The sequence below is a fragment of the Camarhynchus parvulus genome, chromosome 14, assembly GCF_901933205.1.
Source record: "Camarhynchus parvulus chromosome 14, STF_HiC, whole genome shotgun sequence".
NCBI classification, from domain to species: Eukaryota; Metazoa; Chordata; class Aves; order Passeriformes; family Thraupidae; genus Camarhynchus; species Camarhynchus parvulus.
In genome coordinates, this window is record NC_044584.1 from 7,056,230 (window position 1) to 7,198,962 (window position 142,733).

A 142,733-nucleotide genomic window follows, 5' to 3' on the forward strand; every position below is an offset into this window, starting at 1 on the left:
ACCCTTGGGATCCCTCTGCTATCCCACACCCTCCATGTCACCTGTATTCAGCTGCCTGCGACTGCGGTGGCATCCCAGGCCGTGGCAGGGAGGTGCTGAGATGATCTGAGTCCCTGTGAGGCTGGAGCAGTTTCATGCTGAGTTGTAACTTTAGCAGAGAAAACTCAGGGGAGTTTGCTACTTGCTTGGGAAGTGCTTATTTTCAGCTCTCTCCAGGACCAGTTAATTATCGCTGGAAAAAAAAAAATATTATTGCTAAGGTCTTATAATTAGGCAGCCTACGGAGACTGTGGAGCTCGGGAGGCAGCAGAAAGCAAATGCTTTTTGTGCAGGGTTTCTGGGGTGTGTGAATAGAGCTGCCCGGGCAGAGGGCTGGCATTTGCACTGCTGCATTACCGGAGAGCTGGGGCACGTTGGCGGCTCATGAGACCCTGCAAAATAATTACAGAGGAAAAAAAAAAAAACCACCAAGAAAAGAAAACCTGCTAAAAGGACTCCTGATGTCCTTGTGGAATCAGGTCCCAGACTGTAACAATGTTTGTGGAGCGGTGCCTTTGGGACAGGCTGTTGGTGTTTTTGGGGCTGTTTTCCATCGTGTTTGAGCAGTCCTGGGGCTGCAGGGTCCGGGCTGCTGCAGGGTGCCTGCTGCTAATAATAACGTGGTAAGGAGTTTACCCGCCCTGATCCGGCTAAAGACGGCACCGAGAGAGCCACGGACATCATCAGCCTCCGGTCTGCCCCTAGATTAGGTGGATAAAACTCGCACAAGGCACGGCTGGGCTCTGGAGCGAAAGGAAGGGAATGGGGGGCTCCGGCCAGAGCCGAGGGGTTCGGGCTTTGCCCCGGCTGTGGGGATGGGATCTGCAGAGGGGCAGGATTTGGAGCAGGGGGCAGGATTTGGAGCCGAGGAGAGCTCGTCAAAGCCACCAGGGCGTTCTCATTTCCTTTGCTCTCCGAGTTCTAATTTGTTCCACATTGCAGCTCCGGAGCGGCCTCTCCCTCCACTTGCAGCATCCAGGCTGCGGTCACTGCCGTTAGTCCGGGGCTGCCACTCCAGTGGTTTCCATTAAAAAAAAAAAAAAAGGCAGAAAAAGAAAAATAAAAGAAAAATTTCAAACAAAGATCTGAGGAAACAGCTTTTCTGGTTCCTATTCTGGGGTGGTTATAGCTGAAATCTCACCACCCATCCGTGTGCTGGGATGAGCCCCTGGGGAAATTCCAGATGATTAAAAAGTGTTTTAATGGTGTTGTTGCTCTTCCCAAAAGGGAATAAGATGACCTGGTAGCTACAGGTTGATTGGCTTGATAGCATCCCCCCAGGGAGAAGAGGGAGAAACCTGGCTTGGGCTTCAATTGATTAAAGACTTGAACACCAGGAATAAATTCCTGCCATCCAGCGTGGCTGTATGGAAAATAACTCCTGGCAAGAAATGATTTCAGTCTCCAACATGAGAGGTGACTCTCTGGCTGTAATACACTCCTGAGAAGCAGTTGAGTTATGGGAGGTGATATTCTTGTAAAAATCTGCACTTTCCAGTATTAAAAAAGTCAATCCAGTCCAGTATTTAGAGCTGACATTGCACAGTGTCAAGAAAGCTGGTATTAAATAAACGTGATCCATTTCCAAGGCAGTTATCAGGGAGATTATCACTGCTGGGCACTGCTAGCTGGTAACATGGACTTGGTGTTTTTATCACTAATCTGGAAGAAAGGAGATGGAAATGAATTCTGGAAAAACCTGGATCTGCCCCAGAGCAGCTGAGTGTTAATGGTTTGCACAAATCCGGGTGGTAAGCTGAGTGAGAGAAAGGCATCCTAACTGCAGCAGAATGGAACATGGAAATCTTTTACACCCAAAAATAATAACTGTGGCTGTACATGGTTTCCTGTCCCTAATCTGGATGGTAAATTTTCAGCTGGAGCTGCCTGCAGATGCTGGGAGAGGCAGCACAGGGGCAGCAGCTTGGGGGGTGGCTGTCTGTCTGTCCTCATTTCTGCACTGGAGAATTGAAAATTTTCAGGATAATGTGAAATTTGGCTCTGGGGAACAAAATAAATAGCAGTTATTTGCATTTCTGGTCAGAACTAAATTTGGGCTTATGGCAGCCAATCAAAATTTTCCTTCTCAGCAGAGGAGATGTGGAGTCTGAGGGGAAGGGACTAAGGGGCTACAGAAAGGGTCTTACAGGTGGAGAGGAGGGGCCATCCACTGAGTCCACTCATAAATCAAATCAAAGAGGAAAGAGGAGGGCTTGGCAAAAGCATCTAAATACTCTCGCAGAGGAGAAAATACATGGTAGCCAAAATCCTGTTAATTGAGCAGAGAAAAGATGGCAAGAATCAATATCTGGCAGCTGAGGGCAGCCACATTGGAAATAAGGCATAAATATTTTACCAGGAGGAGTAAATCACTGGAAGAAACGTGGAGCAGCAGAGGTGGGGCGGCACCTCTTTGCCTTTTGCATCTCGACCTGCAGAGTTTCTCCCACAGCCCCCAGGCTGGGCCAGCAAGAGGGACTGGATGGAACCACACCAAGGCCCTGATTAGGTGATTTAATTAGAGGATGATGCATTTATCTTTAATCATGGTGGAGCCATGGAAAGGAGTAGCTCTTGTGCCCTGATGGCTCTCCCTGAGGAACACCCGTGACATCCCTGGTGGCACTTGGCAGGTGCCTCTTTCAGCTTTGTCTCTGGCCACCAGTGGTTGTGCTCTTGCAGATCTGTGGTGGGAAGGCGAGGGGACAGTGCTTGGTGGCTCTTCTTGATGTCCAGCAAACCAGAGTGAGATTCAGGAGAGCAGATCTCAGTGAGCATCCCAGCACGCTGGGGCTGCTGGGGGAAGGAGCTGCTCCAGGGCTTGCTTGTCCACCTGTGAGTCAGGGCATCCCCAGCCTGGCATCCTTGGGGACACGTGTGCTTAGGAGAAAGAGATAAAAGGTCACAGGGCTGTTGCTGGTTCCATCTCCTCCCTTTCTTCTTTCCTTTCTTTTCCTCCTGCTTCCTCTCCTCTCCTTTCCTTCCTCCTGCTGTTCTCTCCTGGTCTCCCATGCGATGGGGTAGGTGCTGTTGGTTATAGGGGGTATAGATGTGGTTCAGAATCCCACATGCAAACATCAGGACCGTGTTGCAGAACCTCTGAGCCTTCCAAACCCGCCACACTGCGAGCAGCTGACGTCCATGAGCAGCCCAGGACCTCTCCTCCTCTTCCTCTCTCAGAAACGTGACAGACGCCTGCCCAGGATGGGGCACAACGAAGGGCAAAGATTGTTTTGAGAAGGAGGATGAATGGAAGGGAAAAAGGCACGTGAGAAGGATGGCAAGGTAGGGTCTGAGTGCTGGCTGGGGGCCCTGGGAAGGAGCTGCTCACCCGTTCTGGGAGCAGGAACCTCAGGCCTGCAGGAAAGTCCCCGGTGGCTGCAGAGTCAGGCGTGGTGGTGGAAGGACACGTGGTGGCCACGTGAATACCGTGGGCATTTGTCACAGCTCTGCAGAGCCCAGACAGAGCTGGCTGTGGAAAATAGCTGGTTTTGGTGTGGTCAGGCACTGCTGTGAAGAAGTGAAGGATCTTGCTGGGAGGCAATCCCAGGGTTTTGACTAATCCATGCATACCCGTTAGAGAGAGAACCTCACTGAGGCTGGAGAAAGGGACTCTTGGGAAAGTCTGGATCATGCTGTGTCCTTCCAGGGAACTGGCCTGCAGTGAGAAAAGGGCTCAGCTGGGCTGGGCATGTCCAGGAGCATGTGTCCCACTGAGGGTGTGACACTTGCTGGCTTGTCCCCGGGCAGCTGGGGGCAGCTGGAGCATCCCCGCTCCCACAGCGGGGCTCAGCGGGATTGCACATACCAGGGATTTCCCCTTGTACCAGACATTTCCCCTCCTACCAGAGATTTCCTCCTGGGGGAGATGCCCATGTCCAGCGTGCCTGAGCACACGGATGTGGGAGGAGCCCATTTCATTATCATCTTATCCTGCCCATTAGAGTCCTCAGGGGGATTAAGACCGGGTGTGTCCTGCTGTCTCCGGGAGAATGTGATTTCTCAGGTCACCCAGGCTGGTGCCTGGTAAAATCACACCTGTGCTGCTCTAGATGCTGAAAATTGGGGTGACACCTCCTCCTGATCCAGGCTTCTGACTTTTTTTCCCGGTGAAAAGTCTTTGCCCCTGAACCCTGTAGGAGCTGCGTTTTATAGAAAGAGTAAAAAAATAGCTGAGCTATAAATAACACATTCAACACCAGGGACCTGCAAGAAGCAAGGATGGTGTGTCTGTGATGTGGGCTTGGAGGAATGATTTTGCCACCAGCAGATGGTAAAACGTTTCCCTTTGTGCCGGGGGCAGTTCAGGGTGGAGGAGATAAAACCCATGAAACCAGTGATTTGATGACAAAGCCTTGTCTTTTGCATCCTTGATGACAAGGTCCTGTAGGGACTCTGGGGCAGTTTTCCTTGTGGCCAGTGTTAATGAGGGCTGGCAGGGCCATGCTGGAGCCTGGGGCAGCTGTTCCTGAGCCTGCCTGTCTGCCAGTGCCCTGACCTGCTCCCCGGGTCGGGGCTGCCAGGAGATGTCACACAGCAGACATCAAGGGATGTCCCCAGGGATGTCCCCAGCAGCTCTGGGCTCAGCAGGAGAGGGAGGAGCAGCAGTGTGGGGGCAGCCAGAGCCCCAAACCGCTCCCTGCCTCAGTTTCCCCACTTGCAAGGTGGGAGCAGGGGCAGCCTTACCTGAGCCCAATGAGTTTGGGTGATGTTCTGGGACAATGTAAAACACAAGGTCCTCACAGCCCTGCTGTCCTGCCAGGAGTCCTGCTCTTCAGCACTCCAGGAGTCAGTTTTGGAACCTGCAGCCTGGGGACAAGGACAAACCTCATCATTTTCACAGTCCTGGTGTGGCTGGGAAAAGGGAAAGGGGTGACTTGGGATGCAGCAGGATTGCACAGCTCCCAACCACATCCTTAGCACCTGGTGTCTCAGTTTCCCATCTGCAGCATTCCCTGGGTCTCTGGCTGTGGGATGGGGGGATGCACGTCCTGCAGCAACCCTCCATGCACGGCTGGGAGCTGCTTTCTGGGTTAGAAGGTGACCTCTTCCATTAGCAGCAGGGACTTTTTTCTCTGCTCTTTTTTCCTGAATTAGATGGTGGTTTGGAGGCTGTCCAGGCCCAGCATCACTGCCTGATAGTGCTGAGTCTGCTCTGAGGCACGGCTGTGCCTGAGCCACTCGGGGCTGCAGCTGTGGGAGCTGCTGTCACCTCACCTGTGCCCAGCCAGGGACACCTGGGTCACCCAACTGCTGCATCCAGCTGTGGATGGCACATTTTGGGTTCCTCTGTGTGTGCATGGAGTCCCTGCATGTTATAGATCCAGAGGAGAGGGAGTTCCCAGTTCTGTCCCAAGCAAGAATGCTCAGATTGTCTTTCCTGACCCTGCCAGCAGGTCACAGTGTGTTTGGGGGTCACCAGCACCCTGCAAGCACCAGGTGCTGGTGCAACCAGGATGAGGACAGTGACATCAGGCAGGAGTGCTACCCACCTAAATCCAGAAGGGATTTGTGGTTCCTGGTCCACTCCAAGGGATTGAGGAGCACTGGGAGCTGCCACATGGCCTTGGCCACATCTCCTCCAGTCACTGCCCACTTGGGGCTGCCCTGAGCAGCCCTGCCCTGGGCTAACGTGACAAGGGCAGCCTTGTCAGTGATGCCACCTTGGGCCTGAACGTCCTCCACAAACAAGCAACAGCCAAGAGATTTGCCAGAGTCAGGACATTTTTAGAAAGGCTAATTAGAGCCCATTTTCACCCTGTGCCTCTCGCTGAGCAAAAGCATTTAGCAGTGACCTCAGAGTGAGCGAATTTGCACTTGAGCTTTCCGTTTCACCTCTAAAAAATGGGATTGCTCCATAAACTCGTTAGTGAAAGTAACTCCTGATGGCCTGGCTGCTGACCAGGATGGGCCCCGCCAAGTCCTGCTGGGCTCTGCTCTCCTCCTCTGGGTAAGAGGGACCTCTTGATATACATGATGGAGAAACATGGGGCCTCTCCAGGCTGTGTTTTCAGGGACAAATCCATCCAGGGGTGACTGTGCTGGTGCCAAGGAGCTTGGCTGAGCTTTCCCACTGGTGTTTTGGGTTACACAGGGGAAATGGCCTCCCTTGACCTGCCACCCTGGGGGTGACAGCGGCTCCTCTGTGGCCACCCGCTCGCTCTCCCCTGCTGCACATCCATCCTCCAAACCACTCACCTTCCCCTTCTTGCTCTTCCCTGCCCAGCTGTGCTTCATGACGACCTCCCCCACCATGTTTTATGGGCCGTCCTCCAGCATGGCTCCGCCGTCCAAGAACCGGCTGAAGCGCCAGAGCCGGCTCTTCTCGCAGGTGCTGTACCGCACCCTGAGCTACAAGGACCGCGGCTCAGCCCCCTCCGCGGCCACTGAGGACGACCCGGCCGAGCTCTCCACGCAGCTCTCGGCCCCTGGCATCCTGAAAATCTTTGGGGGCAACATCTGCGCGGGCACCAACTACAAGAGCGTGCTGGTGACGGGCAGCTCGGGCGCGCGGGAGCTGGTGAAGGAGGCCCTGGAGCGCTACGGGCTGAGCCAGCTCAGCGCCGCGCAGTACGCGCTCTGCGACGTCATCGGCCGCTTCCAGGGCCCCGAGAAGCAGTGGCAGACTGAGGGGCTGAGGGTGCTGGGCGACCACGAGAAGCCCCTGCTCATCCAGGACCTCTGGAAGCCCAGGGAGGGCTTCTCGCGCCGGCTGGAGCTGCGCAGGAGGGCCGAGGTGGAGGAGATGGCGGCCAGGGATGTGGACACCACCACTGCAGGTCAGAGCTGGCTGTGGCGCAGGGAGAGGGGTTGGGGTGCACCCCCAGAAGCCTTCCCACAGCAGAGGCTTTCACATGTGGTGTGGGTGCAGGGATGGTGCAAGTGGGAGGGTGGGCATGTGTTAGCTGCAAGGCTCCTGGGCGGAGGCAGGACTCAGCACTCTCCTGCATCAGTTTGGTATCTGTGACCTCAAATATTCACCCCAGCCAATTTAGGGGTTAATAACAAACCCTGCCCATGGCTGGGGAGCATCAGTAGTTCCTGCTCTTCCCATCAGTGAACAAGCACCATGGCATCCCCAGCTTCGTGCCTGGCAGAGCACTGCCCTGCTCCCCATCTCCCTCTGGGCATCCCCCAGGCCTGACACCCCGGGCAAATCTGCAGGAGCAATTAAGGAAAATGAAAAGCTAATGAAGAGAGAGCAATGTAGGGCAGGAGAGCCCCTGCAGCGGTGCCTGACAGAGGCCAGGGCTGGCAGGAGGAGATAAGTGCATCATTAGGAACCAGCAGCAGTAATGAAGCTTTCGTCCTCTCACCCTCAGATAAAAGTCCTGTGAGGATGAGGGCAGAAAGGTTTAAAATCAGATTTTTACTTGCACAATGTGCTTGCTGGGTCAGACCTGCTGACCAGGCCCCAGAGGGGTCAGCCACAGGGTTTTGCTGGGATGGGCCCCCAGCAGTTCCTCCCGCCTGTAGGGAAGGGCTGGTACTGTCAGAACTAAACTGGTGGTGATGCAGGATTGCTCTGTATGCTTGGCAAAGAAGAGCCAAGTTTCTGCCCCACCAGCAGCAGAACAAATGGTCCAACCTGTCCCACACCAGGGGGGACACAGCTCCTCTCCCACCCATCCTAACAAAGGTGGAAAGAACCCTGGCACACGGGGAGGGAATCCAGCCATGGGCACTCTGGAGGAGAGCAGAGGCAGCTGGAGCCTGCCCAGCTGCAATTTTCAATTGGGATTTCACCTGGTACTTGAGGACACAGGGCTGCTCCATGCTCACAGTGTCCAGTCTGGCTGCCCAGGGAGGGGGTGCCACAGGTGCTCCCAGCTCATTGCACAGACACAGAGGTGGCTCCTGCCACAGCCTGGGCCAAGGAGGTGGATGCTCTGCTCTTCTCTTCAGCTCTTCCTGCAGCCAGGATCAGAGAGATGTGAAGCACTTTGGGAGAGCAGTGATCTAAAAACAGCTTCAGCCAAATGGAGGGAAGGGCAAGAGCCCAGTGAGGGGTGCAGCACTCGGGGGGCAGGGCCACGTGGCAGCTCCCTGCCAGCCCAAGGTCACATCCACAGCCTCACATCCTCCCCTCAGATGCTCAAAGCAACTTTCCTCCCATGGGCTGGATCCTGGGTGAGCTGGGAGTGTGGGAGTGCAAGGATCCACCCAGGCAGGGAAGCAGCAGGGTCTGGGCTGCCCAGCCTGGGAGCAGCATTGAGCTGGCCTGGGGCTGCACCCTTGGGTCATTTCCATGGAGGAGCAGCTCCTGATAGGATCCTGTGCTCTGCATCTGGAAACAAGCCCATTATGCTTTCGTTATCTCTTCATTTGTTTCAGCACTCCTGGGTGGGGCGGTGGAAATTCCCCATTTTTTAACCTTTGGGCATTTTCCATAGCTGACCAAGCTCTTCAAAGACAGAAGCTACACCCACAGTCAGGCTGTCTGCTCTGCAGAGTACACAGCCCATTGCTGTCTTACCTGGTAAAATCTCTCTCCTGCAGCCCTTTCTCTTGGTGCCACCAGGGGCTCTGTCACCAGTCCCACCCTGTGCTGCTGTGGGGCTGGGACCACCCTTTCCCACCTCATCTGCAAACTGCCAGGAATGAATGCAGTGATGCCGCCTGTGACCCAGCCCCCCAAAAAGACCCAAAACTCCTGGTGTAGGGGGTATTGACCGTGACTGCCCTCCACCAGGGTCACCCTTGTCACCAGGCTCAGGCTGGCAGAGGTCCCCTTGCTGAGCAGCAGCTGCCTGCCCAGGGTGGTGAGGCACTGGCGTGGAAAACACGACATCTGTGCGAAAGTAAAGGGACTTCAGGCTTGCAGCTCCCTCAGAGAAAAGCAGAGGAATGCTCATATCATCCCCAGGGCAATACCTGCAGGCCCTTCCCCACACAGGGCATCGCTGGAGCAGCAGGACAGGGACCACTGGGGTCGTGCAGGTGCATCCCTGGCTGGGGAAAGGCTCCACATCCACCCATGACCTGTTAGCAAATAGCTTAAGACTTTTATCTGCTCAGTTACCCATTATCCTAATTAGTTTATTAGCTGCTTCCCGCTGGGGAGGACAGTGCTGGCTCCTCATGGCACTAATTAGCAGCCCAGGTAGAGGCTCTCTGCAGCTAACGAGGCAGCCCCTCTCTCCCTGTGCCCCCAGCCCTGCTCCTTTGGGGGAGCACAGAGTCATGGAGATGTAGGGAAAACAAACTGGAGGGTGGTGCAGCCCTTGGTATCTCAGTGGCATTCATTTTCCAAAATATCCCCATTTTGTACCAGGTCCTGTCCTAACTGGAGCTTTCCCAAGGGGCTGGAGGCTGAACTGCACACGCAGCTCCAGAAACTTGGGATTTAAGCCTATTATTCTAAAAGATGCTCTGGCAAGTGCCTTTGAGGATCTGGCTTTGATATACCTTAGCACAACTGCATCCAGGGAAGATTCCCTGCAGAGTCTGCAGAGCAATTACATTAGGAAGGACTAGCCTGGTCTTAGTCCCTCCTGGGTACATGCAAAGCATTTCTTCTTTCCTGGGGCCCATGGAGTTATTTGTTGATTTATTTCTCAGCCAGGAAAGCCAACCTCTTTCCTCAGCTGAAACAGAGGCAGATCCCAGCCAAGATCCCAGGCACCACAACTGAAAGTTTTTCCCCTGGGTTGCAGGATGGGTGTAGAGGCAGCAGCTTGGTGGGGTCTGGTGGATGCTGTCCAAAGGGTGCCCAGCTCTCCCTAAGGATGAGATCCTGCCCTGTGTTAGGATCTGATTAGGGAGAGATGCCTCTGCCTGAGCTGAGGTGTAAATGAGAAAAATGCTGAAGTAAATAATACAGATTTTATTAGTAATCAGTGTGAGGTAGAGAGAGAGAGAAAGAAAGAGAAGAGGGGGGACAGAGACAGAGCTCTTGTTTTGAGCTGGTGGTGTCTTGGGTTGGTGGTTGTGAATCTCCCCTACCAGAATTGCCTCTTACCCAGTCAGAGCTGATTCAGCACAGTTGCCGAGTTGCTTCCATTAGTTTCTTCCTTATCTTGGGAGTTCTGCCAAGTGTCCTTGTGGCCTGTAAATTCTGTATTCTTTGTGCCCACTATCAGTGGTACATCCCTTTTCCCAAGCCTTTTTAACCCCCTAGGCCTGAGATCACTGGAGCTTGTCCAGCCCTAAACTTTAACAAGGCCTAACACCCCAACAGCAGTAGCTCCTTTCTACAGTCCAAGTCCTGGCTATCCAGGGAGGAATGAAATATTTGGGGATGCTCTTTCAATCCTTACATGCTGTTCCCATCCCAATCTCCACGTGCATTCAGCAGCCACTGGCCCTGCACTGGAGATGTTCAGGCTGAGTTTTGGGTGGGATAACCTGCACATGCTTGGGAGAACAAAACAGTACCAAAGGATGAAAAAAACCTAACCCAGTTTTATGGAGGGACTTCGTTATGCTCAGGAAAAGAGCAGTGTTTATCTTTCCAGCACAGCCCTGGGGTTAGTGGGAGCCTGCGACAGGGGCTCTATCGGCAGTGAAAAAGCAGCTTTTTCCTACACAAAATAAATACAGAAGCTTCCTTTCCCCTCGATAAGGGGCTGGTGAGGGCCTGTCTCTGCAGGCAGTGGGACCCCAGGCCTGGCAGGCCCTGCTCTGTCCCACTGAGCTCCCCAGGATCCAGCCCCACTCCTCCCTGCTCGCACAGCCTGGTCTGGGATCTGCATTGTCCTTCATCCTCTGGCCCATTTCCATGATTTGGGTCAGGGACAGGGCCCCTGGGGGGAGCTGAGGTGTCCTGCAGACACGTTTGGGGTGGCCTTTGGCATCCCCAGCAGTGTGGTTTGTGTGGGTTTGTTGTCCTCCCTGGATGTCCCATCCGTGCCGGGGCCGATTGCCTTTTTAAGAAGGACACAGGGCACAGGACTGCTTGGGGTGGCTTGGCTGTGCCTTGGCCTAATCCCAAGGCACGTAAACAGCAGGGGCTATTTTCTCCCTGTCCCACCCCCCTCCCCCTCCCCATCTCTTTGATTTTCCCAGCAAAGGAGCGCTTCATTTAAAACAAACAAACAAAAAAATGTATTTCAGAACCAGCAGCCCATTCCTCACCAAATAAGGCATATGATTTTTTTTTTTTTGGGTCTGAGATTGTGAGTGTCCCTTTAAGCAGCCCTGGGCACCAGGCTCTGTGCTTTGCCGTCCCCCAATCCCGCTGGCTGTCCCCAAACCTCGCTGTCCAGAGCTGGGAGCAGGGCTCTGGCTCTGGTGCTGCACCGACAACGCTGCACTGCTGCTCCTGCAAGTGAATCCTGTAAGGTTTTTCCTTCTCTTCATCCTCCCCGAATGCCAGTGACCTGCTCCCAGGAGGCTGCCCAGCTGAGGTACGAGCATCACCCTCGGACACACAACTTCCAATTTCTCCTGCAGAGCTCAGGAGCACGGAGGGACCCGGCGGGACCCCCGGCTCCGGGGGTGCCATGTGAGGGGCTGCTTTGGCAGCTCGGCCCGGCCTATCCATTCACTCCGGCTCCTGTTTGTCTCATGGACAGACAGCTCTGCCCGAATTGATGCTTGGGAGAAGTTAATTACGGCTTGTTCCTGCTGCAGCCGGGCTCCACTGCAGCTCCCATGCCTGCCTGGTGCTCCGGGGAATTGGGGGGGTCCCTGCGGTCCCCACTTGCTTCTGGCTACCGACTGCTGAAGGGCTGAAAGCCGAACCCGGGCTCTTTTTTTTTTCTCTTTTTAGCAAAGATTGAGTGAAATTTCTTTTTAGCAGGGATTTCCTCTCCCCCCAGCCCCGCAGTGTGGCCGGGGCGGATGGGGGATACTATGGACCGGCTGCTCTCCATTCAGTGAGGTTCGGGGGCCAGGGAGGGCAGGGACACCTCCGTTTTAGCGGTGCCGTTAGGGCACTAAACTCCGCGCCGGTGTCTTGGCGTCACCTTTCTGGGAGGGCAAAGGACCGGGGGACACCAGGGCAGGGTTGGTGCGCAGCGCCGGGAGGGTTCCAGCCTCTCCATCCCCGCTCCGAGCTGCAGCATCCCTCCAGCAACACGCGGGGTGCTGCGGCGGGCCGGGGGTGCTGCCGGGGGGGCTGCAGGGGCTGAACGCCGCTCTGTCTCCCGGGGGGCTGCAGGGTTTGAACGCCGCTCTGTCTCCCCCCCATCCCCGCAGGCATCAACGCCCAAGCGCGGAAGCTGCAGCGGCACTGGCGCGGGGGGGCCCGGGCGGCGGGCGGCTGAGCGGCGCGGGCCCCCGGCCCCTGGCGGGCGCAGCCTCAGCGAGACCAGCCTGGGGACCCCGGCACGGCGGGCAGGGAACGGGGCCGGGGCCGGCAGCGGGGCCCGGCTGCAGCGGCACTGCTCCACCCTGCCCGGCAGCCCGGCGGCGGCGCGGAGCGGCGGCGGCAGCAGCATGCGGTACTCCCTCTACCAGTCCCCGCACCTCCTGCTCCTGCAGGGCTACAGCCAGCAGCATGTAAGCACAGCACCGCGCCGCCTCCTGCGCACCCCCGGCACCCCCCGCTTCCCTCCCAGCCCCCCAAAGCCCCGGGGAGCGGGGCTGCTTGCATGGCCGGAGCTGCTGGGGTCGAGGGAGGTGGTGATGGTGGTGAGGATGAGCATCCTTTAGGGCTTGGGACTCGCAGCCTTGTCCTCAAGTCTGTCCCCGGCCTGCCCCCAAGTGCGGGGAACGCGGAGGCAGGAGCCGTGACCCCCTGCAATGCCCCGGAGGGATGCAAGGTGATCCCCGAGCATCCCTGCCCCGGCTCGAGGGGGCCTGGTCCTGCGGGTGGTGGCTGAGCTGCCCCGTCCCCCGTCCGGCTGCTTCCTCAGTGGCAGATGGAATCAGAGGCTGCAAGGAGAACAGTGCAAGGAGAACTGCAAAGGACAGGGTCGGCTCTTGCAGTTAATGGCTACTTTGTGCCCGCTGAGTGTCGAGCTGTTCCAAGTTTTTGGCAGGGTGACGCCGGCACTGCAGCCATCCCGTTAGTGCTGCTGGGGAAACTGAGGCACGGGCTGGTCCCCTGAGCTGCCTCGGGGTGTGCGGGCAGGCTGCAGGGAAAGGCAGGGCCAGGGGTGGATGCTCTGTCCCGCTGTCACCCCGGGCAGGGGGTGCAGGCATCGCTGCAGTCTGGGGGGAAAAGGTGGGAAGGAAAAGCAGCTGCAGAAGGGATGAGGGGGAGAGGTGGAAGGAGGGCTCCTTCTGTCCAAAGCAGCCTCATTTACTGCATGCCCAAAGTCACTACGCCCATTTATTGCCGTGCCCAAGGCAGGGATCACTGCTGTCCTGCTTGGCAGCGAGGAGAGTAAAAAAAACGAAATGTAAAGGTGCATGGGGGACAGCTGGGGACAGCGAGGGGACAGCTGGGGACAGCGGGAGGCTGCAGCACTCCCTGCATGGCAGCAGGAGGGTCCCTTCTCCCCCTCCCCGGTTCATGCTGCGTCTCCTTGCTCGGCAGGACAGCCTGGTGTACCTGCTGAACCGCGAGCAGCACACGGTGGGCCAGAGGACACAGGCGAGCAAGCCGAGCATCAGCCTGTCCGCCCCCGACATCCTGCCCCTGCACTGCACCATCAGAAAGCTCCGACCTTCCCGGCACCGCTCGGAGGAGAAGCTGGTGCTGGAGCCCATCGCCGGCGCTGCCATCTCCGTCAACTTCTCGGAGGTGGCCCGGACGGTGGTGCTGCGGCACGGGGACCTGCTGTCCCTCGGCCTCTACTACCTGCTGCTCTACAAGGACCCCATGAAGGCGCAGCCGCTGCCGGCGCAGACCCTGCTGAGGCTGCGGGCCCTGCACCCCGAGGCTCCCCACGTGTGCGGGGCGTGCGGCAGCCTGCTGAAGGACAGGGACCCCAAAAAGCGGGGCCCGTCGCCCGGCGGCGGCCCCAGGACGCCCCGCAGGAAGCTGCAGCTGGAGTTCGAGCCGGCGGCCGAGGATGTGCTGCTGCGGCGCATCATGAGCCTAATCGAGCCTGGCGGGGACGACCACAAGCTGACACCTGCCTTCCTGCTCTGCCTCTGCATCCAGCACTCGGCCACCAACTTTGAGCCGGGAGACTTCGGGCAGCTGCTGCTCAAAGCGGCCAAAATGATCCAGAGGACGGTGTGGGTCAGTCGGCAGTGGGACGGGGTGTTTTGGGGTGGGGGTGTTGCTCAAGCCCTCCCTGGGGGCTCCTCCTCAGCCTGGTCCCTGGTGGCAGTGAGTGCTGATGGGGGTGGTGCTGGTGCCACCCCATCCCACGGGTTCTCACTGTGCTTTGCCCTTCTCTCCCTGCCCAGGAGCGGACGCGGGAGCTGGCTGAAAAGCAATCCCAGCAGTAAGTGTGACCCTCCTTGTTTTACCTCAAAAAACGGGGATAATTCAACCTGGTTCTTCCTCCATGAGTGAGGGAAGTCTGTGGCTGTCAGCCAGTGGTGCATGATGAGTTTTCCTGCTGAATCCCACACATTCTGCTCTCTGGTCCTTTAACCACATGCCTGCAGAGAATCTGTGCATTTGGAAAAGCTCAGGAGGGAATAGGACCTGCAGCAACTCTGGGGTTTTCTCTGATCCAGGACCTGGCCAAGGCTTTGCGCTTGTGGCTTCACCCCGAGTGATACAGTAGGAATGTTCCGTAAGCATGAGCCTGACCTTCCTCAGGCTGGAGACCCCTCAGTGGAGCTGAGATGGAGCTGGCACTGCATGTGTGCATCCAGGGGTGGTGGCACAGGGTGTCCCAGTGCTGGCAACACCATTCTGGGACAATCACAGTGGTGCAAGGAGCTGTCTTCCCAGCCATGTCCAAAATCCCACCTCTAAAGCAGTATCTGGAGAAACTGTTGGTGCTTGCTGTGAGCTCTCCTTTAGGATCAACTTCAAGGACGCTTCCCAGGCCCTTCCTATAGCAAGAAAAAGCAGTTTAGCAGTTGAGAAATTTCCCAGATGCTTTTTGTTTTATTTTTGAACAGCCCAGGGCAGGTGAGCTGGGTTTAACTGTCCAGAGCTGGCAGGAGGAGCAGATGCCTCTGGGGAAGGGCTGCTCTTCAGCCATCAATATTTAGTGCAGTTCATCTGTATTAGGGGAAGTCTCCCCCAAAAGTGGCACCCCACAAAGGCCAGGTGGCCTTGATCAGCCTGGTCCCCACAGGGTCCCCTTTGCCACCCCACAGAGCAGAAACCACTGAATTTCTCCTTGCAAAGGGTCTTTCTAAGGGGAGTGCCAGGCTTGGGGGTGTGGGGATGTGAAAGCTCTCTGGCATTGGCCCAAACTGGCTGTTTTCTCCCCAAAAAGCCTGAGTGGGGATGCTGAGGGGCAGCAGGTGTAACAGCTGCTGTGTCTCCCCAGCCAGGACCCTGCCACCCTGTCCCGCTTCACCATCACAGACCTTCTCCCAGACCTGCAGCACATCATCTTCTGGATGGCCAATGCCATCGAGATCCTCTACTTTGTCCAGCAGAAATCACCCACCTACATCCAGAGCATGGAGGAAGAGCTGGACATCAAAGGTAAGTGTGGATGCAGCATCCTGCCTGTTTTCCCAGCCAGAGCAGCTCTGCTAATCCCCAGTCACAGGTGGTGGTCAGTGCCCTCGAGATGCTCCATTAACCCTCCATAATCCTCATCAGCAGGGACATCTCCGTGCCGTGGGCTGGGGAAATCTGTGGGAGGAGCAGCCTCACATCCTGCCCTGGTGCTGCCCAGCTCCAGAGCCAGGTTGTGCTGTGTTCACTCACAAGTGAACACAACAGCTTGTGGTTAATGCCCTGGGGGGCTTTCTTCACCCTGGATTTGCAGGTAGCCCCGCAGAACTGCTCACTGCTGAGCTTGTGTTAATCCAGCAAAAGGAAAAAAAGATATTAAACCAGAAAAGTTATTAACCAGAAAAGTTAGAAAGGTATTAAACCAGCCTCAGAAACTTTCTGGTCTATGCCAAAAGTTAAAATGTTCCTAGGCCAGGCAGGAGCTGCCAGCAGTGATGGGAGCTCTGGGGGACAGCAGGTGGGAGCTCCTCCGGGCCAGAGGAGCCTCTTTGCCCTGTTGAGGGATTCCGTAGGGATGATACAAACCTGGAAATTCTAATAACCCACACCCTGGGAGTCTGGGGGCCTTGCTGCTGCAGGTTTGCTCCCCCATGCTCCTCTCCTCCCTGCAGGCTCCAAGGAGTCTCTGTTCTCCTCGACCATCACGGCCAGCGAGGAGGCGATGACGGTGCTGGAGGAGGTGATCATGTACACCTTCCAGCAGTGTGTCTACTACATCTCCAAGGTACAGCGGCACACGGGGCCAGCACGAGCATCCCCAGGGCTGTGCAGGATAGGGTTTTTTTTTTTAAAGCTTTCACTCCTTGGCAGTTGCACCACGCTGAGGTGTTTTCCTTCGGGCTGAAGTTCCCCGATTTTTGGTCGCAGCCCAGGAAAAGTATTGAATTACTGCGGCGTGTTTCCTGGTCTGCAGTGCAGCGGCTCGGGGGAGGTGTTCGGGGAGGGCTGCTTGGCTCGGGCCGGCGCGGCATAATGGTGTGATTCAGGGCGTGATGGAAAGTGATGGAAAGGGGCCCCTGGCCCGGGAGAGCCGGGCGGCAGCGGGAACAGAGCGGGCAGTGTGAGGCACAGAAAGGCTGCCCTGTGCAGCACGGCTCCCTGCCACCGGCACAGGGCACACGGGGCTGCTGCTGCACCGCTCTGAGCAGCGCCCTCCTCCCCTTCCCTCTCCCCTGGAAGAAGTGAGTGCAAGGCACTGATCTCCCATTTAAGCAATATGGAAATCCATCCCCATCGATCCTGATTTCTTTCACCTTCGTGTCCAACTGATTGGTTGCTGCCCTGGTTCACATCAGGTTTTGCAGATTTTAGCTGGCGTCACACACCATCTCTTCCAACTGCTAAAAGTCACCAACATTAATTTTTATATTTTTAGAATATTTATATTTTTATAATATTTATACTTTTATAACATTTATAATATACTATTTTTAATTTTTATAATTTTTATAAATTTTTTACTTTTGCATTCATTTTTATAATTTTTTAAACTTTTGCACAACCCTGGAGCCCCTGGAGGCCGGGGGTGAACAGGAGCAGCCCCTTGCTAGTGCAGCACTGCCAAGGTTTGCTTGGCTTGAGGAGGTGAAGGAAAGGCTTGGCTCGTGCAAAAATAGAAAAACCCCAACAAACTGAGTCTGCTGTGACCTCGCTGCTCTCCCTGCAGTGTCTGTACGTGTCGCTCCCTGCCCTGCTGGAGTGCAACCCCTTCCAGAGCGAGTGCCGGGAGGGCTGGCGGGGGACACCGCCTCTGCCCGAGGAGCTGCGCAGGGTCGTGCTCATCTACCAGGCTGTGCTGGACCTGCTCCACCAGTACGAAGTGCACCCCGAGATCACCTCCCAGATGTTTGCCTACCTCTTCTTCTTCTCCAACACCTTGCTCTTCAACCAGCTCCTAGATAAGGGTCAGTCCTCCTTGAATGGGGCAACACATAGGGGACTGAGTTGTTGGGATGCCCTCCAGTCCATCCCAGTGCCACTTAAAGGGGTACAGGAAGGGGCTGGAGATGGGCAGGTCTCAGCATTGCTACAGGCAGGCCAAGCATAGACCCAGCTGCTGGCTCCTGAATTCCCATTCCCAGGAGAGGCCAAACCCCACAAGTATCTCATTCCATTGCCCCTTTGAGCCTGAGCAGAGCAGGCTGAGGGAAGTTAATAGGGGCAGCTCATTAATAAACTACAGCAGCCTGAGGTGCTCATTAGCCCTCATTAACCCAGCTGCCCCCTTGTAAGTGCCAGGCAAGGCCCAGCCAGCACCAGGAATTACAGACACAGGACGTTGGGGACATTAACTCGGGGCAGGGCTGGGGGACAGGGGGGCTGTTCCCTGATATGGCTGAAGGATGCTTTGCCTCCTCAGGCTCCTCTCTGGGCTGCTTCCACTGGTCTCAGGGGGTGAAGCTACGGGCCAGCGTGCGGCTGCTCCTGGAATGGCTGCACGGTGCCGGCTTTGAGCAGCTCTCCCAGCAGTTCTTCTCCAAACTGGCCAGCGTGGCCAACCTGCTGGCCATGCCCGGCTCCCAGCTGGTGCAGGTGAGGGATCCCAGCCCAGGGCTCATGGCATTGGGGTAGGCATGGGCAGGAGAGCACCTGCTCAGTGTCTGGGAGGTCCCTACACTGATGTGCCCCTTTTGAACCTGCCACCAGCTGCCCTCTCCCAGGGTCTGTGGTGGGCAGTACCCAGGAGAGGATGGTTCTTTCTGGTTCTCTCCATCTTGCCCAACCTCTCCCTCCTGTGCCCCTTGCAAGCTCCTGCTCCTCAGAGGAAGCAGTTTCTCACCTCTGCCATGTGCTGTCTGCTCACACAGATGACCTGGCCATCCCTGCGAGCCGAGTTCCCAGCGCTGAGCCCCGCGCAGCTGCACCGGGTGCTGAGCCAGTGCCAGGCTGTGATGGACGTGGGCTGCATCTCAGCGTGGCAGCCCAGTGAGGAGGAGAGCCCGGCCACCTTCCAGCCTGGTGAGTCCTGCTCAGCCTGCTCCACTCACATACAAACCTGCAAACATACAAACGGGTCATTCCCTTCCCCTTCCTGGTGTCCTGTAGTACCTTCAGCAAGTGGGAATAACCAGAGCCCCAAAATTCAGATATGGCAAAGGATGCAAAGTGCAGGAGGCTTTTTCTGCTGTCCCAAGTGAGGGATGCTGCTGGCTCAAGCTCTCTAAATCCCTGATCCCAGCTAGGAGAGAGAGCTTGTCTGAGAGCTGGGAGGCAGCAGTGGGGTGCACTGAGCCAGTGCTAACCTCCATCCATCCCTCTGCCTTTCAGATGAGGTGCTGGAGTCCTTTGACAACCACCCACCCATCATCCTGCCCAGTGGGGGCTTCAAAGTGGACCTGGAGGTGGAGACATTGGACGACAACATCTACAGACACCTCCTTTACATCCGCCACTTCCTCTGGAGCCTGCAGAGCAGGAGCCCCCACAGCAGCGAGGGGCCAGGCTCAGCACTCCCAAAGGTAGCCTGTACCCCACAGAGGGGTTGTTCCTCTCCTGGCTGGGCAGGAGGGTTTGGGTCCCTCTGCAGACCCCTCCAAGCCCAGTGCCAAGGGCTTGCTGCCCTTGCCTGCAGCCTGGAGCTGTGGCAGTGCCCTCATGGAGAGCTCCTGGAAGGATTAGTGCTGCTAATCCCCCAGCACGGGGGGCACGGGAAGCTGAGCTGGAAGGACAGGATCTTCCCAGCAATCTCATTAGGGAGGGAGGGGAGATGTCTGTGGGCAGTGCTCCCCTTTCCCTGTGTGTTCCCTGTCCTCCCTGCTCTGCACCCTGCCCGTCCCCAGCAGCCAGGCTTGCACAGAGGTGCTAATTAGCTAATGCCTGTAAAGCACGGGGAGGGTGATACGTGCTGTGGGTGCTGAGCTCAGCTGCCATGTGGAGGGTCCCTTTCTCCTCTCCCATCCTATCCCCATTCCCTGCAGCACTCACAGGCCCTGCTGCCTCCTCCTGTCACCCTGGGGCCATGTTGCCCAGCCCTTGTGGCACAGGAGCTCTGCTCCCCCGTGTCCCCTTGCAATGGGATCCCCAGCAGGGACATGACCAGGGGTCCCCTCCTGGCTGCCTGTAAACACCCCCAGCACAGCCCTGGCCACCAAACTGGGCTGTGGGAGCTGTGCTGGGAAGCCAGGACAAGCCTGGCAGTGTCTGAATTGCCAAGGCTTTGGATGCATCTGGCAGCCAGGAAAGCAGCAGGGGGGTGGGGTCCAGGTGGGGAGTGAAAATCACACGCACGGGGTCCCACAGCATTTTCCTCCTTCTTAAGAAAGAGGCATGCCCGACGCCGGAGGTGCTGGAGGTGAGCGAGGGCCCGGCGGCCGCCCCGGGCGGCACCATTGCCATCCAGGAGGATTTTTGCTGCCTGGGGGGCTGTGCTGAGCCGCAGGGCAACCCCAAACTCTGCCTGGCCACTGGCGCCTGCCCCTGCGAGCCCCCCACTGGCGAGCCCCAGCTCCAGGAGAAGCTCCAGCAGCTGCAGCTGGGCAGGAGCCCGGTCCCCAAGGGCGGCACGGTGCCCCCAGACCCCTCCTGCCTGCTGACACCACCCACCACCCCCCTGAACTTCGACTCGGGGAGCCCGGAGTCACCGCAGGGCCCCGGCAAAGGGCTGCAGGACGCCCGGAGGAACGGAATGAACGGCACCAAAGGCAGCACCCCCGAAGGTACCGAGGGCTGGCGCTGCCCCGGGGCTGTGGGGCTGGGCTGGGGCAGTGCCAGAGCCCTAAGCTGCTCTCTCCCTGTGCTGCCAGGCTGCTCCCCGACCCCCTATGACTACCCCACGCCGGAGTCCTCCAGCCGCAGCTCTGCCACCGACGACTTCTGCTACGTCTTCGTGGTGGAGCTGGAGAGGGGACCCATCGGGCTGGGGATGGGGCTGATTGATGGCGTGGTGAGTTCTCAGCTGATGCCCTCACACAGCTGGAGTGGGATGTGGGATGTGGTTTATAACCCAAGGAAAGCTGATGGCTTCCCACGGGAGCTAGGCTGCTTCTCCTGGGGACAAGGAGGCACAGAGGGATCTCGCAGTGGATCTCTGCTTGTAGATCACTGTGCTGTGCATGCAAAGTCCACAGCTGTCCTGCAGCTGGGGAGAGCAAACAGGCTCAGCTCTCTTGTGGGAAGAAAATGACTCAGCCAAGGTCTTTCCTCCACCCTTCAGTGGTGGCAGGAGAAGCAGAGAAGAGCAGGGAGGCTCATAGGGTGACAAAACAGCTTATGCAAAGGAGGAATCTGGCATTGTGGGGTGGATCATCCTTTTAAATGGCCTTTCACAGCTGTGCTGTTGGTCAGTAGGAAACAGAGCATCACTGAGCCCTGGGACAGCATGCGCAGAGCTCCCATCCCAGCATGGCTGCAGGCTAACAATGCTTTGCTCTTAATTAAATTGAACAAGAGCAGGTTTCCCCCACCTCTCCTTTCTGTGCATAAATTTATATAAAACCAAAGGATCATATTTCCTTCCTGTTACTGTTAGCACCACCCCCATCATATTCCCAAGCATCTCCAAGATCCCACTTGCCATCAGGCTTGGTTGTGAGCCCTGGGGGGGAATTACCCTGCCTGGGGAGCTAGGCCTTTTGGGACCACCAATCTTTGTGTCCCTTTTTTTGCTCACTGCCTTCCCCTGCCAACAGCACACCCCTCTCTGCTCCCCGGGGATCTACATCCGCACCCTGATCGAGGACAGCCCCGCGGCCGCCGACGGCAGGCTCTCCATTGGGGACAGGATCCTGGCTGTCAATGGCACCAGCCTCATCGGGGCAGACTACCAGAGGTGAGCCTCACCTCAGCAGAGGGCCTGGGGTGGCACCAGCACTGGAGGAGTCCCTGTCAGCTCCGGGTTTCTGGCTGGTTTGCTCCAAGGGTTGCCAGCACTGCAGTGCTGAGGATGCTGCGGTACCAGCAAGCGGCAGGGAGAGGAGTGACCTGCACAGGACACCAGAGAGGGGGGAAGACTGTGGGTTTGGAAGAGGGATTATGGAGCATAATCCATATTTCCCTCCCCAACAACTGGGGAGCATAAATGGGAAATAAATGAGACCTCCAGAGGTGGGTCTCAGAAATGCAGAGCTGCTGTAGCCCCATCCCACCGCAGGTTTCCTCTCAAAGGTGGTGGGATGAGACAGCTCAGAGGCAGAGCCCAGGTGCCCACAGCACAGAGCAGCTTTGGGCTTGTTTGCTCTTGCTCTGGCACCACTAACCTGGAGGCCAAGCCCTCCACAAAGTTACAGGCAGGAGAGAAACAGCTCCTGCATGTAGCCCTGAGCAGGCACAGGTGATTGGCAAAGGGGGGTGTTTTGTGAATGCCCATGACTTGGCAGGCTCCTGAGGGGCTGCCAGAACTCACCTCTGTCCCTGTTGCTGCTCCCTGCAGTGCCGTGGACCTCATCCGCTCCGGGGGGAAAAAGCTGCGGTTTCTGGTTGCCAAGTCGGACATTGAAATAGCCAAAAAGATCAGTTCCAGCTCCTCTTCCTCCTAGTCCTTGTGGTACCAGGATCCTGCAGCAGCTTGTGGCTACAGCTCTGGTTAAGGCTGACCTCAGGGAGCCTGGAGTGCAAGAGGGAGGACCAGGACTCCACAACAGCCCTCGATGTGCTTTTGGACACTTTGCCCCTGCACTGCAGCAGAAAGGACATGCAAGGATGGTGCACGCTTCTCCCACTGCACTGCCTGGGAGCATCATTCCTGATCCATTGCCCAGCCTCACCTTATACCCTGTGTCATCCTTCTCAGGAGCTTTCCTGTTCCTTTGTCCCCTCTGGCAGGGGGAGGGAAGGGAATGCTCCCACCATGAGGACTTGTAGGCAGGCTCCTCTGTTCCTCTAGGCTGGCAGCCCTGTGTGATATTTTCTGCTGACAGGCAGAAGGCTTGAAATACCTTTGGGTTTTGACGAGAACACATGAGGCAGGCCTGGGCTTCACTGTGGCAGTGGCCACCTGAGGTGCCGGCACATCAGGCTGGAGAAGTGTGCCCAGCTCTGGGGGTGGTGGAGGCAGCACAAGCACGCAGGAGTGGGATTCCACACAGGATGCAGCGCCAGGAGTTAATTCCCCTGGTGCCATACACTAGCTCAGGTGCCTTTTGGCTGCTGGGCTACAGCCCTGCCTCAGGATGGGAAGCAGCTACAGCAAAGGGCTGACACCAGCAGCAGCTCCTGAGTCCCAGGGAGAGCTCCCTGCAGAGAAGGACTCCCTTGCTCTTGCTCTGCAAATTTACTGGCACCATGATCCCGGCTGAAGGCCACCAGGACTGATGGCAGAATGTTCCCACAGAGGGTTGGTGCCACCAGGAAGCTGAGGGAGCCCAGCAGCACTCGGCACTGACACCAGCCCAGGCAGACAAATGACAGCTCAGCACCACGTCCTGCTCCTCCTGCTCCAGCTTCACCAGCCCATTGCAAGGCCAGCCTGTTCCGCGCCCTGCTCGGAGCATCTCCCGGGTGTGTGCTGCTGAAATGCCGACAGGGATGGTGGACAGCAGAGATTCCCCTTGGGAGGACTCGTGAATATCCCAGGAACCGCCCTGCTACCTGCTGCCGACCCTGCTGTCAGCTCAGCCGGGGGTTCAGCTCCATCGTGTGGCTGCCCGGGCCCCGCACACCCGGCCTCCTGCTGCCTCTGCTTTTAGCACCATTAACGGGATAAACCCGACCTGATTTCCACATATAGACAGATACTGAGACCTAGTTCAGCCAAACCCTATTAAAACAGCCTGCAGCAAAGCCCTCCACCACACCCTGCACGGTGCAGGCTCTGGCAGGGGATCAGATACTCACATGGCATCTCACAACAACAGTGCTCTGAGGATTGTGATGCTAAAACAGGGCTGGCTTTAATTACACCTCACTGCTGCAGTTTTGGTTCCTGTGCTTGGTCTTGCATGTCGCAGGAGGAGATGTCAGAACAGTTCATGCAAGGGAAATGCTCCACTACTGGATTTCAGTGCAGCCTGGCCTGCTTTTCTAGGCAAGATGGACCAGGCACCTTCTCTGAGACACGAGTGCCTTGCTGCTCTGCTGGGCCACGCTCACAGCCCTGCCCTGAGGTGCTGCCCCAGCTGGGACTGGGAGCAGTGCATCCTCCTGCCACTGACTCAGCTCTACAGGCAGGTGAGCAAGACTCAGGGCTCCTGGTGATTCACTTCACTTTCAGTCAAGTAGGTATGCTGGCCTGTCATCCTCCACAGAACTTGAAATGGGCTGCCTAAAGCCTCTGGGCAAACTGCATGCACTCCTTACTCCCCTCTGCCCCGGAGCCAGGGCTTGGGGTGAGGCTTGGTTTGCACTAGACAGTGCTGGGGCTGCATCCTGGCACGTTCCAGCAGAACCAGTGCAACCCACTGAGCACTCCTGGAGCTGGAGAACAGCTCCAGAGCTGTGTGTCGCTCACAGTGCAGTCAGGTATTGAAACAGACTGTAAATAAACCCTGCTATTTACTAGTGTGCATGAGGGCTGGCTTCTCCCAGGAGGAGCAGTGGGATGGACTGACTTCCCTGTGTGTTAATATGTACAGCTGAGATGTGCATAAAGCTCTGGTGCAGATACTGAGCACAGCATGGCGCCTGTCAGACACGGTGGATGTTAAGAAATGCTCTGTGTCAACAATAAACTGGATCAATAAACCTCTCTAAGCCCTGCTCTGGCAGCTGTCTCTTGGATCTCTCTCCATGTTCACTCCAGTGGTGAGACACAAGAGCAGTGAGGGCTCCCAGATGTGATGGAGTCAGTTCTGCTTCCTCCAGCTCAGGCCTTTGCCTGCTCTGCTGCAAGGAGAGGCAAGAGAAGCAGCACATGCAGGTGTAGTAAGAGCAAAGGGGAGGGGAAACAAGGCAGAGGAAGGGAGGGAACAAGTTCATCTCCAAAGGGACAGGGTGTGCTGGCAGGCTATTAATGCACCATTCACTCTCCTGCAACATTTGCACAAATCCACCAGGATTTCAATGCATACTCACCAGGAAGGGATAAGACAAGCTTAGGAGATAAAAAAGCAACAGGCACTAGGACAGAAATACAAACAGCCTTAGACCAGAGGAGCAGCCTCAGCTCTCCTTATTCCTGTTCTCTGTTCCATTCACAATCATTTGTTCCTCTTTTCCAGTTAAGATCAGGGCCTCAGCCTTGAGTGTCAGCAGTGTCCAGTGAGTTACTCCAGAAACCTCCTGCCCTCACACTGGCATGGAGCCTGGAGCAGGCTCCAGGAGCTGGGTGACCATCCTCAGGGCCAAAGGGAGGGAGTCATTCACCTCCTTCTGAAACTGTGTGCTGGCCACAGGTGGGGTGAACACAAACTGAGCCACGCTGGGCATTTTCAGCAAGTTCATGAGCTCAGTTGCACGTATAAGGATCTCCTCAAGGTCCTCCTCGCAGTAAACAGAGGTGACAGCAGGGCTCTGCACAAATGTCCTCATCTTGGACAGGAACATGGACACTCTGCAGGAGAGAAGAACATGGGTATCAGCTGGCAGGACCTTTTCACCCAGCCAGGTCACTACTTCAGCGTGTAAGCTCCAACAGACTAGTGCAGGTGACAGAGCATTAGTCAGCAGATGAATCCCACTCCTCCAAACTGTGCCCTTCCACAGCTCACCTCTGACCTTTTTCAGTTGCCAGACTCAATTATTAATTAACACCAGCAAACTCACATTTGGACCCTTGAGATCTGCACATTTCAACCCTTTGAACCCTTTTGTGCTCACCTGGGGATCAAATCCTGGCTGCGGGCCGCCAGCTTGGTCAAGGTGGCCATGAGGACACTGATGGCACGGGGGGCACAGCTGGGGGTGCTGGCCTGTGGCCTGAGCTGGGTGATCTCAAAGAGCACGGCCTCCAGGGTCTCGAAGAAGCGCGTGATCTGCTCCACCGTGCAGCGCTTGTCATGTGACACCGACAGGAACTCACCGACAGCCCACGCCTGGTGCCAGGCCAGAGGGGAGCACAGGGAGAGGGAACTGAATCATTTTTAGGGAATAGAAAATCAGGTGAGCTAATGCTAGGAGAGTGCAGCTGGAGCAGCCCTGCTCACCATGTGGGTGAAGATGGCCTCCTTGCTCTGGATGTTGCTGACTGCTCCTGAAAACTCCAGGATCTCTGTGGACAGCTCCACCACGAGCGCAGGGCGCAGCCCGCAGAGCATTGCCAAGTTTGAGCCCAGCACCCTGGAGCAGAGACAAGGGCACAGCTCAGAGCAGGGCAAGGTGTTGATGCTCAAAGCCAGGAGGGGCTGGCAGCACCCAGCCACTGGCACAGGGCTGTATCCTCAGGATGTTCCAGCCAGGATGAAGGTTCATACCCCTTCAAAGGTATATCACAGTGGGGACTGGGCCAAAACTGAAAAGGCTCCTCCAGGAGGAAGGGCTGGGAGCTGGGCTGTGCCTCCTGTCTCATCTCACCTGTACACATCCTCTTTAAACGCTGGGATCTCATAGAGCTGGTCACTCCTCTGCAGCAGTAGCACCACCAGCTGGTTTATCAGAGAGCCATCTGCAAACTGAAAGCCAGCCCTTGTTTCAGCAGTACCAGTGACATCCAGCAGCCAAACCCCAAAATAACCAGCCAGGTGAGACAGCTGGCTGAGAAACTGCCTGGTCTAGGAGGGGAGCAGTGCACAAAGCAGGTATCAGGCACTCACTGTGCTCTCATCTCTCCCCTTTACAGCTGGCTGAGAGCTGACACTTCACAGACCTTTTCTGTTTCTCTGGATCAAGTGGCCAGCTCAGTGCTGTTCACGCCAGTATCAATCCTACCCCCCCTCTCTGAGAGTGCAGCATCTTCCCAATTTTGCATCTACAATTGCTCTTCACATAACAAGAGATCCCTGCAGCACAACTGGGAACTGAAATCCCCCAAAAGGACCTACCTCTGCCACCACCCTGAAAAAGAGCTCCAGTAAGACAGGGACAGTCTCTGCACACTGCACCACCCTGGGGCTGCCAGCCAGGGATCCCAGCAGCTGCCGAAGTGGAACCAGACTGTGGGCAGAAGAAGTGTTACTGCTGAAGGTTTGCTCCCAGTTGCCCTTCCTTATTCCCCACAAGGCCTTTGAGCACTGGCAAGGCTGACAGAGGGAAGAGAAATTCACCTCACGCCAGCTCAGAGCAGCTGTGCCTTTCCCAGTAACCCCAGTGCTGCCTCCCAGAGCTGGATGGCTGAAGCACACTCCAGGCAGGCTCCTACCTGTCTGGAGCATCCTCGGGAGCAGACCTGCTGCGGAGGAGATACTGGAACATGCTCCTGTAGAGGGGATGGTGGAAGGCCTCCAGACACGTGGCTGGCTTCCCAGCTGGGTCAGGCCCAGCCTTCTCAGAGGCAGGAAGAGCTGCTGCCCTAGCAGGGAACACACAGAATGTGCTGCAGTGTGAGAATGGGCCAGGGCAGAGCTGGGATCCTGAACACTGAACAGCAATCCAGGTCTAATCCAGGCTCTCTGGAAAGCAGAGAGCCAACCTGATGAGCTCAGGCCCCCCATATTCAGGCAGCAGCTTCAGACTTGCTTCTGTGTCAGACGAAAGGGAAAAATGGCACTCTGCATCCCTCAATCATCCAAGCCCACCAACATCTGCCTCTAGGATGACTCTCTTTTCTAAGCACTCCAGAAAGAGCTGTAATGTTAGGAGGACAAGAAAGAGCAGAGGTACAGCCAGTTCCAGTCCTACCCCATCTTCATGGAAACTCACAGCTCCTAAGATCTCAGGAAGAAAATTCTGTGTGCCTCCAGGGGAACAAAGCCAAAGCCAGGGCTAAGAGCAGGAAAGGAAGAATAGCTATTTCATCTCTGTAGTGAGTTGGTAGCTCATGGAAGCCTCAAACATGGGGCAATCATTTGGAGCTGGATAGGGAGAAGGGAATGGCAACAGCTCCCTGAGCCTCAAAGACAGTCCAGTACTGAAATGTGAGAGCTGGGCACCTTCTCCTCCCATGTACAACACATTACTAGGAAAACTGGGCTGACATCTGTGCAGCCTTGTGTTAACCTGACTGCAGTGACTGCTCTGTGCCAGCTGAGGATCAGGAGTGTGTGCTGGGCTTTGGTCAGTGCTAAGATGCTGATTAACAAGTGAAAGGAAGGGAAGGTGCATTACCTCAGCTGGATGTCCAGAGCTGCTGTCAAACAGGGTAGATCAAGCAGCAAATGGAAGATCTCAATGGCTGTGCCTGGATCCAGCAGAAATGGGAGAAGGTCCACAAACTCAGAGATCAGAGATGGGCTGTTCCACGCCAGGAACTGCAAGGAACAAGCACAAACTGCTGCACTATCCCTGCGACTCCATCACACACCCAGACAACTCCACACTGTGACCAGATGGGATGGGAAAGTCACTTGTGAAAAGCAAAACCAGAAAAGTCTGAGGGTTTGGTCAAAACCCAGGAGCCTGTTAGAAGCTCAACGCAGGCCTCTGGCAGCTGGCAAGCTGCAACTTACTCAACTTTTCCAGAAACATAGTGCTGTGTCCTGTGTTCACTGTGCTCCCCAGCCCTCCACAGTCCTGCCAGCCCAGACTCTTCTCTCCTGGCAGTGCTGAACACACCCAGAACCCTCCTCCCCTTCAAAATCACACTTGTTTTGTAACAATCCTTCTTGCCTGTGCTCTCCCTAGCACTGCCATGAAGGCACATGGAGGGCTCTGGGGTGCAAAAACGAAGTTCTAGGGCACAGAAGGGGATGTGAAGCAGGCTCTCCCCTCTGCTGCTCCAACATGTTGTACCTTGAAGAGATTTGGGAAGCTCTGCCTGAATATGCTGGAGGAGTCTGTGAAGAGCTGGCTGTTGTCTTTGCAGAACTGGACAAATTCAAAGGCCAGTGATGGGTTGTGGAAGAGCTGAGCTGGGATATCACTGAAGAGGTGTTTGTAGATGGCATCCGAGTCCATAGCTGCCAGTTTGCCTGGGAGAACACAGCACCTTGCTCAGCACAGCACAGCCCAGCCAGCAGCCCTGCCAGGGCTCCAGGGGCTAAGAGAGATCTGGGCTATGTTCCTCTAAAGAGCAGGGGACACCCCAGCTCCTGGGGTGGGATCATCCATACCAGAGCACAGGCAAGGTGAAATTACCAACTCTGGCAGGCAGCAAAGTGCCAGGACAAAAGGCTGTGCTGGAATAGGCAAGACTGAAGACTTACTGTGGTTCAGGAAGAACTGGGCAATGGGCAGCAGTGCCCTGGCATAAGTGGCATCCCCACAGATCCTGCTGTGCAGGATTTTCAGGAAGGAGACAGCACGGCACACGTAGGAGGAGTCCTGTTTGCAGATGATGTCCATGATTGTCACTGCCTCAATGAGACACTGCAGGAGAGCAGAGATGAGGATTGGAATGGGGCAAACCACAACTCCCAGAGCTTGAGCCCCACCTCTGTGTACTTACAGCTTTTTGCAGGTCTCCATCATCTTTCTTCAGGGGTCCTGCCAGAAAATGAGTCCAAGTTAGGCTTAGAGCCCACACAGGAACATGAGGCTGTCAGTTTGAGCACTAACCCTGGCTTCAGGGCAGGCAGGAACACACACAGATCCTAAATTCAGGCCAATGAGAACCAAGTTTCACAGCCTCCCCAGCAAATCAAGGAGGCAGAACACGACTGTTGCCTCCAAATCCTTCCCAACACCCCAGCTCAGGGCTGGTCAATTATTTCCCCCAGCAGGCTCTATCCCTAGCAGAGGATTCCAGGGAGTGAGATCCCAGCCCAAAGATGCTGCAGTATTTTTCTCCCCCCTGGCAGGACTCACGGCGGGTGCTCTGCTCCACGAGGCGCTGGCAGTACTCGAAGGCTTTGTCCCGCAGGCGCTCCCTGGGAGGGAGCAGCCGGCCAGGCGTGGCTGGAGCAGGGACCATGGGTGTCACAGAGCGGTCCCCTCCTGCTGTGGCACCTGCACAGTGAACATCACACGTGTCAGCTTGTCACAGAGCTGTCCCCTCCTGCTGTGGCACCTGCACAGTGAACATCACACGTGTCAGCTCGTCACAGGCCATGGCACCCACACAGCAGCCCAGCAATAGAAAGGCAGCTGATTGTCCCCAGGGGCAGAGTGAAGAACAGGAGGCTGAGGGAGAAGGGAATGTTACAAGAATATTAAGCAGATGCTGTCTCCCATCACCCAGGCTTTCTTTCCTAGGAATCCATGGGGCTTTGTCTGAAAACAGGAGACTCACCCAATAAGTAATTCCCCAATGAAGTATCAATAAGTATCAGTCAGGAGGTTCAGTGATATTCCTTCCCAAACTTTCCCTGCTGCTAGTGCAAAATCTCTGAACTCTTGCCCATATTCCTGTCACTTGGAATGAGAGGATGCTTTGGGCTGGAAGGGACTTAAAGCTCATCCAAAGCCACTGCCATGGGCAGGGACACCTTCCACTATCCCAGGTTGCTTCAAATCTTGTCTAATCCAGCCTTGAGCACTTCCAGGGATGGGGCGCCCACAGCTTCTCTGGGCAACTTGTACCAGGGCCTCCACACCCTCAGAGGGAATAATTTCTTCCTAATACCAAATCAGTTTGAAAGAGAGGAGATTGCTGGGTTGCTGGTGCGGCCACCTCATATAACATCTGAGAGCACACAGCCCTCCTGGGGCTGCAGACCACACCTTCAATCCCTACCTGGATTCAGGGTGTCCAGCTCCTTGCCCCCATAGCACAGCAGCCAGTTTCTCAGCATGGAGAAAGTCTGCACGTTGAGCCACTGGTCCTGTGTGTAGTGCTGAGCCACTGAGAGCACTGTGAAGAAGTCTGTGGCAACAGCACCATCCACCTCTGTGACAGGAGCAGGCTGAGAGAGAAGATGCAGCAGGTCAGAGCCCCAGGGAAAGGCCAAGTGAGAGGGCAGGGAAAACCCCACTGAGCCCATGGAGACAAGCAGCCCTTGTTTGGGGTCCTGCAGGAGGGCAGGTAGGCAGAGAGAGAAAAATCAGCTGTCCTGGACCCTTCTCCCCAGCTGAAACACCCAGCTTTGCTACTTTGACACTGCTCTCATGTGCACCTTTAACTCTGAGGTACAGGGTCACTAAAAGACTCTTCTCCAAAAACTGCTACAAGGATCAAAGCTCTGGGTCTACAGCTGAACTCCTAAATCTCAGAGCAGTAAATCCCCTTCTTTGCTTTCCTAGGTGTCTCAACCACATATCCCACAAAAAATGCTGAAGAATAGCAGCATTTCTAGACTACTGTTTTCCAAAAGAAGGTGATTCTGGGAATCCAAACCAGCAGGTAACAGACTAACAAATGCTCTTCTGAGGTCACCATGGCAACTCAGCACTCACCTGTTTGGATCTGGGACTGGAGAAGAAGCCTCCAGAGGGTTGAGCCATTCCTTGCTGAATGCTTGCATACCTCAGCCAGTCAGCCAGCTTTTTACTGACAACATTGGTCTGTTCTGTACAAGGGAAGTGACAGGGTCATTGCTAGATGGGGCAGAGAAGCAGCCTCTGCAACATGTCCCTGTTAACCCTCAATTTCTGTGCTTTTTCTCCAGCCTGGATCACTCTCTGACCCAGCAATCCATAAAGAAACTGGTACCCTAAGGTGGATGTTCTATACTCCTCATACTACCTCGGCCAGGGAGTGAGTGCTGGAGCCAAGGACTCTGCTACCAGATCACTCAAGAGATACTTGTTCCACAGCTGCTGTTAGGAGGAATGTACAAAACCACTGTCACCTTATTCAGGCAGTGTCTGGCTTCAGCTCTGCAGCCAAAGGCACAACTCCCTCACTGGGAACTCACAGAAGCTGGGGCAGGTGATCCCTCCTGCTCTGCCAGCCCATGCACCCAGCCCAACATCCTCCCCAAAGCTTCTCTGGCACTGCATGGAGCACACAAACCTCACAGGAAACTCCCAGAAACTCTTGCTCACAACTCCTCAGCATTTTTAGCCTGGAATGCTCTCCTAGGTTAACTCCCCACTACCCACCCAGTGCTGCCTCTCTGCTGAAGAGCACCTCTAGCTGTTCCTGCTGCTCTCTTGACCACATGCACAGGCACATCTCTGTTTCTTTCTCTCCTGGCTTGATGCTCTTCAGGATAGCTACAGTTCCTGCTGCATGTGGAGACCTCAGCTAGAGCACATGTTCCTGTTATACAAATCCATGGCCAGGATTTGACTGAAGGCTCAGCTCCAGTTCTGTGTGGGGGAACACATCTCACCCAGCAAGTTCCCTTTCCTCATAGCAGAGATGTCACTTTTGACAGCAGCTTCCAGCTGAGAGCCTTCTGAGCAGTACCCAGACCACAGCCAGGTGGCAATCTCAGCCCTTCCTGTAGATTTACCTTCTGTCAGGGATCCTGGGGAAAGGCTGATGACATTTGCCAGGACAGGAAGAAGGAACCGAGCACTCTGACCCTCGGGCAGTCTTCTTTCAAGGACCTGCACAACACGCTGCCCCACAGCTGCCACTTCACCCTTATTTCCCTGAAAAAGTAAAGAAGAGGTAAAGATAAATAATCTACCATCACTAGAGACCTCCATCAGGCATCAATACCAAAGTCAGACACAAAAAGGACTGACAGCACAGGGGATTTTAGCACATTTTACAGAGATTTTCTGCAATTTGAATTCACAGATCCCAAACTGTGGGGCTGCTTATGTGCATTTTTACATTGTGGAACTGCAGGACAGTCTCAAGGCTGGATATGGGAGAGAGGAGCTCTGTGAGGCAGCACACAAGTAACACACTGCTGGTTTCTGTTTCATTTCCTTTAGTGAAGCAGATTCAGATGAATGTCACAAACATTAGAGACATTTCTAAGCACACAGTGAAACTCAGAACGAGAAGTTTCACAAAAATATTTTACCTTTAACAGGCACAATACAAGTAAAAGAAGGAGAGGAAAAAGAGAAGTTTGCAGCTTGTTCCCCAGGCAGCACTCAAAACAGGGAGGTCCTCATGTTTGCTTCTCATCATGGAGAATCTGGACCTTTGAAGTGTCATTTGCATTTACAGTTTTACATGTTTTGTAGGTTCTGTGTATGTTTTTTATATGTGAACATGAAAGCCAATATCACAAGAAGAATATCTAAAATCTTTCCCAGGTTCAAGCAACCCTGATTTGAAATCTATTGCAACAGCCAGCTCTAAAAGGTTCTTTTCTGCTTCCAGGACCTCAGTGTCTAAACATGATAATTTTAAGCATTTTTTTTGTAGTTAAGTGCTATACACAAAAATTTGCCATTTTTTTCCCATGCAAAGCAGAATAATGAGATCCTTTAAATGAACATTGAAATACCTCTGCTTTTTTCTACATACTTACAATTGATTTTCACTCTCCTTGAGCTCAGGGAGGAGCTCAGGAGCAGAGAACAATCAAAAAGCAAATCCATATTGACAAGGGAAGATCTCTGATTTGACAGGTCATTTACCTGCGCCAGAAGGACGGAGGATACCAGGCTCAAGAGCTTTGTATCTTGAATCTCATCACAGGACAGGACAAGATCGTTGCAAGGTGACATCTCTCTCAGGATGGCAGCACATAACACCTGAATCTGCTCAGGACTTTTGGGTGAGCACAGCACTGTCTGCAACTGCTCCACAAACTTGCCATCGAGCCTGCAAGAGTCACAGTAAACACCACTGCAAGGCAAGAAAAGATCCAAATGTTTATTTCCTGCATATTTTTGGCTTTGGGATGATCCCCCTTGACAGTGACTAATGCCACTCATCACCTTCATTTCTGAGTGAAGCCTCAGCCACACCAACACTTGTTAATCTTGCTGCAAAAGGAGAAGGGCACTTCTGCTTAGCAAGGGGGTGAGAAGCAAAGACCGGCTTTGTGTTCAAAGTGAACTTAGGGTTTTCAAGGCAGCGTGTTATTTTAAAGCCCTAACTTTTCTTTTTGGTTAGAAGGTAACGCTTTGCATCTCGAACACCCGGGACGCACGGGGCACTCACTCACTTGCGGGGGTACTTGGTGGCGGCCACGGTGAGGTGCAGCCTCTGCAGCCCATCCACGGCCTCGGGGCCGGCCTCGGGGCCCTGCAGCAGGGCGGACACACGGGCGGTGAATCTCCGCAGTTCCTCCTCCTGGATCTCCCTGCCGGGCCGGTCGGGGCTGTCAGAGCCCGGGCCCCCTCGGGAAGCTCCGGGCAGGAGGGTCCGTACTCACCGCCCGCCCCTCCGCCCGGCCCCCCGCTCCCGCCAGCACCCCCGCCCGGCCCGAGGTGTGCTTGGCGCTGTCCCTGTCCCCCTGTCGCACCTGGCCTGTCTGAGGAAGCTCTCGGCAGCCGCCGTGAACATCCCGGCCCCGTCACCGCCCAGCCCCGCCACGGTACGCGGCCAAAGCCGCCCCCCATGGGCGGGCGGTACGCCGCGCTGGCTCCGGGGGGACGCGATGGCTGCTGCACGAAGGTTCCGCCAGCGGGAGAGGCTCGCAGAGGCGCGGGGTGACCAAAATCCGCGCTGGTGGCTGCAAAGGGACTGTCCGAGGGGCTGCTGTTGTTATCCCCCACCTCAGGAGCCTGAGCACAAGCTGGGCTCTGAGGCCACCCCACTCTAGGCACTCAGACCTATGGAGAACGTCATTACATGGCAGAGATGAGAGTTGGGCCTTCTGCAGGAGTGATGGTAAAAGACAATAAATCTATCAGCCTTTCCTGCAACCTGTTCATAAAACAGAGCTTTCCAAAACAGGTATGAGATGTTAAACCAGCTGCTCAGTCTTCAGCACTCCCAGAAGTTAAAAATCCACCAGGACCTTCTCTCCCGACTGCTAACACAGCCGGAGCTCCCAGCACCTCACTAAGCACTGCCCTGCAAGGAGGAGATGCCAGGGGATGGGATTTGGCACTTTGCCTTTGGTAATTCCCTGCCCTGTGCTCTCCTGGCATTAGAGTTCATTAGCACCATGCCTGGGCAATCAGCCAGCAGAGCAGCAGCACGTGGGGAGCCAAAGACAGGATAATTTTAAAATACACCCCTGTATTTTAAAGGGCTCTGGATTTGCTCACTGTGTACTGTGTTATTAATTTTTTAATTAGTTAGTAAATTAAAAAAAACCCTCCCTGTAGTAACTGAAGGGAGACTACAAGAAAGAGAGAAACTTTTTACAAGGGAATGGAGTGACAAGACAAAGGGGAATGGCTTCAGACAGAGAGGGGGGGATTAGATGGGATATTGGGGAGAAATCCTTCCCTGTGAGGGTGGGCAGGCCCTGGCACAGGGTGCCCAGAGAAGCTGTGGCTGCCCCTGGATCCCTGAAGTGTCCAAGACAGGCTGGGCAGAGCTTGGAGCAACCTGGGACAGTGGAAGGCGTCCCTGCTCATGGCGAGGGCTGGAATGAGCCGATTTTTAATGTTCTTTCCAACCCAAACCATTCAATGGTTCTATAATTCTATGAATTACAGCTACTTTATGTCAATTGAGGCCTTAAAAGATACTACTGTTTAATTTTGGAGCTAAGAATGTTTAGTCAAAATAAACCCAGAACTTAAATTGTAGCTGCATTAGGAAGAAAAAGGAGGAAAAGTCTAACTACAAGACAGATAAAGTATTGTTTTCTGATCTCACAGGCTGAAATGAAAACAATTATTATAAATTACAGGGGAACACACTGGAATAGTTTAAGTTTCAAAATAACAATGTTTCACTTCATGACAAAACAAAAGCTGGAGCTGGAGGAATCCTTTATAAGCCCCAGGGGAAGCATCGCAGATCTCAAACACACAACTCCATATGTTCACTCTGCTGTGAGCCAACAGCTGCCCAAATAACTGACAAGGGATCAAAAGTGGGGAGTCTGAACTCCAAACACTGCAAGGTGTGCAGATACACACTTCCTTCCTATATGAAAAAAAAAGGAAAAAATATTAAACACAGTCCCCTCACTGCTGCAGGAAACTCAACCCCCCTGGGATGTTACACTGCAAGGAGTCAAATCTGGCACCCAAAACCAGCAAAGCAATCTCAGGGCATTTTCTCTTTCATATATAATTTTATTTCTGGTTATAGAAACAAATGCTAAGAGGAGAAGCAACATTCCCCAACCACATACATCAAATTAAGGTAACAGAACAGTTAAAATAAATGAAAAAAAAAAAAAAAGTAGAAATTTAAACCTTTGTTATAGCTTTAAAATATTAACGTTCTCGATACATTAGAAATCACATTCAGATCTCAAATTACTTAAAAAATGTATGGCTCTATATTAAAAAAACAAACAAACAAACCCACTGTATCCCATCTGAAGTGGAAACACAGGTCCTGCTCCTGGGATGCAGGATCCCACACCCTGCTGGGAGCCAGGGCTGCCTCCAGCATCTCACAGGAGCAGCAACATGGCCAGAGAAAGAACACGAGCTTCACATCCACGGCCCCCATGGAGCTCCCCCCTTGGGATACACACCTGCTTTTTAGAAAGCACTGATAACGAAAACAAGTCACAAAAAAACCCCAAAACAACTTTTGATATCAGCTGTAAAAAAAAAAAAACAAACAAAACAACCCCACAAACCCCAAAACATCTGGCTGGAGGTGTCTTGCACAGGCAACACCAGGAACTGAAATGCAAGCATGGCTTTAGTTTCCCCTTTCCATCACCTTCTTATTTTACAAAATAAGTGCCAAACCGAGGTGAAAGGGGTAAGGTTGGCCCAGATCTCTGTAGCAAACCCTTCTGTGAAGCCACTGAGGTATTTCAGGTTCTCCTCTCAGCCTTCCCCAGGGACTCAGTGGGAATGAGTATCTGCAGAACAGGGGGGAGAGTTGGATTTTTCTGAATTTGTTTTTTATTAGAGCAATTATTCAGAGTTGGATGTGAATTTCCAGCTTTACCATCCGTTGCTCACACACAGCTTTTGATTTATCCCTAAACAGCTTTTAACAGTCCTTTGGATAACAGTCCTTTGGATAGCTACAGACTCTCAAAATGCTCTTTTTGGCTACGTGGAGGTTGGCTGGCAGGCTGGGCAAGGCCAGCCTCCTCAGCACAAACAGCATGTCCAGAACCCAACACAACACATGGTCTTGTAAGATTTTCATATTTTAAAGCCATTTTCTGTATCACTATATTTGAATGAGTTTGGTTTTGCTTTTTCTTTTTTTTTTTTTTTTTTTTTTTACATTCTGTTTTCTATTAAAGCAAAAAGATCTTACAAACAATACTCTGGTTCCCTCTACTTCAAGCCCATTTGAGGGAGAAAAAAAAAGAGAGATTAAGCAAGTTTAGGTTTACAGTAATTCAATTGCTACAGAGCCAACTTAGCAGCCTGCCCACCTCCCCAGAGCAGCATATAAATCAGCAGAACATCAGGATGTTCTGCACCAGACTTTTAGCAGCAAGACAGTGAAACAGAAGGAAGTCTCACTTTTTCTGCTCCATTTAAATCTCATTTTTCTTTAGCTACCAGACATTTCTCCTCACCGTTGCCCTTAGCTTTAAGGAAGGCTCTGTCTCAGACTGCTTTAGGTGAAAGTGAGGTGGGGTAGGAGCAGGACAGAGAGGTCCAGATCACAGCATAACCTGGCAGCAGACACAACCAAATATTGGGGGAAGTCTGGGTTTCACAGGGGCTGTTTTCTGCTGGATGAGGAGGAAAGCTGCTTCCTTTCACTGCTCCTACTCTGGTCACTGTTCCTATCACCGACCCCGTCCTCCCTGAAGAGCTGAAGCCCCATCAGCAGGCAGGGATTGCTGAGGTGAAGCTTTCACTCAGATCCTCACAGAGAATTTCTGGAAGAGCAATTAGGATTAGGAAGTCAGGTATCACTTGCTTTTATTCTCAAAAGATCCAAGTGGTTCAAAATACACCCTTCTGTGAATTTAGTGATCCCTGTGGAATTAAATCACACCTGAACTTTGGCCAGTTCAGTAAAATTTACTCCCTGTGAATGGAAACATTAGAAAAACTCTTCTGTGCTTGTTTTTAAGGGGATATAGACACACCTCACCCCAAAAAGAGACAGAAGCATGACAAAAGGAAAATAATCTCACCTCAGAGGAAAAGAAACAATTTCCTAGTGCCCCAGTGTTAGCTTAGCCACCTGACAGAGAGGAATTCCTCAGCCTTACAGCATCCTCATGGACCCCCCATCAATCTCCTCTGTTAGAAATCAGGTCCCATTACTGACAGAGCAGAATTTGTAAAGAACTCCCTGATACTGCATCTAGAGAGAACTGCAGACAAGAAAGGATTCCAGCTTTCATTAGTGCCATTTGGGAGGGGTTTCTTGCCAGAAAAGCAGCGTGGGCTGGGGTTGCTGCAAGCAGGACAAAGGCAGAAGCAGGGATCCTACACAAGGAAGATGCAAGTACCAAGTTGCCTCTTCTGCTCTGTGAGAGGAATGAAAGCAATCACTGAAGTAAAGCTGCTTCCACTGGCTGCTCACATTCATTACAAAAATAGGTTTATCATTCTTTCAGAGTCAGTGCCTGGTGCAGGAATTACCAACACACTGTATAAAAGTCTGTGTACCATTAAAGAGAAAGAAATAGTCATGGACCATTTATATATCTATATTGACACACACGCTCACACACTCACACATTAATAAATATAAATTTTATGTTTACACAGATCTAATTTAATATTCTCTGAAAAAAAATATTTAAAGGGTTTCTTCCTTAGCTGCCACCCATGAATTGTCAATGTTTTTTTTTCTGTCTTGAGAGCAAAGGAGTAGATTTGGCACAACTACCCTCATGCTCTGAAACTTAAAGTGACACATAAGGAGAGGACCAACCATACATTCTGAAAGGTTTTAATTCAGTGTTGGTAAGTTGAAAAGGTATCAAAAGAATTTTCCAAACATATAAATACAAATGTCACAAATTGATTCAAAATTTGGAAATTAAATATAGTGCTCCAAGAAAACCAAGTATTTTTCAAAATGTCTTGCTCAGGCCAAAGTAAAATGCTCCCTGGTGTATTGCTGCCCCATGAAAGACACCTTAACAGAGAAAGCCCACCCTCACAGCTACAGAATTCCCCCTGCTGGTCATGGCATGGGAATCCACCCACACCTGCGTGCACAAACACGTGCACTGACCTGCAAACAACCCACCCAGCAGAGAGAGGTGCTGAGCTAACAAATCCCAGCCCAAGAGCTGCCTGGCAGCCCAGGGAGAGATTCCCCAGCCACGTTCTGATCAGGTGCAGATCAACATGCAAGAAGGCATCATTCCAGCAGCCCAGATGACCTTGTAGTGTACCTGTCCTCTGCAGCACAGCTGGCTCCTTTGGAAGCTACACTTTCCAGCAGTAGTGTATGCTATAGTAGCAGCAGCTTGGGCATCATTTTTCACCCAGAAGGACACAAAAAGTTCTACAACAGATTGTTTACTCGTGTAACTGCAACCTAACACAAGAATCCTAGCCAGATGCAGACCTTCAAGCACTGGAATTAAATTAGGAGTTGGATTAAAGGATTCTGGAGTTGACAGATGTAACTACAAATAGAGGGGGAAAACTGATGAAGAGCAGAAACGGGAGCTGCCCAAGAGACTGGCTGGCAAGACAAGACAGATAATTTGCTGCAGGATGGCATCTGCAAACTCAAAAACTCAGTGTGCAGCAAGGGCAAAATTATGAAGCAAATCCTGTTCCTTTAGAGGTGCATTCTTAATGCCCTAGTCCAACTTATTAGCAGCAGGACTTAAAAAAACCTCAAAGATTTTGCAGCAGGTAGAAACTCAAAGCAATTTCCACATTGGATTGAAACTATCACTTGATAAGATTAAGCACAGGTATTTTTAAAAGTGATCAGGATCCTTCAGTGCTGCTTCCTGCTCAAAAAGACCCAAGACAGGACTGCTCCTTGGAAGAGACAACATGGCTGCATCTGCACAAATGCAATCCAGTTCACTCTGTGATTTGATCCTTACACTTTACACTTGTATTGCAGCAAGAGACCAAACAGGTACTGGGCTGTACTGGCAGAAGTGAAGCTATCAGGCCAAGGGAAAGGATTCCTCTTCCAACCCATCCAGCATTCCCAGATCAAGTCTGCAGCACTGTCTCTGCCTTTGGCTCCCCAGCACAAGACTCACAGTGACCTCCTGCAGCAATTCCACCTGATGGACAAAAAGAGACCAAGACAACCAGGCTGGTTCAGCCTTAAGAGGAGGAAGCAAACTGGAAAAATCTTACTGGAATCTTCAAGTTCCTATTTGCAAAATGCAGAGGAGGCAGAGCTGGGTTCTCCTCAGAGGCCAGGAACAAATGCAGCTGCATGGGAAATTCTTCTTATGTTGCTGAGAAGTTTTCACCTTGTGTGGTGAGAGTGGATTCTCTAAGGAGAGGTGCAGAACTACCACTAGGTGAAATCCAAGATCCCCAAATCCAGGGAAACACTTCTCCTTCACCCTACATTTTGACATTCACTTACACATTAGCACACACCAGTGATTCCAAACAAACACCCCATTGCTGACACAGATGAAAAGCTCCAACACCAACAGAACATGCCCAGCAGGCAGGGAGAAGTGTTCCACACCACACTGCAAGAGAGCTCAGGTCAGATGCTCCCCTTGCTTAGATACAGGTCCCTAGCCTTCTGTGCTCCAAGTTTTATTCCATTGTGGGCACTTCCCTACTGAAAAAGGATTTAAAAAAAAGTGGAAATTAACTCTGAATGACAACTTTAAGTCAGTACAAAAGACCAAACATGCAAAAGCAAGTTTACTCCCCGCAATATTTGATGCTAGACCATGACATTGATGGCAGAAGCACTGTAAGAGCTTGAGCTGTTATTTTTTTCCTCTTACAAAGCTTTAACATGTCTCTGAAAACATTCTCCTGAATAAGCTCTGCCCAACAGTAACATGCCTAGAACACAGCATGAAAATTCATACAGGGTGACCAAAATGACCTTTCTCAACCTGTTCTGAAACTCCATGAATTCCACAGGTATTTTCATCCTGGAGTTCTCAGGCAGAGCTTAATGCAAGGTGCTGCTCCTGTCAGTGGATAAAAATGACTGGATATGCTACAGGGCACAGTGTTAATGGTATGGGGGAGGGAGGAATATGGGAAGGAAAAAGAGTTGAAAAGAATATATGAGCTAATCATGAACTTCAATTTTGTGCTCAGCACTGTGCTGTGTTATCACTAAATCAGATTAAATTGATCTTTCTCTAAAAAGCTTTCTGTATCATAAGAGCCAAGGTCAAGACAAACAACATGGAATTCCAGTGGGATAGAACAAAGAACAACTGCATTCAACTCTTGCAAACTGGGGCAAAGAAAGTTGCTACAAACTAACTGTGATCAAAGTAAAATTAGTCAATGTCATTGCCTAAGGTGAAAAAAAAATCAATAGGGAATGGTGGAAAGTGAATTCACACATGAAGAACTTGCCTTTACAGTTTTCCCAGGTCCAAGTTATCACAGTTTAAATATTCAATATGCCTTGACCTTCATTACAGAGAGCAGAAAATCCAGTGAAGCCTCCACCTTCACTTCCCCTCAAACCTTTAGTTAATGTAATCAAAGATGAGATACAACTTCTTAGACAATAAAAACAAGTCAGATTATAAATTTAAAATAATCTGAGTACCGCATATAACCATTAAGGTAAACATTTTCTTCCTAGCTGAAGACTTAATTCTACCACCACACCTCTGCAGCCTGGAGAATCAGAACTGGTATGCAGAAAGAATGGTGCTGTCATCCAGACTGATCAGTGCTGAAAGAATTCATCTGGAGGCCTGAAAGAAGATGTCTTCACCTCACATGTAATGGATGAGGACCACACTTTTGCACAGCTCTCAACACGATTTAGCAAGAACAGTTATTTTACCTGGTATCAGGCAATGTTTAGACAAAACTACAAAAAAAAAAATTTGCAAGTGGCAGGACTGCTTCCTACAGCAGCAGAGGGATGCAACAGACTGATAACGCAAAAACGCCCTGACAGGGTGAACTGACAAGCTCCAGACATCTCAAGCAGAAAGGGTGAACAGAACAAAGATATTTGCTTATCCTCAACTCCCATTTGAACCAGCAGGCATTGTGAGCCACAAAAAGAAGAGAGAGAAAGTGTTATTCTGTTATAAATACTCAGGAGGCAGATCTACACATGCAACCTGAGGATGGACTTTCAAGAGGTACCTACAAAGAAGCAGCTTTATGGTGGATGAAAACATTGTCACTCAGCTGATGTCCTTCTATAGTGCTGGATTAGTTTACAGAAGATCAGGGCTTAATTATTTAGACTCTTCAAGAGAAAAGCATCAGCAAAGAAATATCCACAGAATCTTGGCAGCTCCACATCCTGAACAGTTTTCTGTTGGTTTTTCATCTTGCTCTGACTCATCCAACATTCTGGAAACCCAAGGAGTCCTGTGCTTCCGGAGCGCTCCGAGCCTCAGGGCTGTTTCAGAGACGTGCCTGTACCTAAACCAGCAGACACCCGAAAGTAATGATTCATCACAGAGACTGTGCTGCACTCTCACTTGTGCCTTCTGCCTAGAAGTTCATTTTATTGACTCCTGGCTTTGAAAAGGCTACAGAAAACAGAGCTAATCTCTGTGCTTTTCCGCTGCGCCACACCTCGCCTTCCTAGCGGGAGAAGGGACAGCTGGAGGCCAGCCTGCTTCAATTACTTTGTGGTCTCTAACAATCCTCCTTCACAAAACCATTTCAAAGTACTAAAATCCCATCTAATAACTTGTCACAAAGGGCACACACCTGAATTCTGAAAGCCCAGCTGAGATAAATGATCTGTCATGAATATTTTATGTGCCTCTCTCCGCAGAAAGTAACCGCAAATCATGAGAGCAAGAAATTTCTTTCCTTCTTTCAGCAATATTTCTCACAAAATAATGGACTTGAGAATTAAACATGTCTGGATTTTATTCAAGTGGTGGGACTTGGTTATTGAATAGGATTTGGCAAAGACAAAGGAAACCTAGAAGGGAACAAGTGATGCCAGCTGTTACCTCGTGGACTTCCCCCAGATTCCAGCAGGCACCGAAGGGCTGTGCCTTGCCCCTAATCCCCATGGATATCCTGACAGTATCGTTTACTGCACATTGGGGAAGGCTTTTTGCAATGTTTCTGCAGTGGGGTTTGCCTGTCTGCCTTGTCAGACTGCACAGGACAGCAAATCAGTACAGATGGGGGATAACCCACCAGAGGCACTGCCCACCCCTCTTAAGTCTCTCTTGCCATTACCAAAGCTGTAACATTTGCTAAATTAAAAAGCTCTGCTGTGCTGCCAGAAGACATGTTAGCCAAGGACACTGCAAAGGGTGTAAAGCCAAAGGGGTTTGCTGGAGGCTACAGGCAGGGGTGGATTTCTTTGCCAGTCATAAGGTGTCACAAGTCAAATCTGCCTTCCTTGTAAGACATCCTTGTACTGCGTGAGGAGCCTGGAATACAGTTTGAGTAAAGGCCTCCTCCTATTGGCCAACCCAAATGGTCCTCAAGGCAGGAGAGATGGGAGAGGGAGCCAAGCAACTAAAGCAAACCTCCAAATTAATTTTGGTAAAACTGTTTGAAGATCTCCAGTGAGTTTTGCTACATGGAAAATAAAAGAGAAGTCTTTTGCCTTGGTCTACTATACCCTGACAGAATTTGAATGAACCATGGTATGACCTCTGCTGCCTCTCATCCAAGCCCTAAACTTCCCTCTCCAAAGAGTAACACAGGAATTTTGCTGTTAGCCATGAAAGAGGGTCAGCTCTGACCTCCTGACCAGGGTCCATCAAGCTAAGGACCACACCACCACCAAGAGGGGAAGGTGACAGCTTTAGTGCAGAACATCAACCAGTATTTTCTCAAGTTCACAAAGACAGTGGCCATGCCTTCACCTACAGTGCTAATTTGAACAAAAGCTGGTGCTTCACACAAGCTGTGATCAATCAAATGCACACAGAGCCTCCTGGAGACACCCTTCCCCATGGGATCCTCAGGCATCAAGATACTTTGGCTGTTGTCCAGAGCAAGTGATGAATAATTGGAAGAAATTATTTGTTAAGATACAAACCCCTTTGTTTTTAACATCTTTACAGGAACCAAGTTAATACAATTCCTCTGTCATCCTATTCTCCCTCAGAGGGAATGGAAAAAAATTTAATCTGGAAATCCAGGTGGCTGAGCCCTGTAACTCTTCCTCCTGAATCCTCATATAAATAAACATTTATATTCAGAATTTTCTGTTTTAAAAAACCAGAATAATTTGCCTTTTTTTTTTTAAGCTTGGTACCATGTTTCTTTAATGTTGTTGTGAGATACTGCACCCATCTTTCAGCATTTGAGTGCTTTAGGTGACCTTTTTAAAATGGTCCTATGGTTCAAAGCTCTCAGAAGCGTGGTATTAAGGCATAGAACGTGAGGAGTTTTCTTTCCAGGGAGCAGACCGTATTTGTATTACATTCCTTTAGATTCTGAACTGCAAATCCCATCCCCTTGGAGCCAAAAGGGGAAAAGATAGTTAAAAATATCCCAGCAGTCATACAATCAGTTGTCTGTATTTTTTTGAATCTTTAAAAAAATAAAAAAGGAAAAAAAAAGGAAAAAAAAAATCTCATAAGTAGAGACAGAACAGAGTTCCAGATATGGGTTCTTGGGAGGGATTTTCCATTCTTTTTGGCACCTTGTGATTATAACAGCTGTTGTCCTCCCATTGAAAAAAATCTGCCTTTAAAAAGAGCTCTTTATCAGCTGTGTTTTGAGCTGTTACAGTTGTGGTTGGTTTCCTGTGAAAGCTGCTTTAGGGCTCCTGCCATCCCATGCCCACCCCAGCCATCACTCCAGCTCCTCCCACCGGTTCTTCATTCACTGGTTGCCTGTCCCTGTGGCACTGTGGGTGTGATGACTGCAGCCTGGGCTGGCACTGCTGCACTGGGCTCCTCCAGCCGTGCTCTCTTCACCTCAGGCTCGCTGGACGAGGCTGCTGCCGTCTCTTCGGTCCCTGCCTCGCACACCTGGCTGACCACAACAGGAGTGGACGAGCTGGCCTGGGCTGCAAGGAGCTGCAGTGGATTTGTAAGAGCTGGGAAGGAAGATAAGAAAGAGAAGCAGAATTAGTAGGGTGAAGCAGAACAAGTGTTTGCTATTCCAAGAAAAGAAAGAAAAGAAAATCCCACTGTTCAATACAACAGCTGGCACAGGGTCAAGTGTTGCTTCCCAGTGCATTTTGAAAGCCTGGCTTGCCTTGTCCTTCCCTCTCCCTCCACAATCTCAGCTTTTCAAGTTTACCAAACCAGCAACAACCCCTCTCACAGGAGAACTTCCTTCTTCCCATGCACTGTCAAACAAAGTATTGCTAGCTAAGTATTTGTTCCCAGCAGGGGAGGATCAAGCTCTAGTTAAAATTACAACACATCTCTTTGAGAGGTGGTTCTGATTGTAGGTGGCCAGAGAATTTCTCATGAACTCCAACATCCATGTGCTGGGCTTTGTATTTGGAGGTTTAGAGGCTCTCTTGAGCCCTGCTCACACAGGAAGAACAAACCAGGCTGTTGGGAAATAGAATCCAAATACTGAGTGTACTGACATCCCACTTGTAAAAGGGGCAGGAAAAAGTTTACCCTAGACAACCACATGTGTTCCCATCAGAACTGGGATCAGAACAAAGGAATTTTTGGCTTCCAATCTTGTATTGCACTAATGACACAAGGTCTCACCCTCCCATTAATAAAAGTGGTAAGGAAAAAGATGATTTAAGTAGCAACCCTCTGTAAAAATGTCTACAATCCCTAGTTCCAGACAGAGAATGTGCTTACACACTGACTTTGGCACACACCACTGCTTGGAAAACAAAACACATGCAGTTTTTGGACTCTGCATCAATCAGAGAGGAAGCCAAAGGGGACTCAGGAAACAGCACATCCTCTGCCCTCCAGACTCATTTGCAAAGGATGGAATGACTGAACATCAGTGCTGTGTTCACTGCTAAATGCATGAAAAAGGAGCCCTAGGATAAATAAACAAAGCCAATAGAACAAAGGCCCTCAAAGCCCAGTAACTTCTACCAAGGCATGAGAAGAAAGCTGTAGAGTATCAAGAGGATGAAGGGAAAAAATAGGGTATAGATGAGGGCAGACAGCAATTACAGCTTAGTGACTTAGAGAACCTAAATCATGCAACTGAAGAGAAGTTAACTTAGTACAGATGAGAATCAAGAGACTCAGGCTGTGTTTTGTGAACCAGAAAATTTACTGCCACTTACAAAAAAACTCAGATGCAACTGGAATACTTCCCACTTTAGTGAGAGTTAAAAAGTTTGGTGAGATTAAAATATTTTAACATAAAAATGTTAAATAAAAAACTATCTGATTCTGTATTAGACAAATGCTAATGCTGGTTAGTAGAAGCTTGACCTATCTCATCTATTAATATCTTCTAATAATTGCACAAAACCCACATCACTATAATTTTTTCATAGTTCCAATAAGATTCTTGCAATTGAAGTGCATGCCAGGTGATAACTGCGAAGAGATGTGGCAAAAAATTCTGTAGAAACATTCCTACCTTCATGAAAGGCATCCAAAGCCCAGCAGTGCCCTTCATTTCAAACTCCCAAAAGCACCAGCCTGAGGCAGCAGAAGTGCTTGGCCTCTCAGAGAAAAAAGCCATAAGAAACCTGGATATTCCCATCCCCATTTGAATAAAATCTGAGGTGCTGAGCAAGCAAGAGGAGGCTGCCAAGACATGGCTTGTATGGAATTTCAAAAAACTATGCTTGACAAATGATTAGAACACATCCTGTGTATACAAAAATCCTACATTCATTCACCTGGTGAAACAGATCTTGTTTCTCTCAGGCTCTAAGACTGTAAGATGGGAAAGTATGTTATTTTCTTTTTTACTCTATCGAGTCATGTTTCACAAGATCTAAAGAGCACCATGGAAATTTTATTATTTGGCACGCTGCAAGCAAAGGCTGTTGATCAGAAGAAAATAAATGAAAACAGGCTCTCCACAAGAATCACTAACACTTTCAACAAGTAACCTCAAGAGGTAGAGAGTCTCAGTACTAATAACTGCATAGCCAAGGGCAAAGGAAGGACAGAGAGCAGGGCTTTTCCCCCAGGAAAGGCAGCAGAGGTGGACAGAAGGGAACCTCCCACTCATTTACAGCTCTGGAAGTGGAAGAATTGCAATATCTTTGAGCTGGACACATAGAATAACTTGATACACAGAAACAAGAGGAGAAAACCCTTGCAGCTTTACCCCCTGGCTGTGAGCTGGGGGAGCAGGGGCAGGCAGGGGCTGGGAGCAGACCCACCGTAGGCGCTGCCGGCGATGCTGTTGGTGGGCACGGCGTGTTTGCCGTTCTGGGTCACTGCCCGCACTGGGAGCTGGTGCTGCCCCAGGGCCACAGGGGCTGCCTGCTGCAGGATGGTGACAGTCTGACCAGGGACACCCTGGGCCATCTGGCTGGCCACTGTCTGGATGACACGGCTGGCCGTGGGGATGGTGGCAAACGCGATCGTTGGCTTCTCGTCCATGCCTGCGGAAGGGCAGAAAGAACAAGGATCAGTCACCGCCCTGGCTTACAGGCAGGTTTTATTCTCATTAACGCTTTAGCAGGGATACACACCCCAGGATTACAATACCTCAGCACCACAGAAGGTCAGGGATGAGTATTTGGAAACATTAAAATATTCTCTATTGTACATTTACTCTATCAATATTAAAAACATTTTTCTTACAGCATGAGCCGCAAGAAAAATTGAAAAAAATCAAACCCATCAGTTTGACCTTTTGCCCTAAAAAGGCATCACCTCCCTTATTGGCACATCACAGCTGTGAAATGGACAGCAAGCACTGCAAATCTCATAGCTTACTTTGCAATTTCAAACAAACTGGCCTGACTTTCAATACCACACAGCAGGATAAGGCATTAAGATCTTAAACAATGCCTGGAGCCAAAAGTCTGCAGCAGCTTGCTCTCAGACCTGCATGGAGGCTGATTTACAAGGAGGTCTTCCCACAATTGCCAGCTTTTGCTGTGGAAGTACAGGAAAAAAACAGGATGGAGAAAAAAATAAAAAAGGAGAGCAGAGTTTCTGGACAGAGGTAACTGCTTGAGAGCACTAAACCACTTTTCTCACTTCCCAGGATAAGTAACGGGTCAATTCAGCAGGTATGCCACAGATACAGGACAGCATCCTGCCAGGCATGCAGGATAGGAGAGGAACCACTCTTCCAGGGGCTCTGTGGGTCTCAAAGGACAGAGGGCAGGAAGCACAATCTCATTAGTCCTGTAGGAAAAGAAGGCCTCTCCCATTTGAACATTTGCACACAACAAGAGGAGTTAGATGGGATATCAGCACTGAGGTGAAACCTGCAGGCAAGCTGATGGGAATGGGGAGAGAAAAGGCAAGGAAAGCAAGGAGTTCAGGAAGGAAAATACAGCAAACAGGGAAAGTAGAGACTGGAAAAGGACACAAGTGAGACAAGCAGGGGAAGAACAGGCAACAGCAAGAATCAGTGAATGAAAGAAGGGAGCAGGTGACAGGCAGCTGCAACTTAGTGCTTCAGGAACATGTATGGGATCCAGACAGGAATTTCTAGAGAATGCAAGTGAAACTCAAGCAAGATAACCAGTGCTGAACTAAAAATGCCAGGGGTCCTGCTGCTGCAAGAGGGGAAGCTCTTTGTCATTTTTTCCTTCCCTTAGAGAGAGAGACCATTGTCCCTCTGCCCACAAAAAGCAGTCAGAGAAACCAGCTTTGCTGCTGCTACAACAGACACTGACCTTGTAGCACTAACACCTTCTGAAATGGGGAGCAGACAAGGTGTTGTCTAGATCACAGCAAGAGAATATTTAACTCACTAAATCCCCCAAGGCTGGAATTTCCAGCTTAGGGACAAAAAAAGGCCTTTGTTCTAACTGGTTTTTGAAGATTGCTTTAATGGGGCACTGCCTGCACTTCCAGAAGCACATGCTTTCCTCTAGGAATCCAGGCCTGCAGAAAAGAAGGGCTCAATCATTTATTTACAAAGCCATCCTGAAGCAGAGCTGCAGCCTTTCCCAGGCTCTCTCTTTTGGCTGGAAAGTGCACATGCTTTCATAGCCAACACACAGGCATAATACTGGTATTGGGGATAATTACAAAAGCATGGAGACACAGGACAAAGGGGAATGGCTTCAAACTGAAACACCAGGTATAGATGAGATATTAGGAAGCAATTTTTTCATGTCCAGGTGGTGAAGCCCTGGCACAGGCTGGCCAGAGCAGCTCTGGCTGCTCCATCCCTGAAGTGTCCAAGGCCAGGTTGGATGGGGCTTGGAGCACCCTGGGATAGTGGGAGGTGTCCCTGCCCATGGCAGGGGGATTGGAATGAGATGATCTTCAAACTACCCTCCAGTTTAGATCATTCTATGATTCTATGGTAATAAGCAAATTTTAAGCAGTGCACTTTTTCTCAGGCTCCAAAGGCTGTTAGTTTTGTTCCCCAGGCAAGGGAACACAGTTGTCCTGCTCTCTAGTGGAGACAAAAAATGGATGAGCTCTCATTTGGTTAAGCTTTACCTGGAGAAACATCTTCTTTAATGGCTCAGTGCCCAGTGAGTGAAAACATTCAAGACTTATTAGCAGAGTAGCAAGGGAGGTGAACGCTACCTCGGTGGTCAGCAGCTAAGTCCAACACTGCTCCTGCAGCTTCATGAGCTCCTCCTGCTGTGCCCTGGTTTGTGAGGATGTATCCATTGGCAGAGTTTGCAGAGGAGGTCACCACTCGGACCATGGTGACAGTGGGGGCTTGCTGAACGACGTGGATTGCGTGGCACGAGGGCTGCTGGGAAGTCACTATGGATGCTGGCATGTAGGCCACTGGTTTGGCCACCAGGGTGGATGGTCGGGGAGGAACAGCCATAATCACTGGCTGGGCACTCACTGGAGATCCTGAACAGAAAAGAGAAGCACATGTTAACAGGAGAGGCAAAAAGATCCCCATTTATTTCATCTGTGCACTTCCAATATACTCCAGTGCTGCACCATTAGCAGGAATGAAGGTAGAAACAAACAAAAAAAATCAAATCTTCAAAAATACCACCCTCAAACTTCTCCTTCCTAATGTACAAAAAACCCTACTTGTCATCTGAGCACATTTCTGTGAATAAAAGCCATAATAAACCTAAGAAAATACCCCAAACCAAGCTTTCCTTAATGAGCTTTGCCTTCCAACCTCACCCTACACCCCAGGCCAGCACAGCTGACAAGCAGATATTTACCAGGTCCTGGCCACAGCACCAGAGCTTGGTGTAGCCAAGCTGATCTTATCCAGAGGGTGGTAAATGAGAGCAAGTGAGCTGCGTGTTGCCATGGCTACTCTGCTGTCAGATCTTTACAGCCACCTAGCTCAAGGTTAGATCAGCTGTCTCTACACGTTCTGCCCCTCATCCAAAGAGGAGTCAGAAAAATGGTTTGAAGTTGTACTTGCACCATCAGTCTCCAACAACAAAGTGAAAAGGGAGTCCTGGATCCTCCAAAAAAACACTCAGAAGCATTCCTGTGGTGTCCTCAGCATGGCATGTGGGCCATGTGAACAGGCAGGCTCTGGAACAAGAGCTACTCACCAGGTGCACTCTGGGAATAGCGATACTCTGGAACTGAGGCCAACTTTGAGCCAAAGTCGTGATCGTGTGGAATGGGTGAGCCCTCCCGTGACAGGCACTCTGGAGTCTGTAGGCCACTAGAGTGAGGGGACAGCAGGCCAGGGTGAGTAGGGGAGGCAGGAGCACTCCTGAAACACCAAAACACAGCGTTGGCAAGTGCAGATGTATTTTGACCACGAGACAGCAGAGACCCAGAGTTTTGTCCAGGAGGAGGATTCTCTAGGAAGGACAGCCTTTCCTCCACACCACCCACTGCAGTCCTGCTGGGAAGAGCTGAAAGGTACACAGGGACCCCACAAACACTCCAGCTCCAAATACTGTTGTGTTATTCCTCGCTGAAGAAAAGTGGACCCTTCAGAGAAGGGTTAACATTTCATTGTTAGACCAGCTGCTGACAGAGAATCCCCAAATGCTGCACGCTCAGATCAGTTTTATAACTTCAAGTAATTCCCAAAGAACCTATGTCAGAGCTTGAGAGTGACAAGGAGAAGAAGAAAGATGCAAGCAGAGGCAAGTGTCTGGCCCTGCATATGCTTGCAGAGCATTTGCTTCCCCTTCTCCCTGCTGCCTCCCTCCTCAACCACTTGGTTCCCACCTCTTATCCCAAACACGTGAGGAATTGTACATTTATTTAATGACAAACCAGAATAAAGAGCTGAAAAATTCTCCTCCTGTTTCCCCCACATTCTAACAAAGAAAATAGGAGGTGTGGGAGGAATGTTCCATGAAATTGCTACAGCTAGTGCTGAATTCCGAGTCTCCTCACAGCTACAGGGCTCAAAGAAGCTGTCATTGCACAAAGGCAGTGGAGCTGACTGGAGCAGCCACACAGAACTCCTGTTGCTTCACTGCTGACAACCACCATCAACCTGATCTCCCTATAGGAGAGTGTTTTAAATACCACAGAAGTTATTCCCACTATGATCTAATCCACATCTAAACACAGCCTCCCTGAAATCAGAGATTGGCATCTGAAAACACTCACTCCAGTGACAACTGCTTTGAATTTCTTTGAAATGATGCCAAACCTGATACGTTATTTGATGCATTTTTGTAGTTTGCTTCTGGATTTTTTTTTTTGTTAAACACTTAAGAAGTCAGAACAATTTTCAGATTATGCCTCGGGACTAACTATATCACCTCTCAAACTATAAACAGAAGCAAAGTATACTCACTGTACTTCAGGAGAAGTTTTAGATTATTTTCTTTGTAATGAGTTTGGCAGAGAGATGAGAGGAAATTGAAGTTACCTGGAGGAGAGAGGCCCAAAAGGTGTTCGGAAGCAGGACACTCCTCTTTGCCTTCTTTTTCTAAATGCTTGTTCTACAAGTTTGGCTTCAGAGGCAGGGTCAATCCTCCAAAAGGAGCCCTTTCCAGGCTCCTCTTGGGAGCGTGGGACTTTAATAAAGTAACGGTTCAAGGAGAGGTTGTGCCGAATGGAATTCTGCAGGAAGCACAGGAATGAGGTGATTATTTTGCCACGAAGTAACAAAGACAAATGAGTTGCACCACACAGCTTGGAAAAATAAATCCACACTGCTAGAATCAGTGTTGAAGGTAGAAACAAGTCACTCAACTCACACAGCTCCAAAGTCACAGGAGAACAGCAGGAGAAAATCTGGGGGGAAGTGTCAGAATTTCTCCTGACCAAGCTGAAAGATGGGTTTGCTTGGTAACAACCAATACTTAAATACATCTGGAGCCAGAGCAGTGACTTCTCTGTGGAAAGCCATGAAAGCAGAGCTTTTGCTGAGGCAGGGGGAAATCACTGTAAACCACATCAGAACTCTCTCAGAAGACAGGCTTTATTCTTGGCAAGTGGAAAAAGTTGCCTGAGCCTGTGCTAACTGCTCACCTGCCAAGCGATTACCAGGGTGCCGAAACATGCCCTAGAGGACACTGCATCTCACAGTAATCACAATGCAAGGCAGCCAACATGCCCTCAGCCAGCTCTGGGAGGAATCCATGAGCTCTGTGGCACTCTGCAGCTCTCTGGATGATGACAAGACTGTTTATCCTTTCCATTGTAACAGCCCATCTCTTACAGGGTATAATGGTGCCTTTTGGGCTGGGGAAGGGCTCAGCAAGCCTCCATGTGCACAAACTCATCCCTCTTCCACTTTTAAAACAAAACAGAAGCTTTTCTAGCAGGTTTAGACAATCTCTTCACTCGTGAAGGCCTACAATGCCACTGGAGGGGAGAGAAAAAGGCAACTTCCCTCCCTGCTGAAATGCAGCTCTCTGAAGAAGGATGCAGCAACTGGTTCACAAAGCACAACTCTGCTGAGCAGGTTAGGGCAGGAAGTGAATTCCACAATTAATTAGAACTGCAGGGAAAAGCCAGGGAGGCAGAAATGTATTTATTCCAACTGCACTCAAAGTGCACCAAGCAGTACTGCTCCTGCCAGTTGCACACAGTGAAATCAGCAGCTGCAAGAGCCTTTGCAGCTGTATTAGTGTATTACATTCAAATGCCAACACCCATGGCAGAGGTGTGATGCCAAGAAAAAGTCTGAAAGCAGGTGGAGTTGAGGTTCTTGAAACTTTGGAAGCAGCCCTCAAGTGAACATTGAAGTTTGATTTAGTATGTGTTAACTACATTCAAACTCTCCTCTGAAGCTGGTCAGGTTTCCTTGAGTACCACAAGGAGTCCATGGACTCCCAGTTTCCCAAGTTCCCACTCAAATTCAGAACTTGCAAACTGACTTAAGCAATGCAGTTGATACACTGGGAAAACAAAACATCTGTAATGGTTTAAGGTGCTATGATTAAAAACTAGAGCCTCAGTTTTAGGCTGGATATCCTGCTTGGAGAAATCATGTCAAAGATGAGGTGAAGGATTAAGCAAGTATCTGGGCAGAGGAGTGACTGAGAGCAAGGATGTAGGAAAATAAAATACAAAATGAAAGACACATGACTACAGCATTACAAGAGGAACTAGAGAGCCCAACAGTAACACGCTACATTGCCCTGCAAAGTATTCAAAAAAAACCCCAACAAAACTAATCACCCACAAATGAACTAGTCAGCTTGTGTTAAACAAATTCACTCTGGGAACAGTCAAAGCAGCTCTATTCCCAGTGCCCCAAATCTTTAATAAATGCATTTCAAAGCAGATAAGCCATGTCAAAGTAGTTTAAAAGCTTGTCAGTGTCAAGAACTCACCTGCCAGCCTTTGTCAGCAGTCCTGTAATATGGATAATGCTTGGTGATGTGGGCATAGATCCCACTTAGTGTTAATTGCCTGTCCTGTGCTGAAGATATAGCCTGCACAATTAGCTGAGCATAAGAATAGGGTGGCTTGGATTCATCCTAAGCAAGAAAAAAAAAAAACAAACAAAAATTTAGTCACTAACAAAGAATTCCTACGCTGCAGTGTACCACAACCTAAATTTAAAATGCACATTGGGCTGTAATTTTCACTGATGCCAAGAGAGCAGCAGGGCAGCTAAGAGAGCATCAGCTCTCCCACTGCTGTTTTATGCTGCCACCACCCCATTCTGCACAAGCATTTGTGTTCAAACAGAGCTACAGGGCTGAGTCAGATGAAACTATCTCCTTCCATCTCCCCACAAACACACATAAACTCCAACTTCAATCTGATTCCATTCCCCACTGAATTTCCCACACATGCTTGCACCAGCACAAGGAAAGGGGTCAAGCCAGGGAATTGTAATCAAGAAATAGAATATAGGTACATTCACTGCCTTTTGTGTTCATGAACTAGAGCCTTCAGCCCAGCTACAACTCCACTCTGCTAGAAAGGTTTGAGGCTGTATGTTATCAGCCCTCCTCCCAGCAACAAGCCCAACATGAAACCTGATCCCATCCCTTCCCTTCTCCAGCAGGATTTGTTTCATTCTAGGAACTTTAATTTGTTTGCTAGATCTCGTATTTCCAACTCTTCCATTACTCCAACAACCCTTCTTGTCTCAAGGGAGAATTAAGTCTACAAAAAAAAAAAAAGCCACCTAGTAGTGTGCTCCTCCACCCAATCCCAAATCAGGTGGTTTTGGATACGGAACTTTTAACTTTGATCTGAAGATCAGCTCACCAAAATTACATTTTATCACTCTAACTAAGTTATTTTTTAATCTAGATTCCACTTGCCACTCTCCTCGTTTAACGCCTACTTGACAGGCCTTCATGTTTGTTTTAAAGTCTGACTACAGACTTCTCATGACAAGGATCTGGTTTCTTCTTCCCCTGCTTCTGTTTTCTCCAACTGTGTTTTGCAAAATACCATTAATTAAAAGAAGAAAATGAGATGCTGAATTTTATGTGCCTCTTTATGGGATCTTGATTTATCAAATAAGCAAAAATATTATTCTTGCTTAAACACTTCAGTGAGTGATTTGAATACACTTCAGGCAGCTAAGCAAGCAGAGACTACCACTAAGCCAAGCACAGTTGGAAGGAATGACCTCCACCCCCTGCAGGACACTGTACACAGCACCCTTATGGCCAGGATGTTCTTAAACCCCTTTAAACTCTAACCAGGACTAGCAATAAAGCCCCAGGCTTTAATAATCCTCCCAAGGAGCAGTGCTGGGTAAGTAATGTTTGTGTGAACCTTTGGGCTGTCCCCGCCAGATGCATCTGCCTGCTGCTCTGAGGCTGCCTTTGCCGCATACTCTGCTGCCAGCTGCAGATCCGAGGTAATGTTGTGAACAAAACGATATCCTGAGGATCCAGCACCACGTGGACTGGCTGGGCAAGAGTTGGGAACACTGGAGAGGCAAAAAAACCAAAAATAAATACAGTTGTTATTTCATTTATTAGCAAGGCACGCAGTTGTTACTCTCGAAGGTACAGTAAAGCTCTCTGGTCATGGAGAAGCAGATGCAATGGCCTTACTTTTGCCCCTGTGGCTTATCCAAAGCCCAGACAGATTGAGAAAAAAATCCACCAGAGATAAAATTGGAATTTCTACAAAATCCTGACACTCCCTGCCATATACACTTCCTGTAATCACAACAGAGCAGCGTTTCAAAGTATTAAACAACTCCTTTGTGTTTAGAGAAGCACTTCAAACTTCAAACAACATACAGTGTATGAAGGATGAATATTTGAGTAAATGGATAGTTTGTTATTATGACTTCTTAAGGAACAACACACCAATCTCCTTGTAACACAGACCATAGTTAATCAATCCTTCTAAGAGACAGTTCTACAGCATCAGAGCTAAAGCACCCAGAGCAGGGATCTGCCATGAAGGTCCCTGACACCACATCTGAGCTCCACAAGGCCATTCCCTGACACCAAACAGCTGGAGACAGGCGTTTCCTTGATTCACCCCACACCCAGCAAAGGGAGCTGCACTCACTGCCTACACACAGAGGTAGCCCAGCATCAGTTCTGGCTGGAAAAGGCACATTCAGAGTGGCAGGGCCACCACAAGATGGCATTACAGGAACGGTGACTGAGCACCACAGGGTGTGAAGGGTGATAAAACGCTACAAACACATAAAAGGGGGCTATAATTTGCAACATCACTCAGGCACACAGAAATGAGTGCTACAAGATGAGAACTAATTAGAAAGGCTTGTCTAGGGATCACACGTCCTTGATTTTTAGGGTTGGAAGAATCAAAGAATGGTTTGGATTGGAAGAGACCTTGAAGACCACCTTGCTCCAACCCCCTGCCTTGGGCAGGTACACCTCCCACTGGACCAGGTTTATCCTAGCCCCATCCGACCTGGCCTGGAAGGGTGGGAGGGGAGGGATGAGTCTGGGAGCTGAAGTTCCCTTTTTCTGTCTCTCCCTGTCCTGTGCTGTCCAGAATTGAGGGATTCAGTGCCAGAACAGCAGGATGCACAGCCAAATCCCAGGATTACAAATGTCTTCTAGGAGCAGAGAAACAGTAAACAAGAAAGCAAACCAATACACAGAAGATTTACATAGCAAAACAAGCAGTTCAAATTGTATGAAAAGATGCAAATTGAAGCTCACAGCTGGAACTAGAATTCAGTAAAACTGGCATAAACAATCCTCTTACTGGTGAAATGCCCAATAACTGACACAAATGCTGACACTCATCACAGCACTGCACCAAATTCTGTATGAAAAAACACTGAACATGGTCCCTTCCTCAAAAGGTGACTGGCTGGATGGCTTCCCCCACACAGACACAGGGATGGAGAGGAAGCAGTGAGACAACCCTTGTTTGCTCAGTGGGCAATACCTTGGGTGCAGGAGCAATTTGTCAGTGTAAGGAATGAGCATTTCCTACCACAGTCCAGCCTGTAAACGGAGAAGTGCTGCTACTCCTTGTGGTGTCCCTGCAAATGGCTGCAGTGCTGAGCTCAGCACAACCCAGACTGGTTTCTTTTAAAAGTGAATTACAGAATGGGGGAGCTGGGGGCAGAGAAAAGGCAGCAGAAATATCCAGCAACAACAAACCCTTGAAACAGGGAACCCAAGCTCACTCTTGGCCCATATAGCAGCCTTGTACAGCACCTGGTAACCCTTCCAGTGCCCACCAATAGTCGTGGGCATTTGTGGGTGATGCTGTTCAAAAGCACAGCAGAAGGTAAAGCTTTCAGGTAGTGCAAGGTACAAAATGTTGATGAGCCCATGCTTATAGATCTCCCTTTGCCAGAGATAAAGGCATTTCTTGCCCAGCCTTTCAAAGAGCAGAGACCTATTTGTGCAGGAAAATGAATGAAAATTTCCTACTCCAAGCTTTGGAAGTGGGTAATACTAAACCACAGAAGACACTCTTGATGTCTTAGTATTCGCATGAGGAGCTGGTGTGAATTTAATTATTCTGCTGTCATTTTTCCATAGCTTCTTCACATACACACTTCTTATAATGTGCAGATAATTACAACTGAAAGCCATTTTCATACATGAAACAATGACAAACTAAAACCACAGTGATTCTTTTTGTGTTTGGCACCCGAGCAATTATTGTAACACAAGGGCTAGAAGTGGAATAGGATGAAACAGTTTCCTGATTTTGTTATTTGTCTGCAGAAATACACAAACAGCAAACCACAGAGACAGCAGCCAAAACTCAGGACAAAGATATGGAAGAAAGAAAAGTTCTCCAATAAATCCATGCTCTGCAGAGCTGCATTTCTTGCTTTTTCTTTTCCTTTCTAATAAATACATAAATAAAAATAGATAAAAGAATTTATTCCTTTATTCAAGATCAGCAGAGCAAGCAGCTCAGTTTTTGCCTCTCCAGCTGTAGCGTTTGAATTTCAAGTATGATCTCTTGCTTAAAAAAAAACAAACAAAGAAAAAACCAAAGGGAGAAACCCATTCCTTGCAGGGCTGTGATTCTCTGGAGTGTTGACAAAGCCCCTCCAAACTAAAGTGTTAATAACTTGTAGAAAAGCCAGGCTCTCCCAGCAGATATTCACTGAAGAACAGGATCATGATCATCCCCTAAAGAAGCAGCTGCCCCCTGGGACAGCCACAGTGATACCAAAGATTTGGAAGAGATACTAATCTTTTATCAGAATGAAGCCCTTTTGTCCAGGTAGATCTGCTTCCTTTCAGCCTAGATCAATGATCAAATCAAGAGATGTGGGGACAGAACAAACACCAGGTTCAGGCACTCCAAGCACAGACAGGGTAACACATGCTGCTGAGTGCTCAAGCTCTCAGTCAATCATCACAGCTCTTCAGAGGGGAGACAGAAAGAGCTGACTACTGGAAAAAACAAGCAGACACAATCTGTTCCCCTCCCAACATGGGACAGAAGGAGTGAAGAAACAGTTTTACTAAAAATACCCCTCTGAGGGTTAAGTTAAAATTAAACATTAGTGCAGTCAAAAGAAAACAAGCAAACACAATGCAGTGACATCAGTTTCCTGGAGTTCCTGGAATTCTCCTCACCACCCAAAGCCAGGGGCTGGCTGGGGACGCTTGCATGCACTCACACCCCCTTTTAAAATATTATGAAACAAAGAGTTTTCCCTACAAACACCTGTTTGTGCTATAAAACAAAAATCAACTGCAAGGACACTAATAATGACTTGTTGCATATTAACATGGCATCAATACTTGGCCATAACTTGATCCATGTTGATACTATAACCTTTCACTGAGAAAAGCACCCCTAGGTCTGCAATTTCACCCTGCTCTGACATCCCACCACACTGCTGTGATCCATGTTCACTGTCCAGGCTGGCAAACTCAGCTTACAAGCAATCCAAGCTAATTTGGGTTAAGCTTGCTTGATATTGAAGAGAGCATTTTCGAGAAGAACCAAGCATTCTGCACCACTGAAAGGCACACAGAGCATGGAAGCAACCCAGCTGCAGCTACCCACAGTCTTAATCCTACGGTACCACGGTTGATGCCCCAAGTGCCAGAGATCTTTGATATCCATTGAGGATTCAGCATCTCAACGTGAAACAGTGACTGCAGGCAGCCACTGAGCCACAGTTCTCTAAATACCATGCTGAGAACTCAGCTTTAGAATCAGACTACAACCACGTGCTGAATCACACCAGTCCTCTGCAGCATGTTTTCCATTTCAGACTTAACCCTTCTCTGGCAGGAAGGCCAGAAAGATGAGGGCTGAAGGCAGTGTCTGCAATACACTCACCCATGTAAGTGGCAGGATGCCTTTTAAACACGGGGCTTGAACGTTCTTTGGAACACCACAATTCACTTTCAACTCCTGCCAAGAGGAACCCAGCCTGCAAGTTCACAGCACTTGCTAGCAGCAATTAACTCCAAGCTGCTGGAGAGTGTGTACAATGTGCTGCATTGCTATTGGAATGTCCACAATCAGTTTGTTTAACCAAAGAATCAGCCTGCAAAAATAGGGCGTACCACTGTGTGCATGGGGCATTCACACCAGGACACTCTGTGTTGCTTGTCTATTCTCATTAAAAAAAGAAAAAAAGAAAAAGGATAGAGCAGATCCAGAGAAGGTACTGACAGGGATAAATAGGATGAGTGGAGATATGGAATGGATTTCATACAAGAAAAAAATTGTTAAAGACAGAAGCTGAGGTGCAAAGTGACAGAGCTATAAAAACAAAGCCGACAGGAAGTGTTTAGCTCTTGGCCTCTTGCACCAGAAGAGATGGTGAGCACAAAATGAAACCAAGCACCACGTCCAAAACAAAAGAAAGTGCTTCTACTTCTGTGGCTACACTGTGGGGTGACTGTGGGGTAAGACAGGGCTGATGAGAAAGTCTGTGTGAATGGAGAAGGCCAGTACACAAATTCTTGGGGAAAGGGAAGGACAGGGAAACCATCAGGGCTTTAGAAGACAGTCATAAGTCCCTGGTCCAAGGCAGCCTCCTGTCCAAGAAAATGGAGGCAAACTACACCTAAGTCAGCATTACTCTGTTTTTTATGTTATACAATCCCCAAGATATCCATGTCTGAGGCAAAACACTGCTAGAGGGATCTGTTCCCTGGGCACATTGAGATTCTCACATAAAGATTTCCACAGTCTCTCAATACTAGGCACGTTTTATGGACTAGGCAGTAATAAAAATAAAAATGAAGCAACAAGTACTTACATTATTTATTTATGGTCATATTACAAGTCTGTGAACAATGTGGAAACCAAAACACTCCCAAATTCCAGTGCCAACTTCCCCAGAAGGAGAGGCAGTAGTACAATGCAGGAAAGTTGCTCTATTACTCAATTGAGGGATCAAGCTATGAAGGCTAAATTTAAGCCAGGTATATGGAAAAACACCTATTCTCTTTAAGACAAAGAGGAAAGATTACCTGGGATCCCATAAAGAATTGTTCACCTGACTTGGAATCTGCACTGCTAAAGCAAAACAAAACCAAAATTGCTGGTTTAGGATATGACATGCACATGGTAGTGCCTTTGACAAATTCCCACGTGCACATTTGTGAAGCAGGTACAGAGACACAGCAGGGATAAGAGTTACAGCCTTGGCAACGCTGCCAATATACAGATTCCAATCTGAATGGGCATTTTTTAAGCCCCTGTTTGGTACAGAGAAAAAAAAAATCACAGTTTCTTATAATCCTCTCCAGTCTGTTCCTCGAATGCAAGCTGGAAGTGTGTTGCCCTGGGCACAAGGACTATGGTTAGAAAAATAGCACAAACCTCTGACAACCACAATAGTTCACTTCATAAGCCTGAAAAAAGGGGCATGAAGATACAGGGACGCTTTTCATGTGCAATGAGCAAGAATCAGGTCAAAGTACAGCCCTCGGACTTGCGAAACAAGCCTTTCCACGATACACCAATCAGCAAGAATGGCTGAGAATCCTCCACTGCTCTCACCTTCCCCAGCCTAGCCCCAAATTTTAACTCAAAGAAAGGCAAGTCCTTGCACGTTGCGTGTTTCAGACAGGTTTCAGAAACAATCACAAGTGGTGAGACTGCCAAACCAAGCTGGATTTTGATGTGAAAGGAGAAATCTGAGAGCTACCCTGCCTGCTTAATGCTGAAGAAAACCAAAGCTGTTGAACAAGCCACAAGTAAGAGAAAGTGAGCTATCCACAAAAGGTGAAATTGTTATTACTCGTCAGTGCTCCAGTGGCTCCCCTGGAAAGGAAGTGATTTCACTCCAACTGTGGATTCAGTGAGCATTTTATACTCATTGGGGAAGAGGAAGTGCTCCTGTAGCTGGTGACATCTGCAGCCCTTCCTCCAGCACATGGCTTGGCACATGTCCTCTAGCACACGGTCCATTATCTGCAATAAACATGCGTAGGAGCTCCCCAGCCCAGCACAGGCTGCTGCTTCTCTTATGTGATGTATATGCATCATCCTCCTTGGCTTGTGGTTTGGAGACTTGGGTGATTAAAAATAATCACCTCTCTGTCCAGCCGTGGGAGTTGCCTGAGCTGTGCATTCTGCCTGAGTGCAGGAAGTAATGTATAACTGAGATGATGCAAAAGAGCCTGCAAAAAACCTGCCTTGGAGCTCTTCAGCAGCGTTTCAGTTCAATGGCTCACAGTGCTCTGGGAAGAGGCAAAGCCTCAATGAAATGGAACAGGGAATATTTATGCATCCTGCTCCAGTGAGTGAAGGCATCCACTGAAACCAGGCTTCATTCAGCTTCCCCTACACACCTCCAGAGTAAACGTGCAAGTGCAGGCTAAATCCCAAGGGTTGTGAAACAGCAGTGCATGGCTATCCTAGAGCCTATAAAACCCCCTCCTCCTTTTTCCCAGCCAAGTCTGGATCAAAGCAGAGCCAGTATGTGCAGGTCTGCTGGAACATGGCTCACACACATTCATGTCATGCTTTATGGAATAAGAGCTCAATACATAATTTATCTACTACACACGCCTATGTAGTAGTAATTGCACTACGCATGCATAAAAATCAGACAATGAATTTAAATGACCTGTTAAAGGCCACAAAACAAGTTGGTGGCTAAGTCAAGATAATTGCAGTTACCTCTGAGTAATCCACTATCAGAGCATGCAATGTGCTACTGAACTCATTTCTCTCAGTGAAAAAAGGACCATATGAAACCAAACAATTCAGCTCACACCTTCTAGTTTACTAATCAAGCTTATAGAACAAAAGAAGTTGATCTTTCATTATTCATGCCATTAACTGCATTGCAAACTAGTTATCAACCCTTCTAGTAACAGCCAAACATGGGCAGGCACATTAAGAGCTAACAGTTAAAATACCAATTTGGCTTCACATACAGATATGTACCAGACTAGCTGGTAACACTGAACCTCACAGGCACTTTTCAAGCAGTTCTCACAGGACTCTAAGGACTCTTACTCCTACATGTCAAAGAAATTCTTTTACTGATAAAGACTTTGTTTGTGAGCTAAGAATCCATGCCCTTTCTGTGAAAAAAACCCAAACAAGTACAAGACAAAACGTTCAAGCCCCAAGTTATTCTAGTGCAGAGATAAGCCAGAAGTAGCAGCTGTAAAATATGAATAATACTACTGACCTCCACAGGACATTTAGTATTTCTCTACTGTAGTGTTTGTATGTGTGTATATAGATATATATATATATATATATATATATATATATATATATATATATATATATATGTATCTTACTGATAACATAATTGCTGTCTAGAATAGGGAAGCAAGTAGAAAAAAAGACCAGCTCTGCGGGGCAAGGCTGCAGAGAAATGCTATTTGGTAAACTGAGTTAAGTTACTGCTACAGGGCCATTAACAACGAGTGGAGCATAGTAAAAAGGAAACCAAACACTGCAAATCTAAACTCCAACTCAGTAAGACTTTGACACCAGGAATAGAGTCCTGCATCACACCTTGTCTCTGTAGATCTGATAATAATCCAATCACAAGCCACTCCATGGACTGGGTTACAACACAGAGTCACATACATGCAGATATTGGGCATTTATCACAAAATCAGGCAAAGTGAAGTGTTTGCAGCATAGGTGAGAAACTCTGTGGAACCACAGTCACTCAAAGAGGAGCCTCCAAATCCAAGGTGCAGAAGCTTAAAGCCATGTACTGACAGACAGTTCCTTAACTCCTGAAATTGTTCAGTTTTATCTCCAAAAAGTAGAGCTGAATTCAAGCAAACCCCACATGATTTTCACAGAGCTTTTCAATGTCTTGAACCTACTGAGGAGCAATTTAGTGCTACTCTGCCCTTTCATATGTTGTACAAAATGGCAGGCTGCTTCTACTGAGCTCCTACAACCACAGCGGCCTTTTCCTTTCTGGAAAAGGAAAGAAAAATGCTAGTCTGATTTTTTTGAAAAGGAGTTTTGAACTCAAATCGGGAAGAAATAATCCATGCCTGTTTGCAACCCTCCCAGCATGCTGCCAACCAACATTTTCCCTTACAGCTGTACAACAGCATTCAAAACACATCCACACAGAGCCCCTCCTGGAGACAAAACACCTAGCTGAGAAAACAGTGAGCACATTTCTCCCCAGGAATAAGCAGGAATCTTGCTTTGCAAAGCTGCTGAGGGTGGCAGGTTTGGTTTTGTTTAACTAAAGCTCATTCCCTCTCTAGGCACTGCACTTTGCAGAGGGAAAATAAATAGGCTGGAAAAAACCCAGAAGCTTGCAGGGGAGAACCTGCAGGGAAGCAAGCTGCAGTGCAAACAGGGAGGTAGAGCAGGGCTGGGGGTCAGCAAGGCAGGGCTGGATCTGGGGGGGGAGTGCAGGTACAGCCCCTGCCCTACACCAGGGCGGAGGCAGTGAAAGGGGGCCAGGAGCCACTTTCCAAAAAGGAAATTTCACCCTGCCCAGGATTTCCAAACTGCAATAATTTTCCATGGGCCAATCAGGGAGGAGCAAGGCAAACGCACCAAATTAGGAAAGTAAATACTAGAAGGGGGAGAGGAAGGAGGAGGAGGAGAACCCAGCAACCACCTCCCAAAGGCAGCAGTGGGAGAGGGGTCTGAGTTTCATGCTGAGCCCCACCAGCCCTCCCAGCTCTGCCTCTGGGAAGGAGGAGAGGACACTGTGCCAGCCTCACCCAGCACTGTGAAGCCACCAAGAGATCAGAGAGCTGCCGTGGAAGTCAGATGGCCAGAATGCATAGCTACAGGCTCCCAAAGGAGCATTCCCTTCTCAGGCAGAAACACCCAGATCACTTCCCAAGCCTGGCCCACAGGGGAGAGCTGCAAGACCCTGGCAGGGGAGAGGGGAAGGCTGAAGGGGCTGAGCAGGGATGTTTACAAACGTGTCAGGCCCTCCTCTGTAAGAGGAACTAGGAAATGAAAGGGCTTCAGCAAGCGAAACCTCAGATGTCTTTTGAGGTTTTCTGAAGACTTGGCTGGCTTAGCTTCAGCTCGAGACAAACGGATGCAATCATTAATCATTCTCAGTAAACACTGCGATATGGGCTGAGCACAATTCAACACTACTATTTCCACTTTCTCCTTATGCAAAAGAAACATTCCCAGGGAATCAAATATCAGTTGCAGGCATATGCCAGAGTCAAAAGATACAGCCTCTGTTAGTAACACAAACCACACTGTGCTGCTTTGCACAAGATGACTGAATGGAAACTAACTACCATATGTTGGCAAAGGAACCATCCCCCTCCCCTCCCAGCAACAAGCTTCATCTAAAAAGAGAAGGTTAAATATAAACCAAAAGCAGTGCCTGAACAGAGGACTAAAACCACAGCCACCTCCAGCCCCCTCTTTCTAGAATATCTGCACTGCACATCTGTGCAGCTCTGTAAGGCGGTCGGAAAAACCCAAACAAGCCTCTGGATCGTGCAAACCCAAACCAGCTTCATTGTGACTCTGAAGTCTCAGCCTCAGCCATGCAGATTTGAATACTACTCACTGAATTAGTGCTGTCAGAAGAGATTTGCATATTATACCTTTTTACAAATGTACAGACAAGAAAACAACCCAAAGGCTACTACTATTACCAGGCACACTCTTGCTATTTTGATGCCCACATGTTTTAAAATTCTAATGCATCATCCTATACCATGAGTCTCCTTTACTTTACAAAATGCAGATTTAACTTTAAAAGATTTCACTGAAACTCTGTAACGTCAACTCTTTGCTGAAGAAGAAAGAAAGAAAATATTCCATACAGTAACTTGATTTTCATCTTATTTCTACTGCACATCTACTGATCAGATCATTTACAAAACAGGATACTCGCCCAGATGTACATTTAGATTGCTACAGCCCCATAGTACATGGTCAGCATCCTAACCCCATTTCCTTCCATTCCCAGGAAACCACGTGCCAATGGCCACCCCGTTCCTAACTTCAGATAACAGCAGCACCACCCAGCAACAACAGAATATTACTGGGATAAAAATAAAACAGGCAGTCTTAAGATAGAAAGTATATGCCTGCTTTCTTTTCTCCATGTATATAGGTAGCTCTCAATAAATATTTCTAATTCCAGTGCCAAAGATAGACTCTATATGTAACTCTATAGTGTGAAACCAACACTCACGTTTACCCTTGAACCCTCGGAGCTCTTAAACAAAACCCTTGTGCCCTACTGCTGGCCACCATAACGTTTTTTAGCAGTCTCCCATCGTTTTGAACATCAGAGATTTAATTAGTCAGTTTTAATGGGGCATTTCTTGCACCAAGGGTACCAAACAAAACAGGGCTGACAGACTGATGTCAGAGAACACATTTTTGAGAATTAAACATCTTACCTGATAGTGCCTGTGGGGGATGGGAGGGGACTGACCACGCTCCGGAGATCCGGCTCCGGGATGTGGATCTTCAGAGGTGATATTTGAGGGTAAAGTGGCCGAAGGGGATGTGTTGAGGCTTCCTCTTTTACTTCCTCTTTATGGTATAAAGATGTGAACTGGATTTTTATAACCGTGCTAGGGAATCGGAAAGTACATCTGGAAGAGAAGGAAAGGGAAAAGTCAGTTTCACACATGATACTGAATGTACTTAAGAGGTTTTGTATGCAGCTTTAATTCATCATTAATTAATTCAAAGTCCAACATTCTCTACTGATCTTTCTGCCTAGTGTCTTGGGCAGAATTACTGATCATTCATAAAGCTCTGTAAATACTTCACAGTGAATTGTGGGCCATCTAGGGATGAGATGCAAGGAAGATTTGGATAAGTTCAGTGATTTCCTCAAGGCCATGTATTCAATCAGTGACTAAGCAAGATGCACTCCTGTAACAACAAACTCTTGGGTTCCTGCAATGTATCAAGGACTAGGATTTATTTTTTATTAGCTCATTGTACATATCTCAGCAAGATCCAAGTCACTAGAAAGTATCAAACCACAAGCAATAGGGAACAAAACAGCCATAAAGTCCAGACAGAGCAACAAACAGCCTCCAGGTAAGATCCGAGAGTGCTATTTAAAGACTTGTCTCTATATATTGTATAATTGATATCCATTTATATTTGTGCACATGATGTTAAAGAATCATCTAGCAGGTTTCAGATTAAAATATATTACTTTAGAAGTGCCTCCCTTTAGGGTTACAGCTAGCAGGTTTACAACAGGGCCCCTGCAAGCCTGTGGGGCCTCATTCCTTCTCTAAGTAACATTTCTTTCCAATTGTTATTTAGGAAAAAATTAATCACACAACTGCAGCCTTCAGGAGATGCTTGGAAATTCAAAAGGAAATAAGCACTGACATTTTCCATATTTGAACAGAAAGCTTTCTAATTTACAGTGTCTACAATGAGCACAGAGCTGTAAGAATGAGTGTTCTGCAATTCTTCTTATTGCACTTTAATTAGACAATCATGTGCAATCAATACAAGCTTTCCAGGAATCATTTCACTGATACTAAGGTTAAAGCAGCAGGAAATAAAAACCAGGTTTCACCGTGGGAAAGGCCAGCAGAGCACAGTAATTGTGCTGGATTCCAGCATCTTGCCTATAGAAGGAAAGGAAGGAATTTGGGTGCTGTTGTTCTAGCACTGCAAGTGCTGGGGTGGGCTGAGCAGAATTCTTTTAACCAGTGCATTATTGAATCCTGCCAGGTAACAGAACAAGGTGACAAGCAAGTCAATCTGCACCTTATCTTAATGGTGCCATTGACAGCAATGCAGCTCTAAAACACACTCACTTGTTCCTGGTTCTTTGGCACAAGCAGATTGTGCTGTAAGGTAATGCTCAAAATTATCATTCAGGCATGGGCAGCTCATTCCCATCTCCCACCTCATCTCTCAAATGAGCTGGCTCAGCATTCAGTGGCTCACAATGGCTCTGCTAGTATAGCAGGAGTTTGCATTGCATTTAATTCACTTCAGAGGTCCTGCCACCTGCACTCATTAATGCATTAAATAAGAACATCATTGCTGGCAATGCAACCTAATTGTGTTTATCTAACCCTTCTAAACAAGGTTCCCTGCAGACTCAACATGAAGGCACAGCTCAAAACAGCAGTGTCCATGCCTTGCAGTGTCTGCCAGCAGCAGGCACCAGCCTCCTGAGGTGAATCTGAAACAAGGATGTTGAGCCACTGCCCTGGATTTTAAGCTTTGTACTGCTACATGGATTTGCTTAAAGAGAAAAAGCTCAAAATACATATATTTGCAATGAACATCACACAGACTAAGGCTCAAAACCAGTACAAGCAAAGCTTCATCATTTCTCAAGCCCTTATCAGGGAAAAGCTGAGCTGCCTGTCACAGAGCAATGGAATTCTCTGCTGTAACACCAACTGCTCAGCATTTTCCAACACCTGAGTCAAGGACAAATCAGCCCCTGTTCAGTGCAATCCCAGCCTGCTGCTGATCAACAGGCCTGACTGCACAGAGCCCTAAGGCAGTTCTGCAGCACTGCTGAGGCCAGGAGATCCCCCACTGCAGCCTCAGAGCAGTGAGGAGCTCTATCCCACTGCCACTTAGGTCTTCCTTTTCAGAAGGAGCCAGTAATGCAAGATCCATATCTCCTAAATTGCTCTGAGGTGATGGTAAAGTAACTCCTTAACTCTACCCCACTGATGCTGCAGCAATATTAGATAAAAAGTGTTACCTGCACCCAAACCACTGTGAAAGGCTGTCCCATCAGCCTGTGAGTGTGGGCAATCTCAAGAAAATTGTTACTTTTCCAAAATCATGAGTCAACCTGAAATGTGAAGTCTAAAGTAAGGCAGTAAACGTGCTGAAAAGGCCCATCCAGCACTGCTTTCCCTGCGAGCCTCCCCAGAGCCAGCCATGTGATTTACCCACAATCTCAACCAGGCAGAGAAACAGAGCCTGGGCTGGGCTGACTACACAAGCAAACAATTCCTTGGCTGCTGTGATTTTGTTTTTAGACAGACAGGCTTCCCAGTTCACTGAGGCAGAACCCAGGATGTACAAGCAGCTTTCATGGATTATGGTAATGAGCATGAACATGGCCATTTTGTACGGAACCAGTCCCAGGAAAACCGGGGTATATCGATATATGCAAGGGTGCTCACAGCTCTAGGAAGTCCTGCAGCCTGCTCTGTGCTGGCTTCAGTACTGACACTGCCTGCAAAGCCAAGCTGGGGTAACATAGCTGTATTTAAGCTTTTCCTGATGTAAAAACCTGCGACCCAAGAAATGGAAATGCAATGCAAAGCAGATTGTAAATTCCTGCGGAACTCCTCCCTTCCCCCAGGGGAGAGAAGGTGCCCGGGATTAAGGTTATTGTTCCAGTCTATCACAACTACCACAGCAATGCAAACAGGGCCACCAGCACAGCCCAAGCCACTGCTTCAAATCCACACAGCCCAATGCTGGGGAACCGTGTCAGTGAGAAATCAGAAAAACATGATTTTGGGAGCATCTTGTCATAGGAAGCTCACTTTTAACTCCATTGAACCTGAATGCAGTTTTAATAAGCTTTTCTATTGTTCCCTTAATTACTTTCTTTCCAACCAAGAGGATAAACTTAAATTATATCAGGTAGTTCTATTTGGGAGTGAGGCACATTAGTGCAGGACTTAAGCCTTTGAGAACTACACTTCTACAGAAGATAAGCAGGACAAGACAGAAAACCCAAGCAGAACTGAGCATGCAGTCCTTAAGATTACTGTATACATTTCAGGTTATTTAATCTGAGTTATACTATTTGATCCATGTTGCATGATTCATATCAAAGATGCAGTAACAACTTTTACTCCTGCTTAACATTTTCATTATGAGAGAAAGATCAATCTGAAAGCACAGATTAGACTCAACATAAAAAGCATAATGAAGTTAACTGGTATTTTCAAGGGTGCCCAAGAGGCAATTCTTTCATGCACCTCTGAAATTTCCAGCTGATTAGATGGATGAATTAATGGTCTGCAAAATCTTTGGTCTTGTTATGGGCATGAAGAGCCTGCCTCAGTAAAAGATCTGCTGAGTTTACTCAATAATCTGCTACAGACAGGTATGTGGTGCAATCAATCCCTGGCCACAGAAATCATATGGACTGAAATCACATTTACAGTAAGGCACATTCATCAGTTCCTTGTGGGAAGGGTTCCAGTTTCTCTAGCATGCCTTGCAGTGAGAATAGAAAGCTTTTTTTTTTTTTTTTTTTTTTTAGTTTGTGCTAAAACTAAAAACACACAAACAGCCTCCTCAACCTCCACAAACTGCACAGAAACAATTCTTGCCTTCTTGGACTACAGGCAGGAGAGAGTCACAGAAAATGGATTGCTGGCTCCATGCTGCCTGCTGGAGTGCACAGAATCCATGCTACATATACATTGGAGACCAAGGGGAAGAGAAGGAGTGCACATTCCACACATGGTTACAGTCACATAAAAGATGTTGCTAGAATTTTGTTTGCTTGTTTTACACATGACAGATTTTTCCAAAAGTTTCCTGGGTGAGCTCCTCCCACTGACAGCACAGCTCCCATGCTATTAGGCATCCTTCATGTGGTGAACCAGTGACAGTGACCACAAGCATTTCATCTACATAAAGTCTGAAAATAAAGTGCTAGGAAACACTAGACTTTACATAAACAGTCACCCTACAGCAGACTTCAGGAAAGATGGTTAGGGGAAAAAACCCAACAAAATGACTGCATCCCCTGCATGGCTCTATAAAAAGCAGACATTTTCCTCCTCCTCAAAGCACCTTTTACTCACAGATGCAAAGGGAATGGAGATTCATTTGCCAAAACATAGTACCAGGTTCAATAGAAGCTATTACAGTCACTGATGACTTTGTTAAAGCACCCTGAGTTCTGTTAGCACCAAATGACTTCTGCTAAGATCTGCTGCATGACAGCAAGAAAAGGCTATTTCAAGATTTTAAAAGGAGGCAGGAAACTGTGCTGGATTTATGCTTTTACATTCACACTGAGGAAAAGCACAGTGACAAAAGAAGACAAATCATGAGAAAGCCAAGGTGAAACATATATATAAAATATACCTATAACATGCATATATAAAACTTGGAATGAGATTTATATATATTGTTATATATATATATATAAACATAATGTAGCATGTTATGTTATATATAAACATCATTCCAGTTCACCATGCAAAAGAAATAACCAGAAAAGTAAGCTGGAACTACTACACATGTGTTGTAATCAGCAAGTTGGTACCATCTTTGTCTACTTTATCTCACCATAATTTATGAAATCCTGTTATTCCTGAATGTTGGGGGTATAACTGCACCAGAAGCATCTGTGGTACATTGCTGAGATGCAGGTCGAGCGAGAAACATTGTAGGAGGTGCTCTGTTAAAAATATCACTTTTTACAATTTGAATCAGACAGCACCACAGGCCCCAGGTTTCATTCAAAACCTGCTTAAGCATGACTGTCTGCAACAGCCCTTTTCTTTTCAAACATGCAGATACTGTAACCACCCTGCTGACACTCAGTATCTCAAGCTTCCCCTCCATCACCCTGACTTTGTATCAGCATTGGGGTGACCAGCAGGACCAGGGCAGGGATTGTCCACTGTGAGCTGAGGCCACACCTCAAACGCTGTGTCCAGCTCTGGACCTCAATTCAGGGAGGACATGGAGGGGCTGGAGCGTGTCCAGAGCTGTCTGGAGCAGCACAAGTCCATGAGGAGCAGCTGAGGGAGCTGGGAAAGGGGCTCAGCCTGGAGAAAAGGAGGCTCAGGAGGGACCTTGTGGCTCTGCACAACTCCTGACAGGAGGGGACAGCCAGGGAGTCGGGCTCTGCTCCCAAATAACAAACAACAGGATAAGAAACGGCCTCAGGTTGTGCCAAGGGAAGTTTATATTGAACACTGGGAACCATTTCTTCACCTAAAGGGTTGTCAAACACTGGAACAGGCTGCCCAAGGCAGTGGCAGAATCACTGGGATTGAAAAGATGAGTGAATGTGGCACCTGGGGACATGGAGGGATTAAAAGACCTATGGATGTGGCACTTGGGGACATGGTTCAGTGGTGCCACTTGCAGTGCTGGGAGAATGATTGGACTCAGTGATCTTAAAGGCTCTTTCCAACCTAAACAATTCTGTGATGTGAGGGGAGAGTAGTCCAACTCTTGAGGATGAGGCAGTTATCTCTACAATCAGTAAATACCTCTGATTCAGCAGAAGTGGCCAGCCAGAGCTCTAATCACAGCACATATCATGATGATACAGAACTATGCCATTACTGGCTGAAGTTGCACCAAGAGTGCCCACAAAAACCCTTGTAAAAGAGGAAAAAAATCCCAAACAACCCCCATGAAACAGCTGTTTCTCTGTTCCCTGTAATTTCTGTGAAAATCATTAGTTTTGTGCCAATAACACACAGCTCACCCCAAAGAATTCAGTACTATTTCCATGCACAAAATTCCAAAATCATGTTGTGTTTCTCAGAACAAATAAGATTTTGCTGTCAGTCATCTCATGGTCAGGCTATCACCCTTACCACCTATTTCAAGATACCTGACATAATTCTGTGGAGGGCAAGATGGACACTTGTGATCCTCTCAGTGAATGTGTACCATAAATACCAACATTTCAGGCTACAATCAATGTGCAGGTGCTGTACAGAGCAGCCATTACAGAAAACTGCCCAATTACCTCCTGTAACCCATTTTTCTTTATCTTCTGTAACCAGCTAAGCAAAGAACCACAAGCCTGCATCTATGAAAATCCTAAATCCACTCCCTATTCACAAAACCCTTTGAAGCAGTGTGAAAGGACGTGCCTTGGACAACATAAAAGACTCACTGGGAAAGTTTAAGCACCTGTGCATCAAAAATGAAACTAAATTTGGTTAGAAAAAGATAACAGTTTGCTTCACTTAACTAAACATATATCTAAGCCCTGAAGGTCTACCCACAGAGAGATAAGCAGACTGAGATAAGAATTACTACCTGAGATTCTAATTCCTTCAAAAACAAGGCTCTGAGAATTGCTGTGACCTCTGCAACAGCTGAGCTGGGAGTATTTATTGACCAAGACTTGTTGCTTTGTGATGCTGCACTCTGCCCAGGGACAGCAATGCTTTTCAGAACTTCAGCTTTTCTATAGCACAAAACCTCACTGCATCACCCAGTACAAAACAAATCACTTTAACTGCAAAATACTGAGAAGGATGTCTTCCATTTCAGCAAGTAAAATAACCAAATCAATGTTCTCTACCTTCACAAAAATAAACTCAATCCTTACATCCCCACGGGAATAATCAACACAAGTATTTTGCTCAAAATGAATATGTTGCTGCAATTAAGCAGTCTGAAGCAGCAAGGTGGGCAAAAGCACAAGTACAAAAACCACCTTTCAATCACAAGTGAATTAAAATGAATATTAGTTTGAACAATTGTCATAAAACCACACAACAAGCTCTGCAAGCTGTCTGAGCTGTCACTGGAGATTAGGTACTATTCACCCCTCCCTTGCAATAAAATAATAAAAATAATAATAATAAAATCATCCAACATTTCCTGTTCCACTCCCTACCCTACAATTTTCCCCTAAACAGCACTCAGTAAGCAATACCAGTAAGAAGCCAGTTATATCATCCACTTGGGTAGTGCTATCTCCACCAAACAAAAAACTGCACCGAGGCTACAGAGAGTTCTGGAGGAAAGAAGACAGATACCTTTTATTCCTTTTAGTCTAAATATACATCACAAGCATGTGCCTATCACCATGGTCATTTAAGAGTCAATATAATGCTTTTCCTTACACATCTCTATATGCTATTGGACACAGGCAGTGTAACTGCCACAGTTTTAGGAGTGCTTGGTTCGTTTTGGAGATTGCTGCAGTCTAAAAGTAAAGGGTTTTCAGAATTTGCTATTTCCCTTTCAACTGCTCTACTGCTCTGAGCAGTTTAAGCACAGAAATCATATTGAAGACCTGCCCATAAAGTCCTTTATCAAACACACAGAGAAATACCTCATGGCTGGTAAAATCATTTGTTGTATACATGGAGAGATAAGCAAAGGGTCTGCAAGTAAATGGTGAAGTCCAGAACGCACATTTGTTCTTCCTGTAATGAATCAACTCAATCTGAAGAAAAGCAAGACATGCACTTGGCCAAACAGCAGCAGGATAAGGAAATAAACTGCAGGGCTGCCTGCAAAAACGCCTCTGGTATTATCCACTATTGTTCAGTGAGAGGAAAAGCTAGAAAAATCACTGTTACTCTTTGTAACATAACTGACAGAAAATTAGATTTAAAAAGCACTGAGATCATCTGCAAATAAAGGAATACAGTGATCTCCCCCACTGCTCCAATGACAGAGCAACCCATTGTAATGTTTGGTCATAATTAATCTGTAAGTCACCACATGAGTTTAGATCTGGAGGACTGGTTCCTAACCTCAGAGTTACCCTGAGCTCACAAATCACTTGCCTTGCATGCTTTGTAGCACACTCACTGTATTTAATATATGCTGTCATGTTTAACACTGCAGATACACAAAGGAGTTCATCTGTCAGCCAAGACTGAACCAGAACTGCCTGTGTGCATATGTGAGTGAGCTCATGTTTGAAATAATTAGTTCAATTCAAAAGACAGTGGTCTTACTTTTACTTCATGAATTTAAATTTTCTTCTGTAGGGAATTTCTTACAGAAAAAGTTCCAGCAACTATTTCTCTTGCCATGTTCCACCAGATGCACAAGTAGCTGAACATCAGTGTTGTGGGGTCCCTGGCATTGCCTCAGGTATTGTTCCTGTGCTAGGAATAATGTAAATCCAGTTTTAGTAAAGGCAAACTCACACTGAAGTCATCAGGAACTCCTCATATCCAATTCAGTGGAATTTTTATTGACTACCCTATAAATTCCAGATTACTGGAAGGATTTTCTGTCCTTCCCCTGAAATACATCTGAGTTAGCTGGAAATCCTAATCTTTCCTGGACTTGCTGGGATGAGTAACGGGAAACTGGGTAAAATTCTGTGTCTCACGTGGATGGCTCACTGGTTTCATCTGCCTTAAAAATAATCTCCCCAAAGAGATATCAATTGTGTCACTCAATCTCATGTAGATTTATTTTAACACAATCTAAACCTGATTCTCTGCTGTAAGAGGCATTTCCTTCACTCCACCACCATTTCTTCTCTTCTGCCATTTCCTCTCAGTCCCACCCTCGTGCCAACAGTACCGCCCAAACCTCTGCAGAGCAAGGCAGACCAGGTAGATGGAATATTTACACATCTCCTTTTTGATGGGACTAAGTTGCCAGGCAGATCAGATCCCTTAGCTCGCCTTCCAGATGGCATCACCAGCACAGAGAAGGTGGAGGGGGAAAATACCAAGCAGAGAAAGGAGAGAAGAAGGCACCAGCAAAAATGTTGCAGGTTTGTCATGGACTATAAAAAAGACAGAGCACGTAACCACAGACTCAGATTTAAGCATCACATGATCCAAAGACTGCATTCTCCTTTCAGAAAACAAACTGCAATTCATTCATTTTGAGAAAAGCTCTGGTCTTTATCAGGCAAATCACATCAGCCACATGCTGATACTCTCAGGCTGGAAATTTTCAAAACTTCCTGAATCGGAGAAGTCACCATTTAAAAAAAATTCAGCCTAATTATTTCAAATCCCAAGTCACTCAGCTGCGTACAAGGGGACAAAACAAAGATCCAAAATGTTTTCTACATTCCAACAGGAGCCTCCTGTGGCCGTGTACCCATGGCAATCCTCCCATGGCAACTGGCAGGGCCCGTCTGCAGGAGCAGGGGTGGGTTTGTGTTTATCTCAGATGGGATACACAGGCTCTGCATGCTGCAAAATCAATGCTGTTTAGTACCTTTGTGCTTCCTGAGCTTATTCACTGAATAGCCTTGAGAAAGCAACTGCAGTAAGATGGCTGAACAAGGATAATGCTTCAGGAAAATTCAAAATTGCCATTTCTTGGTCACAGACAAGACCTTTTTTTTATGCTCCTTGTTACTGTTTAGCTGGAATTGTATGCACAATAAAGGGCTTTTTCCCTTAACGAGAAGGCACCCAGGTTACACTGGGATTTGCCTAACTGCAGATCACCAAGCTTAAAACGAGGTATCCAACACAGCCAGACAAGATTTCAGATGGGCAAAGAGCGTGTGCAGGCAAGTGTATCTACTTAAAACAAATACTACCAGCAGCATCGGGCAAAACCACAACTTATGAATAGTTACATCTCTTAAAAGCACCAAGTAAATTAGCTGTAATGGATGTTTCTATTGAGCACAGTTGCACAGGGCTTCCCTCTATGCCATTTCATCAAGGTTCAAACAAATTGAGAAACACTTCCACATAGAGGCAGATTTTCAAGAAGGTATTTTAGCAAACTCCTTTTGAAGACAGCAAAGTTCACAGCAAAGTTTGGCCAGACTTCTGGGATTCTTCTTCCTGCCAGCAGCAGGCACACACAGATGTACACAGAAAAGATCTGTGATCCCTCAGTCCCTGCAGACATCCCTGACAGCACTGAGAGCAGCACTGCCACTGCCCAGCCCAGCAAAAGGCAGCGAGTGAAACTCAGCCAAGCAGGTGCTGGGGGGGAAGGAGCATAAACACCCCCAGGCTGATAAGAAAGGCTAAAAAGGAAAAGAGATCCCAGAAGCCCAAGCCAAAGAACTACAAAATGCTGGTTTGGTTCATATATTATCTTCTTTAAAAGCACACAGAACACGATGAGCATTTTGGTTTTAGCCTCCAGCAAATGGATGCTAAAAGTAAAACCTTCAGGAGGGTTTGCTCTGTAGACATCATGCTGTGAAGCTTCAACAGTAATTTTATTCTACATATCTTTCCCACAATTTCTTATCTTTTTTAGCAATCCTTTCAATTGCTGTCAGAGAGCTAATGGATAAATTGAGTTAATTTTTCATTCAAGTGAGAACACTGGAGGCTGCTTCACACCGGAGAATTAGCAGTGAAGATTCAAGAGCTGTATTTTCGTATATATGTCTTTATTTTACATTCCTTACATCTCTTTATTAATGTTCTGATTTCACTCTTTGAAAATTATTTGAGACATCAAGCACAGCTTCACTTTCAGATTCTCCCCTTTGAGTAAAAAAGCACAGAAAAGAGCAAACCAGGTAAGGTATTACAGGTGCTACTTTTTCAGCGTAATGAAACACTGCAACAAGGTCAGGGAATAAATTCATGGAGTATCAAAATAGCAGCTCACAGAAGAGCAGGGGAGAAACTGCCAGAACTGCTGAGAAGGGTGTTTCAATCTGCTAATGGAGAGCCAGCAGGAATAGCAGGAGGCTCCCTCTGAAGTTGCCATCCCGCCTGAAGAATTAACATTATCGACAGGTCTTCTCCAGATTCTACTATCCCCAGCTTGGCAGGATGGGGATAGTATTAAAATTATTATAATAATCCTGCTCAGTCCAACGCCAAAATAACCCCAACTAGAAGCTGTTCCAGTCTTCTCCAGAGAGCTATCAAAGTGCAAATGGTCAGGAATGTGTATTTTCAAAAATGATCTTTCTGAAAGATTTTCAGCAGCAACTATAAGCTAGCCCTGAGTGTCTGTTCATTCACATTATTGTCTGCAAAAAAAGCTGAAGGATATTCTCAAAATACCATCACTATTCACAAACTCAATCCCCACCTGACTAGGATTGATTCACTTATCTTTTTAAAACATAAAAAGCCTCAACTACTAAAACTTACATTAAAATTGATCCAGAAAAATATTGACAATTATTTCCAGCCAAATGATAAGCAAGATGATATTATAAACCAAGCCATGGTATAATCAAAAGAATATAATTAGTAGGCTTTTATAACAAACACCATTAAGGTGAAGGGTCTCTGTTGAAGCCCACCACAAAAGTCACCTTTAAATACTGATGACAACACGACATGGTTATTACTGGGTGCCCATCCACTGGGCAGAGAGAAACAAAGAGGTGGTGCTGTAATTGTACCTCCCTCAGCTTCACATTTCAAAACATTGGAGTCAGCTTCAAAATATGCCATTCATTCCAAGGCAGGAGCACTGGGCACAGGGCTGGCTATCAGAACACAAATTCCTGCTCCCTTCCCAAGTGCTCCTATTGCTTTGCACACCAGCACACTGCAGGTCAGCAGCACGTAGCGCAGATTTCATGGAGTACAGCCAGTGAAGAGCTACCTCAACACTGCCAAGGTGCTAAATGTAGGAGCCTTAGGTCTTGCCTACACCCACAAAAATCAGCTTTCAGATCAAAATAAATTAATCTGCATCAATGACATCTACCTTTTGATCAATATTGGACAGGGGTTTTGTTTGATTATTTTTATTAAAGACTCCCCAGGGTGAATTCTGGCCCTACTTCCAGCACAGCATTACAGAAGCTGCTCTGTTCTGCTGTCTAGTCCCTACTATAAACAACTTCATGTCTCTGAGCACAGTTAAGTTACAGTGAATTTTTTTCTGTGTGTCATATGGCAAACCACATCTTCACCCAGCACCACACTCTGCCAGACAATTCCACTCTCTCATTTATTCTGCCTTTCAGCTTTTCAATGCTGAAAAGCCCTGCAGTTGCATTCCCAGGGGTGTTAACAGACCTGCAGAGAACATTTAGTAAGATGTCCTTACAGGCTAAAATTAACCATAAAGCTGCAGTTTATTTTGAAGCTTGGGAACAGGGAGGTGTTTTATGTGTCAGAACGAGTGGCCTGACATCAAAAACCTGATATGAAAGTTTGCCACCGAAGAAGTGGGCTGGCACAAAGAGCAGACGAGGCTTTTATTTAAATGAAGTTGGCTGCCTGCACCAGAAAGTTTCACTATCAGCACTGCAGATGCCTGATACCATCTGTAACACACAGCAAGCCTATTATGTTATTTTGTTGTGTGTGTGGTTGTATACATAAAAATAAGGAGAGTTAAGAGACTCTATATAACACACAACAGCCTGTGTACCACGGCTGCTCTAATCAGGTATTCCAACCTGTGGAGGTCTAGATCCTATCTTAACCATTTCTGTACCAGCCAAGAAATATTTATCTTCAGAGAAAACATAAATTACGTGCAACACGTGTGTGTATCTCATTTGTATTATCAAATCTTAGAAGCGCAAAACTCCCTTTCCATGTTAAGCTGATCAATCTGTTAATTGTTTAGTATATTGTCAATATTATGTTTTGTTTTGTTTTTTTTCCTAAAACTTGAAAATTATCAGTATCTGTGACTTGAAAATAAATAACCAAAACTTAACATGCTACATATAGACACTCCAAAAGATAAATAGTTATCTGGTTTGTACATAGCTAGGAGGGGCCAGGAAACAAATTGCTTTAGTTCCAAAGAAGGTTTTTTTAAATGAACTCAGTCTCTTTCTGACTCTAATATTTCTGTATTTTAATTTATTTTCCTAAATAGTGCTCACTTTCCAATCTTCCATTTCAAACTTCCTTGCATTCCATATAACAGCACTGTTTTTCAAGATGTCTTTCTTAAAAGGATCACCACTTAAAACTCCTGCAGGTCACAACTCCTTTTAGCATGTTTCAAATCCTGATTTCTCTCTGTGGAGATCAGCAAGCCTCTCCCACCAAGAGAAAAATAAGAGATCCCCTCCTCAAGAGCCAAGGGGTGTTTCCAGAAGGCCAAGCTGAAGAGAAAGGAGTGCAACACCTACACAAAGTGCCTTGCTCGAGCTTTTACTGTGTCACACAAAGGGAAAAAGGCTGTGCTGCCAGGGATCAGTCCCCTGCCAGTGATTTTGGACAGCAGCCTCTGGGACACACCACGGCCACTGCACAGACACGTGGACAACGTCAATAACATCACTATCAGCTGCAAGTAGACACAGATGACCAGCCAGCCACTCCCTCCTCCCAGCCTCCTTTGTGTCAATAAATCTTACCCTGGCTGTTTGAGCAATGTTTAATCATAAACAGTTGGGAACATGCTCCAGAATATAAACAAAGGTGAGTAGGAGAAAAACGGAGAGTACAGTACTGAGAATCACTCGCCACTTGCTGCTGAGCCAGGTAACAGAGAGAAGAGAAACAAAGAGCGGCTGGGGAACAGCACACAAGCACCTGGTGTTCATTTAAAGCAATGGCCATGCAACAACACTAAAGTATCCAGGACTGCAGCCACGGAAGGATTTCAAGGACTAAATGCATTAACATTCTTGGTTCTCTTAAAAACAAACAAAAAAGAAAAATTAAATTGCTTAGAACACCCACTCAGATGCATGGAAATAAACTACCCTCATTGATCTCATCCCACTGCGATTTACAACAGTCATCTTGATTCCCTTCTGTGTTGCTAATCAAGCTAAAATTAACTCCTCTCCTGCTCTCCTGCTTACCACACATGCTAGAGCCACAAACATCAACACTGGGGCAGCAGGATCAATAGTTTCTCTCTACAAGTGCAGCCCACCTCGCTCATGTGGTAAACGTGTATTTAGGATTTACAGGATCTCTCCAGGGATTTTAACCACATTTATCATGGGGCTGCGTAGCTGTTTAGACTGGGTGACAGAATAAGTAGCTCTACACTTCAAACACTTGTGAATAACTTCTAGTCATTACTGGCCTCTATGGAACTCTGTAAAATAGGCTGCAAGAAAGTGGGGATTTCAGTCCTGTTCAGCCAGTGTCCATCCTGGAAGAGTCAACATCACACTTGTCACTCCTACTCTGACTAAGAGCTAAGATGTGTCTTAAGGCAGTATCTTCACAAAGCCCTGGAGGACTCTTCATTCCCAGAAGTTTGGGGCTTATTCAGAGGACACAGAACTTTGTTTATATGGCTGTCACTCTAACAATGCGAGCAAAAATAAATATCATATCCGAGTGTTCAGTTCTAAAGCAGCTTCATTTTAGATCCCAATGTGATGTTTCAAAGGAAAAATGCCAAAGCAAAACTAAATCCCAACCCTACCAGACAACAGCCATTAAACAAAGCTGAAGTACAGATCAAATTGGCAGAACTGTGGAGTGGAACAGAAGTTTCAAAGAGAAAAGCACTCCATGGAGATAAATATACTTCAAGTGTGTGCTTGACAGCAGCCTAGGTTTTATGGTATTGGAAAAATACAGTACAGTGATAAACAAGGTTAGTCCATCCACCCCCATGGTAACTTGTGTCCCACTAAGTAAATTCAAGTGCACGATGAAAGGCAACTCTTATGAAACAATGCACGATGACATTTAATTCTGAGTTCTGCTCTGGCCACCTCATCCTGCACTGCTCCTTCCTCAGACATCAAATTCTACACTGTAAGGCTGAAATGGCAGACACTGCACAGCCTTGGATCAGGAACACGTTTTGCTCAGCCCTTGCAAGGGCTCAGAGGTCTGACGTGTCTCACCCTCCTGTAGGATTCCTCATTTCCCACTTTCCCCAGTCCTAAGGGAGCACTGCCAAACCACAGCTCCCAGTCCCAATGACAACACGTAGCCCCTGGCTGCTTCAAGACTCCAGGACCGTGGCTACTCTGGCAGCACCAGGCAGTGAGTGTGACACTGCTTTCCAGAGATGTCACAGAAACACCCAACACCAGCTCTGGAATACACACAGATGTACCCATTTTCGGGTGCAGTGAACCAGAAAAGGCTGCCTAGCCCCCATTCACACTCAATTTTTCCCTGCTCCAAGATAAACCTTAAGATAAGAGCCTATGTCTGGCTTCCATTCTACCACAGCAGAGACCACAAGAAGTGACTCAGCCTCTGCCACCACCTCTCATTCCTTCCCCGCTTCTGTGAAATTCAAGAGCCCTTCTGAGAGTCTTTCCAAGCCTCTGCTGGTCTCACTGATCTTGGTTAAAATGAAAAAGGTCAATATTAACTATTTTCCTTCTTTGCTCATCTTGGCAGAAACATTCCACTATGTTTCCCCCTCAATCATAAACCACAATTAACACCTACCTCAGTGCCAAAAAAAAAGCCCCATCTGCACCCACGTTCAGAGGAACTTCCCTATACCAGCTTCTACACAGAGTTCTGTTTTCAATAAGAAATTAAACAGTACACCTAGAATTAAATATGTACTGACAGGATGGAACTAACTGCAGGGCCACAGTTGGCCTCTACAAGAAGCACTGGTTATTCATTTCCATACCTCACTCAATACCAAGAATTTTAAATCTTTGCTTAACTGCCATGGAACTTTCAGCTGGCTGCAGATGCTGCCCCTTTCACCACACAAGTCTGGCCAACTTCAATTCTACCCCCATTTTCATCCTAACTCCCATTTCCTCGAGAAGACCCTTCCTTATTACTACAAGCATCCAGAATCTTGGGGAATTTTTGTACCCTGGAGAATAAGGGGAAATTAACTGTTTTAAAATAGCAGTGCATAAAATCTCTTAATAACCTTTTCAGAGAGAGGCACTTGTTTCAGCATCTTTGCTGGATACACTACAGCAGTTTGGTTCTCATGTAAAATCTCATTTACAATGCCATCAACTTTCTTCTAATGGGCCATTCATCATAGCAGGGTTTGCTATCAAGTAGCCAGCCCAATACCTTGAAAAGTCTCACACAAGTCATTTAGCAGAGTCACCCTTCCAAAGCCAGGAACTACCTATAAACACATTAGGAAAGGCTGTGCAAAACAAAATCACCTCAGTAAAGCCCAGGAAAAAACCTCCTAATTTCCACATATATATGCCAGAAAAAGCCTGTGTGTGGGATGGTACTAACCTTTGAATTCAATCAGGCTCTCTAAGAGGGCTCGAACACGCAGAGCATGACTGTGATGTATTTTCCTTTGAGGCTGGTTCAGTTCATTTAGAAAGTGATTTGGAAAAGCTAATGTACTATTTATGTATGTTATAAAAAACTACCCATATGGAGTTAAAACTTTGCAAAATGTTCACACAAGTCCGTTCCGCTCCCTCTGAAGACATTTCACAATCCATTCAATACCCAGTAGAGGAAGCCAGGATTACTGTTTTAAAACAGCTCTGAGGGTAGTTTAAATGTTTTAAAAGCTGACAACTTCTAGACTCAGAGCCAAATAAACATTTGGGGCAACAGTCTCTTACACAAGTGTCTACAAAGTGACATCCACCTGCATCCTTCCAAATACTGACATTTAAAATAAAGGATAAAAGAGAATCCCAGGCACAACCTTCCCTCCTACTAAAAAAGAGAATAATTTTACTATGATTCAGATGATGATGATGTACTGAATTGGCTTGTGAAAGACCACCTAGCTGGACGTGGTTAAGATTGCAAATAATAAAAAACAATCACAAGATTTCTAAGGTATTTTAAATCCTGCCAATATATACAACTGTGCTGAGGGGTTTAGTCCTTGAAAAGAGTTTAACCAACTGAAGTGACAATGACTCTTGCAAAACACAGCACGTGAGGAAGTTGTCACCCCAGTGGTTTCATTATTTTTAAACTACAAAAATTTTGGAGAGTTATCTTGTCATATTAGTGGCATAGTTTAATGCTCCCTTTCCTTTGCTTCAGGAGAATACACAGAATTAGAGAAACATTTTACTGTAATGGATGTACCTTACATGGAAGATTTATGTGAACTTCACAGTTTGCAGTACCAGCTTTTTGGGGAACAAAATTCTGGCCATTTTTTGCTACAGGATTTTAACAGGAATTCTCATTCTTGCAATAGAGAACAAAGCAGGAAGGAATTGAGAAGAAACTGTAGTCTCTTGGAGAAGAGGATGCACCCACCTGGTGACAAGAGACCTCACATTCAGAATCAATATCCACCAAAACAAACTTGTTTCCCAACTTCATCCTGTGGCTGTTTGCAGCGATTTTTACACAATTGTAAACAGATGATGTGCAAGTCTAAACTACTGGATTGTGCCTATTTTCAACAGCCAGTCTGCATATGCTTTGTTTACACAACATACAAAATGATAGCAGTTCTTTCACTGAACCACTGGCCATCAGGAATTTTCTCCTAAGAATTCCTGTGCCTGAAGGAAACTCCAGTGCTTGCCTTTATATTCCCTAAAGGCATTATTAGCAGCAAAGCATGTGCCAGCCTTTGACTTCCTTTGCAGGTCTTCCCAGGACAAAAACGGTTTCATTATCTTGTCTCATTAGACAGCGTCTGAGGGAGAGATGGGAAAAGAAGAGCTACAGTAATTATCCAGCTGAATGGACAAGGCAGAAGGAGGCAAAGCCACCCAACTGCCAGGCTTGTTGACAGCCAACACCCTTTACACATGGTGGGCACGCCACGTTACACCAGCCATGAGACAATTAAAAAAAGGAACGAGATCAATAAATAAATAGCAGTTGGAACATCTCCCACACCAAGAGCCTACCCTTACTGGCTTGGGCTACGCCTCAAACTGAATATGAAAACCAAAATCATTTTTGGCCTACCCATCAGGTAGAGACAAAATTTGCTTTCTGTTTCTAGTCCTTTTCTCCTCCCACACAATCAGGATTCCGAGAGTGTAAGAGTCCAGAGTTCTTATGCCCTCGAGAGAGGAAAGGCCTGAAGTTGCTCAAGAACAATTCCTTTAGCAAGTGCACAAACTGGCTCTGCAGGGAGTCCAGTCCTGCTTAGACAAACTGTTGGTGGCTTCTGTATGTGGCCTAAAGGGAGACAGAAGATTAAAACAGTTTGTGTGGGAAGATTTCCCAAGGCTCTCCTTGAAGTGGCACGAAGCAGAAAAAAGGGGTACAGCTCCAAGGTTGTATTTCAGAGAGAGGGGGAGGGATGTCCTTTTCCACAGTGCTTACACCACCTCTGCAAGGCTTTTTGTCTCCTCATTCTGTCCTAAAAGCTGGAGTGGATTGTACTTGCACATGAAAACAGGCTCTTATGCTGGAAGATTCCTGGGGCAGGATCATAAGTGGTAACAATGTGCTTAAAGTTTCCTTCCACTTCTCCTCCTATCCTAATCACACAGCATATATTAACAGAACCAGACAAAGACTGTCCATCTTTGCTCCTTCAGCTAAGGCAGAGTTCCTAATTAACTTCTACATTATTTCTCCCCAACTGTCAAGATGTCCTCAAAGAACATGAAAATTACATATCTGGTACATTTAAAGGAGGGAGGAAAACCACCAAAGTAAATTGCACATGCACAACAAAGGACAACCCAAGAAATTAAACTCGCTTTTAAGTTACTAAAAATAGACAGGATGGGAGGAAAGGGACTATCAATCAAATCTTAGAGTTGCTGAATATTCAAAGAGCAGCCTTGTAATAGACTGCTCTCTCAAGACTGCTAGAAATTTTTATGATAAAAAATGTACGAGGACATGAAAAAAGGAGCAGAAGGATAACGAAGAGCAAAATACACATGACAGAAGTGGATACAGAGTATTAATTAGGCCATTAAGATACTTAAATGTTTTACTGTCCAATAAAATATGTATTTCATAAAAATTAAGTGCCATGCAGAAGGAATGCACACATACATTTACTGAGCTGTTCTGAAGAAACCAAAGATGTGAATTACCAGCAAAAAACATTCGTGTACAAGAGTGAATAGACATTAGTAAAATTGTATTTGTACTATGAAAACAAAGAATATACAATTGGATGGAAATTTTCACTCACATTTACTTAAGGGAGAAATTCATCTGCTCTATAAGCATCTCATCAATCTGCTTTTATGAGGAGTCTGCAGTCAACTGAAATAAGGAGACTTATAAATACTTGAAGAAACAGTTCAGTGATTAATACTGAATTATTGACTGAAGTGGATGCATTAAGACCAGACAATAATTTGTACTCACAATTAGTCGATTAACCACGTCTGGAAGTACATCAAGATGCCTTTCCATAGCCCACATTCAGGAGACAAAAAAAAAGCTTCAGCTTTTTCATCTTGCAAATTTGTCAAAGAAAAAAAAATCACTGCAAAAATGACACCTCCACATTTTCCCTGATTTCAGTTTTGCAGTCAGTTACATCAGGGCCCATCAGCCATTTCAGAAGCATAAACCAACATTTTAACCTAAGTTTACCTGTCAGAAAACACTGCACAAGCTCAGGGGACTTCTTAGGCATTTGCTGCAAAGCATATTCAACTGTAAGAGAACAAAGACCTCCACCACCCAATACCCTGTGGATATTCTTTCTTTACAGTGGATATCTCAGTCATGAGTCTTTAAACCTCAGGAAACTCCTGGATGTACAGGGACTGAACCAAAGAGAATGAAACAAAGGTGTTGGGCATGGCTACATGTGAGAGAAGCCTCTGTGCTCTGAACAGCTATTAAGGAAAAGGAAAGAATCTGTACTAAAAGCAAATGAGAAATTTTCTCCCTTTTCATTAACATCACCAACTCAAAAGCACATGATTTTTCTTTTTTTAACCACAATTCCACTTGGATTGGAAAGGAAAGCTGTCTCATCCACATCCAACCAGCAGTGAGGTGAAGCTTGGTCTGTGAAGTATTTCTGGTGACGGAGCCCCTTGGCTCTGATGGCAGAACACCCAGACACTGCTCAGACACTGAGCTAGAAGGAACTCAGAGTAAATCACCACATGCCAGAGGAGCTGATATGGAGCTGAGTGCTAGCAGAGATCCCCCAGAATAGGAAAGCCAGCTGGAGGGAACTGTCAGCTCTCTGAGTGGTTTAACAAGCACCTCACCAGCCTGTGCCCCCTTTGTCACCCCAGGCTGTGACAGAGCAGCCCCCAAACCCTCTCTGACATCCCTGCACAAACTCCTCTCAATAACAGACACTAATTACCACACCTGGGCCAGCAATAAGCCTTCATTTGCATGGCATAAGTGGCAAATTCAAGTAGTTCCCTGTTCTCTACCAATATCCTGTTGCCACATCTACTCCTCCAGGCAACTGCAACACCGAGAGAGAGAGAATCTGGTGTCCCACAGAACAGCTCTGATGCCAAATGGCCAGTGGAGCAGTTACTGGGAGCTTGCTGACAAAGACAACAGGCACATTAATCTGCTTGTCATTTATGCTCTCAGTTATTCAGTGCAAGGCTGCCTATCACGTTTTCTGGAGAGGGAGGGTAAAAAACAAAGCAAACAGCATTGTTTTGATTTGTTACCAGGACAGATGCTCTACCGTGAGTACGCTCACACAGCTGGCACCAAAATAACTAGGATATGAATTACTACAGATTTCATCATTTTTATTCCCCATTTTCAGAAAAGCAAGAACTGTCACACTCATTCATCCTCTAGATTGATATGAAAACAAAACAGTACCCACAGGAAGGAACCCACAGTCACCTAAGGATACGTGCCATGATTAAGAGTTTGCTAGCACAAAGAAGTTACACCAGCACAACTTGAATCCACATTTATGACTTTATAGCTGAGACTCCACACAAAACTGTACAAGACAAGTGTGGCATGTTCTCATTAGATTAATCTTCTCATAATCAACACATCAGCTAAGCTGAACCAAGCCTGGTTTAAAAGAATCCATAAGGACATACACTGAGTTTTGCATAACCTTAGTTTATATTCACAACCTGACTTACAGCACAGCTATTTTTGAATCAACAAATTGAGCAGCAGTTTCACATGAGAGAAACTTTCCCTTAAACGTTTAATATAACTCATGACAAATTGAGCTGCTTAGCCAAAAATTATTACTTGACATGAATTCCATAATTAAAATCAGGTAATCCTTTATCACATCTTGCTGTGCAACAAAAAAACCTGTTCTCAAAGACAGTCTTTGAAATTAAGTAAGAGCATGAAAAATACAAGATGAAGCACTAAGAAAGCAAATCTTTAAAGGGTTTCTAGCAAGAGTAAAACCACCATCCACAAGCTGTAGCACGGCAAACAACGTATTTCAAACAAAGAACGAAAACAAGAAAATTGTTGCAAATGCAGATAATGCAATATTTAAAAAGCAAAACTACCTGAGGAGTTACCACAGACAACATACATACGCAGCATTTCAGAAACAACTAGTTCTGCAGTCGTGGTTCTGTGGTCACAGCATTTCCTTGGTGGGTACACAGGGTGTGCAGCTGCCCCCAGCTGTAAGGACACCCTCCCCTCCCTCGTGCCCACCGTGATGGCATCGCTCCAACCACAAGAATGGAGCTTGAGTGGTTGGTGAGGTCACCAAAACACTGCAGTGCATTGTGCACATCTCCATTTCCCTAGAATATGGCATTTTTTAAAACTTGCCTGGAGTTTCTGGCTATCAGACTGTACAGCCACATCCCTTAGAAACTGGATCTAATTCTCCATTTTCTGGTTGCTGAGACACCCACACTACCCAAACACCAAAGGGAACTCGTGTACTCACAATATGGAAAGATTAATGCACGTGTAAAATTCTGCAGGATCAGCACCTTGGTGTGTGGTCAGAGTATTGGACTATTTATTTTTGTCAAGTTTATCGAGCACCTAGAAAAATCCCATTATAAATAAAGCAGCATGCTCTTAATAAAACTTGACATGCGTGGTAAGTTTTCAATTTATAATGGGGCTAATATACATAATGTTTTTATTTTAACTCTGTGTTTTAATTTGATTTCCTACATCCATATATTTACTTCCCTTGTATTTATTCTCAAGCTAAAAAAGCTCCTCCATTTATTTTCTAAACACTAAAAGAACTACAGGTTTAAAAACTTGTTTTTATGCTTAGAAACCTCATACTGAAAGAACTCATTTACACTGAAAAACACCAACTTCAGGCTCCATTAATTATGCTACTGCAAAAATTCTAAATGTTCACAGCAGCAATAAGCAAATATCCCATGAAACATTCCCAGACAAGCATCATTTTCCAATCTATTGAGCTCACAGTTCAAAAAGCTCAAGTGCTATTATCAGGCTATGCTCAAGCAACACTTGCAGGTTTAGTCAATAGAACTTTTGTATTTAGGAGCATCTGAAGACCTGACTCATAGCTACTTAAAATTCAGGTTAACAAGTTAAACTTTCAACTGCTACAGCGCCTTCTGTTCTGGGGGACAAAATAAATAAATAACTAAACAAATGCTTATTTTAGTTACTGAAGTGTCTAACTTATTACTGCCAATTATTTTTAAAACAGAGTCAATTTTGAAGAAAACAAAGAACAAGTTAATAATTCATCATTAACGTGATCCTGTAAACACCTGATTACACCATAAATTTGAAGAAATTACTGTTTTCAACAGGCAAAAATACTGCACTTCATGGTTCCTGCTCTATCTTACACTTTTGCTGGTATTAAGAGTTTTTAAAACCTAGCGCATATTCTCCTGGTAGTTTTGAGTTTCTCTCTTTCTTACAGAAAAATACCCAGATATTTATCTACAGATTTGCAGCTCCCACCAGCACAGCTAAAAAACCATCACAAGCTATAAAAAGAGTTTCTAGCAAATCCTTAATTTGATTTGAAGCACTTATTTTTGATGTAAGTACTTCCATCATTTCATCTTGATTTATATTTGTAATGTCTGCTGTAGTGTGGCACTTATTAATTAAACTGATTAAGGATCTTCAGCTGTACCACAGACCCTCCACTCTCACCCACTTTGCTCCTGTCATTAACCTCTAGGAAATGTCCTCTTTGTTGGTTATTGCTGTTTAATTATACTGTATAGTTATGTCATCACATCTGTGAAATACAACCTCCCATAACAACACAGCTGTGGGATATGATACTCCTGCCCAGCAGTAAAATCCTGGTTACAGCAGAGAATCCACACACACCACGTTGATGGAGGAAGTGATACAAAGCTTTTCAACAGCCCTTGATTTTGAGTAGGGCTGTTGAGACAGGAGGTAAGTACAGCCTTCAAGAGAGGTCTCAAACTCCTCCTTTTTCCTCCCTTCCAACCCCTCCTGACAAGATATTCCACACATTTCAGGAATTACTTCTAAACGTAGAAAACTTAGAAAAGAGAAGTTCTACGCAGAAATAGTAAAGTGAGAAGGAACCTCAGAAAACAGAATTTATGAGCTCATCATCTATTTTTTGACGAATAGTATGAACTACAACTGAAAGACACTTTTTCCTGGAACCCTCTGCTTCCATTCATGATCTCATGATGCACAAGCATTTCCTCTGCTTGTAAAGTAACAGCAGCAGTGACTGCAGTGGTCCAAAGAAAACACTTTGCACATTTCTGCCATTCTTTACAGGTGTGGGGGGAAAAGGGAGGACAACCACTCAAAGAACTGGTTTTTAGAATATTACCAGTAAGAGCTCCCCACATCACAAGGACCTCTCTCTAAAACGTTGGATGGAACGGTCACTAAATCCTGATATTGAACATAAACTGTACATTCTGCTGGTACACGGAAAAGGTGTGGCTGTATCAAACACAGCAGGAATGTTACCATAATATGCAGAAAACATTGTGTAAAATCTGTGTACTTACAACCTGTCCTCACTTTGTCCTCCTTCTGACAACATTAGCTGGCAGTAAGCACACAGGCTTCTCTACAGGAAAGAAATGGCACTTTATGTTTACTGGGGAGAGATTTTTGTGTGTGTGTGTGTGTGGAGAGGGTCACTGGGAGAGAATTGCCTGATTTTTCAAGAGTGGAGATAATGAGATAACAGCAGACAGTTTCAAGCCTCAATCAAGACTCTGTATGCCAAGCTTCAACAAGATTTTCTTTTTCCTGGTTGGAGTTACAAACCCTTGACTGGCCAGTAAGGAGTTGTTTACCTGAGAGAAGCAAGGAGGCAAATTCCTTTAGATTGATGCAAAACATTTTCCTACTCTGGAAGTCAGAAAGTGAGGAGCACCAAGTTTATTTATGTAGCTCAACCAGCAGCCAAGCTATGAGGATGCCTTATTGTGTAGAGTTCAGAAGTGTACATTAAACTCCTCCCTTTAAAGCAACGCAGAAGGAAAGTTGCCATTCCCACTCCAGGAGTCAGGAGCAAAGGGGAGAGAAATAAGCAACGAGGTTGCTGTTTGACATAGTTTTCTGTCAATGCTTATGATTAACCAAGTGAAGAAACAGAATGACAGGGAGCAGAGAGCTTGCACAGATACCAGAGCCAGAGGGAATGACAACAGAAGTGCCCAGGGCTTCGGGTGGTCTTGTTTTACAAAGCCAGATTAATTAACCAGACACTAAAGGACATCTCTTTTAGAAAATGAAACATGTTAGAAACCAAAACGCCTCAGAGAGTGAGCAGCTAGGGAGCTATAAGTAAATTACTAAGAACAAAATGAAGCAGCCTGCAGAGGAAATGAGTAATTAAAAAACCCTCCCCTGAGCGACAGTCTGGCGATAACTCCAGGACCCTGGTGCTGGAGGTAAACAGTACCTAAGCCAAAATGTGACAGATGAAAACAGATGTTTTATACAAACAACAACCCCACAATCTCCTGCCTTTACAGTGCACTCAGGAACGGCATTAGGCACAGTCAGTCTGGAACAACCTGAGGAGATGCACACAGGAATTACATCACCCACCACTATCACGCTGCTGCCCTGGGGTGAAGCACTGCAGTCACTGGACAGTACTCAGCAACTATAAACAATGTTTTCAGAGGAAGAAATAGAATAACATCAACCTCATTCTTCTTGCTGCAAGAGAATTTAACAGAGCACAGACGCTGCTGGCACAGTAAACCCTTCTGCACCCCTTTCTCCCTCCATAAGGAAGCAAAGTCACCCTTGGGCACCTGCTGCCCTGGTGAGCAGCATCACTCCCAGCCTGGCCTGACTCCTTTTCTTCTGCTGCTCCAGAGAGACACCAAGAACAACACCTAACTTGCCAACCCTTAAGTAAGCAATTCTGGCGAAGTGGTTTCCAACTTTTTCCGCTAGATCTCTTCCAAGGAAGACAAGCCTTGGGTGTAGCGAGTTTTAGCCCACTGAGAGTCCTTCCTTCTTCTCTGTCTTTTTGAAACCCTTAAGAGCCAGCAGTTGAACATGAGTCTGTCTGCAGGCAAGCATGGAGGATGACGACCATGGGGGACACCCTCCAGCGAGGGGCTTATACTTCACACTTTTCCCCCAGACATGGCTCTCTCAGAGGGAGCAGCCCCAGTCCCAATGAACATCATCCTCTTTCTCAGCCACGGATGGCAGCAAGGCTGGGAAGGTGGACATCCCATGTTGATGCTCAGAATCTCATCAGGCAGATGTCCCTCAACAGCATCTCAAGCCCTCCACCAGGTGAGTGTTGCTCACCCACTGTAACCAACTTCAAGTCGGGACCTTCAATGCCCCCTAAGGCTCTCTGTGAGCAGAGGGATGCTATCTCAAGCCCTCCACCTTATTCAGAGGCAGACCCCCACCACCCCCTGAGACCCCTGGTGGGCAGGGGGATGCTTGATCCCTGTTTCCTTCATCAGCTGTGGCCCTTCACCATCACCTCAGGCCCTTCTCCTGGCAGACACACATGCCCTGCACGGGACACGGGCAGCTCACCGCCTGCTCCGTGGGTCGAGGGATCCCTCCCCATTCCCTCCTCGAAGGAGCCCCCGCTCCGCCCAGCCCCATATCCCCTCCCCGGGACAGAGGGTCCCTCTCCGCCCGCCGGGACCGTTCCTGCCCTGCGGAGCGGGCCCGGCCCCGCCGCCCCCGGCCCCCGGCACTCACTGCGGCGGGAGCTGCAGGGCCGGGCCGCCGCGGCGCTGGAAGGCGCCGTCCACGAAGACGCCGTTCTTGCCGAGGCAGCGCAGGTAGAAGTGCGGCTCCTGGAAGCTGAGCTGCAGGTGCCGCCGCGAGATGAAGCTGGAGTGCCCCATGTTGACGTCCACCGAGCCCTGAGAGGAGTTGCGGCCTATGGTGACGGCCGGCTGCCGCATGAGGAACTCGAACTCGCGGCCCTGCAGCCGCGCCAGCACCGGCCCGGTGCAGGCGGCGGGCGGCGCGGCCGGGGGCGGCGGCCCGGGAGGGGGCGCGGCGGCGGGGCTGCAGGGCGCCGAGCGCAGCGCCAGCAGAGCCCGCGCCCCGCTACTGTCCTCCCCGACTTCGGCCATGTTCCCCGGCAGCGAGCGAGCCAGCGTGCCGGCCTCCGGGGCGGGGCCGGCGGGGCGGGGATGGCGGGGACGCGGGGCGGGGCGGGAGCCGCGCCGGCCGCCGCCTCCCCGGCAGGTCCGCCGGGCGCGGCCGCCCCGCCGCGGTCCGGGGCGCGGGGCGGGGGCGGCAACGGCGGGCGCGCGGCGCCGCCTGCGGGCCAGGGCGGGCAGCGCGGCACGGGCAGGTGCGAGGGAGCGGCCCCGGCGCGGCGCTCCCGGCGGTTTAACCGCTCCGGGCCGGCCCCGGCACCGCCGCACAAACACCCCCGAGCCGCGGGGCTGCCCCCGCCGCACAGCAGTGCGCTCCGGGCTTTCTGCGGGCGGGGGTTCTGGTCACTGACATGGGCTCGCTTCAGCGGCCTCGTGCTGCCTCTCCATGGAATCATAGAATGGTTTGGGTTGGAGGGAGTTTAAAGATCATCCAATTCCTGCCCATGCCATGGCAGGGACACCTTTCAGTATGCCAGGTGGCTCCAAGCCCTGTCCAACCTGGTCTTGAGCACTTCCAGCTGCAGCTTCTCTGGGTACCCTGTGCAAGGGCCTCACCTCCTGCAGAGGGATGAATTTCTTCCCAATATTTCACATAAATTTTCACTTTTTCAATTTGTACCCATTACTCCTTGTCCTATCACTGCAGTTCCTACCAAAGATACTCTCTCCAAATCACCTCATAAACAACTCCCTGTGCGGGAGAGATGCCCCAAGCCCAAACCGACCTGCTCCAGGCTTTCTGCGGGGCACGGGCACATACATCCTCTGGCTGGGGTCTGGTCTCTGACATGAGCTGGGTTCAGTGGCCTTCTGCTGCCTCTCTATGGAATCAGAATTTTGGCTTGGAAGAGACAAGGGCAAGGACAGCTTCCACTAGATCAGGTTGCTCCTAGCCCCATCCAACCTGGCCTCAAACACTTCCTTAATAACCCTGGACTGTTTGCTGAGGCTTGCTGAAGGCAGAGATTCATCCTACATCCACAAAGGTGTGAGGTTTAAAACACCTTGATTCCCTTTTGTAGAGTTTATATATATAAAAAAATATATACACTCATCTATGAATGTATGTTATCATATAGTGGTTTTATATAGCTTTATACTCATAGTTTTTCGTTATAAGGGACTGTGTAGGTTGTTTATCTTGCATTACAGCATTTCTTCAAATTACGTTTTATATTTCTGTATGATTATGTATTACATTTCTATCTATATTTATATTAATGATAAAGGTCATATCCTGTGCCACAACAGCATACATTTGGCTCATGTAGAGTCTGTGCTATACATACATATCCATATATACATATATCCAGATTAAAAAAAAAATGTTTCTGTATAGGTGAGCTGGTGATACTTTGCAGAATCCTGAATAGTTAAGTAATCAGAAAGCACAATGAATTTGAGAATTTGGGAGAGGGAGCAGCTGTAGGTTTGTATTGCTCAGCTTGTGTGGGGAATGTGTCAGCTCATAGCAAGGCTGCTCAACAGTTTCAAGGAGATGGGGAAAAAATCCCATAACTGGTCAAAAGTGCAGAGCAAATTTCAGCGATGAAAACTGTAATTAAACGAGCTGGAATTGGTCCAGGACCACAAGGTTAACATCCCTCTTCCAGGAACATCTTCCCTGAGATGTTTAATGACTGCTGAGCAGCTGGGACCTGCGTTAGACATCTCACCCGAGACACCGTCTTCAGCGAGTGCTCTTTGCCTCTGCAGCTCAATACCAAGTGAGGGGAAGAGAGAAAAGCACAAAACACCAATGCCACTTCCTCTGCACCAGTGTCAGCTCTGCAGAGAGACTCAGTCGAGCTGGGCACAGCAGAGGGCTGCAGGAGAGGGAGGAAAAGCATCCAGAGGGGGCACGGGGAGGAAGGAGGCGGTCTGAGCTGAGATCTGAGCTCCTCTCCTGCTCCAAACTGCTCAGCATCAGCAAATGCTTGTGGCCAGAAAGCAAAATGTGGCCATCAGGTAGAGCCAGAGCCACATGCTGCCTGACAAGAGCTGGCTCAGGCTTTTACTCCATCCACCCCTGGACGAGTGTGCTGTTACCTGAGCTTAAAAATGGACCCAGGCTGGTGGGCAGGTGAGCGGCAGCAAGCAGGGAGAGACCTTGTATCAGAGCAGCCTGACCTGCCAAAAAAAAAAAAAATTAAAATAGAAAGAAGTGCCAGAGATTTTATGTCTAAAAGAGATTTTATCATGTCTAAAGCTCTTCTAAATCCCAAATTTGACCAGGAGGATCCTGAAAGGACCAGGAATAGGGTAAGGCTGCTACCAGATGTTGTCAGCAACTGTTTCTAGGGCTGCCTGAGAAAACACATTGTGGGCAGGCTGGGTCAGGGTAGGAGCCAACCCCTCATGGGCAGGAGCAGGGCTCTGGTTCCAAACACAGGAGGTGCAAGGAAGCCTCGTGTGGCCCTCTGATGTGGGGCCAAGAGACGTGTCACTGCAGGGCTGGGTCCTGTTACTGCTCCCACATTCGACACAGGCTATGGAATTCTGCAGCTCCAGTTAGGGAATAACCCGAAGGCTGACACGTGAGACTGGCTGGGAAGATCCTTGCCCTGCTCAAAGGCTCCCCAGCTGCTCAGGACAGAGCTGATGCAGCATTGCTGCTCCAGGGCTGTGGACCTGGTGATGCCAATGGGCATGTCCACTTGTGTCACGGTCATCTGCAGCCACTGGGACACTCCAGCCCCACCAATTGATGAGATTTTTTCTAACAACTCTTTTCCTTTCTACTTGGAAATTTCTTCTGAGTGGCATTTGCTGCTTAAGCCAGCACCACTGCTGAGATAAATCCCAGCTTCATGCACAATGTGATCAATTGGTGTACAGAAACAGGATTCCTCTGAGCTGCCTGGTGGGTTGTGCTTAGCACCGTGTCTCAGCAGCCTGTCTGCCTGCGGCATCCTTTCCCTAAGCTTCTAACAGAGGGCTCTGCTGGCAGCCTGCAACGCTCTGCTCAGCTCTAATCTGCCCTGCAACAGCATCAAACCAAGGGCCCTTCAGCCACGGCAACGCCTTGTGCTCCTCCAGTCAGCTAATCCTGCTTAAAGTCAAGCCAGCTGCCCCGGTGTAAATGCCTGATGTAAACGCACTCAAGATTGTTTGAATTAAGTTTATCTCGTCCTGCATGACTAGACTTTATAGTTGCTCCTTTTCCTCTGCAGGGTTTTAGATGGATGTGTCAGCAGATGTGGCCAAACTTCTTAACTCTGTGAGTTGCCTACCAAAGTATTTGGATGGGCAGGAGATGCCTGCCAGGTTTTAAGAGGTGTAGGGAGCCGAGCACAATCCTTGTGCCACCTGAGATGTGGATGTGGGAGTGGCACCTTGGCCATCCCTGGCCATCCAAACTGTCCCGCTCCAGCCTGTGCTCAGGCACTACCATGGTGTGCCACCAACACAAGCACATGCAGAAATAATCCTCCTGGCAACTTTGTAGAGATGCCTTTAGCCATGTTGAGATGCTGCCCTGCCTCACCTCTCTGTGCAACAGGAAAACCTGAGCTGGGAGGAGAAATCAAACATTCAAACAAAGCAGCTGTGAGAACAGAAAATAGCTGGGATGGAGTCAGGGTTACTCAGAGAGTTGTGTGAAACCCAAATGTCCTTTGTCAAATATTTGTTTGGCTGTGTGTCATTGCTGACTGTCTCAATACAGCAAGAATCTGTTTCATGCTATCAGTTGTGGGCAAATGAATGTAATGGGTTGTTATGGTCACCCGGATACCACTGTATTGGACAAACACAGATCTTGCAAAAACAGTGATAAAAGGGCACGTTTCTGCTTTTATCTGCTGGATGGTGTCTGCTTAGAAACACTGAGTTTCTAGAAGTGAAATGCTGCATTTCTATAGCATTTCACTTGGCTGTTGCTCACTGTTCCGATTCGTGAGACTCAATACATATTTATCAAGCCTCAATTCAGCAGGGAATCTGCCCAGCTTCAGCACTGCAGGAAATCTGTTCTACCCCCAGACCAAAGCATCATTGAAAAGCAGCTTGGACAGAAAGGAATGATGAGAGCTGCACGCTGGGCGTGAGCCACTTGATGTATTTACCCAGCAGCCAGACAACACATTGATGCTCACAATGAAAGGCAGCCTAATGTGTGCAGCCCTGACCTGGGAAGGAGGAGGAGAAGAGTGAAGGAAAGCAATTACTCTAAGGAAAAGAGAGCCTGCTGTCTCTGTGCCGGCGCAGTCCAGCATTTCTCCTGAGCACAGTGCCAATCTCATGGGGTTAATGGTGATCAGGCTTCCACTGATGTAAATGTGCATCATTAGCAAGCAAGCAGAGAATTCAGCACCTGCATCTCACAAACACTTTGATAAAATACAAAAGAAGAGGGCAGTGTTCCCTCAAATTCCAGCCAATCTCTCCGCAGCACTTTTTCCTTTCCCTTCTCTCAGCCATCAAGCGGGTTTTAAACGCTGTTGTGGTTTTTGTCCAAACTGATTTGAAGCAGTGTAAGTGATGAGCAATGTGCCCTGGATCTGTGGCGATACTTTCCCCTGCACACCTGAGCTCAGGAGAAGCCTCACTTGTCTCTCCAGCTGGGTGGGTTTTAATTCTGCTTTGTGTCTCAGGGAAATCACCGTGATGTGACACAGGAACAAAAAGGGGTTTGCACTTATACATGTCTGGTAGGACTTTCTTCTTAACCAAGCAGTTGCAAGAAGTTAAATAAAATTCATTGTTTTGAAATATATTCAGGCACATCACAGTATCTGACACACACACACACTTGCATGGTGTCTAACTCAGCCTCCCATGGGATTTCTACCTGTTTTCTCAATTCTGTTGCAGCATCTGTGCTTTTAACTCAATCCTTATGTCTCTCAGTTATGACCCTTGCGCCTGATCTGGACAGCCATATGAATGTCCCTGCCTGCCAAAACTGCATCCATAGCATGGCTCTCTGGAAGGACACATGCAAGGCTTGCAGTGGCATCGAGGACGTGAGCTGGCACTGAGGGTTTGGGGAAGACAGCAGCACACTAATCCCATCCGTGACACCCATAAATACCTTCCCTCTGTCAGAACAACTTTGCAGATCTTTCACAGTGGCTCAGAGCCAGGTTTTAATCCAAATGGGCTGATAAGAAAGGGTTGGCCTGTGAAGGAGGTGATCCACTGATAGAGGAATTCTTTCTTCTTCAGAAGGTTGAAGAAAACAACATCAGTGAGTCAGAAATATGGTGGGAGCACTCACAGTCCTGAAAGCTCACAAAGGATACAAACCCTCCCTTTTCACCCCTAATGCCAATAGGTTGCTAAACTGAAGGGAGCAGAATCAGAGAGAGAAAAAGGCAGGCAAACATTGCCTGTAGTGAGGGGGCACTACTTAAACCCTGCTCGTCAGGGCTGCCTCCTGCAAGGTGCTGTGTGCCCTGTGCTGGGTGCTGAGCAGCAGCCTGGTGCCTGCAGAGACAGGGCTAAATGAGATGCTGTGTCTGTTAGCTCCCTCCCAAGAGCAGCACAGCCTGCAGAGACTGTGCTTTCTATAGTAATGAAATTTTTTCATTTTTAAATCAGCTGTGGTCCTGTTTACTGTAAACTCCAGCATGCTCGAAATGTTTCTATCACAGTTTATTTAGGCTGCAGAGAGATTTTTTTTGAATCACACTTATCAAGAATATATTTTCACAACAAGCTCTCTGAAATATAGTAAGGACCTAGGAACAGCTGATGCCCAGACTCTGCCATTCCCTAAGATATTATATGATCTGCTCGTTCCCCATGCAGAAATGCTGTCACTTTTGTAGAATCCAAGCCAGCACCTGTCTGATGCATGATCCCTCACTTTGGAAGGCCTTGAACAAGACTATTTGTTGTCAAGATACTTTTACAAAAGCAATACAGTTTAATGGGTTGTAGTTAAAATAATTCATACATTTTACACTGCTCTGTGTACTTTGAGATTTAAACCTGCCTAGCTAACTTAACTTTCATTTTGGCTTGAAACTTGTACCGGGGTGAAATGTACAACACAAGCCAGCTCTGAATTATTTGCTTTAGTTTTCTGAATGATCTCATTTTCTCACTATCCATAGATGTGAACAGAGGAAAAGAAACCCCACCAAATACTTCTCAACAGCTGAAAACAACTGAACCAGTAAGTATAAAATCTGATACCAAACACAAAGCATTTCAGCCCAAAAGGAATATGGCTTTGGACTTTTATGAGCCACTGCAGCATATAGAGCCTGTCACTGCTGAAAACAAGCTCCATGCATTGTCTGGAGGGTTGGAAGCAACTGATCTTAAATTTCTTGCTTTACAAGCTGCCTGAGAAGCAAGAGGAGACAGAAAAGCTACAAAATTTGCCCTGTAGTTTTATAAAATATTTAAACAAAAGGCACAGGATGTGTGTGTTTACTGTCCTAAATCCTAGATCAGGATCCACACCTATGATGATGTATCTATCATGGGCTGCAGCCTGTGTAATGTGCTGCCAAAACCACAGTGGTCACACCTGATCCCAGCATCCTTCCCCTATTTTCACAGGCACAAACCAAACAGGGAGGGTCAGGGCAGTCTGGAATCAGTTCCAAAGCCAGCATGTTGTGTGTGTAAATGGCCTCTTTGCTGCCTCACCTCTATGCCATGACCCAGCAGCCCAGACCCTGCATTATCCCAGCCTTTGGAAATGGCTCCATGCAGGTGCTTCTTCAGCAAATTCCCCCCACCAACATAAACAGCCTCCCTTTCCCTTTTAATCAGCTATCACTTATTAACCTGCTTGACACCAACAATTTCCCTTCCAAATACAAAAAAGCCCCACCAAGCCATGCCAGGAAAATAAGGAAAAGGTCTGGATCCAGCCTTTCTCACCCTGTTCAAGGCTCCCTGCCTGGAGCATCCCAGGGATGCATGCACACCATGATCACTCTTTTGGATGGATTAGAACAAAAGGAATAACGATGTGGTGGCTGGTGTTCATGTAGCTCTGTTTTTTCTCATGTAAGAGACAAGGGACCAAGGGCAGAGGGGAGGAGTCCAGTGCCCAGACATGGACACAACCAAGGTGTCCAGGCATCCATGTGGGAGCAGCCCTGGACTTCAGCCTCTGTGTAGCATCCTAGCAGAGGAAATTTGAGTTGTTGCGATCTATTCTTAGCTTTGGCTGTCAACACAGGTTATCCTTGAAGTAGGGACTAGCAAAGGCACTTGTAAACCATAATTGCTTTCAGTGGGACCTGAGCATCTTTTGGGATCACTGGAGTCTCTCAGCAGGGAGCAGATGCTGCAGGAGGGACTCTCCTAAAATATCCTGTTCTTTAGACACCTCTAAAGCACTGAGCAGACCCAACTTCTGTTTTTAGTTTCAGCACTAATGATGGTTCCCAGAAAACTCCTGGATTAAGGGTGAAACTCTACTTTTCCCATTCTGTGCTCCCCTTTCTGGTTGGTTGCATTCATTAGGTGTGTTAGTGACTTAAGGACATTTGATGTAAGTGCTGGGAAACCCTGGATTTACAACCATCAGGCATCACTTTCAGGGCCCACTGTCACCTTTAGAAAAACATCTGCTATAAACAGTTTTACTTACTCACATTACTAATAATACCATACTGTATTAAAAGTGAAAGGATTTTAAAAATCCAATTTACTCGTCCTTCAGCTTGGCCGGTGAAAAGAATCAATGAGATCCTTTCAAGTGTCTCACTTCAGTTGGAGCACTTTTCACTCACCAGTTCCCTCATGCTGATGAACTTGCTTTACAGGAAGGAGAGGTCATGTTTACCTGCTTAAAAAGCCTGCCTGTGCACCCTGGAAATTGAAAAAATATAAAACTTCTCCAAAAAAAGAGAGAGAAATAGGAAAGCATGAAAACGTCTATTGATTTTCTTCTTATAAATACATGTTTTGGAGAAATGAAACTGTTGCTGAATTTGACTGAAGGTCATTCTTCATCAACAAAATAATAATAATGTAAGAACTTAATGGCTGAAACAAATTCAGTTTACGTTAACAGGAGATCACTATTATGGAGTAATCTTTGATTGGATTAAGGATGTTATTTTCCTTTTTCAAGGTAGGATTTAAAATCCCTAACTACTAAAAGTAACTTATAGAAAGTTTGGGTTATGGGCAAAGTTTGCATCAGCCAAACTAAAAGATAAAAATAGGAACTTTGTAGCCTTCAGAAATGTTGACTCTACCATTGACTCTAACCCCAAGGGCTCGTTATTCTGGGTTATGTGTTCGCTTTGGGCTGAAAGGGAGAATCAAGAGAAAGTGATTTGAAACAGATTTATGGATTTTTGTACCTTTACTTTCTGTATAGCTCAGAGTGGAAACTGGGTGGATGCCAGTGGGTCTAAACTCCCTCCAGGCTCTCCAAGGCATCCTGGAGCCCCAGGTCCCTTCAGCCCCTTTGATTCCCAGCATCACTCACCCTGGGGCACAATCCCTGGCCGTGGAGGCACCCAACATTAGGAAGGCACCAGCTTTCTGCCCTGTTCACCCAGAAGCTGTTTTCCCTCATCATTTCTGCCTGTTAAAGGTTTGCTCAGAAGCCTGCAGCAGGCAGGCTGGCTGGCAGCATCCATTCCCTTTGGGATGTGCCTGGTTGGAGCCTGGGCACGGCCACAGATGCCCATTTGTGCTGCCTATGGCACAAGGACCACCCCTGGCAGTGCTGGATCCCAGGCTCTGATGCCAGACCTTATTGCTAAATGCCCAGCACAATAATTCGGGATTTTATTTTCCCCCCACCTTGCATCCTGGCTGTAATAAATTGGACTGATACTGTCTCAGGCTTCCTCCGTGTTTCTCCTGAAGCTTCTATCTAAAATTCAGCATTAGCAAAATGTGCCTCTGGAATAAGGCCTCATAAAATATTGTTAGGATTGCTAGGCAACCCGGAGGCACGTTGGGAGCTGAAAGGAGCCTTAAGTGGGCGTAGCGAGCCTGTGCTGGAGTCTCAGATGAAAAAGAGAGGGTATTCTTTGTGTCTCCATGCTGACAACACTTTGCCTTTGATTTTCTTTTGGAAAGAGGTTGAGATACACTGCTTCCAAATGCACAGAGGTACATATCTGTGTAATTGTTGCTGCGGCGGCCTCTAACCTCAGATTAATCAGCTGGATGAGAAATGCACCTATCCAGGGCTTTTCAATAGCAATAAAAGTAAAATGAAGTTTTTATGGCCATGAAAATACCCATATTCCAGCTGCTTGCATCTTCCAAGGGCTCATTTTGTGAGAAAGAGAGGCCGTGCTCAATAAGAACTTGTTTTATGAGGCCACTGAGGCGTTACCTCAACCCCTGAGCACGCTGCAGTGGCGCTTAATGCAAAGAGACTCTGGAAGGAAGGGAAACAAATAAGCACACAATTTATTGGCAGGGTCTAGCACAAGTAATCGGCCATTTGCAGATACACACACAGGAATTAAAGGAAAATTGAACTGGGCTTGCAAGAACTTTGGGAGGAATTACTGTAGGTGTAAATAGCTGGGGGTTACTGCTGGTTTTGTTAGCTTAGAGGCTAAAGGGAGTTTCTGGTTTAGCCCTTCCTGCCTTCACCTCGAGAGCAGGGGATGCTGCTCCCACAATCTAGATCTCATCTCTCCAGAAACACCTTGGCTTGCCCAAAGGCCCTTAGCCAAGCAGGCTCCAGCCCTTCCTTGGCCATATCTGCTTTGCTTCCACCCCAAGCCAAACCTCCAGGAGGCAGCACCATGCTGCACCTTCCTTAGAGGAAACCCTGGAAAAGCACACACACACTTTGCCAGCAAACGCAGCACCCAGGTGCTGGAGCTGTCCTTGTGTCTGGTTTTTGCATCTTCCATCCAGCATTGCCAAAGGCAGATCCTGGTGGCAGGTCCTGCAGGAGGTGGATGTGCCTCTGCTGAGAACAGCTGTCTGTGCCAGAGGCCAGCCTTCCAGCCATGCTGAGTGTGCAATTTGTTTCCCAGGGCTTGATTTAGCACATCATTTTTTGTTAAAACAGCCAGTGGCCAAGCTGACTAACACATCTGTCTGCTCAGAGTCTGTCTGGCTCCTCCACGGGAAGGGCTGCTCCCACCAAATCCTTGCCAGAGGTTACAAATGGCTCCCCCTCCATCTCCAGTGCTCTTGGGTGACTGAAATCCCTCATTCAGACACTCACAAATCCCACCCTGCTTTCCTCCTGTGCTGACACAGGGCTTTGTCTGCCCTGTTTCTGGTGCAACACATTGCATCATCACAAATGGAGGCACTGAAAATTAGTGGTGAGAGCGGAAGATGATGATTTTTGCTCATGCTTTGTCAATGAAAATATTCCTCAGGCATCCAACACACCTAGATATTCCCATACAACACAGAAAGGAACTGTTATAAGATATGCATTTCCCAAGACTATTAATAAATCTTCCCATGAGGCTGTTGTTGGCATAAGGCATTGTGGACATATTTAAAAGATGCGTAGATGTGTGACTTAGGGATGTGGTTCAGTGGTGAGCCTGGCACTGCTGGATTAATGATTGAACTCAATGATCCTAAAGGTCTTTTTCAACTTAAATAATTCTACATTTCTAAGACTCTTTCTGTTGGAAGCTGCTCTTGAGCTTGATCTTGGAAAACAGAGAACTGATGGGAACAAACCTCAGATTTCCACAGTATTGCAAGGAGATAACCACAGGTGGTATAGATATAACTACACTCTTTACTTCTCATGTCCCTTTCTTGCCAGATTTAGGTCAGGAAAGAAGTCTGTGAGGTGTTTATTCATTCCTGGCAGTGACCTGGGTGATTTTTCTGCTCTGTTAACATTGCAGGTCTCATGATACACATTGGCCCAGGCCAGAGCAGTTGGCACTGCCACACTCTGCCCCTCCAGCCACAGGATGCTGGTGAGTCACGAGGAGCACAGTGGGATTTCTCCTGCAATCTCCTTTTTCCTTCCCCAGACTCACAGGTCAGTTTTGGAGGCACATGAAATTGGGCCAAACCTGGGCTTTCTCTCAGTTTTCTCAGCAAAGTTCCCTCTTCACAGTGAGCCAGAGATGGGCTGGTCCTCAACATTATTCTAGCAGTTATTTTACTAAAAAAGGTGGCAGCTGGAAGTCTAAGAAAGATGGGAGCCAGGCACCTTAAGAAATTATAATTGCAGACTTGGAGCAGTGCTAAGAGTTAACAGAGAGATGTTTAATCCAATTCTCAGCTTCTATTTTAGGATCCTTTTAACTTTCAAAATCAAAAAAAAAGGAAGAGGGGAGGGGAAGGAAAAAAAATAATCTCCATCACAGTGCAATTTCTTAAGCTTGTTCACAGCCCAAAGGTGAATTTTTGTTCATGTGAGGAGTCTGAAGAAAATCCATTCAGCTGTTTCAGAGGTTTCAGAGCATGAAAGCAACATCTGGTTCAAAAATCAAAAATAAAGAGAAATTCCCTTTGCTCATCAGAGTCAAAATGGGTTTTGGTTTCACACCTCTGATTTGGTGTATCTTGAGCTGTCCCCTGGAGAAAGGGAGCCATTTCTGCATTGATTTGAAGGGGATGAAATTGTGTTGCAAACCCCACAAAAATTATGGTCAGCCAGACAGAAGGGCAGGTGATACTCAGACCTGCACTCCCATCCAGTCCAAAACAACATGGGCCATGGCCCCTAAATTGCCAATTTAATTCACTGCAGGAAGGTCTTGCACAGCCTGCTGCCTCCTTTGGGGTTTTTTTTTAGGTCGTGGTGTGATTTTTGGAGCGTGGTTTGCTGTGCTCTGCGCTGTGCTATAGATGGCACTGCAGGATGGAAATTGCAGCCTCTTTGCTCTGGAATAACAACCCTGGGCTGTGGTGGCTCCTGCAGCTTGTCCCGGCGGAGGAAACCAGCTCAGATCACTAATTTCTGCAGCTCTGCCGGCAAATTTCACTCCTTTTTTTTTACCTGGTTATTAATAACAACACAAACATGACCCCCAGAACAGAGAGCAAGCGTGACAAGGAAGCTCTCTGTAAATTAAAAAACCACACAAATGCTCAAAATCCACTGGCAAATTTAGCCATCCTGTTGCAACACAGGAATATTTTGCATTTCAAAGGAGGCAGGCAGTTGATTTCTCTGTACATCACATCTATGCTAAGACCCTGCCTGTACTGAAGTTCTGCTGCTGTAAATGAAAGCACAAACTCTCTCATCATCCCATCAGTATTTATAAGGATACTAAAGTCTACCCAAATCTAACCATGTGCAGCAATTTTTTCTGCTCTCTTTGTAGAGTTCCCTGGAGTTCTGGGACTAAAAGTAAGAAAAGAAGCAAAATCCAACTCAGGTCTGCAGAAGGAGATGCAATGCTGGCAGGAATAGGGATGCTACGGAGGAGATCAGGATGGGAAGTGAAGAATATCATAAGCAATTACAGCAAAATGCTTTTGGAAAATCCCTCCAGGTACCCAGGTGCATCTGTCGATGCTTAAACACCTTCAGAAATCTGGCCACCAGCCTGCTGCTCCAGATGTTAAAAAACCTCCAGCAATCAGAGAAGAGTAAAAGGTGTAAGAAAGACAAATTCCTTTTGCCATTGGCAAAATGAAAGAAAAACGCAACTATTTTAAGGATTTGTGTGAAGAAAACTGCAGACAATAAATACGAGAAGTTGTCCTTGTTTTCCTTTGGAAAATGATGCTGGAGGAGGATTAGGTACCTGCAGAACTTTGTTGTTTCACTCCAGTGAACTATCCAAGAGCTCCCATCCACCTGGACCATCCCAGGACTGGATGGATGAGCTGCTGCAGCTCTCTGTGCCAAGGAGCCATGCAGCACTTCTCTCTTACAGGGGTTTAATGTGCTCTTACACATCAAGAGGATTCAAATGACAAGAATGAAGGGCAGTAGGCAACCTCATGGTTTGAGATTGTGATGAAATGATGTCCTGGCACATCCATCAGACTGTTCTGCTGTCAAAAGAACTCCCAGCTCTGGAAGATGAGTGTGTTTTTCTTTTACAGTGTTGGGGGAAAAAAAGCAGGAAAAGAAGAAAAGCAGCTGTCCTCAAATCTAACTACTACACAAATGTAACTTTGAGAAGAGACACAGCCACACACATGAGATGAGGGCACAAGTGCACCCAGCTCTGTCTGAAGGCACAGGAGTGGGGTGAAGCCTGCACTGTGTGCAAGCAGACCTGGGACTCTGCAGAGCATGGCAGGAGGGACAAGACAAAAGACTAAAGGAAGATTCACTCCTTGCCAGCAGCATATGTAGACTTTGTGTGCCAATCCCTGTGCATTCATCTCAGAGAAGCAGATGCAGACGTGAGTGAGAGGGAGCAAAGTGCAAACCTGAGCCTGCATGGAAGGAAGGACCACGGTGAGGATATTTGCTAAGCACAGGGCTGGGGGGATGTAGGGATGCAGATGCTGATGTTGCCCAGGCAACACTCACTTTTGCAAGGCGCCCCTTTGTCTCTCCTGATTTTTAAGTGTGGTTCTCACTCTAAAATGCAGATTCTCCAAGCTGTTAATAAGACTTATTATCTCCTAATGCTCTTCCCCTGTTTCCTTTTAGAGGCTGTTCACAGCAGCACTGCTTGTGACTGAGTAACACAGGAAATTAAGAGCAGCTCCACAGCTGTGGCTGCACAGGATGGGAGAGGAGATCTCTAGAGAGAGGCAGAAGCAAGAATTGGTGCTGGAGTGGTGGGTGCAAGACACCCTGAGCTGCATTTCCCACCCCACTGAGCAAACTGTGGCTGTGGAGCCAGCAAAATTTAGTGGAAGGATGAGCCTTTACCAAAAGCCTTGAGTTTATCCTTCTTAAAGTCTTTCTTCCAACTTTCAGAGCCCTGATGAAGTTGCACATGGTGTTGCTGCTGTTGCTCTGTGCTGACTGCAAGGTTTCATGCCCAGAGCACAAGATTTAATGCAGCACTATTCCCAGCCTGCGTTTCTGTGCAGTGGCCACTGTTTCCTCCCTCCAGAGTGCTTTCAAAACTCAAGGCTGACATCTCCCAGGAAGCACTGGGGACAGTCAGTGTTTTCCCACTGTGTCTCATTCCCCAGGATGTTGTACCCTGGTTTGCACTAATCATGAGATGCTGATCCCATTATTATTATGGAGCAAAATTGCCAAGTGCTGGAAAACAGAGCACAACAAAAACTGGTGAAGTGGTAAGCTTGAAGTGAGGTGGAAATAATATCTGCTCTGTATGGGAGGCCTGGATTTGCTAATTGGACATGGCTAAAGTCAGTAAGGTGGAGTGAGGAGAACAAGACATTGTGAGGGGGATGAAACCGCCCTTCCTGATGAAGGGGCAGGCAGGAGATTCATGGGAAAATTGTGTCTCTGCACCTTCTAACTAGAAAACAGGACTCAAGCACAGTGAGAGAGGGATCACAGCAAGCAAGAAACCTCACCTCCGAGAGTGGAGGTGGCACAGGAAGAAGTGGGGCAGCTGGAGAGATGTATTTGCATTTGGAGTGGGGATGGATTAAGGCAGAGCAAAGGCAGGAGCTTTGCTGCCTTGTGAAAAGCCCCCAGATTTCTTCTTCACCCCAGTCTGGGTGGCTGCCACAACCCCACAAGTACAACAGCCCCTCCAGGCAACGTGACCTGCCCTGTGTGGGGGACAGAGCTGGCAGCAGCCAACTTGTTTTCATTGCTACGTAGCATTTGGTCGCCCTATTTTGCTGCTTTCTCTTTGAAGCAATGAGCCTGTGGGGAATAAAGCTCAGTGGGAGATTGCTTACGTGGTTTCTAACCCATTAGTTTCTTTTATTGGCTGTTGCCTCAATAAAAAAAGAAGAAGAAGAAGAAAATCAAGGAAAAGTAGTTCAAGGTGTGAAAAATTCACGTGGCATGAAAAATATATAAAAAGTTATTGGCTCTGTCCCCCTTGGCTCCAACCTCTATCTTATCACCATGCTGTGCATTTATCCTTCTATTATTACACATAATGACAGGGAAATTCTAGCAAGTTCTGTGCAAAAAGCCAGCCTGCTCCTCTCCCCTCCACAACAAGAAACTGTCCTGGCTTGAGCTCACATCGTTGGCATCTGATTTCAGCCTAGCAGGGTGTTTCAATACCAATAAACATCTTGTTTTCATGTGAACAGCCGCTTCAGCTACATTCTTTCCCATCTTTTGTGAGCATCAAAGGCTCCATGTAAAACTTTTTATTGATCACATAAATAGCAGCTCTGCTTCCCTACAGGCCCCGTCTCCACCAAGTGTTTTGATATCTGGAGAATGAAAGGTTCAATAGAAAACTGATTCCCTTGGCTTTCTGGGACTCTGAACACAGGGCTGCTGGTTTCTGCTCTCCTTGGCAGAGCAGGGTCTGGGGAGGAGAGTGAGGGAGCAGGGAGGAAAAGGTTTGGCTTGTTCTGGCTGGGTTTGAGGCAGTTTATACAGACACATTTTGTCTGCAACAAAGGCAGAAGTAAAGCCACTGCGCAAAGAGCTGGGAGCGATCATTAAAGATTTAATTGGTCTGAAAGCTTCCTGAAATACTAAGGAGAGACTTAAACCACACAACTTGGAGCAGGAAGCCTCCCTAGCTGAAAAGCATGGGTGGCTTTGCTGCTTAGGGGTGCTGGTGTCGTGTAGTGGGCAGTCACTTGCCCTGTGGCATGGTAAGGAATTTCCCAGGAGTGGGATGCCTTGGCCCTACCAGGGCAGTGAGGAACATCTCCTTCACATCCTAGGAGAAGCTGTCTCATGTCTCACAAGCAGAGACTGAGACCTCTGCCTGCATTCCTGCAAGGCACCGCTGAGATACAGCAAAGGACTGCCCTGAAATCCAAAATGCAGACGGGATCCTTCCCATCCATGTCCTGGCTGTCAGCCCCATTGCACCATCACCTTTTGTGCAAATGAAATACAAAACCTCCTCGGCTGCAGCCATGTTGAGCTCACAGGGAAGAAGATTAATGGGAGCTACCAGAGAGCCTCATCAGTCCTTGTTCAGGAATCAGAAATCCCAATCGAAGCCTCCGTGACTCATGGCTGTGGGCTGGCACAAATTCGACCTCGTTTGGATAACGAAGGGCACATCCTGTTCAGAGCCATCTCAGAAAACCTCTGTGACCCTGTGTTTATCACACCAGGCTGAAAGGGCACTGGGGACTTTGCTGACCTTGCAGGTGGCAGAGTCTGCCAGCCCTGAAGGCAGCCAGGCTGTGCCAGTGGCTTTGGAAGAGCCACGATGGGAGAGGCAGTGAGTGCCTGAAGCCCTCTGTGGCTGGAGGGACCCAGCCCAGCCCAGCCTGGGGCTGAGCCACCAGTAGGTTCCCTTGGCAGGTATGAAGGCTCCACTCCTCTCAGATGCTGTATTCTCAATTAATTTGAATAGTAATTACTTGAGATCCACATGCCTTGGGGGAAGGAAGAGTTTGAGGTGTCTGTGCTCAGCTCTTGGGGCCAAAGAACAAATTTATCTCTAACTCTTGAGGTCCTACCAGGTTCTCTGTGGTGACCCTCTGTTAAACTCTCCTTGTCCATGGAGAGGAAGATACTGAAGTATTTTCAGGCTGGAATTTGATGACCAAGCCAAAATCTGGCATCTGTTTCACCTCAAGTACCCAATCCTGAGTACTCAAAAAACCACTTCTCAAAGCCTCACCTACAAGAGGGGATAATGGGGAGTTATGGGGTTTTTGATTTGCTTTGCAATTAGAAATGTTGGGATTTTCAGTCAGTTTTCTTACAGGGAAAATCTGCTTGCAAACTCAGAGGTGAAGCCTGTTGCCACACCAATGTTTCTCCTCCTCTGCTTCTTATATAACTTTATTTGTAGGGTGGTGATAATGAGAATTCCACTGCTATTGATTTGTCTTAAGAACATATATAACTTTGAAACACTGTAGATATTGCATGGACCTTGGAACAAGATAAGAAGAGGTAATCACATTCACAGTATCTCTAGCTGTTTAATTAATCTGGACAGCAAACTCTAGCTGTATTCCTAGAGCAGACTGACTACCTCCTGAATATTCTCATTTTCTATGCAAATGTGGAGATACTGGAGGTAATTCAGCACCCCACAGGGATCTAACTTCTGACATTTTCTTTTTATAAGAGAAAATTGTCATGGCCCTGCTTGTTTGACACTGGCTGCTGCACAGCTCTGTGGAATGGGCTGGAAAACAGAGAAATACAGGCTTGACTTCTGCTAAAATAGTGAGCAGTCTCCCTTTCTCAGAACAACCTTAAGATGGAGCAAAACTGTCAAGCTGTAAGAATGTACTGCAGAGGGAAAATAATAGAGATGAGAAGATGAGAGGGTATGGCCCAGCTTCCCAGAGACCTGATTGTGGAAGAATTGTCCCTGTGCATTTGTTCTGGGGTTTGCAGAACATTCTGGGACCCCAATTCCCCCCATCATCTCCTGGGAATGGCTCGTGGAGGGTGAGGTGCAGGAGCCAGGGCAGTGCCCTGAGCTCTGGCCTGCAGAGCCTCTGGGAAATGGATTTATAGAAAATTCTCAAAGCTTGACAGAAGGCTCACAGAGTATGCATCTGTATGCAAACCTAAATTTTAGTTAAGTTGTAAAACTTAGACCCACGAAAAGTAATTTTACATAATTAACTCTAAAGCATTTACAGCATAGCATAACAAAAGCTAATAAACAAAAAACCTCTTATAATTAAAAATAATTAACTTCTAATTATAATAACATAAATTATAACATCTATATTATCTCACCCTTCTCACAAAACTAAAAATAGGTTTTTAAAACACCTCTCAATTACCCCATCTCTAAGTCAGAAAAAACCTCAGTCCAACAGATCCCACTGCTGCCTGCCTCCTCACCCTTCGCTCGGGTGAAATCAATGGATTAAATGAGCACATATGAGGCTGGAGCTGGCTCCTTGTGCTGGGGTGAGGCAGTGAGAAAGCTGGCCCTGATACATCCATCTGAAGCCTTGTATTGAATCGCAGCTGACAGCTCCAATAATGATAATAGATGTGGCCAAAGCTGCCTCCTATTTGGAGGAGGCCAGGTTCCTCCTCGCTGCTCTCAGGCAGGCTCACCACGCTGCCAGCTCTCATCTCCCGGGCATTCTGAGGGGTCCAAAGGCAAACCCTGCTCCTCACACTGCCAAAACCCAAAAGGATGACAGACTATGGCCTGGCTACCTCACACAGTCAATCCAAGTCCTCACAGGGGTCTTTGCAGGAATCCCCCTGGGCTCATAGCCTCGCTAGCACCCCAGGATTCGCCTTTAATTTAATCTAAAATTTCCCTGGCTTGGCCTAACATGAGAAGTAGTACCAGAGGGATGCCATAAACACATCCCACAAGGTTCTTCTCCAAGCAGAGGCTGCTGCTGCAGATCCAGCCAGCTCCCAGCCCACAGAGCCAAGGACAAGTGCCAAGGACACCGAGTGGATCCGGGGACACGGTGTGGACATGGCTCTTTCTGAACTCGCAAAGCCAGGCTAAGCTAACCCAAAGCTCAGTGACACAAAGTCAAGCCACATCAACATGAAAGGCCTCAAGAAATAAATAAAAAATCATGCAAAAACTTCAAGCATCTGGGCTTCATTATGGCATTATCCATGCACACATGCTGAAAATCCCTTCGGACGCTTCGCCCCTGCAGCCAGCCGTGCTGAGTTAGCCATGCCCAAGCCCTGCAGTGGGGTTTAGCAAGGCTCAGGTTTTATCCCATATCCCAACCCCTGCTGAGCTGGGGTTGTGTCACTAAACAAGCTGGGTCAGGTAGCAATAGAGTAGCTCAGGGGTGTTTATAAAATAAAGGGAGATGAACCCTAAAGCAGAGGGCATGCCATGTGTTTGGGGAGCTAAGTCAGCAGGGAATAAATTGGGCTGCCTGCAGTAAGTGATGCTTCAGGGAGGAATAAAGCAGGGAAGCAGCTGGGACAGGTGCCTGTCCCTGCACAGGGTCCCCAGCATGTCCTGCTTCCCTGTGTTTATGCTGTGACAGGGAGCTCACCAGAGCAGCCTCAGGTTTTATGGTGTGTACACATTATTAGTGCTTCACGAGTAAATAATGTCATATTTCATTGTTTATTGCTGAAAATGCACAGGAAAAGGCTAAAGCCTGAAAAGCACAAGAAAATAATTTATGTAGGAGGAATGAATTTCCCATCATGTCAGACTTCTGCCAGAATTTATCACGGTGCCCTTCAGTTTGGGTCTCTGTCCAACATTTTAAAGGTCTGCCTTTGTTATACACAGAGGCACGGGGAAGCTGAAGGTTATTGGGAAGACTGGGAATTGCTGCTGGTGTTGGAGCAGGAGAGAGGAAAGCATAATGTGAAGCCTTCAAAAAAAGCCTTCCCCCACTTAACATGGAAAATAAGGAGCTCTGACCACCAAGTACCATCCTGGGGAAGGGATGAAATGGCAGGAGGGTCAGCAGTGGCTCTTAAAATGTGTAAATCGGGATGGAGATGGACAAGGGCCACTGTCAAACTGTTGACAGTGATCAATATCTTAATTAATATCTGATTCCCACTCTCCACTCAGGCACTCAGCACTGGTAACTCAGGTCACAGATGTAAGGATTTCTTGGGTGTATAAGGATTACAGGGTGAGAGCATGAAACTTCAGAGAAAGGTTTTGAAGCTGCTTTCCCTCCTGCTGCTTTTTCCTTGAGAACCTGCCACGCTGCTGGGCAGGAACATCAGCCTAAGGGAATAATTGTGTTTTAAAGCTACTATTTCTGTCCCTGTCATTTATATGTGTCTTGTCAGATTTGCACCTGAATCCATCTCCGAGGTGTCGGTACCAACCAGTGTGGAACCACAGCTGGAGCGCTCTGGTGAGCACATACCAAACTATTCTCCAAAATAAACTTCTCCCTCAATCAAAAGAACAGCTGGAACAGCCTGCTGTGGAAATAAGCACCCAAAAGATTTGGAGCTTTGGGGCTGGAGATGACCCCACCAGCCAAGCCAAGCATTTCTGCGTATAGGCAAAGGGATGCGGAGCTGGTACAAAGTCAGAAGCCAGAGGGGCACAAAATGCCATAAAAGCACAGGAGGACCAAATAAAAGTCTCCTGCTCCAGAAATGCCCAGTTTCTTGGGACTGGTGGGCATTTTTCTGGTGGGACTCATCCTCTCCCATGCTTTTATTAGGGATTTCCAGGCTCAGCAAGGTGAGCATTACCACACCATTTAGTGACTGGTTAAACATTCAACCAGGCTAACTGTATGGGCAAGTCAGGCTGAGAGAAAGGATTTACACCCAGACCTGAGATCAGAACTCGTGACACCCCGAAGGACTTATTCTTCTAAGCCTCTGAGTTCAGATAAGCCAGTTCCAGGGACCCATTGACCCAGGTCTGTGCTACTGAGTACTTTAAACTCCTTTGACCCCTCAGAGTAATTTCCAATCTGAAATAATGATGATCCAACTTTTTTCTTTCTATTTTTTTAACAGACTAACCCTTAACACAAGTACAAAATACATAAGGCTTTATCACAGAGTGATTCAAACAACAAGCCTGTATTTTGCTGATGTAAGATGATTTTAGGGACTGGCTTTTAAAATAACATAAACAAGCACAAACAAACACCCAAAAAATCCAACCCGACTCTAGGCTAAAACTTTAGACCTTGAGAAACTTCTGTTTAGAAAACTACAGAGAAAAAGAACATATCAGGATGCACTGACATGTGATATGAAAATAATGCCAAGATAATCCTTTTCAAACTTTACCCGCGTCTGGGAGCAGATCAGGTAGCTGATGGAGGGAGTGGCAATTTGGACACACACCCATTTAGGTGAAAAGCATTAACCCCCAGTCATCTGTGTTATCACACAGAGCCCTCTCCATGAAACTCCAGGTGTGGCATCGCTGACGTTGAGCACCTTGGCACATCTTTGTCAGGACAGCTGCCACATCTATCCTAGCCACCAAAGAGCAACTTCCCCATGACAAATGATGGAGGCAAGTGAAAAACACACTGAGAAAGGATCCTCGTTTCATTTATGACAAATACCGGAGTCTCACGGTCCTTACTAACGGTGTACCTCCAACCACAAGGGAGCAGAAGCTAATGAGCTAATGGGAGCAGGTGACCCTGTGGGAGGTGGCAGGGACACCGACTGGAGACATGACGTTATTCCTGCCTTGGGCACAATCTCGGGCACTGCTTTGCATAGCAAAGTCCTTCACACACCCGATGATTTGTCACCCTCTAAAAGATCCATTGTTCTGAATGAGTCAAGTGCCCTGACTTCACCAGGCTGTGACATCCCAGTGCAGAACTGACACCCCAAAGCAGAACTCTGACATGCCAAAGCAGGACTCTGCTGGGCAATGACTTCTTGGGACGACTTTGTCAAAATGTCAAAATGGCACAACAAAGCACCACTCTCACGCAGTTTCCTCATCAAAACATCCTCCTGAAAATATCAAGAACATGATCTCCCCCTTGTACTGGAAATACACCTCACCTATATTCGCATTTTTCCCTTGCCTGTATTTGCTTTTGTCAGGGATTTTTGCTGCTGCTCCCTTGTGGAATGTAACCTTGTTTTTCATTGCATTGTAGGTAAGTCATGGGTGGAGCTGGCAGGGTATTTTATTATTTCTTAATTCATTCTAAAAGGTTAAAGAACCTCGAACAGGCTTTTGTATTGGATTGGGCAAAAGAATGCAGTTCTCAGAGTTAATTAGCCATCCAGATTTCATACAGCTTTTGTAGCTGTCATTTCTTGGAATGAAAAGAAATATAATGATATATTGCAAAGATTATGAAGGAAGATTGGGATATATCAGGGATATTACTTTAACTGAAAAAACATCAGAAAAATGTCCTAGTTTCTGTTTAATTCCAAAGCTTAGTATATGGAACAAAACATCCAGGGGAATTAATTATGTTTTTGTTGAGGTTTTTTTTGTGAGCTTTTTAAATCCCACAGAAATCTAGATGCAGGAGGGTATCAGTCATCTATACACAGAACTACATAAAGTATCATTAGAGAACCCTCCAAATACATTGATTTTTTTTTTCAGCAGTAGTGTATCAATATTTTCACTACAGCAAAAAAACTTTAACCTTCATTATGAAGCATTTTTCTGTGGGTTACTAAACCACTGTGTATCAGGGAAAATAAATAGTTGCAGCCCCACATCTTCTGTGTAGAAGGTGAACCTGCAATGCTCTGGCAGAGGAACTCTGTAAGTTTAATGTATTGCTCCCTCCTCCCACCAGCAGTCCTCATTTTACATTATCTGACCCTTTTTTTCTCCCTTTTAACCCTATAAAGTAGAGACTCCTGAGCTTTCCAGGCCGGGACTGTGCTCATTTTCAGCCTAGCAGTTACTCATGTCTGGATTATTCCCATTTGTCTCTGGGCCAACATCATAATTTGATTCACTAGCTCTTCACCTGGCATTTATTCTCATAGCAACCTCCTTCCAGCCTAGCTATCATTTAGTCAGACTAAAGAAACCAAGGGGTTTGGGGGCACCTCTCCAAGGGGCTGAAAAGTGCCACTGATTTGATGGACCCTCCCTTAACTGGAGTCCAGCAAGTCGAGGTGTTCTAGCACTGGGCTGCTCTGAGTCAGGCACAGAACAAGAAGATTTTATGGCCAGAACATAAAAATATATAACAGTGGACTTTGAACTGTAAAATCTTTGTTGTTGTTGTTTTTTTCCTTCACTTCCTACTGGTTTGATTTCTTCTGAGCATCCTTTCAATGCAGCTGCTCAGGCAGTTGAAAGTCTCTTGACATATAACTGGCTGATAATATTAGCACAGCTGACTTCAAAAAGGAGATTACAGACAGTCTACAATGGAGGTCCTGAGATATTCCACTGGTTTGTTTCACCTGTTTGTCCTCTTGAAAAATGAGCCTGAGTTACAGACTTGGGTTTTGTTTACACTTAAAATGTTCAACCCAAGGTACTATTACTCTTTACTCTTCTTTCAGAATATCTTAAATTACTCATCAACACTGAGGCTAAGCCCGTATCACTGGTTGCCAGTTTGGTGTTTGTCCAGGGCAGAAATCTGCCTTCTCCCTCCCCTACAGAGCTCTGCAAGAGCAGCAGCAATTTTTATGATCTGTATCTAGAGAGTTTAAAGTACTCCATAATGACACAACTTTGCAATATTTATACCCTGAGTAGCACTGCAGAATCTCTACTGGTCCAGCCCTGGGAATCTAAAACAAATTCCCCGAAGTATCTCAGGAGAACCTCTTTCACAACCATACTCCAAAGTGAGTTAGACCTAAAGATTCAGACTTCTCCAGCTTGGTCTTCCCTATACCTGTGCAGTCCTTCTCATCAGGAACACAAGATGTTACCCACTGGGGCTTTTTTCCTTCCTCCCAACAGCTCTTTTGCTTCTGAACTGCTTGTTCCTCCCCACACCTGGGCCACAGTCATAATTGCTATTCCAGGGTGTCCTTTCAACCCTACATCCTTTGGTTTCACAGCTTGTGAAAGAAATACATGTTCCTCTATTTTTCTGCCCAGCCCCCAGTCATTATTCCCCAAAAATCCCTTCTCCTCATCACACCTTGTTCGCAGCCTGGATTTGCAGCACTCCCTTCATTAAGCTGCACATAAGAACCTGTTGTTATTTTGCTTTCCTGAAAGCCATTAATCCATTAATCTGAGCTTCTCAGGGGCATTAGAAATGGGAAAGCAGCTCAGTTCTCTTCTGAATTTGCTGCAAATTTTGGCTTTTTAGCATCTCAGCCTGTGACCATCCTGGAAACTCAGTGGCAACAGCCTAAATGACAAGGGGTGGGTGTTGTGTGTGTCATCGTCACCCACGAGTGGGACTTGGGGTGTCACCGGCAGGGTGTTCACAGCCAAAATTGGGGATTGCACCTTCTCATGCTCCTGAGCACTCTGCCTCTGCCCCAGACACCTGGAGGGCTCCCCTAAAGCCCAGGTGGGATGCAGTGGACTTCCCAATGTCCAGGAGAAGCAGAGGATGGGCGCAAAAGCCTGTGGTGGTCAGGACTAAGATGGTATAAAGGACTTGGAAGGGTGAAGGAACAACTGTGCTGCACCCCTGAGCAGCTTAGGGGACACCACAGTTGGGGGTTTACAGTTTTAGTGGAGTGCACCTTTGGGCATAAACTGGCTCTGAGCTGGGCTTACATGTGAAAATCAATCAATCTTTCCTGGGTCATTGACTTCCCTTTGGCATGGATTAATCACCATGGGGTTCTTCTGTTTATCCACCAGCTTTCTCAGAGGGGATGGTGGCGTTGTGTTGTTTGTTTGAAGTCAATTGGCACATTCCATTTGGCAGAGATCATCAGGTCACCATGGAAAACCACAACAAAACTTTACATCTCTGGTTTTTCACACCAATTTTCCCAGAAACTATAATTACCCCTAAAAACGTTGCAAGGAGGACAAAGATTGAGACTTATTTTTACTGAGGATGGAGAGCCCTACAACAATCCTATTTCCTGAGTAAATTGTGTTAACCTATTTCCCAACACAGCAAGTTGGGAACATTTTGGTGTCCAGTAAACTCAAATTTCAAGGCTATGTCAAAATGGGCAAAGAGGAACCCTGGAGCACCAGTCACTGCTGTGACCACTTCCTGACGGGAAAAGCACCTCTTGAACCTTGAACCATGCTCTTGCAACATCTCTGAATCAAGAAAGGCAGAACCCAGCATAGGCTTGGAAAGCTGTGTCATGAACTTGTCTGTTCACATCAAACTAAAGCAAACTGTGTTTATTACAAAATAATCTACAACTGCTCTGTCTCCAAAGGCCAGAGCAAAGGCCGGGCAAAAGAGAAATGAGATACAAATGCTGAGATAAGGCAGCTGATGCTCCTTGGGATGTGGACTGAGATCCACTGCTCAGTCAGTGCAGTGTCTATCACAACCACATCCTTGCTGACACAAGGCTTCTGATGTGCCAAAAGATTAAAACACCCACCCAATTTGCCCCAATGCAGACAGTAAACTCCCATCTGAAGGCAGCAGCTCTGCTCATATGAAGGGAATTGCTCATTTTAGAATTCTGAATAAAGCTCTAAAATTGCTGTAGCGCACACCGATGCAAGCCATAGAACTTCCTGCCCTGGCTTGATCCCCCACTAACAAACACCATCCATCCAAAGAGTTCCATTTTCTCCACATCATAATGTCCCCTCAGCACATCCACACCTGCTCTTGCTTTTCAGCACCATCCTTACAGGAGAGCCTGTACAAAATTTGTGTTTTCCCTCTTCCTGTGCCTTTTCCTCAGCTGTGGCAGAAGGGTGGGCACAGGTTTTATTCACAAGCCATGAGCGCTCGTGCTTTGGAAAGGGCGGCACTTCAGCTGTTTACAGTTGTGGAGTGATAACATTTCTCTTACATAACACCTGGCCACAGGCCAGCAAACAAGGTGGGCTGGACTTCTAAAGCCTTCAGAGGGGACAAATTCCTGCCTTAGTTACAACCTGTTTCTGACTCACCGCAGGTAGCACTTGCATTTCACAACACAGAGAGAGCGAGAGAGATTTCAAACAAAATCTTAAATTCTGTCAAAGTCGATTCATCTGCTAGAAAAGCTCTTGTCATACAATATGTGAATAACCTTTTCCCTTCTCTTTCCCTTTTGTAAACCAACCCTGACACCTGCTATGGGATTTACCTTTTCATTGTAACCTGTTTTTATTTAGTTTGCTGTAGGAGCCCAGGGGCATGAGTCAATGGGAAGGCAGTTATTACTTACAACAGGGAAACCAGCCGAAATGTTTGGCAACACATGCCTTAAATAACTTGAACCTTAGACAATTCAATCTATCACATGAATGTTTTTTTTCAGATTAGCAGACTTTTCTACCTTTACCTTCCACTCCTCCTCCTTTGTCACAGAAGGAGGGCCTCTAAATCATATGACTGGATAAAAAAGATTGCACAGTGTGAAACACTCGTATTTCCTACTGACGAGGGATAAGCACGTCAAGGCAGACCTCTGACTCAATCAGAGAAGAACTGAAATGAACCTTCTGCCTTCTTTTGCTACAGAAGCATGGGCCCTTATACTTCTTTTCATGGTCCTCCTGCTAGTGTGAGTAAAATATTCTTTATTGATTCTCTGCTCCTGTCATTTCTCTCTTTTTGCCATTGCTCACTTTCATACAACTAACCTGCTGAAGAGTAGATGTGATTTCCACTTTTCCAGCATCTAACCAGGCTCTGGGATGTAGCAGAGAAGTCTAAAGACTGTACATGTGTGTGATCTTGCTCCAAGGTTTGGAGTATTCCCATCCAGTTATGAGATTACTGCTCAGCATCAAAGAAATAATTGGATAATAACAATGGTTACCATCAGGGTGCTGGTTCAGTCACGGTTCTGATCCATCAGGTGATTTTTCACAGACATCCAGCTGTGCCTCCCTGACTGAGGCTGCTCTGCAGGCAAGCCAGTAGAATATGACCCTCCTGCACAGCTGGAGAGCAGCAGAAAAGCACCAGGAGAAGAATATCTGTAGGATCAGTTTTTACTCCTGACTTCTTTCATGGTGCCCAGCTAAGATTCTCCTCAGGGGCACCTGGGCCAGGAGGGGTCCTTTGCAGAGGTTTGATTTCCATCCCATGTTCTTCCTCACAGCTACCCACACTGGGGGAAGGAGTGGAGCACAGAGCAATGTCAGCCACCTGCTCCTGGCTTTCCAGACAAAATCCCACAGCAGAAATGTACCCCCAGTGCTTCAGGGCAACCCTGCTAGTGAGGAAATGCTGTCCTTGGCTTTGCTGGTGCCATTCAGCACTGCAGCAGGGCAGGGCTGGTTAAAAACCCCTGACTGATGTGGTGCACACGAGCACAGCCCATTTGTTTGCCCTGGCAATGCTGCAGCCACAGTAGCTCAGCAAGCTCAGAAAGTTTTAGCCATATTTTTCAAATTTTTCCTGTTTGGGGCTGGCTCTTACCAAAAAAAAAAGAAAAAAAACCCCAAACAAAAAAACTAAAACCAAAACAAACCCCAAACCAAACCATCAAAACCAAAGAAGTCACCCTGAATCTTGACCCAAGCTCTGCTATTTCAGTAACTCTGTGGCTATCTAAGATTGTTGGTTACCAGACTTGTGCCTTCTGCAGGCACCTGTAATTCTGCGGTAGCAAAAGGGACTAAACCCAGATCTCTGTGCTCTGATATCAGGGCTAAATAGAAATTTCACTGCCCATTGACACAGAGAGGTTGTTTAGATGCTTCTTGTCCAGCTGGGGCAACACTGTTCCAGTTCACACATGAGGGAACTTCAGGCATTTCTGATTCACATCCATGGTAGGAAGAAGTAATGATTATTCTTTGGCTTTACACTGAATGGTCCTTTTCAGTCTGCAGAAAACCCTGACACATTTTACTTGTAGGAGTGTTAGACTACATTTTCCTGGCCATGTTTCAGGTGGTCTAAGCCTGTTTTCCTACAGTATTTCTGGGCTTTGTGACCAGTCCAGCCTGACATTTTCTGGTCGTCCCACATCTTTGACTACCTATAAACATTACAAATCAGAATTCACAATCATTTGATTCCCAGCGCTGAATTAACCTTTGACGAAAAAAAGTTAAACATTGACAGACTGAGTGTGTGAAACCTTTCTTCACCTGAACACACTCAACTCTTCATTTTTCACCTGTCCTGTTTGGACCATAAGTTGGGATCTGCATTTTTTGCTCTGGCAGAAGCTGTGCTGGGGGACACTGATCTCATTTTGGGTCCCCAGAATTTAAAAAAACATTGGTAATTGTAAGGGAGACCCTCCCTATGTCTCAACCTAGATTTTGGCTTTTCAAATAAGCATCCCCAAGATCCTGTCTGAGCAACTGCTGCCTCATGACCCGAAGAGGATCTCTGACAACATCCCCCTGCCAAACCTTCCCCGTTTTACTTCCCTTCTGCAATGAACTGCTCACTTGGGAAGCTGAAGCTACTAACTAAAACCAAATATTTTGAGGAGCTCTTTCCACACAGCCAAAGACGAGCTTCAAAGGGCTGCAGCCCAGGCCCTTGTTGAGAAAGAGAAAGCCCCAAGGTAGGAGCAATAACTTCAGAGCTGCCAGGAAGGGCGCGTCAGAGGAAAGAAATTTGCAAGGCTGTCAATAAAATCTAAAGAGATAACCATCAAGACTAGGCTTCCACTGAGCTAATGCCGGACTAAGGGAAGGAGAACAATTGCTGAAATTGAAGTACAGTTTGACAAAGGCCCTGTTTGGGACATAATTCCTGGCACTGCTTTGATTTCTCTTCAATACAAACATGTAAGCTTGGTGTTCCTTCTTCCAGCTCTGTTTTCTGCCTCTCCTTTGGTAGGCAATGAGCCCCTTTTAGGACTTTTGCTCAAGATTTCCAGATGCTGCCTCCACAGGTGGTCTGGTGGAAACAATTGCTTTCACACCAAAAGGATCCCTCTGAAGTTCTGTGTGAGCCTTACCATGGTTACCAAGTAGTTTTTTACAGGGCAGTTTTCACTTGCTTTTTTTCCACCACTTGGTTCAACCTCCTCTCCCTCCTCTCCCAAGGGATGTTGCTGCAGTCTCTACATTTAGGGAGCTCGCAGCCACAGTGATGTAACACTGCTCTTTTCTGTCCCACAGATATGGGATCTGGCCATTTGGTCTGTTCAAGAAATTGGGCATTCCTGGGCCAAGACCTCTGCCTTTCTTTGGGACATCCCTGGAATATCGCAAAGTGAGTGCCTGTAGCTGAACAGATACAGAGTGCTGATAAGTTATCTCCAAATGCCAGCTCCTCCGTCACGCAGGGCCTGTGCAAAGGTGTGGTGGGTTTGCACAGGAGGCATTCAGAGAAGTGGTGCAAAGCTTCTGTGTAAGGGACAATCTGTTTGAATCACTGGAAAACTGTACACACCTCTGTGAAAAACATAAGATAAAGACAAAAGAGACCTGGGAACTCTCTCTTTTCTGGTCAGCAAAGAGGTAACAGGAGCTGACAGGAGCCGGGCCTGGTCGGGCGGCCCCTGCTGCAGGCCGGGCCCCATTCCTGTGGGGCCAGGCAGGTGAGGGGAGAGTGTGGGGGGCTGAGGCCAGTCTGGGCCATGGCTGCGATTTCTGACATCTTGCTGCTACTGGGCCCTGCCCTGCCCAGCCAGGTCTGCCAGCCTCAGGAGCAGCCCTGGGCTGGGCCAGCTCAGCCAAGATTCTACCACTATTGAGATTTGCCCAAAACGACTGGGCCAGGGAGAGGAGAAGCCATCAGCCCCCCTCAGGCAGAGTTCCCACCACAAACTACTGGGCCCGGCCAGGGTCAAGTGACCATCTGCAGGCCCTGGGTGAGATATTAACTCTCTCAGTGCTTCAATACTCCCTCAAGTGAGAGAAAGGAACAAAATGCAGGCAGTGTAGAGGAGCAACATGAAGACACTGACGTCAGTGCAGAAGAAGTCAAGTCCTAGTTGGGAGGGATGGGGAGATGTCTTGATCTTAGGGCTGAAATCCTCCTGTAAAGCTGTGGAGGAAGACTCTTTTTCCACATAAAAGTATGGGGAGATGAAAGTGTTCCAATTGTAGATATTGAGCAAAGGGCCCCATGCTAAAGTAAGCAGATGTTAAAGTAGCTGTGATCCCATAAGAAGTTTGAACAGAGAAGGAGAGAAGAGTGATGAAGATCCTGTGCCCCCAGGAAGAAGATGATTTCAGAGATAATGAGAATCTTTGCCTTGAACAGCTCATCTCTAAAACAGTATCCCAGAAGTTGACATGGCCCATAAACACAGCTGTGGGAAAAGCTTGTGGAAAAGGGGAGTGATTTCAGGATTGCAGATTTCCCCAGGTGGCTGCTGTTTGTGGAAGATAAAAGGCGCAAGAGAACTGTTTTCTTGTGGAGACATCTCCATAACATCAACAAGAGGGACTTCTCTCCCTAAGGGAAGTGAAGAAAGACTATTCTAGAAGTGGCAAACTGACTGAAATTTTAGGTTTTGTTTCTTTATGTTGTCATTGGGAAAGAAAGGTTATAGGGGGAGGAGAAGTGTCCTAAAGGTTTTGTTCTTATTCTTATTACTCTTTCTTTTATTTACTGTTAATACATTTTACTTTTAAAGGCTTTTAAAGTTTTGAGCCTGCTTTGCCTTTCTCCTAATCCTACCTCACAGCAGGAGATGAATAAGTACATTCTAGTGAGTGCACTGATGATTGGTCAGCACTGAACCCACCACACTAATTGGCACATTGGCTGGAGAATCTCAAATTGGTGAAGCAAAACTACTACAAAAGACCAGTGTGGGATAAGGCTCAGCAGCACAGACCAAGGGGCATCCCCAAAGAAGCACTCCTGGCTGGCTGATTTCCAGCTGCCCTTTGCCAGCATCTTGGCCAACAGCTCCCTCAAAGTGCAGTGCACATTCATGCTTCATCATGGCTTTGGCTGCTCATAAAGCAGCTCTGAATGTTAGTTTAGGGCTTTTCCTCCCCACCCACCATGTCCAACATCACCCCCTTCTCTGCATCCTGTCTCAGATAACTCAGCACCAACCCTGCCAGAGCTCAAGGAGCATTCAGACAACATTCTCACACACATGGCGGCATTTCTGGGGCTGCCCTGTGCAGGGCCAGGAGTTGGACTTGGATGGTCCTTGTGGGTCTTTTTCAATCCAGGATAACCCAATACAATTTTTAAATTGCTTTCCACAGGGTTTCCTGGAATTTGACACAGAATGTTTCAAGAAATACGGGAAAATCTGGGGGTGAGTACGAACCACTGATCTCTTCTGAGAGTAAAACTAGAATCTGCACAAATGGAAGAAAATGTTCATTAGGAAAGCTCCCTTTTCTCCACCTGCAGCCCTGACAGTCCCAACAGGATGAGAGCAGCAGTGACAGAGTTCTGCTGGTGGCTTACTACCACTACTGGAGCCTGGTGACACAGAGCTGCGTCACTGTCACATCATACAGAAACTATTTTGACCAATGCTGTGAAAAGCAGTTTAAATCTGGTAACAAAAGGCCCTTGCCTGCCCCTAACAAAATCATCAGCAGAACTATTTACTTCAGCAGGATCTGGAACTGGGAGGCTGGGTTCCTCTGGTTTACCAACAGCAGAGGAATGTGAGCAACTCCCTTTGGAGCTGATCCAAAGAATTCCTTGTGCTGCTGATCCCCACCTGCTGCAGCAGGAGCTACTGCAGTTATGGCTCTTCCGTTCTAGACACCTCCTCCCATAGCTTTCATCACTGTTGTTATAACTTAGGCTACAACCTTGCATATCCTGCATGATGCATCCACTTGTCCCTACAGCAGCTTTGAGAAATGGAGTCTGGAAAATGTATGTTTGCACAAATGGGTAGAGAGCACAGATCAGCTTAATCTACATCTGTTCCAGGAAAGCCTTCAGAACTGGCAGCTTAAAAAGACAAAAACAAGGGCTGAGTTTCATCTCCAAGGATGTCTCAGTGCTGTCAGCCCAAGTCTCCAGACACCCAACTCAAGAGCCTGAAAGGGGTCGAACAAGTTTCCTTCTAATACTGTAATGTGTTTAAGTGCCTGGAAAAACACAGAGAGTCAGGGGAGGAAGTGAAGACACTTGCTTCATTTAGTATCTGGTCCTTTGAGCAACTGAGCCCTGCTCATTTCCCAGTGAATTTGGAGGGTGTTTATCCCCCTTTACCATTTCCAAAACCAGATGGGAAAAAGTCTGGGAGTCCTTTTCCATATCTGCTTTCTACCTTTTGGTACTCAGACAACCAAGCAACAAGCCTGCTGATCAGAAGAACACTTGTTCAACACATGGGCATCTTGTGGGCATCAGCCAAGCCTTACACTTCAATTATCTGGGGTTATTTACCTGGTTCCTCTTCTCCCCCCACCAGGATTTACGATGGCAGACAACCCACGCTGGCTGTCACAGACCCCCAGATCATCAAATCTGTGCTGGTTAAAGATTGTTACACCACCTTCACCAACCGCAGGGTAAGAGCGCAAGTGCTGTGATCGACCACAGAGTCCAAAAAAGTGCAGGAGGAGACAGGCATGCCACGCATGCTTTGGGAACCATTGGCTGCACTACAGGGATTGCTAAACACAACCACTGCACGTCACTGTTCCCCTGCCTTACAGCCTGAACTACACACAGGGGCTGGCAGAGGGAGCAGGCCAAGTCTGTTCTCACACCTATTATATATTTATGTATATATGGATGGATTTGGGTTTGTGGGAGCGTGCAGGAATCTGTAAGGGTGCACACATGCCGCCAGCTGGGATGCAGGGATGGGACATGGTGGGTACACACAGACATGCAGGTGTTGGACTTGTACGGGGGCTGGGAATGGCACCTCACAGCTGGTTTAGTGTAGGAAAGGGGTTTCTTTATGGATGTGTGCCTTGAGAGAGGCTGTTTGTCAGGCCACAGCCTGCTGCCAGCAGCAATGCCACTGGAAGAGCCTGGGCAGGGGCTTGAATGCTGCATTGCCACCCCTGCAAGGAGGCTGCTCTCTTTTCTGGGGTTAACTCCTCCTGTTTTCCCCTGCAGCGCACGGACCTGGCCGGGGTACTGACCAACGCCATCTCATTAGCTGAAGATGACCATTGGAAAAAGCTCCGTACTGTGCTCTCTCCAACCTTCACCAGTGGGAAACTAAAGGAGGTAAACCAGAGGGGCAGGTACAGACTAAATCAGAGTCAGTAAGCAGTGTTTTCAGGCTGAGATTATCACAGGGGTCTGATTTCTTTAGTCAGAGCCTGGCAACTGAGCTGGCCTGTTTGACTAATACCTAACTGCAACCAGAAAACTCTTAAAAGAAAGCCTGAGCAGAGAGATTTTATTTGTAAATATTCATGACACTCCCTGTAGTCTCCATGAGCCTGTGTAAAGGAGTAAAATGTATTGTCCTGAAGTGACCATGCCTGGTTTGTGTTACAGATGTTCCCTATAATGAAGCACTATGGGGAAGCTTTGGTGAAGAATGTTCAAAAGCAAGTGAAAGAGAACAGCTCAATATCTGTAAAGGAGTAAGTAGCTGCTAAGAGCAGCAGGCAGAGCAAACCTTGTTAAAAGTGCTGTGGTTCATTGGTTACCAGCAATGCAGATCTTGCCCTGGGTCAGCCAGGGCTCTGAAAGGAGGAATGGGACTTACTGAAAGCCTGACTGGAAATTTAAAAGGGGAAAATTTAATTCGGATGTTAGGAAACTTCCCAGAGGTAGATAGGAAGGAAAATGCTCCAGAACAGCTTTGTGAATTCAGAGATCCAAGATGTCCCATCCCAAGCTTGGAACAGGGGGGCTGTGCTGGGTGGAACTGGACCACTCCCAGGGTTTGTTGGAGGCAAGATGGGCTGCCACTCCTCCTCAAGGTGTTAAATGCTAAATTCCACATGGTGTCCTTCCAGCAACCCATTACATGTTGTTGTAAAATCCTTGGAAAAGCTGTCTGACTTCAAAACCTGTGCAGTCTTGAAACAAAAGCTCTCCAAAAATCTATCCCCTTCTCTAGAAGTGCTGTTCAGTGCCACATAGCCAATTTTGTCTTCAAACCTAAGGCAGGAGGTCTTCTGAGACTTTATATTTGAATGTCACATAGACATGAGGAAAAAAATATATTAATTCAGTCCAAATATTTAACCACAGTCTATGTTTTTCTACTTTCCATCAGCATCTTTGGGAGCTACAGCATGGATGTGGTCACCAGCACTTCCTTTGGTGTGAACATTGACTCCATGAACAACCCCAAGGACCCCTTTGTCAGAGAGATGAAGAAACTGGTCAAGTTTGACTTTTTTAACCCAGTCTTCATCTTGTCATGTAAGTGACTCCAGGTTTTGCTTGGATAACTTCCCTTGCTAGGAATGAATTGCTGTCCCTTGTCTCATCAGTTCCTCATTGTGAGCTTCATGCTGAAATCCTGGGGATGAGATGGGTAAAAGCTTCCTCCACCTTTGGCATCCCCAGTGCAAGAAACTTATGAACCACCCAGAAATATCCAGTTAAGTGCTGGGAAATTATTTAAAGGTTGAAAAGCAAGTGAGGCTTGAGGAAAGCACTGCTATCTGAAATGCATTTTCTGGAAGTGAGTGCTTAGTGGGGACTGTAATTAGATGCAATTTCCTCCAGTGCAATAGCTTAGCAGCAATGGACCTTAAATTAAAGATACCTTGCTTAAACCCAGGGAAAGTTTGGATCTGTCCACAGAGGAGGTTCTGGTGCTGTAGATTTCAGGAATCTATAGAGAATATCAAGATCCAGTTTCTATGAGGAAGGAAAAGCCTTGAAAGGGACTTGAAATTGTTTGCACGGTCACAGCAAGGCAGTGAACAGCTCAGCCTGGCAAAGAACTCAGAATTTTCAGTATTTCTCTTGTGAGCCACATGCCTGTTGTGTCCAGAAGTAGCATGTCCTTAGAAAACAGAGCCTTAGAAATAGAAGGTGGAATATGCCTTGGTCTTCTCTTAAAAGAATTATTATACCCAGCTTGGTTGTGCCCATGACACAAAAACTATTCCAAGGGAATGAAACAGAGGGGGAAAAAAGGCAAAGTCTGTGCTTTTCTCATCTAAATAAATTAATAAAGGAAATAAATTCCCAGTAGCATCCACAGCTATCAGGAGGGATTTATTTAAAGAGTGCAATTTAATTTTATATTTGTTTTTTAGTTGCCTTCCCATTCCTTATTCCTGTCATGGCCAAGATGAACGTAAACATCTTCCCCAGTGATGCTGTAGATTTTTTCATGAGAACCCTTGCCAAAATTAAGCAGGATCGTGAAAAGGAGGCTCACAAGGTGAGTAGGAATTTGAGAGCAATTGTGGCAGAAAGTACACTGAAGTGAGATATAATTAGGGTGATGATATCAAAGGTGAAGCCAAAGTACAATGACTCAACAAAACCCTGAGCCTACTCAAGCGTAAACATTTCATTTTAATACTGTCAGAAAAGCCTCACCTGACCCGTCCTGGCAGAGAATCAGGGGGACTTTGTACATCCGTGATCTGAAGCTAAATCCAGATAAAGGCTCAGCAGAATTGGACTAACCTCAGTCTGCAGCACTTGTAATGAGAGAGTGAGAGACTCCCTGAAGAAGATTAGGCAGAGGATGAGCAAGTGCAGAGTAAGCAGCACACGAGTAGCAAAATTACCTTTAGGGTTGTGCCTTCCCCTCTTGCTTTTCAAAATCTTCAGCTTGCTTCCTGACAAAATTCTGCCTTTTAGAGTTTGGATCCCTTTACCCAAATTCATTCAAGACACTGCTCTCCCACCCAGTGGCTTAATGGACAGTACAGACAGGTTTCCAAAATAAAAAGCAAGTGTTACATTTTTCAATAAGGAAGTTGTGTTCATTTTGGGGATGCTCTCAGTCTAAAACTTGTGCTTAGGCTGTGAAATCTGCTTATCTAAGCCCTCCAAGGAAGCTGTCACCAAAGAGACTCTCCTGCTTTCCCTCCCAGGGCAGGGTAGATTTCCTGCAGCTGATGATCGAATCCCAGCGCTCAGCCAGCCAAGGCAACAACGAAGCAAATCACTCACATAAAGGTAACAGCAGCCAAATCCTCATCGTGGGCACGGGGCTGTGGGAGTGATGAGAATGTGGGGAGGTGTTTATGTCACCATCATCTTCACTAACCAGCTCCAGATGGAGCTCTGTCTCCTGGTGCCAGCCCTAGGTACTAAGATCCCAGGAGCAGGACTGCCATGTCAGTTATTTATGCCCAGGAAATCACCTGCCTCCTCTATCAAATGGATTTTTCCAGGCAGGTAGAGCAGTTATTAAAGTATTATCAGAAAGCAACTGCAACAAACCTGCCTCAACACCACCTGCTGCTGCCTGCTCCTTGCTGAGACCATCAGCCAACACTGCTTTTCTCATCTCCCCACAGCCCTGACCGACGTAGAGGTCCTGGCCCAGGCATTCATCTTCATCTTTGCTGGGTATGAACCCACCAGCAACACCCTAGGTTTCCTGGCCTATGAGCTGGCCATGCACTCTGATGTGCAGGAAAAGGTGCTGCAGGAGATCGACACAGTCCTGCCCAACAAGGTAAGGAGGACCCTGAGTGATGGGGAGGACTCTGACCCTGCAGGCCTCCTGGTTCAGTCAGGGAAATGGGACATCTTTAGCTCCTAAACACCATGGATTTTCCAAGAGATCTGGCAGACACACACTCAGACAACTCAGCCCTGCAGTGGTTTTCTTTTGGCAGCTGGAACCTTCCAGCCACCCCAACTGCTGTTTGCCACACTCTGCAGAAGAGGGCGTGAATTTCCAAGCATTTTCATGACTCATAGGTGGAAAAATGAAACCAATTGCTCAATTTCTACCTTGCATTTTGTTCTTCAGTGAGTCTGAGTCAAATTTGGGGCAGTGGGGGTTGAGGATACTATTGTTCCTACAGTCATTTTAGGACAATCCTGTTTTGATGCCAACATACCTGGTCACCTTCCTTGTGTTGTCCTGCAGGCTCCTCTCACGTACGAAGCAATTATGAAATTGGAATATCTTGACATGACAGTGAACGAAACCCTCAGGGTCTATCCCCTCGGGGGGCGGATTGAGAGAACCTGCAAGAAAGATGTGGAGATAAATGGAGTGACCATTCCCAAAGGAGTCGTGGTTACAATCCCACCCTACATCCTGCACCGCGACCCTGAGTACTGGCCCAACCCAGATGAGTTCAGGCCAGAAAGGTACCAAAAGCTTAATGAAAGGGAAGAAATATCACACTGCTTTTTCCTCAGTAATTAAGCATTAATCTCTGATTAGCTTCCTAATGGTGTTCTTCCTATCTTTTTACAAACAATACAGATGAGAAATTGCAGGCTCGTGGGAATGTCATTTTAAAAGGAAATCGAGCTTTGTGCTTAAAGCAGGGTTTCAAACAACATAATCTTCTTGGGAGAATAGCACTGATACTCACAGCATCTTGTACCCAGTTTTTAAGCTTCCTGAGAGTGGGTAAATTTGGAGGTTTTGTAACTGCTGGCCATCCTCTGTATAACCCTTCTTGTTGAACCTGTTCCTTACAAACAAGCTTCTACTAAATATGCCAGACTCAATCCTTCCAGAATTGCTTTCCCTCCTTGTTTTCAAGGATAACCTTCCCTAGCTGGTTATTTTTGTAATTGATATCTACTTCTCATTCCCAGAGTAACTGAAGCCATAGGCTGCTCCTAACCAAAACAACTTCTGGTTCTTCTCTCTCTAAATACCACAGACAGGAAATATCTGTCTCTGTGGGGCAGGACATTGCCTGGATTTTCACCTTACTTCCCACTTCCACTAATCTGGATGGAGAGAATTAAAATTAAACCCTCAAGTGGGACCCCATCCTGTCTCTGACAAGGGCTTGGTCACAGAACTCAATTTCAGGGGTAGCCTGAGACACTTTAGGAAAAACCCAAACCAGGGCAGGGCAGCAGTGAGAGATCCCAGGATAAATAAGATGTGTAGGTTTTGTGGTTTTGCTGCCTTCATTTCTTTTCCCCAACCGTCCTCCAGGTTCCGTAAGGAGAACAAGGAGTCCATAGACCCATACACATACCTGCCCTTTGGGGCTGGGCCCAGGAACTGCATTGGGATGAGGTTTGCTCTCCTGATTCTGAAAGTAGCCATTGTCTCCCTGCTGCAGCATTTCACCTTCCAGACCTGCAAAGAGACTCAGGTGAGGGGCATGTGGAGAGAGCCAGGTTCCAACACCAGACATTTCACACTTCCAGGCGCTGCAATCCAGCTGTGCCTGAACCTCTCACCCCTGTGTGTTTAACTTATCCATCCCCACCTGTGCTTTCCCTCTCATTGTTGCAGATCCCAATCAAGCTGAGTTCAGTGGGGCTCCTAACACCAGAGAAGCCGATTATTCTGAAATTTGTGCCCCGGACCAGCACCGAGCCTGCCAAGAACTGAAATCCAGCCACAGCCCCCAACACACAGGGACTGCCATGCTAACAAAGGGATCACACATCACAGGAAATCTCTCCTACACATACAGACACAGAAGAGCAGCACCAGTTAATTCTGGAAGCAATTCCTACATATTTACTAATAAACATAACTGTCAGAAAAGTGACATGTTTCACTGGGCAGTGACAATACACAGTCCCCTTAATTTTGATTGCAAAACAAGAAATAAATCCAAATGAGAATCTGATCATCGACTTCTAAAGGGACTTCTCCATCTGGAGGGAAGGAATTACTGCCACATCCAAGAAGCACAAGGTGAGATGGAAATTCAAACTGCCAGACCTCACTGGGCAGGGACGGGTGCTGTTTATCTGGGTGTATTGATGCTTGAAATTTCATGTATTCTGATTGAGACGACTGGTGTGGACTACACATCCTAGTTACCAACCCTCTCCTGTGCCATGTGTTAATTAAACTAAAGTGTGTACAAATACTGTCATTAAAAATGTTTGAGAGCTGCTCTGTGTTGTGCATAGTGGCTGATCACTTCCTATTTAAAACCCATATTCAGCCTCAACCCTTGAAATCATCCATGTACATTGCTTTCCACTTAATTTAATGAATCTGATCCTTCATTTAACACCATCAAACCCTCCCATTTGTACAGTATTTTGCAAACACTCCAGCTCCCACCTCTTGCTTTGATTAAGAGGGTGCCTTCAGTTCAGCCCTGCCCAACCCTTTCCCGTGCTGGAGTGACAGAGGATGGATTAGAGAGAGCAGCAGCTCCCAGGAGGAGAGGACAGCCCTGCAGGAGGGCCAATACTCCTGGAGGAATGGTCTGCACACAGCCTGGAGCTGAGCCTTTCCTCCCAGATCCATGGATGGGGTTTAGTCATTGCTTGTGGTGGGGTTTTAGGTGCTTTGATCTGCTCCTGTCATCAACAGGATGCTCTTACCCAATGGCTCATGCCATCCCTGGCCATTTAAACAGGGAATATCCAAAAGCAGGTGGGAGTTTCTCCCAGATCTGAGTTTCCCACCCCTGTTCATCCCAGTAAATTGTGCTGGTCTTGACATCTACCAACCAAAACAGACAGTAGTGGAATGGGAAAGGTTTCTACAGGAGCTGTGGGATTCACATTCTCTGAACCTGAGAGAAGCAGAGAAAAGAACGATTAAAACAATTCCCATTTCATTTGCTGCTGCTGTGTTGTGCCAAAGTAAAATGCAAGGTGGAGATTGTTTACCCACAGTGATGTGTTTTGTTTCCTTGGCCTATCAGGGCCAAGCGTGTGTCCAGACTGTCAGGGGACAGTCACGAGAGTTTGTTCAGTTGAGTTCTTGTTCAGTTCCAGTTTTAATGTAGTGTAATATAGTGCAATATAGTATAGAATAATATAGTATAATAAAGTAATTAATTAGCTTTCTGATATCATGGAGTCTTCCTCATCTTTCTTCCTGCCAAGTGGGCAAAATTTCACTGATAAAGAGCTGCAAATCAAATCAAGTCATCCTGTAACTTTCTCCTGGCACCCTTTATTCCAAGGCATTATTTACTGGATCATGGTCTGTAATTTTCTCCTGTGGCAATGTATTTTTCTCTTTAGTCTAGCAGAAAACTGCAACATGACCCAAATGCTGGCATCCCACATAGCACTAATATATTCAACAATTCAGGTCCATTTTTTACCAGTGAATATTCAACAGTTTGGGAGTGGACAGGCAACAGCACAGTGAATTCCTCATCCCTGGAAATCCCCAAATCAAAGCTGTCCATTTTTCTGGAAGATACAGCGACATTCACCAGGCTCTAATTCAAGAGTAAGCAGCTTGTGCTGTCCCAAAAGGCAGATAAAACAATTATAGTGCTCCCTTCTGATTCATCATCTGTGATAGACTGTTTGGGTTGTGCTGTGTACACAGCAAGGCTCGGAGGAGTGCTGCCAATGAGGCCCTGCCTCAGTTTAATCTGTTGCCCATCTCTCACCAGGAGTTAGAAACCATCCCTGGAAGAGCTGGGCCTGTCTGACTGGCTGTGATGCTGCAGTGGCTCTGATGAGGCAGAGGGCAAAGCGTGGACAAATCAGTTTAAAAAAGGCATTTTTCTGTAGAAAATCCAGTGCCAGGCAAAACTAACTCAGGTTCAAAGAAAGAGAAAGAAAGGAGGAACTATCATGAAAGCAGCACATCACTTACGTGCCAGAGAGCTGCTTTGAAGTGATTAAAAATCATTTTGGCACCTGATGAGCAAACCCAGGTGCCTTTGCCAGAAGCACAAAGGGTTAATCCAGCCACACCCCAACCCTGGCAGTCCCTTCCCTGCACGGGGCTCTCCGGGAATGAAGTCATTAAGTGCAACTGTACAGATCATTCTTCCAAATGTGAAAAATGTGACTAATTTTCCGGCTTCAGCCAATTATGACCTGCCAGGACTATCATAACAGCCCATAAATAATCTGTAACAAAATCATGGTAATGAGTCTTCTAGAAGAAAATGAGATCCTCCGTGTCTTAACTCTATAAAAATACTCTGCTTTTAAGGGCTGCCTCCATCATTCCCAGCACTTCCCATTGCTTTGCTGGTCACCCATCAGAAGTGACTTGGCCAGGAGTCTGCTGGTCCTGAGCATCCATCAGATTTCACTGGTTTGGCTGTTTCCACTTTAAATCAGGCATAGCACTGTTTAACTCACCCCTTGAACCGTTTTTGCTGACAAAACATTTATTTTATCTGGACTCCTTGCTGATTCATAAAAGCAAAGAATCTTTATGGTTGGAAAAGGCCTCTAAGATCATCAAATCCAGCCATTAACTCACCACCACACTCACCACTGAATCATACAAACCATGTCCCCAGGTGCCACAAACATTTTCTTTGAACACTTCCAGGGATGGAGATTCCCTCACTGCCCTGGGCAGCCTGTTCCAGTGCTTGAGCACTGTTTCTATACACCCTTGGCAGGCCTGGGACATGGAATTGTCCTAGAATAGCTGGGTCTCATCAGAGGAAAAGAAAAGAGTGTAAGGTAGAAATCAATTGTGGGGACTCTTTTGTTTCTCTTCCCCACTTAAGTCCTCCCAAAGCCCAAGTGAGAAGGAAAAAAGAACGAAGGAAATTGTTGTTTCCTCATCATTTTAAATCACAGAGTTTTCTCAAAGGCTTTACAACCTTGTGTCAGAGAAGTTATTTTCACATCACTGCAGTGTAACAGACTCACACCCAGGGAAACACCAGCATCGCTCAGGAACTCCTGTAAATATGCAGAAATATATTCCCCTTAACACAGGAAGGACCTTTTCACAGGAGGTTTGTACCCCATGGGATGAGAACTGTTACTGCATCAGTCCTGGTGAAAGACAAAAGGTGGTTTTAAGTGGGGAGATTTGTTTTCTGTTTTCCAGTTAACTACAGCAGAGTCACCCTCACTCCTAACTTGCTTAAATGATGCAATGCTTCCAGTTGATTGCAATGACCAAATGGATGTTATGAAAAACAGGTTTCCTGCTTACAGTGAGGGAAAGTTTCATGTGCTTCACACAGTTATGAGATATTTCAGTTATGAGATATTTCAACACCAGGCTGAGCCCTGACAGAGAGAAGAATGGTCTGACTATTAGCAAACTAAGTGTCCCTGAAGTATTGAAGTCTTTTGCAATTCTCCTGTGCCTTTAAAGTGAAGAATGAAACATTTCCAGGCATATTTCACCTGAAAGGAAGAACAGGCAGCATGGCTCCTTTTACCTCTGCAGAGGCACAGTTTCTCTGGCACCAGGAGCCTGCAAGTCAAGGGACACAAGTGGAAAAGGCAGCACAAGCAGGGTTGGGATTGATCTCATTCCCTTCTTCCTCTCTCCATCTCCCTGGTAGAAGTAACAAGCCAGCTTAGGGAATTACCAGATAGATTGGGAACACGGAAAACCTGTGGCTGAATTTATGCAACGACATCACTTTTCTGTGCTGTAATGGAGAGAATTAGACATATTGAATTGCTCACCACACAGATATGGAATTTTGAAAGCCCTTACTATTGCACAAATGTTGACAGGATATTTTATTTACTGCATCATTAAAGGTTAAAGAGACTCATTCTCTGGAGGATTCATTTTTTCAACTCTTAATATCAATTAAAGCTAATTTCGGCTCTAACAAATGATTAACATAAAATATGGAAAAAGCTCTAACTGAGCATTTCTGTTCATTACTCCAATTCTCTTGTATTGCTGGGGCACTTTATAGGTACTGATGCAGCTTTGTATCATCCATGACACAGATGATGTTCCCCTCCAAAGGTTTTTTTGTTTTGTTTTGTTCATGAAAATGTTGCAAATATGCTCAAAATACCCTTAATGATTTGGAACAAAATTCTTATTTAACCATTTCATGGCTGATGATCAGGGATGTTCTCCATGGGGTCCCCTACATGGCTGGGTACAATGTCTGGATACAAATGCCCCTTGTTCCAAGGCCTGCAGCCTCCATATCCTTCAGATATATAACAAATAAGCCCACTCTGAGGTGCTTGTGCAGCCACAAGTTTGCAAATGGAGTGGGGAAGACACTATAACTGTTCAAGGGAAAATGAAAAACCTTGCCTGCCACTTATGAACTGAAGCCAGTCCAGCACAGCTGGATGCATTTACCCATCTTCACTTGACAAAATACTGAGTCCATCCACACAGCACAGAGAGCCCAGGAAAATAAGCTACAATTCATCTGCTGGGCTGTGTGAGAGGTTTGTGCAGCCCAGCTGAGAGGGCACAGGTGCCACACCACAGCTCCCCCATCCTAGGGCTGTCCAGCTGGTTTTGCTTTGAAATTGGAGGTAGTAAAAACAGAAAAGACTTTTGGAAAATAGAGCACAAACCCCCAGCATGGCCAGCACAGTCTTGCACTGATTTGCCGCAAGCTTGTCTAACCTTTTCAGGATTTGTCTACTTGTATCCTAATTTTAGGCTATTTATTGTTAACAAGCACTAATCTGGGATCAATCAGCATCCAAAGGTCACAGCAGAAGGCAGAGGGAAGGCAGGGAGTGGTACAGATGCTCTGAGGAAGGTCAGCTGCTGCCACTCAGGCTGCTCTCGGGGGTAACCACACATCAATCACCCCACCAGCAGCCTGAGCCACATCCAGGGCAGTCAGCAAATGCCTGGAGCTCCCAGTGATTGTAACAAGCTCCAGTGGAAATCTGCAGGATGTACAAGTGGGAAAAATGCATTTGGAGATGCTCCTTGCCAAGAAAGGGAGTGTTTCCCATGCTGGCTCCTGTGCCCAGGGCAGCTCTGGCCCAGGGCTCTGCACTGAGCTCCAGGTGTCTCAGCCAGGCCTCTGAACTGACCACTCTTATTTTTCCTCAACTTTTCAAGACTGCAAGTGTCTTTCTCCTTCCCCCTCCTGCATTTTCATGTTTAGCTTTCAGTGACTGGAATTCATTTGGCTGGGAGGAAGTGAAACTGCTCTCCTTAGTGGAAGAGCCGCCTAATAAAGTTTTAATGGAAGATATCATTTCTAATCTTTACATTACATTAAAAGCCAGTCGGGAAGTGAAAGCCCAGGAGGGTTAGGAGTGTTGGAAACACTCAGCAAGACAGCCTTATCTTCAGGGAGTTCACAGAATAAGTGTTGCCCTAAGGAACAGAATTTGCAGCAAGCAGAGAGCCGGGGCTGTTACAGACTTAGCAGCCACATGTTGATAAATGTAGATAAATTTATATTTGTGTGCATAACCGCACACCCAAAGAGCAGAAGGATATCTTAGCCTTTGGACAGACTCCCCAAATCCAGCTGAGATATCTACTTGGGAGTGCCTGAGGTGATAGGCTTGGAGCCCAGGCCATGGCATGGAGCATTTTCCTGCTCTGCACCACCAAGGTGCTCATTTAAACACCAAAAGCACTGCCATCTTCAGGGTTTTTTTTTGTGACTTACATCAAATTGGTCAGTTTGGGCTCTTCGACAACCCACAACCTGAATTTAAGAAACCTTCCCACCACCAGTTCCTTGCTGTGCTGAACATCCACACAACACCAGTAGGAGCAGTTACAGAAATGTGGTTCCAGGAGCAATAGCAGAACTGAGCAGTTCTCAGGCTCACTGTGGAGGGACTGAAACATTCAAGCACATATCAGAAAGACAATTAAAATGGGGCAAAAGAATACCATGCATTTTTGAAACACTGGCCTTCTAGTTTAAAAATTTTAAAATTTTTTTTAGTTGCAAATTTTGGTTGGCTGAGAGGAGCCATGTTCAGTGATCAATGTTCCTTCTCCCAGGTAACAGGTGGTAGGTCAAGAGAAAACAGCATCAAGTTGCTCCAGAAGAGGTTTAGATTGGATATTAGTGAAAATGTCTTCATGGATAGGCTTGTCAAGCATTGCATCAGGCTGCCCAGGGAAGTGGTGGATTCACCATCCCTGGAAATGTTGAAAACCTCTGTAGATGTGGCACTTGGGGACACACTTCAGTGTGGGTTTGACCTTAGAGGTCTTTTCCAACCAAATCAATTTGTGATTCCATAACCACCACCAAGAGTAAAACACATTCAAGAGCCGTTTAAAACTTGCAAAAGCCAAATTTCAGAAAATGCCAGGGTATAAATCTTCTCAGGGACCCAGCAGGCCCCAAGGTGGCAGCAATGAAGTTTCTGCAACAAGAGCTGAGAGCTTCCAAAGCCAGGAAGGACCTGCCAGGGTGTCCAAGCAGCAGCTGCCCCAGGGAAGTGCTCAGACCCTCAGCTGGGCTGACCCTGCTCTAAGGACAGCGAGAACAATGAGAAATTAAATTGCACTGTCACAAACCCCAGCACACAACAGCTTCTGGCACTGCTTTGGTTTGTTTATTACAAAGCCACGTTGGCTTTGTGTTGGGTTTTCTGCCTTCTCTCTGCTTGCTGGCAGCATCTCCAGAGGAGATCTTTGGAATTTTGCTAAAAGTTTCAGATATTGGTTTTCTTTGCAGCACCTGCTCCTTTGTAAGGAGTTAGAAGCTCCCTGCAGGCTCCCTCCCTAAACACACACCACAGCTGCACAGCTCATTATTTGCCACATTTATTATATAATCACCAAAACGTTGGAGATTTAAACCTTCTTGTCTCTTGCCCATGTCTGAACTGGCTCCCAGGTGGGTTTGAGCAGCAGCAGCTGGCCCTGCTGGGCTGCTCTGCCCCAGGGGAACATTGCTGCTCTCCAAATCACCCCTGTAGCCACAAGGAAGGAAAACAAACCCATGGATCAGCCTCTCCTCACTGCTCCTGCTCACAGCTGAAAGAGCAATGCCGGCAAGAACCAGGCAAGTGGCCCTCAGCTGGACACACACCTGAGTGTGATCCACATGTGCTTCCATCCCAGCCTGATCCCCAAAGCCCTGAGCTTTCCCTGACAAAAATCTGCTAAAATAATCCACCTGAGTATTCAAGTTTCACCTGTAATTTCATTTCAAATCAATTTTTTTTTTTTTTTTTTTGTAGGGGTTGCTGGACTTCAACCAAAATTGCTTTCAGAGATCTGGGAAATGTGAGAGGGGCTGTTTTCCATGGAAAACTTCACCTCACTGCAGCCCTGAGTGCAGCCACCACCTCAGGCCCAGGGCTGAGCCCTGGGGAGGGTGTGGAATCTGGACTGCACATCACAGACCTGTTAGCCTGGCCTGCCAGGTGAGAACCCCAAAATATTCAAGTTTGATGGCTCCCACCAAAAATCAGTAAATAAAAAAATTCTGGGTTTGGGATAAGCAGGATCTGGGGATTTATTTTTTATCATTCAGATGGTTTCTCAATGAAAGTTTTGTGGAATAGAGTGGGTACAACTGATGCTGAGATGCTGGGAAGAGGGAGCAGCAGCTGAGCCAGGAGAAAGGATCTGAAGCTTCAAACACACCACAGGCAGTGGGTGGGCTTTTTGAATAAGGAGAAAATTCATTAACTCTGTGTCAAAGATCACACAGAATTTAACGAAAATCTTAAGTAAAAGATGCCAAGTGTTTCTGAGGAGGCCTCCTGGATCTTTCCTTGAAGATCTGCAAAGAAATGTGAAGGAAATGCTCCACTTTCAGTACCATGCTGTGAAATTAAATGTTATCCTGCTACACATTCTTTTTTTTATAGCCCACTTTCTATTTTTATTCCTCTTCTGCTGTGGAAGTGTTTGCTAATAATATATGATAGGATGCTTTGTCATGAAAAAAACCTTGTATCATTTATCTGTTCCTGAAAAAAGAAATTCTCAGTACAAATCTAATAAGGGGAAAAATCCTATTCTAGCTCCTGTTGGAGGAAAGGGATTGATTTATGGAGAGAGATGAAAAGCACTAAGTATGTATTGCTTGGCAAAATGAGGAATTGTAGGGAACTGTCTTTATGCATTTGAAGGGTGTAAACATCAAAGAGGCAGAAGAGCTATTTAGAGCATTAGGAAGAGGCACATCTAGGAGACAAGAGCTGAAATTAAATGAACATCCTTAACTTAAAAATCATACTTCTGCCTGCAAATCTATTTCCTGGTATTATTACTTGCAGCACTCTAATGAGTATAAATGAAGCTTATAGAAAAAAACACCTAATCTATTTTTCATATCCGATCTTCATAGCAGATCTTCCTGTAATGTTTATAAAGCCCAGATCCAGCACCTAATCCACAAATTCTGGGAGAAGAGCATCCTTTAAGCCTTCTTCTCCAGCTTCCTATTGCCCACCAAATGCTGATCAGTACGATGGGTCACTTCCCCAGCCCTGTGCCCTCTGATTGCAGCCTGTGTGGTCAGTCCAGGATCAGACTCATGGGAGCTGAGTTTAACAGCTTTTACTGCAGCTAAAGGATAATTCTGACTGTTAACAACCCTTCTGAGAAACAAGAGCATCCTCACTCACACCCTGCAGGAAACCCATCACTGATCCTGCAGGATGCCCAAACCTGGCTGCTTGGAATTCAGTTAATTGCCCACAGAGCTGAGCTAAAGCATCAGGGGAGGAAAGGCTCTCTAGGAAATCAGAGCCTCTCTCTCCTCCAGGCTTTGCAGGACACTCCAAAAACTCCAGAGTCTCACGTGGCCTGACAGGCCACAGACACCTAAAGGTGCTCTACCACCTCAAGGATGAAGTTTTGGAGCAAGGAGAGCTCAAGGACAGAGTTTTGCTCTCGTACATCAAGGATGAAGTTTTGGAGCAAGGAGGGCTCAAGGACAGAGTTTTGCCCTCCTTTCCAGCAGGCTTTGGGAGCCCCCCATGCCCATCTGGGGTGGGATGGCAGCACAGCCATGCCAGGCTCCAGCTGAGCTGACCTCAGCCTGGCAGGGGTCTGCACATCTGGATAATTGGAAATGGCCTGCAGCTGGAGGCTCACAGCTGAAAAACATCACTTGGTTGCACACCTCCCTTTTGATTCCTACCAGCCAGCCCAGGATAACGAGGCCTGTCCCTCCCTGTGCCTTTTCTCAGCAGCATTTCACAGGTGACAGATGCTGGAGGTGGCAGGAGACGATTCCCCACTCTCAGCATCCCCAGAGAAATCCTCAAATCCTTCCAGAATCACAGACACCTTATATATATATATTTTTTTTTTTTTTTGGCCTAGATTTTTAGTCTAAGGACAAGACTGCAGTCTCATATTAGCCATTAAAGTGAAGTAAAGGAGCTGCTTTCTGTGCTCCCTCACTTCACCAGCAGGAAAAAAGGTAAAACCCAGGGGAACAGAGGCAACAAAATTGCTAAGTCAGAGCACAGAGGCCGTGCAGGCTGTGACTTCCCAAACATCCTGATCCCTTCAGTCAGAAACCACTTCATCATCAAACACAGCATTTCATGTGCATAAATAAAAGGGAAGAGAAATGATTGCAATAAGCTTCTGATAATAGCCAAGGTTCACAAGTGAATCTGTGATATTTTAACAGAAAGCATATATTCATGTAGAATAAACATGATGCCTGTGAATGACAGGCTCTGATTTATACTCCTGATGTTTCCAGCCCTACAGCATCATAAGAACATTGTAATGAAAAATGTTCAGCTGCAAATAGGAAAGGCTGGATCTCTGTAGGCAAGAAGGGAATTACACTGCTCCCTGTGCCCCTGCCTGGGGCCACCAAGGTCCCACAATTGTTCACATCCAGAAACATCAGTTCCTGAAGGGACAGAGTTTGTGATGCAGCCACAGCCCTGTGCAAAGCCTGAGCAGCTGAGGAAAGCTTACCCAAGCTGCAGGGCAGCAGCTGTGGTGCTCAGACATGGGCAGGGGACACAGGGCTGGGGCAGGGCTGTCCCCACCCCTCCCTGGACACTCACTCCCACTCTGCAGCCTTTGCAGCAAACTCACAGACCACAAGCCACAAACCCCCAAAAATTAAAATAACATCTTACCATGGGGGAAAGGCCACGTTCCTCAGGTAGGTGAAGGTGCTCCCATGGTGAGGCAGGGTCCTGCATTCACTGGAGAACTGCACATCTCCAGCTGAGCTCAGGAGAGGAACAGCACAACCAGGCTGAGCTTAAATGGGCTCTGGGCCCGTGGGTGGCGTGTAGAGCCCAGGTGAGGCTGGGCAAAATCTGCTGTCCCCACCCAGGAAGCCCTCTCCATCCTCATCTGAAGGAAATCCCTACCTGATACTTCAGGGCCTGTCTAGTGGAGGTCTGAGGGTCTCCAAGTTTGGAACAAATCCCAAGAGAATCAAGGGATGCACAGTGCAGGTGCTCACCTGAGGGAATCAAGGGATGCACAGTGCAGGTGCTCACCCAAGAGAATCAAGGGATGCACAGTGCAGGTGTTCACCACCCACTGACCAATGCCCAGCCTGTCCCCTGCAGCCACTGGTGACTGCCAGCCAAGTGCCCCAGTTTATACACTGAGCATGGTGTCCTAAGGTAGGAATTTCCCTTTTCACCTCTCCTGGCCATGGAAGGCAGAGTCTGAGACATTGAGAAGTTCTGGGCTCGGGGTGAGCTCCCCACAGCAACAGCTCAGCCCTTGGTGTCACCAGCACTGCTCTCACTCTGAACCCACAGCACTGCACCAGCTACTGAAGAGAAAATTAACTCTATCCCAGCTAAACCAGGACAGCTTCCTCTGTCCTTTCATGTGTCCTGAACACCAGGCTGTCCCTGCAGGCTGTGCCCAGCTGGGGCAGGAACTGGAGCAGAAAGGCACTAACCCTGCACAGGGCTGTGTGAGAGAGGCTGCCCCAGGAAGCCCCTGCTGAGAGCTCCCTGCTGCCTCAGGCTGCTGCAGGAGCTGCACCACGCCAGGGCATGCGGCTCTCTGAAGGGGAGATGAGTCCATTTATATCAGGAGTGAGTTTGGCCTCGGGCTGGAGCTGCTTAGAATAAAGTTGGACACGGTGCCCTGTGGAAAGCACTTGTTCAGCACCTGGTGCAGTAGAGAGCCCAGTCTGCAAACAGTAAAATCTGGATGCTCTACCAAGCAGAACATGTCCAAACACTGTCAGAGATTTCTGGTGAGGTTAGAATTTTCCTGTCTCCTAATGGAGTTTCATTCTCAGGGTTCTGTATCCATTTCACAACACATTTCACTGTCTCCTACATAAACATGTCTTAGTCCTTCCCTTAAAAGGGTGAATGTGAACAAACACCCCAAATATCTAAAGTTCTTCTTGTGGTCAGTTATTAAAGCCAAGGCACAAGAAACATGTTCAGAGGTGAAAATGTCACAGCAGAGAAAGGAAAGTCTGGGCATGGGAGCACCCAGCAGAGAAGAAAAGCTGGAAGAAGAAGGTGTGAAAGACTGCCCTGTGCTGGCAGGCCATGAAGATTGGTGCATCTCACGCACCCAGACCAAAAAAACCACTACAATACAGCCAAGACAAGAGGAGGCTGGTGAATGAAGCCATTACGGGTGACAGGGGAGAGGGACACAAAGCAGAGGAGTTGAAGTGTTGCTTAATGACTCGTGTGGAGGTGTAGGAGAAGGTGGAGACACAAAACATCCCAATCACTGTCAGCTCCAAATGGGTACAAAATGCTCGTTGAAAAGCCAGCAGAAGGTCACTGGCCCCTGGGGAGTACAAGGAGGAGGCAGCAGCCAGAAGCCCTTGTCCTCTGCGTCACCACAAATTGCCCTGAGCCACCTCTGGACACATTTTGGTGCTTGGGAACATGTGAGGCTTCAGTGAGTGAAATCAGGTTTGTTTGCCAAGTTCTCCTTCCTCCACTGCACTGTCCCCAGCTGGGGCTTGCCCCACTGACTGGGCCATGCTGCAGCATTAATTGCTGCCCAGGAAATGTGGGATGGGGGCTTTGGAAGCTCACTGCCCTCTGCTGATCTCCCCATCTCCTTTAACTCTGAACTTGTGGGATGAGGTAAACTGGCAGGACTGTCTGGGATGGCTTTGCTTTTCAACACTCTGCTCAGAAATCCTGGCAGGAATTGGCCTGTGGCAGAGCTGTGGGAGGCTGCTGCCTTTCTCTGCCCAGGGCTCCTTCAGCTTGCCAATAAACTCCACGGGCTCAAAGATGAGTCAGGAAAGGAAGAAGCAAGATCCTGATCTAAAGGCAGCATCACAAAAGGCTTCCCCATCCCCAGGCTCCCGGAGGAGGGCAGCAGGTCTGTGATTATTCACACAACCTGAATGCAGAGAGGCTGCTCCTGTGCATTGTGTGTGTACTTATGCATGAGAAATGCTTTAAAGAGGAGTAATTATAGAAAAAGTTGTCTAGTAACTGAAAGAAAAAGCAGGGAAGAATAAGCAGGTGTGACACTACCTGGGGTACATCAATGAGAGCGGGGCAGTGGAAGATGAGCAACTGCATCAACTCTTCCTAGGGGCTGCCAGCTATTTGTGTAAATTGCATTTCTCAGCAATGTTGAGGAACTCTCCCCCTTCTCTCAAAGCACAGGTGAGAGCAGGGCTCCTGTGAGGTCTCTTTCCCTCTCCTTTCTCACACCTCCCCACACATCTGGGAGCTGCTCCCTGCTTTGGGAGCTCCTGCTCACCAGCCCACCAAGCACAGGTCAGGCTCTTCCCTCAGGACCAAATTCACTGCTTTGGTAAAATTCTGGCCTCTGCTTCGGCAACAGTGGGGTAGTTGGAGATCCAAACACAACCATTTTCCTTTTTAATCCTATTCCAGTCTTGTACTTCATACATCTTGTACAGATTTACACTGTTTGGGGGCAGGAGGATGTGGGGAATACTCTTCATGGAGCAAGAGAGCTGTGCTGCACTCCTCCATCCCTCAGACCAAAAGTGTTTCACCAACTGATTTAATTACACGAAGCTTATGCTGGAGTTATAGAGGGATTATCTGGGTTTTATCATGGTTATTAGAGAAAATGACTCTATTGTTACTATTACAGAGTTACAAAAAGTAAAGAGGAATCACAGGAAACTTGGCAAGGGCTCATTAGCAGTGT

The 142,733-nt window shown here is 47.3% G+C and overlaps 4 protein-coding genes across 4 annotated transcripts; 2 read left to right on the top strand and 2 right to left on the bottom strand.

Moving 5' to 3' along the window:
• Positions 1-3,200: 3,200 nt before the first annotated feature.
• On the top strand, positions 3,201-24,154 carry RADIL (Rap associating with DIL domain). Its single transcript, XM_030958364.1, is given in 16 exon segments — positions 3,201-3,324; positions 6,266-6,818; positions 12,181-12,244; positions 12,246-12,483; positions 13,466-14,116; positions 14,287-14,324; positions 15,333-15,493; positions 16,141-16,253; positions 17,196-17,433; positions 17,889-18,061; positions 18,337-18,487; positions 18,797-18,987; positions 19,788-20,184; positions 20,272-20,411; positions 21,157-21,296; positions 21,897-24,154. Coding segments are annotated over 16 exon segments (3,390 nt in total). The 5' UTR covers positions 3,201-3,288; the 3' UTR covers positions 22,003-24,154.
• A 280-nt stretch (positions 24,155-24,434) lies between these two features.
• On the bottom strand, positions 24,435-33,995 carry AP5Z1 (adaptor related protein complex 5 subunit zeta 1). Its single transcript, XM_030958367.1, has 17 exons — positions 33,694-33,995; positions 33,394-33,531; positions 32,861-33,047; positions 31,771-31,912; positions 30,767-30,879; positions 30,108-30,276; positions 29,240-29,380; positions 28,881-28,918; positions 28,639-28,801; positions 28,226-28,404; positions 27,602-27,744; positions 26,697-26,846; positions 26,380-26,491; positions 25,913-26,010; positions 25,546-25,678; positions 25,220-25,434; positions 24,435-24,953 (listed from the first exon to the last, which is right to left on the bottom strand). The coding sequence occupies exons 1-17, from the start codon at positions 33,732-33,734 to the stop codon at positions 24,689-24,691; spliced, it is 2,427 nt and encodes an 808-aa protein (XP_030814227.1). The 5' UTR covers positions 33,735-33,995; the 3' UTR covers positions 24,435-24,688.
• A 1,412-nt stretch (positions 33,996-35,407) lies between these two features.
• FOXK1 (forkhead box K1) lies at positions 35,408-91,606 on the bottom strand. The gene is made up of 9 exons (XM_030958000.1): positions 91,224-91,606; positions 65,082-65,279; positions 54,580-54,736; positions 53,172-53,318; positions 51,257-51,450; positions 49,968-50,134; positions 49,012-49,293; positions 46,668-46,892; positions 35,408-44,429 (listed from the first exon to the last, which is right to left on the bottom strand). The coding sequence occupies exons 1-9, from the start codon at positions 91,604-91,606 to the stop codon at positions 44,209-44,211; spliced, it is 1,974 nt and encodes a 657-aa protein (XP_030813860.1). The 3' UTR covers positions 35,408-44,208.
• A 25,919-nt stretch (positions 91,607-117,525) lies between these two features.
• On the top strand, positions 117,526-129,394 carry LOC115909093 (cytochrome P450 3A9-like). Its single transcript, XM_030958169.1, has 13 exons — positions 117,526-117,596; positions 120,127-120,220; positions 122,182-122,234; positions 123,357-123,456; positions 124,016-124,129; positions 124,406-124,494; positions 125,136-125,284; positions 126,133-126,260; positions 126,925-127,009; positions 127,354-127,514; positions 127,935-128,161; positions 128,973-129,135; positions 129,279-129,394. The coding sequence occupies exons 1-13, from the start codon at positions 117,526-117,528 to the stop codon at positions 129,375-129,377; spliced, it is 1,533 nt and encodes a 510-aa protein (XP_030814029.1). The 3' UTR covers positions 129,378-129,394.
• Positions 129,395-142,733: the final 13,339 nt, after the last annotated feature.

Coding starts and splice junctions, on each gene's coding strand:
- AP5Z1 (XM_030958367.1), bottom strand. CDS start 33,734: ATGTTCACGGCGGCTGCCGAGAGCTTCCTCAGACAGGCCAG. Junction 29,381..30,107: donor GCTGGACACCCTGAATCCAG/GTAGGGATTGAA, acceptor TTCACTGTGCAG/GTGCCACAGCAGGAGGGGAC. Junction 28,802..28,880: donor ATGGAGACCTGCAAAAAGCT/GTAAGTACACAG, acceptor GCTCTCCTGCAG/TGTCTCATTGAGGCAGTGAC.
- LOC115909093 (XM_030958169.1), top strand. CDS start 117,526: ATGAACCTTCTGCCTTCTTTTGCTACAGAAGCATGGGCCCTTATACTT. Junction 117,597..120,126: donor TTCATGGTCCTCCTGCTAGT/GTGAGTAAAATA, acceptor TCTGTCCCACAG/ATATGGGATCTGGCCATTTG. Junction 127,515..127,934: donor ACACAGTCCTGCCCAACAAG/GTAAGGAGGACC, acceptor GTTGTCCTGCAG/GCTCCTCTCACGTACGAAGC.
- FOXK1 (XM_030958000.1), bottom strand. CDS start 91,606: ATGGCCGAAGTCGGGGAGGACAGTAGCGGGGCGCGGGCTCTGCTGGCG. Junction 51,451..53,171: donor CTGCTGACAAAGGCTGGCAG/GTGAGTTCTTGA, acceptor TGCTTCCTGCAG/AATTCCATTCGGCACAACCT. Junction 50,135..51,256: donor TTTGGGCCTCTCTCCTCCAG/GTAACTTCAATT, acceptor TTGGTGTTTCAG/GAGTGCTCCTGCCTCCCCTA.